Consider the following 121,896-nt stretch of genomic DNA (forward strand, 5'->3'; position numbering starts at 1 on the left):
AATTTCATATCAAACACCAGTGGATCTCCAGTAGCTCCCCAGAAATTAAAGATTTCCCCCAAAGCCAGTTCAGGCTCACAGTTTCAACAAGACTTGGCTTTGAGGGCCCTATTCCTGGGAGTTCTTTTTAGGCGCATTTATAGCTTCCCCTCCCGACTGTATTTATAAGCCAGGATTTTGCAACTCTAGATTGTCAATAGTGTAGCTAGCTCTTCAAAACCCAGAAAGCACAATTCTCAGGCAGTCACGACAGACGGCTGTGGTCTGGGTCATCGTTTGTTTCTAGGTGGATTTTTCTTATTTATTCAAACCCCAGTCTTTTAATTGTATGAAAACAACTCCCATGATAATGCTGCTGAATGCAGTTTTGTAAAACTTAAACCATTACGATTCCTATACTGTTCAATCAAAGCTCTCGTGTGATAATTCAGCATCTATTAAATAAAAATGTGAGTTTGAATTACACCTTCTGTGCTAATTACAACGCAATTAAAAGATTTATTTTCTACGATCTGGTGTAGTGAGTGAGTCTAACAGGAGAGGGCATTGGACCCAACTGGAAGCCACCACACCCATCCTGGCATTGCACAGCTTACAAGAATGGTGCGCCTTAGGCCACAGTTCAGTCACTCAGTCGTGTCCGACTCTCTGCAACCCCATGGACTACAGCACACCAGGCTTCCCTGTCCATCACCAACTCGCAGAGCTTGCTCAAACTCAAGTTTATTGAGTTGGTGATACCATCCAACCATCTCATCCTTTGTCATCCCCTTCTCCTCCTGCCCTCAATCTTTCCCAGCATCAGGGTCTTTTCCAATGAGTCGGTTCTTCTCATCAGGTGGCCAAAGTATTGGAGCTTCAGCTTCAGCGTCAGTCTTTCCAATAAATATTCAGGACTAATTTCCTTTAGGATTGACTGGTTGGATCTCCTTGAAGTCCAAGGGACTCTCGAGAGTCAGATGCAGCCAAAGCCACACTGCAGATAAAAGGAGGGATTCTGAAGTTCAAAGCCTTTGACTGTGTGGATCACAATAAACTGGAAAATTCTGAAAGAGCTGGGAATACCAGACCACCTGACCTGCCTCTTGAGAAACCTGTATGCAGGTCAGGAAGCAACAGTTAGAACTGGACATGGAACAACAGACTGGTTCCAAATAGGAAAAGGAGTACGTCAAGGCTGTATATTTTCACCCTGCTTATTTAACTTATATGCAGAGTACATCATGAGAAACACTGGGCTGGAAGAAGCACAAGCTGGAATCAAGATTGCAGGGAGAAATATCAATAACCTCAGATATGCAGATGATACCACCCTTAGTGAAGCAATAAGTGAAGAGGAACTAAAAAGCCTCTTGATGAAAGTGAAAGAGGAGAGTGAAAAAGTTGGCTTAAAGCTCAACATTCAGAAAACTAAGATCATGGCATCTGGTCCCATCACTTCATGGCAAACAGATGGGGAAGCAGTGGAAACAGTGGCTGACTTTATTTTTCTGGGTTCCAAAATCACTGCTGATGGTGATTGCAGCCATGAAATTAAAAGATGCTTACTCCTTGGAAGGAAAGTTATGACCAATCTAGACAGCATATTAAAAAGCAGAGACATTACTTTGTCAACAAAGGTCCATCTAGTCAAGGCTATGGTTTTTCCAGTGGTCATGTATGGATGTGAGAGTTGGACTATAAAGAAAGCTGAGTGCTGAAGAATTGATGCTTTTGAACTGTGGTGTTGGAGAAGACTCTTGAGAGTCCCTTGGACTGCAAGGAGATCCAACCAGTCCATCCTAAAGATCAGTCCTGGGTGTTCATTGGAAGGACGGATGAAGCTGAAACTCCAATACTTTGGCCACCTGATACGAAGAGCTGACTCATTTGAAAAGACCCTGATGCTGGGAAAGATTGAGGGCAGGAGGAGAAGGGGACGACAGAGGATGAGATGGTTGGATGGCATCACCAACTCGATGGACATGGGTTTAGGTGGACTCCGGGAGTTGGTGATGGACAGGGAGGCCTGGCGTGCTGCGGTTCATGGGGTCACAAAGAGTTGGACATGACTGAGCGACTGAACTGAACTGATTACTGTAAATTCTAAAGGCCAGAAAGTTAAATGTTTGCATTTCAGGAATTATGAAAAGATGTGGCCTCTTGCTGTTAAGAGACTCAGAGCTACCTCTAGGTGGCGACATTGGCCTACCTGAGGGGCAAGCATTGGGGTGCCACTGTCGGCAAATTACCCTGGGAGAGACTGTCATCTAGCATCACCCTGTTTTTAATAAATGTATTTATCTATCAGGAGAATGGTTTCTAATGGAGATTGTTTACTTATTTGGCTGCGTGGCATGGGGGATTTAGTTCTTTGACCAGGGATTGAACCTGGTCCCCCTAAATTAGGAGTGTGGAGTCTCAGCCACTGGACCACCAGAGAAAGTCCCACCCCTTCTCTTTTTCAACTTCATCTGAGAGGGTACAGATCTGAGAGAGGGGCCGGGATCAGGGAGGGCACCCCGCCCACCAGCTTCACAGCATCTGCCACCTCCCCCTGGCTGCCCTCCGGGGTTCTCCAGTCACCCCTCACCCATTCTTTTTAAGTCAAAACAGAAGCCAGGAAAGACACGGTTTTCCCAAGCGACGTGGCTGACTTCTGCAGAGTCACAAGGTTCTTTCAGATACCTCACTTCTCTGCAAACTCGGCTGAGGGTTCTGAGGGTTCCGTGGAAACTTTGGGAGAGACGTAGTTGGAACAAGAGACCCCTCAAGCTTGTGCGTGTCTGCAGATCAAGAAGAACTAAGGAGGGGATCTGGGCGGGGAACTCTGGGAGGCTGACTCAAACCCAGATCACTAAAGGAAACCAAAGTCCAATATGCCCACCACAGGCTAGGACCTTTCGCAGAGAGAGCCAGTTGTGACTTTGTCTTGTTACGTGGGCCAAGCATGAGTATTCAGATTTCCGCCAAAACCCTGACAGCGTCCACGGCAAGTTTCCTGAGTGACAACCGCACGCCATCCTGGATCCCACCCACCTGTGCAGCCTGTCTCTGACGATGCTGTCCAGCCCCTGGACCCTGGTGGGCCTGGTACCCAGCCCCAGAAAGTCTGGACACGCAGAAATTCCCCAGTGAATCCTTCAAGGTTTTGTCTTGGGGAAGTTCCTCACAGATTCACCGCATCTCTTAACAAAGCAACCTCTTAATATTCAAATGGTCCTCCTCCATCCCCTTTTATAATCGTTTATGACACACAAATTACCATGACTACATCGTCTGATTCTGCCCTCACGGCAGCCAGCAGGGTGATTTAGGCTGCTGGGCGATGTCCCTCTGTGCATGGGGCACCAAGACCCAGAGGAGGTTCTGTGTGCTCCTTCCCTGAGGTCAGAGTGGGTTGGTGGCAGGACAAGAAAGAAACTCAAGACCTTTGATTCCTGTCCAGAGCTTGATCACCACACCACCCTGGCCTGCTCTGCTGTCTCAGCCTTTAATAATTAGTGAGCAGCATATCCTTAGATTTATAAGCTTCATTTAGTTTATTATTGTTTTGATTTCTTTGGCTGCACCGCTCAGCTTGTGGGATCTTAGTTCCCCAACCAGGGATCGAACCGATGCCTACGGCAATGAAAGCTCCGAGTCCTAACCACAAGGGCCTCCCTATAAACGTCATATAAAAGAAAATTCTTACCATGAAAGACATAGATGTTTTCCAGCCTGCAGTCATTGTTGAGAACTGACAAGTCTTAATGCAGAACAAACTTTGGAACCCCAAGTAGAGGGGATGGGAGGGAGGGAGAGAATTAAACCCAGCCTGACTAGACTCACCCTTTGCTTTCTTTTACCCTGTTTCCCTCACGTAGATGCAAACTGTGTCACAGGCTGCAGGGCTCAGAGTGTGTGCATAGTGCCCTTTAGCCCCCATGGCCAGACAGGCGCTGAATTCTGTTCCCCAAGGCTGGGCCAGGAGGAAGGAGGTCAAACGGGGCATTCGGAAAATCCAGGACATCCTTGTCCTTGGGACGAGAAGTGGCCCCAAAGCACCGAGGGTGGATGCCTCACCCCCCTGTTCCTAGAGGGCTTCGATGAGACTAGAAGTGCAGCGGTGCAATTGAGCTGATCTGCGCTGGGAGCCGTGGCTGTCTTTACCATGAAATCAGTTGAATGCTATTACATCAGCCTCGTGACTAAGGGCGAAAGCATCCAACCGTCCACGAGACAGTTTTTGCATATCTGCCCTCCCCTCAAGCAGCACGTAGGTAGGGAAAGGGTCTCTCTTTTTTTTTTCTACCCACTTTGCCTCAACCACACCCAGTCGCGCCCGGCTTTATACCGGTTTGTAGGTATCTCAGGCCGCCTGTGGCTGAGTCTTCATTCGCAAGGTCAAGTCCCTCTCTGAAAAAAAAATCATTTCAGGGTCCCAAAAGGGACCTCAGAGCTGACACTGTCTTCTGTCAGCTCCAACACAGGGGGCTGACATGGCACACGGTGGGGACGGAGAGGGGGTACGGGGCAACGGTGGACGGGGTTACTCTAGGCACCATTTTTTGTATTTAAAAATCAATACACTGTCCAGCTCCTGAGCTTTGAGACCCCAAAGGAGCAGAAGCCACCCTCCGAGTGCCGATGGCCTTCTGGAAGGTTCTCTCCGCGAGCTGGCTGGCTGCGCTCCTGCCTGGAGCTCCCCAGCTTCAGAGCTAGGCTTGACCCAGCTGCCAATCTCCAAAATAAAATCAATGTGTGACCTTATTCACCAGCTGTACCGAAGAAACTAGTGCAAACCAGGGCCAACTTTGAAGCCAAAAAGGGAAGATGAGAAGTTGCGAGAGAGAGAGAGAGAGAAAGAACGGGGGTTGGGGGAGAGGAAAACTTGGCTGGACATGAAAGGTGTCTTGTCTGTCTGTTCCCCATTAGGCTCGATTCTCTTGCAATCTGCAGCCTCGACATAATTCTCTTGACCAGAAACTCTCCGGAGAGATAGTGTCAGAAGGAAAAACAAACAGAATGGCATCTCGGACAGTAAAGTCACTTAAAAAGCTATCCGGGGGAGTGGAGACGGTAGGGGAGGGCGGTAGGAGTCAGCTCCTAGAGGGTGCTCCTCACAGCAGGCTGCCCGTGGAGGACCTCTCCCCTGGGACAAACACAAGGAGGGGTACCCCCGAGAGAGGGCTGGTGGGCCAGGCAAGGAAGCAAAACCCCAAATCCTCTGCCCTCCCAGCCTCTCTGACGCCTCAAAACCTACCTTGGCTGGCTTTCCCAACTGTGCGCTCAACACAAAACCCCATGGTGCTGGGCTTTTCACAGCCCGCAGTGCATGGAGGGGACTTCAGAAGGATTACCTGAGAAAAAAGTGCTCCCAGTTTGTCCTAACTCCACTTCTTGTTTCTGACTGCCGCCAGCAGCCAAAGGCTGAGAACTATAAGCTGGCAGCCAGCTCCCCAAGCTGCAAGGCCTGTTCCCCCAGCCCCCTTCGACCTGCCTTTGAGCAAAGCCAGCTCCGTGCCTGCAGGAGCCTGGGGGGGGAGGTTAGGACTTTGGAGTCAGGGTGCAGTTCTGCACTCAAGTTTCTGGGGCAGGGATCCTGTGAAAGGAGAGGGTATTGGAAGAAAAACTAATCAGAAGAAGAAAGTAAGAGCTTTTCCCTGCCTTTCAAACTTGTTTATTGCTAGGATATCTGATTTCAGCGGAGGAAGCCGGCACTGAAGCAAGATTTTTATTGGCCCCAAGCAAAAGGCATTCGGGGTTTGCCTTTGAATTGGTTTCCCCAAACCTGGAAGGACAGAAGCGCCCTCGCTGCTTTGATGGTGCAGCTCTGTCCTTTGGGGGCCCCCGGACTCCCTGTTTTCCTTAGCATCCTCTAAATGCCCCTTGGAGGATGAGGCGGGGAGCGAGGGGGCCCAGAGTGGGAGGTGGCCTCGTGGATATTTCAGAGAGGAAAGTAGAAGAAGGGACAAACAATTAAAAAATTCAGGAATTGGCTCCAGGGCTGAGCTCTCTGCCCCCCTTCCCCTGAGCAGGGACCTGGAGGAGGGAAGGTCTGGTTTGGATGAAAGCTCAGTGTCTCTAGCTGACGGGGCTAGGCGGGCTGCTCGGAGGGCCAGGCCTGATGGTTTCAATGTGTGTGGAAGATAAAGCCAGATCTGCAAAGGCAGGCCCTGCCCATGGCCCTCCTCAGCTGGGCCAGCGGGCTCTGGGGAGGGGGGTGCCCAGCTGGGCCATAGGCTCCGGGGGCTGCTGCCGACCCCCGCCCCCTCCCCGGGCTCCCCACAGACACCTTCCTGCCCAGACAGCAGCTGTTTGGGGGCTGGAGCCCCGGCCTGCCCAATCTACCCTTGGGCACAGGCTTCCTGCCTTTCTCTGGATTCCCAAAAGGGCATCTCCTCCCCTGGAGAAAGAGGGGGGTGCACCTCCATTTGGAGGCCTCTGGGTGAGCCCACCCAGCTCACCTTTTACCCTCTCTGCACCTGACAGCTGGCTTTCCCTGGGACTCTCCCTCATCACCCTTCCCCCTGCAAACCACAGGTGACAGGAGGGGCCCCGAAATGGAGGGCTCTAAGTGTCTTTGCAGATTGATCCCTCCACGGAGGGGAGCTTGCTTCTAGGGGTGCCAGGATTTTGGGGTGTGTGCTGATGGTGGAGGGCAGCCCTCTGCGAGGAAACAGCCTCTGCCCTGGTATGGCCCTCTTCCCAGTCCAGGTTGGGGGCCAGGAGGTCCACAGAGAGCCACCTTTACCCCACCCTCCCAAGGCTCACAGCGTCTCTGTGTCTGTGTGATGGGTCCCTGCCCGCCTCGTTCCCCCCCCCAGCCCACTCCCGGAGTGCTCTGCTCACCTGGGACGCCCAGGCCCTTTTTGGCAGCCTCCGTGCTGTTTGGCGCTCTGAGCTGAGGCCCGGAGCCTCCCTAGAGCAGGAGGTGGGGAGCAGGGAACAGGCCTCTCACTGTGTCCACTGCGAGGAACACAGGGCATCAAAAGGGTTTTATGGAGTGAGCTTGGGAACCAGCTCCCAGGGAGAGGAGCTGCAGGCGTAGGTGTAGAGGGACTGCACTGGGGGAGGGGAGCTGTGTGCATGCACACGTACTCACACACACACACAGGCGCACGCATGCCCACGAAGCTCATTCCAAGACTCTGACACCCGTCTGTCTGGGTCCAAATTCCCAATCTGCTCCCTGCCAGCCACATTCCCTCGAGCCAGAGACTAAGCCCCTGTGGTGCCTCCGTCCCCCCAACCTGTAAATCGGGCCTCATGGTGTCCTTGTGACGTTTAAATGTGATAAAGCCCGTCACGTGCTCTGCACATAGTAAGTGCGCATTAAGCATCAGGGACCGGCAGTGGACCCAGCCTGGCTCGGCTTTGCAGTCTGCTAGAATCTCTGTGGAGCAATGGGGTGAGCGGAGCGCTGATGGATGGAGCAGATAACTGTGGAAGTGGAGGGGAATCGAGGCGGGGGAAACTGCCACCTTCCTTCAGAAATGAAACAGGAGCCTCTGAGGCTGAGGAAGGGGACCCTCCAAGAGGCAATTAAAGCCCTGAGAGCCCGACAGGCTCCCCTCAGGGGTCTGACACTGGGAGGGTCATGGCGGCCATGGTAAGGCCAGGTTCCCCTTCTGAAGCCAGCCCAGGATAGACACCCAAGCCTCCCCTTCCTGTTCCCCTAGCTTGAAATGAAAGAGCCGGCTGGAGACTGGGGCGCAAAAACAGCAAAAGCTGCCCAGAGTGAAACCAAAACTCCACACCGTCTCACAGGAGAGGAAAGGAGAGAGAAAAGCACACAGAAGGGGGCCTCCCTGGTGGCTCAGTGTCTAGGACCCCTGGGTCCCAAGGCAGGGAGCCCCGGGTTCAATCCCTGGTCAGGGAATGAAGATCCCACATGCCAAATGTCCCACAGACTGCAACGAAAATCTCAGATCTCGTGCGCTGCAGCTAAGACCCAGGGCAGCCAAATAAATACTAAAAAAAAAAAAAAGAAGAAGAAAGGAAGGAAGGAAGGAAGAAGAGTACAGAGAGGAACAAAGAAGCAGAGGGAGGTGACAAGACAAACACCAAAGGGCCAGTTCCAGAGCCCCCCAACCCCAGCCCCACGGGCCCACCAGGCACCAAGAGGACAGCTGCTGCCGGGAATCGAGGTTCCAGGCAAAACCCAACTTTTCCAGCCAGTTAGACATCTAGGGAATTCCCTGGAGGTCCAGTGGTTAACACAGCCAAGGGCCCCCGGGTTCAATCCCTGGTCAGGGAAGTTAAAAAAAGAAAAAGAAGTCCACTCTGCCAGGCTGTGTGAGTAAGGACGTTTCTCTGAGATCCCTTGTGACTGGAGGGGCTTCCCACGCGCTGCAGGCGGCGGGAAGTGACCTACGGGCAGGGGGCGGTGGCGCTGGGAGAGGTGACAGTGACCCAGAGGATGGGGCTTGGGAATCTAAGGACCGCCTCTGGGAGGGGCCGCTCCAGAAAGCCACCCCACCCCCGAGGCCTCCTTCCCAGGCTGCGTCCACAAAGAGCAGAGAGGTCTAAGGAGGACCAGGTCACAGCCGCCGCTAGCAGGAGGACTGGAAAGAGGCCCTGCCTTGCTTCTCTTTACAAGCTCTTGCACGCTGTTCCACTTCTTCACCATATGTGTGTATTCCTTTGATAAAAATAATTCTTGTAAATAGTGGTGAGGGCTGGAAGCAGGCTCGGCTCTAGACAAATGTTTGAGGTTTGCCTCAACCTGGGCCTCCCTGCCACAGGCTTTGAAGGGGAAGAATCACCCCCCACCCAGCCCGGAGCCCCGGGGGGTGACCCCAGACATTGCCAGGCCACCTGCCCAGAATAACACCGCATCCTCCACCACCAGCTGTCTGCTCCTCTTCTGTTTGCCTCAGCCTCCCTGGGGTACAACGGGGGCGGACATGCGAGCCTCGGCCCTGGGCTGCGGAGACTGACCGGGGACTGACACTGCCCACCACAGGGCACGGGGCGGCCGCCGTGGGGGGGATGTCCCGAGAGCCGGGCCCACCCAGGGGCGCCACGGAGCGCCCCCGCCCAGCACGGAGAGGCGGGTGGCCAGTGAGCCCTCCCCACCACACACGCACGCTCACACACACACTCACTCGCTCACACATACACACTCACACGCACCCAGTCACACACGCACACACATATACTCACACACACTCATACACACAGACACATACACTCACACATACACACTCACATACACCCAGTCACACATGCACACACACACATACTCACACACACTCATACACACAGACACATACACTCACATACTCACACATACACACTTGCACACACATACTCACATGTACTCACACACATACACACACGTACTCACACACATACACACACATACACATACACTCACACATCACATACACTCGCACTCACGTACACACATACATTCACACACAATACACACAAACACACACTCATACATACACACACACTCACATACACACACATACCTCACACACACACATACATTCACATACTCACACACATACACACACACACACACACTCTCTCTCAGACACACACATACACACACACACTCGCGCACACACTCGCGCACGCACACTCGCACACACACATACACTCACACGTACTCATACACAGACATACACTCACACACATGTACACTCACACACACATATACTCACACTCACACACACATACACACACACAATACATTCATACACATATACACTCACACACGCACATATACTCACACACACACATACACTCACACACACATACACATTCACATTCACACACACAATACACTCATACACACATACACTCACACACATACACACTCACACACACTCTTCTGGCCAGAGCTGCTTCCACCCCTCTAGACCCTGAATACTCTGACCCTGGTAGGGCTCCGGGAGGGATTCCCGGCCTGGGCCTGGGCCCCGGCCCCATCCTCTCGGCGCTTCTGAGCAGAAAGGCTGTGGCTGGAGCAGCCCCTGGCTGGGGGGTGGGGGAGAAAGATCTAAACAACCATCACGGGCCCCAAGGAGCCCCAGCACCAGGCGGGAAGTGAGGCGTCATGGGCACCAGGAAAGCCCCCCGAACCTTGACCTGACGAGAGGCCCCCTGGGAGATCCCGGGCAAGAAAGACACAGTGTCCCCGAGCTCTGGGGCACCCAGGAGCTCACGGGGGGGCTCGAGGGCTGGCCGGAGAGAGGCAGGAGCAGGAGGGGGCCCTCATCCACCCTCCCTGCCCCTGCTCCCCACAGGGACAGGCATCTGTCCTGAGCCCATGGCGCCAAGCTCCTCCCTGCCCCAGGCCTGATCATCCTCCAGGCCGCTGAACTGTCACCTCCTCAGAGGCCTGTGCTGACCCCCTCAGGGTCCTCCGCCCCCGTGGGGCTCCTGAAGGTCCCCTTCCCTTCCCAGCACTCATCACGGTGTGTGATTGGACACCCATTCGTGTCCATCCCGGCCTCTCCTAACTGGCCCATCGACTCCATGAGGGCACCAAGCTGGACTCCCCCAGGTCCAAAGAGTGATGGACCCAACGCTTGATTTTTCTCCCTAAATCTGACCCTTCCTGAGTCTTCTCCAGCTTCATAAACGGGATTCCATTCTCACAGCCTAAGCCCTCCTGGACAGATTTTTCTCACTCCACTCACTGTGTCAGGGATCCCACTGGATGCACTTTCCACCCACACCCCACCTCCCTCACCACCTGCTTCACCCACTGAATTGTCACCCCGACCTCCGAGCCAGTCTCCGGGCCCCGTGGTCCTCCCAGCAGAGTCATCCTCCACACAGGAGGCAGAGAGGAGATGTGAAAGCCCAGCTCAGATCAGGTCATTCCTCCTTTCAAACTCTCTAGACTTCTCTTCTCGTTCAGAATAAAATCCAACATTCTTCCTGTGACCTTCAACGCCCTATGAGATCCAGACCTGAGGTCAAGGATACCGTGTCCACCACCCTCTTTCCCTCCCTCTCACTGCCGGCAGGGCAGCCAAACTTGTCGCTGGCTCTTCCTTGATGGGTCACAGCTGGGGACCTCCCACCGTGCTGCCCTGTCCCCCCAAATCCCTGGGCCTCTTCCCTCATTCCTTCAGAATTCTGCTCTAAGATCACCTTGTCAGAGAGGTCTTCCTCACCTCTTTTTCTTTTTAATTGAAGTATAATTAATGTACAATAGTATATAAGTTACAGGTGTACAATATAGTGATTCACAATTTTAAAGGTTATATTCCATTTACGCACGCATGCTCAGTCACTTCAGTCATGTCTGACTCTTTGCCACCCTATGGACTGTGGCCTACCTCCTCTGTCTGTGGGATTCTCCAGGCGAGGATACTGGAGTGGGTTGCCATGCCCTCCTTCGGGGGGGGGATCTTCCTGATCCAGGGATCGAACCTGGGTCTCCTGCGTCTTCTGCATTGCAGGTAGATTCTTTACTGCTGAGCCACCAGGGAAGCCCATATTCCATTTATAGTTATTACCAAATATTAGCTATATTCCCTACATTGCATAATATATCCTCAGAGTTTCTTTTATATGTAGCTGTTTGTACCTCTTACTCTTCTGCCCCTATATTGACCCTCCTCCCTTCCCTCTCCCTACTACTGATAACCCCTGGTTTGTTCTCTCTATCTGTGAGTCTGCACCTTTTCTGTTATATTCACTAGTCTGTTACATTTTTTAGATTCCACATATAAGTGTGCTATTGTATGGTATTTGTCTTTCTCAGTCTGATTTATTTCACTTAGTGTACTTCTCTCCAAGTTCACTCTGCGGTTACAAGTGGCAAAACTTCCTTCTTTTTCACGACTGAGTAGTATTCCATTGTATATATACATCTTCTTTATATACTCATCGTTTGATGGACACTTAGGTTGCTTCCATTCCCCCATTTCCTTACCCTGTTTAATTTTGCTTCATTGATCTTCTCCTCACCCACTAGATGAACATATTCATTGGTTTACTTACATATTATCTGGCTCCCTCTGCTATAACATTACCTCCACGAAACCATGGACTTTATCGTCTATGCACTGACTGCTGTATATTCAGTGCTCGAAACAGTGTCTGGCACATGGTAAATGCCCAGTAACTGTTGTTTAAATAACTAAAAACTCAGGAACACTTTGCTGAGCAAGTTAATTAAATGTCTCTTCTATTCGTTGGTCACTAAAACAGGCTGGAAATCCTAGAAATAAAGAAAATAATAGCCTCCTCTTAGACCTTCTGTTCTAGTGGGAGAGTGAAATAGGTAAACAGTGAACTATAACAGGACAAAACCAGGCAGGTTCCAATAAGAAACACAGCAGCCGGCCTATTGACATTGACTGAGCATGTGAATGTGTCAGGCTTGGTGTTTTGTTTTATTTTTAATTTACTATTATTTATTTGGCTGCACTGGGTCTTAGTTGCAGCACATGAGATCCTCAACCTTCCTTGTGGCACGTGGAATCTTTAGTTACAGCATGCAAACTCTTAATTGTGGCCTGTGGATCTGGTTCCCTGACCAGGGATTGAACCCAGGTCCCCTGCACTGGGAGTACGGAGTCTTAGCCACTGGACCACCAGGGAAGTCCGTGGGGTGTTTTCTGACTCCAGTCGACTCTCCAATTCTTCAGCTCCTACTGGGAGTTCTATAATTTCATTCAACTTTGACACTGACTACCTTACATAGACCACACAAGCTAAGGGCTCAGTTCCCCAAGACTGCCTCTACTTCAGATGTCCTGGGGCGCCCATACTTCTGACTGACTGACTATAAATCAGAGATTCTTGTGACCCCCTCTTCAAGTCTATAGTTTGCTAGAACAGCTCATGGAACTCAAGAAAACACTTTATTCACATTTGCTGGTCTATTATAAAGGATATCACTCATAAGTATACCTATGGCTGATTCATGTTTATGTATGGCAGAAACCAACACAATATTATAGAGCAATTATCCCTCAATTAAAAATAAATAAATTTAATTATATATAAAAAAAGGATACAACTCATCGCTTCCACTTCCAGCCAGGTGGAAGCAATTCGTAGGGCAGGGTGTGGGCAGGGGGGTGGGGCATGGAGCTTCCATGCCCATCCTGGGTGGGCTCCCTCCGCCACCGTGACTGTTCACCAACCCAGACGCTCTCTGAATCTTATTGTTCAAGATGTCTTGACCAGCCCCCATCCTGAGGCTAAGAGTATAACCCTCATTAGCATAAACTCAGCTGAGCATAAACCCAGACGAGTAACAGAAGATACTCCTGTCCCTCAGTAAATGCCAAGGGTTTTAGGAGCTGGGGGTCAGGAATGGGTGGACATGAAGACCAAATACAGTACTTCACTGGTGGTCCAGTGGTTAAGAATCCACCTGCCAACGCAGGGGACACGGGTTCCATCGCTGGTCTGGGAAGATCCCACATGCCGTGGAGCGGGCCCGTGAGCCTCAACAACTGAGTCCACGCTCTAGAGCCTGTGCTCTGCATCAAGAGAAGCCACTGCCATGAGAAACCCATGAACCACAACAGGAGAGTAGACCCCGCACCTAGAGAAAGCCCTCACTCGGCAACAAAGACCCCGCACAGGCAAGAAAAGAAAATCCATTCATTCATTGTTTAAAAGACCAAACCTATTGTTATAGTATATCACACAGGCACCTTTGACAAGTAACTGACATCATCAACACGGCCCTCTGAAGTAAATATTTTTTCACCCCATTGCACAGATGAGAAAACTGAGGCCAAGGCAGATTAAGTGAGTTGCCCAAAGTCACAAGACCAATAAAATGGAGAGCCTGGGATTTGCATCTAGCTTCAGTCTCATGCTCTTAAGCATGACACAGTCATGGTGCAGAAAGTCATCCATCATTTCACTTAAAGGGTGAGTCAGATTTTCATGGAGACAGAGATTATGAGTCCCTCGGTGGGAGGGTCTAAAGTATACACAGGCACCTCGTAGGGGGCGATGTCGATCTCTGAAGGGAAGTCCTTAGAGGTCCAAATACTTATCTGGGTAGCTTCCCATAGTTCCTATTCATTCCTTCTGGTTGAGGCATGAGCACTCTGCCATGAACCCTCAGTGTCAGAGTTCAACAGGACGGGCGGCTTAGCAGAGTCCCCACGGGGAAGTTCAGGACAAGGAAGAGAGGACAGAGCTCAGAGGACCACCCCAGAGAGCCTTCCTGGTGGGGAGGTGGGATAAAGGGGTGGTGTTCACAGGCTCTGAGCCTCCATGTCTTTCTAAATTAATGGCGCCCTGGAGAAAAGTCATGCTGGCATTATCGATCCAATTATGGGCCATGACCTTATCCACTGTTATCCTGAGTCTCTGTTAGGATCCTGCCTCTGGCATGAGAAGGCACAGAGGGAACTGGAAAAACTAACAGTTAAATTCAGACATCCTGAGTGGGGCCTCTGACGGCCAGGAGAAGAGACCAGGGCCTGGAACTGGGAGGTGTTGGATATTGTGAGCTCTGATTCTATATGTGTTTATAATCTCTCATAGCCTTTATTTTATTTTTTAAAATGTATATATTTTTATCTTTTGGACAGGCTACGAGGTATGTGGGATCTTGATTCCCTGATCAGAGGTCAAACCCAAGACCCCTGCATGGGCAACTCAGAGTCTTAACCACTGGACTACCAGGGAAGTCTCTCTCATAGTCTTTAGAGACTATTCTCTTCTAGCCGAGGTGTGGAGCTCCTTGGGAAAGTTTCTGTCTCCCTTGACTCTGCTAGAAGAATAAGGACTGGGTATCCCCATTCCACCACTAGCTATGGTTTGGGGGGTGGATGTCTGTAAAGGTTCAGCTCAGAGAGGGCCAGAAAATCAAAATGAGACAACCTTAAGCAGAAGTAAGGGGATTTCTTGGAGTGATTACTGAGGGCACCTTCCTACCCCAGAAATTATAAAGCTCGGTGGTTAAAACTGGACTCTGGGACTTCCCTGGTGGTCCAGTGGTTAAGAATCCACCTGCCGGGACTTCTCTCATGGTCTAGTGGCTAAGACTCTGAGCTCCCAATGCAGGGGACCCGAGTTCAACCCCTGGTCAGGGAACAAGCTACAACTAAGACCTGGTGCAGCCAAATAAATAAAATAAAAAAAATTTTTTTAATTAAAAATAGTTAAAAAAAAAAAAGGAATCCACCTGCCAATGCTGGGGGCATGGATTTGATCCCTGGTCTGGGACGATTCCACATGCCACGGAGCAACTAAACCCCTGTGCTACAACTACTGAGCCCATGCTCTAGAGCCTTGGAAACATAACTACTGAAGCGCCAAAAGCCCATCCTCCACAACAAGAGAAGCCACCGCAGAGAGAACTAGAGAGTGGTCCCCACCTGCTGTGACTAGAGAAAAGCCCAGGGAGGAGGGAGGAGGGTTCAGGATGGGGAACACATGTATACCTGTGGCGGATTCAGTTTGATATTTGGCAAAACTAATACAATTATGTAAAGTTTAAAAATAAAATAAAATTAATTAAAAAAAAAAAGAGAAAAGCCCACATGGCAGTGAAGACCAGCACAGCCAAAACAAATAAATACATTTATATTTAAAAATCCTGATTTCCATCACTTCCGGGCTGTATATCCTTGGGCAAGTTTACTATTCAGGGTGCCTCTTCCCCTTCTGTCCACTAAAACAGCCATCTTCACCCTGGTATGAGGACAAAATGAGCTAATTCTCCTAAAATGTAGTTGCAGGTGCCCGGCACATAACAAGCCCTCAGTAAACGCTGGCTGCCCTGTGCTAGCTCTGGTCTGCTCTGGGCTTGGAGGAAGGGGACACCGATCGTGACCCCCCATCTTCCACTCTCAGCTGCCCCCAATGTAGGGTCTGGTCAATCATGGGAGAAGAGCCCCCCAGCCACTGCCTGACGAAGGGGAATGGATCAGCATTGCGGGTGGAGGCAAGAGAGAGGCTAGCCAGCAGCTAGCACCCAGCAAAGGCAAACTGTCTTTTTTTTTTTTTTTGGACATTTTTTCCTCTATTTGTTTATTTGGTTGAGTCGGGTCTTCATGGCAGCACGCAGAATCTTTGTGGCGCCTCACGGACTCTTTATTTGCAGCACTCAGATTTAGTTGCTCCGAAGCACGTTGGATTCTACTTCCCCTACCAGGGATCAGGCCAGAAAGTCCCAAGGAAAGCTTCTTGAGAGAGGGCTTAGAGGGTGCGAGCCCCAGGGCCCTTAAGGGGACAACAATGGTCTGGTGAGTTGTGGTGAGTTACATTTCTGCCCCAGATTGGACTAACATTTTTGATCAGGCCTCCTCACCCCCCATTTTGTTTCAGGCAGGATTAATTCAGCCTTCTCCCTGTATCACGCTACCTTATCCCGATCAATGAAGAGGTTATCCCACACGATCAGGGCCAGGGCCCAGCTTCCTAACCAGATGTCATGAGGGTGGGAGCTCAGCTTGAGTCATCTTTCTATCCCAAACAAACTTCAGCACATGCAGGCAACTCATTCATTCCAGCCTGTATCTCTGAGAACAGATAACCAGGAAGGTTTCTCATGGGGAAAGCTTTGAGTGGCTCAGAGAAAACAGCATGCAAAAAAAGGAAGCGGAGGATAAGTCCCCAACCCTGTCTCTACCGCTCATCCATCACCTTTCTGGACGGGAAGAGAGATCAAAAGGGATGACCAGCAGGACAGGACAGCATTTTGCAACTGTTTCCACCCCGCGCCTCATTCCCACCTGTGAGGAATCACTGCCTCATTAAATGTCATTTGGCCTCGATTCAGCCTCAGAGAGCGGCTGTTGCAGTGGAATTCCTTTCCGGACTTAGAGTGTCTCCGCTGAGCAAAAAAAAAAAAAGAAGAAGAAGAAATGACAGGAGGGCTGTGTGACCCCGGACCGAGGCGTCCCCTGCTCTTCTCTGAGAAGTTCCCCGGCCTGGGAACAGGAGGGCCGGTGGCAGACCTGCCTGTGGGCCGTGGCTCTGTGACGACCCTTCCTAGGAATGCAGGCCTGGCTCCTGCGCCCGCCCTGAGGAGGGCTCCTGCTGGGGGGAGGGGGGCCGTCCCCTTCTCCCTTGCTCCATTTGCAATCACTATTTATTTATCTTTGGAAGTTGAAGGAACCAGAGCCTGCAACTGGGAGAGGCTTGTGGAGCCAGAAGAAGTCCGTGTCTGGGCTCAGCGTCTGCCGCCCACACAAGGGAAAGAAACCCTTCCCAGGAAAGGGGGTGGGTGGGGGGAACCCCGCTGACAGGCCACCGTGCTGGAAAAGGTGCCACACACACCCACGGCACCAGAGAAGGCGGCAGTCATCAGAGAGACCACTTTGGTGGCCCAACGGAGGAGGGGGAAAGGGGGCTCGCCTCAGGGGTCCCCCAAACCCCAGCAGCCTGCATCTCCACCGCAAAGGTGCTATTAAGTGGCAGAAAAGGCCGCCTTCGTGGGGAAACTGAGGACGTAGGCTCACTGGGCCACACCTCACGCTACCCTCTGTCCCCAGCCGGGTTCCCAGCCTGCATTCCAGCCCCTCTAAGACTCACTGAGAGTTTTCATAGCCACCTGAGTGGCCCCCGCCCACTCACTCATTCTCAGGCCAAAACTTGCAGTCACAAACCAGGGGGCGGAAGGGCCCCTTTGGACTGCGGAGATTTGACACCCCACGATGTTAGGGACTGTGTTCTTAGTCAGAGCCGCCCAGACCGGGCCCTCCTGACTCACTGCAGTGCTCTTACCACAGCCAGTGGGAATCCCTGCTTTTGCCTTCTCAGTTCTGCTCATTCCCACCCACCCACGCCCCCCGCCCTCCACACACGCGCGCGCCTGCGCACGCACAGGGTTGTGGAAAAGCTAGGCCCCTAGATCTGACCTGTCTCGGCCTTTGACCCCTCCTGGCCCAATGACATGCAACCCCCGCTGGGCGAGGTCACCCGGAGGATCCGAGAGCCTCCTTCGTCTCCAGCTTGTATATATCCTGCGCTGACTGGAGCAGGGCTGCGAGAGTGAGCGCCTGGCTTCCAGCCTGGCCCACCAGGTCAGGGGTCAGGGGAAGCCGAGTCTCAGCAACCCTGGAGCGGGGTACAAAGTTCATTCCCACCCAGGGACATCTCTGGTCAAGCCCGCGGGTCGATGAAAGCCCCAGAAGCATCGGGGTGCAGGCTGGACGGGCAAGAGTGAGGCAGGATTCCGTGGGAAGTGCTAGCGGTTGGCTGTGGTTGTGGAGAGGAAGAACCTCAGCTCCGGGGAGAGGGGCGGCCGGGAGACGTCCAGGGTCAGGGCGGGCGTGGGGGACGCGCGGGGCCTCTCCCCGGCGGGCCGGCGGCGACTAGGAGGAGGACAGCGGCCTGACCGCGCATCGGGAGGCGCTAGGGCCTCGCGGACGGACGAGCTGGCGAGGGGAGGGCGCCCTCTCGGGAGGGCGGGCGGGGGCTGGAGGCGGCGGCAGCGGCGCCGCGCCGAGCTGCCTCCATCCATGGCACGGAGCGGCGGCGGCGGCGGCGGCGGCGGCAGGAGCCCGGCGCGATCCGCTAGGTCCCAGCCCCGCGCAGAGCGAGCAGGCGACGCAGAGGGGCCCGGCCTCATCCGGCCCGGGCGCACGGCGCCGAGAGTCGGGCCGCGCCGCCGGGGGCCGTCAGCGCCGCGCTGACAGCCGCGCCCGCGTCCTCCCCGCCGGGGCGCTCGCCGGACATGTCCCCGGGGCGCGGCGGCGGGGACCCCGGGGCTCGCCTCCGCCCAGGGCCCCCCGCCCCGCCCTCGGGCGCCCCGGGCCCCCGCTGAGCACGCCTCCCGCCCGCCCGGATCCCTCCGGCCGGCGCGCAGACTAGCCCTGGCGCTGTGGGTCCCCGCGGGGCGATGGGCTGATGGGCGCCGCGGGACGCAGGATGCGGGGGGCGCCCGCGCGCCTGCTGCTGCCGCTGCTGCTGCCTTGGCTGCTGCTTTTGACGCCCGAGACTCGGGGCGCACCCGGCTGCCCGGTCCCCATCCGCAGCTGCAAGTGCTCGGGGGAGCGGCCGAAGGGGCTCAGCGGCGGCGCCCCCAACCCGGCGCGCAGGAGGGTGGTGTGCGGCGGCGGGGACCTCCCGGAGCCTCCCGATCCCGGCCTTCTGCCGAACAGCACCGTTACCCTGTGAGTACCCTACTCGGTCCGGCCGGGCCCCAGTCCCGACGAAGGCACGACAGGAGACTAGACGGGAGGGCTCGGGAATGGGGGACAGAGACGATTCCACCACTTCAGAGACTTCGGGCCTGAGTCCAGAAGCCGAGAAAGGAGGCTTGGGAGAAGCAGGGGAAAGATTAGGGCTCCAGGCGTGGAAGGAGGGAGGAAGGAGCACTGGGGACGGATGCGCCCCAAAGAGAGGCACCGCGGGGCGCCCACTCACCTGTACAGGTGAAGGGGAACGCGCGCTGGCGGGACGCCCAGACCCCTTGGCTTTCTAGCCGGGGCTGGTGTTGCGGACTTCGGGGACCTAAGGTGGGTGGGATGGGAGGAGGGCTCAGCGGAGATCGACGCCTGCGGCCCAGTAGGTGCCTGTGGTCGTCACCACCGCGGACGCGTCCCTGGACGCACTGGGGGAGTTTCCCGGGTTCAGCCCGCGGGCCTGGATCCTCCAGATGGGGGCGCCCCATCCGACCCCGGGGCCTGCCAGCCCGGCCTGCAGCCCGTCTCTCTAGCTCAGGCAGGAGGGTGGGTTCGGAAAAATGTCTATCCTTGGGGTGCAGGCGCTTCTAATGTGAACGAGAACCCCCGGCGTCCCGATTCCTCTTGGGCCCCTGTCCCGCCGCGCGCATCTGTGAATTGACCTGTGCTCCTAGTCCTGCATCCCTTCCTCCTCCCTCCCTTCTCGGATGTGAAGACGAACTTTGGCCGTTTCGCGATTGACTTCTTCGCGCAGATTGCAGAGAAAGAAACCTGGCGGAGGGGAAGGAGGCTGCCTCCCAAACTCCCTCCGTCATCCCGTCGTTCCCTTCTCAGCCCGGGCCTTATTAAGCCCTCATTGGCAACCGGCTCTGCCCGCTGCGCCACAACCCGACCCCCAGCCTCCCCAACGAGGGTCCGAGATCCCGCCAGCCCGCAGGAGAATTAGCGACCGCTCCCCACCGCAGCGATTTCCTGCGCGGACCACGTGCTCAGAGCTCCACGCATGCCGTGGAGTGGGGGGTCCGGCCCTGGCGGCGGCCCCTTCCTGTCCTGTCCTAGACCCAGCCTCCAAGCCGCTTCCCCTTCCCTGTCCTCCTGACCCTGGTGGCGACCGTTTCCCCACCACCCCTTGCCCTGGAGTTGGAGCTGGCTCAGGGTCTATCCGATTGTGTCCAGAACAATACAGTAACGACTCTGGTTGGGTGAGTTCAGAGGCTGTGCGCTTCCTGACAGGACACGACTGGTCAGCCTCTGACGTTGGCCGCCTGGCCTGCATTCTCCCCAGCCTGGGGTGGGTGTGTGCCTGTGTGTATTAGCGGGGTGGAAGCCGTGTCCCTCTGCTCTCTCCCGGGTTCCCGCCACTCAGGGGATAGGGCCATGGCCTGGGAAGACAGCTGTGGCAGCTGATTCCCGTCCCCCTGAGAGTCCACTGGTGTGGAAGTGTCCAGACAGGCCTGGGCATTCCCCAGCCCACTCACTTCTGGAGGAGAAAAATGCTTGCTGTGTGGAATGATTGGGCCAGTGTGTCTGTGTGAGTCCCTGCTGGGCGATGAGAATTGAGCTCTGAGAGGGGTGTGTGTGCATGTGTGCCCTGGATCTTTCAGCCCTGCTCACACACATGTGCTGCCATTAGGGCATCCTAACGTACTGACGGCAGAAAGAAGGGGAAAAACATTAAAGGTGGTTTTGCAGCACATCTTAGAATGATTGGGCAACTAATGCTTTCCAGCCACGGCTAATTCCCATGGATGCCACTCCAAGGAGACAGCGTGGGGTGAGAAGATACGTTCTCAGCAAGAGAGACGCTGGGTGAAAAGATATGGGGATAGGGTGGCAGCCAACAGGACTCCTAGCTCACCTTCCCATCCTTAACCATCCCCAGAGGAAGGGCCGCCCCCCTTTTGTCCCAGGCCACTGACCTACCTGGGCCAAGATACCTTCCAAAGAACAGCCCCCCACCCCTCAGCCTGGCTAGACATCTCCGCAGGGACAACGGACAGGGCAGGCCAAGCTGGAGCACCCTGAGAGCCCGCTGGCCCGTCAGCCTGCCCTGGGGTGAGACTGGGACCCACCACGGACATTTGCTTCAGAGACCACCCCACGGACTCCACCTAACCCGGATCCAGACTGCAACCCGTCCCCCAAGCTGGCTTTTAAAGGAAAAGAGCCCACATTCTCCTTCAGCAGAAGTTGGGCAAGGATTCTTTTCTGGGGGTTCAGTGCCCCCAGTAAACCCATCCCTAGCCAGCATGCATCTCAAGGGAAGAAGGGCTGGGAAGGGGCTTCAGCCACTCCAGTCTGGCTGCAAATGGAGGCGGAGAGCGCGGAAACCTTCACACCCTCCCAAACCCTTCCCTCCTTTATTATTTTTTTCCCCCAAAATTTCTCCTTTCCCCTTTCTGCCCATGACCTAGGGCAAACAATGGACTTGGGCCAGTAACCTTTGCATTATAGCTTTCCCCTCTCTCCTCCCGTTTTCCTCCAGAATGGGCCGCCAGCTCTCAGTCCCCTCCACGCACCGCCCTGCCCATGTGGGTCCTGGGCGGGCAGAGGAAAGTCGGGCCTTCACTTTGGGAAGCCTGGCAGACTCTCCAGGCAGAGAAAGTGCTAGATAAGGTGCCCGTCTGCAGCCAGCCTGCAGGCTGATCAGGGGCAACCCTGTCAACAGAGCCGCTCACCTCAGGGAAAACCCTTCCGCCCCCACCCCGTTATCTGCGTCCTGCCTTCTGTTTTGCAGGCCCCTCTCTCCACCCTTGGCTTTTTTTTTTTTTTTCTTTCCTCTAATGGATTTTCATTCGCAGTTTTTCCAGGAAAGTAGAACTCTTGGCTTTCTTCCTGATCCGTCTGCCCACCCCACCCCCTAGTCTCACAGCTGGTCCAGGGGGCAGCTGTGGGCATGTCCCCGCCAACCCCACCCCCAGCCCAGAGCAGGAGCCTTTACCGGCCTCCCTTGAGGGGCAAGTTCTCATGGGGGAGAGTGGCTTATCACAGGCAGGGGACGCAGACACAGACCACTGTGAGCCTCCTGCTCACCCCTAGGCAGCAGCTGATGGGCCTGTCCTCTGATTCTGGGCTCTGGGAGTTACGGAGATGGGGAAAGTGGAGAGGGGATATTCAGGGATTCCACGAAGAGACTGATAATGGATAACTCTAGAAGGAAATCTCTCCTGAGGACCTCCCAGGACCTCTGAGCAGGCCCTCAGAGGATACTGGGCAGTGTCATAAGTTTCTGGGTGCCCTGGGCCAAAACAGACCTAAGAGACCAGCAGGTCCAGCCCCTACATGAACATCTGACAGCTGAGCAAACTGAGGCCAGGTGGGGAGAAGGCCACATCTTGCCCCAGAGCCGCACAGTTTAGCTGGCTGATGCCAGCGTCAGGATTAGCTGGTGGGGTTCCCCTCGTGTTCCTTTCAGGTAAGAGAGTCAGTGTTCACCTGGCTGGACTTGGGAGCCAATGGACACAAAGGCTGATTTAGAAAACCCGGTTCCTTCCCAGCAGGACCCAGGCCCCTTTGACCTGGGAACATTCCAAGGCTGGGTGGGGATGGGAGGCAGGCATGGGACAGTTGAGGAATCCTCATCCACTCAGTCTGGGGGGTTGCCCACCACATAGGTTGATCCCACAGGAGAGAAGGAGCTTGGGCCCTGCAGATGTGCCTGACGGTGGCTAGGCCCCTTTGCTGTGAGTTTGGTGGTCTTCAGAGCACCATGGGGGAGGGAGGCCCCTTCCCAGCCCTCCCCACAGCCCCCTTGTGCCCTCCCTTAAGCACCCCTCATCCCAGCCATGGGGTCCAGTTGGGGGAGCTGGGGGCAAAGTGTGCCAATGGCCTGCAAGGAGCCCCGAGGGGAGGGGAGAGATGCTGACTGAAGGGGCGGGCCCACGCGGCCTCCCCACCCCCTTCCCTTCCACCCTCTTTCCCCCATATGGTTCTCATAAGGTCTGGGCTCAGAGACAGCAGCCAGAGGAAGTGGCTGTGTACAGAGAGCTTTTGTGCGGGAGAGGAGGGGGGTGGGGGAGGGAGCGAGGAGAAAAGAGGGAAGGAAGGAGAGGGAAGAGGCCCAGGACTCCAACACACTCTCCCTTTAGGGGGGCTCTGGGACCCCCCGCTTGTCTGAAGTGAGGAGCCCTGAAGAAATCCATGTGCCTCCCTGACTCTCCCCCGACCACCTCCTGGAGTTGCTGATGGCCACCAGAGCCCAGGTTCCAGGACTCATCAGCCATTCCCGGAGGTGTTAGGAACCCTGCCCATAGGTACAGGGCCCAGGGTCTCATCTCAGAAGCACCAGGCAGACAGCAGAGCCCTCCATGCTTCCCTGGGTTGAGTCCTTCCTGCACCTGAGACAGTGGACCTAAAATTCAACCCCCATTCATCCCGAGTGGGGCCAGGACCCAGAATGGGTTATTTGCAGAATTATTCAGAACCCATGCAAGAACCCAGCCACTCCTGACCCCCCAAGGAAGTCTGTTTTTGCTACTACAGCTCACCCCTCTGGGCTGGGCTTTCGGGGGTGTGGGGAGGTGGGCTGGGATGCAATCCTTAGTCCTGGTGAGTCTGAGAATTTCCCCCAAAGGCACAGGCAAACCAGTGTAATTTGAACCTCACCATAAATTGACCCTTAAATTTGGGGTCATGTGTTTAAAGGGAGCAAGTGTTCCTAAGTTTATGCCACATGGGAGTCATTGGGGTAAGAACTCTTTCCTGAAGGAGAAAAAGTTCCAGCCACCTCTGAGTTGATCTCCATCCTTCCATTCCGGCAAGCATGTCATCCCCAAAGCCCAGAGAGGGGAGGCGAGTTCCCCAAGGCCACACAGCCTGGACTGAGAACCCCCCTTCACTCCCCCATTCCACCCCTCCCCCCCACCCCCGAGGTAGAGCCTTGGCCTCCAGGGGCCCAGACGGAGAGCAGGGGAGGGGAGGGGAGGGAAATGGCCCTGGGCTGGGGAACCAGAAGGAAAATCCGGTTGACGGCTAAGACGGGGCTGTTCAGAGGGGCTGTTTATTTTCATTCCCCCAGCCCAGCCACTCTGTTCTATTTAGAGCTTAGACACTGACAGGACAAAGCTGCCTCCTCCCCTTCCTCCCTCCTCCTCCTCCGGGGGGCCCCCATCCTTCCCAAACTCCAGAACATTCCTTTGCTTTTAGGACTGGGTGATGGGGGTGGGGGAGCAGAGACGCTGCGGAGTGTAGCTAACGCCCGGCGGCCTCCCAGGACCCCGCTTTCCCAGCCCTGGGAGTGGGGAGAGGCCGGCTGGGGGAGACGGGTGTGCAAGATGGATGGGGCCAGGTGAGGGGCACGGGACAGTCTGTCACGGAGGAGCAGGGAACCGGCTGGAGGGAGCAGCCCGGGAGGGAGTTCCAGCCTGAGCTCGAGGGCCCAGACGTCTCCCAGCTGGAAAGCAAAGAGGAGGTCGAGAGCCCCCACCTCCCGCTTCTCTCCCTCCCGCTCCGCCCTCCGCCCCCAGGGCGCTTCGCCTGCTGGGAGCTGTGAGTTGGAGCAGAAACTCTAGATTTCAGGAGACTCAGGGTGGGAAAAGCCATCACACTAAGGAGTGGGCGTTTCCAGTTCAGACCCTTCTTTTCCTAAGAAGGCACCCCAATTGCGGCTGACCTGCCCAAGGTCACCCAACTCCCAGCCAGATCCCTTGACTCCAGCTCCTGGTCAACCCTGTTCCCACACTGACCAATCAGAGCCATCCTCCCTGGGGGCAGGGAGATAACCAATCTACTTCCTCCACGTGGATAGTGAGCAAGGAAGAGAGGCGTCCACCCGCACTGATACACGTGTGCTTAGGGGACCACTGTGCAACATCACTGCCCAGAAGACTTGGTGGGGAAGTGGAGGCAAAGAGGAAACTGCCTCCTGGCTTGGGAAAACTGGGGGTTCATGGACCACCCCCACTTCCCCTGGAGCTGTACCCCACCAGACTCCCGCCCACCCACCCAGTCCGCCAGTTGCCTGTGTTGTGTGTCTGGCCTCTGCTGCCAGGAAGCCATAGAGAGCTGGTCTCTGCCCTCAGGGGCCTTGCAGGCTCAAGGTGGAGGCTGGATACAGGCTCACAAAGGATAGAAGTGGAGCCTCCAAGTTCCCAAGGAAAATCTCTTGAATGGAAGGAGTAAAGGGCTAATTTATGCTTAGGTGTAAAAGATTGATAACAGATCCTTTCAGGTTTACTTGTATTTTTTTAAAAACCCACTTTCTTTGCCTAAAAGTCTGAGTCCCCCGTGGTGAGATTTTAGGCCGTGTCTGCAGGAAGTGTGATTGGGAGTAAGTTACCAGCTTCCTGAAACCGGGTGGACACAGCTATACAAATAGTCCACCCTATCCGACACACGTTCTTCCACCTTCCCTGAGTGGGAAATGGTAGACACCCGGTCTCATTTGTGTTTGCAGTGCTGGTGTGTTCCCCAGGGCCCAGCACACAGCAGGTGTTCAGGTAGGATTGGTGTGTTCCCCAGGGCCAAGCGCACCATAAGTGTTCTTGTAGGATTGAATAATGAGTGAGTGGACGCCCAGGGGTGAATGCTCACAACAGACTCAATTCCAGTGCCGGGGGCTCCCACATCCCAGTCAAGGCATATCAACTACCCACCATGAACAGCTGTAGGTTCGCCTTCTCCAGTTTCTTGGTTTCTGCCTGCTGATCGCCCAGATGCAGTGCCCCTGCAGAGAGGGCAGGTTAGAGAAGAGGACCGAGGGAAGGTCCTGTGTGTAGGAGCCACTGCAAGACAATTTTTGTCTTTACCTTGACCTCAGGCCCTGCCTGGACAGCTCAGTTTCAAGGCTGAGGTCAGAGGCTGTCGCAGGACTGCTGCTACTGCTAAGTCACTTCAGTCGTGTCCGACTCTGTGCGACCCCATAGATGGCAGCCCACTAGGCTCTCCCGCCCCTGGGATTCTCCAAGCAAGAACACTGGAGTGGGTTGCCATTTCCTTCTCCAATGCGTGAAAGTGAAAAGTGAAAGCGAAGTCGCTCAGTCGTGTCAGACTCTTTGCGACCCCATGGACCACAGCCTACCAGGCTCCTCCATCCATGGGATTCTCCAGGCAAGAGTACTGGAGTGGGGTGCCATTGCCTTCTCCTTCTCCATGTCGCAGGACATGGCCCTCTAAAGCCTGGGGAGAAGAGGCCCCACCAGGGTGACCTCCTAACCAGTAGGTGTTCAGGGCTGACCGGACAGTCTTCCAGCCAAGGGAAAGATGGCAGGAGGTCTGGGAGTGCCATGTGTCCTCTCCAGCATTTCTGTGCCCCGCAGTCAGGCTCAGTGGAATGGGCACAGCCTTTAGGCAAAGGTATGTGTCAGAACCAGGCCCGTGGACCAGAGGCAGTCTCACATTTGGAGGCCCCATTGTCCCATCAGTCATGCTAAACTGCACCCACATCCTTCATGAAACTGAACGATGATTGCTAATTGGCAATAATATGACATTTAGTAGTTCTGTAGTTAAACCTTCATTAATTTACACTTGCAGCACCTATATTCAGTAGTGATTTTTTTTTTTTTTTTTTAGGTTTCAGATGCCCTAATGGGCCTGGAAATGCTCCAAGGCCCTGGGTACTGTGCCCACGGGAGGGGGGTTAGGGGAGAACGGTCTCACATTGATGGTTATGAGCCTGGGGCTCTTCTTGCATCAGCAAGCAGACCACCCTGCTCCCCACACTGACAGTCTCCCAAAGACACGGCCAAGGTGCCAGCAGCAGGTGTTGGCGACGGGGCCCTCCCAGCCCAGAGGACCCTGGCAGCAGCCTGCATTCCAGGCTCAGAATTCCTGGAGAGCGTGGGGCCCTGACATGTGTGTGTGTGCTGGGCCAGGTGGGGGCTGGGAGGGTGACACGTGCGACTCTTCCAGCACGTGTGAGACCCCTTCGGTGCAGGCATGTGCTGGCCCCACGCCCCACTGAGTGGGGCCTGCGGGACCCCTACAAGGGTCATCTTGGATGTCAGGCCGGGATCTGGCGAGTTCTTGCGGCTGCCTGGAGGCCACAGGGCCCCAGCTGACGCCAGCCACTCGCTCCTGTGGCCTCCAGCCTCGTCGTTAGCAGTAACGCTGCTTGCTCCTCTTCCCTAAAATAGGACCCGGGCGCGGACAGAGTTCTGGAATGGACGCCGTGTGTCCCCTCTCTTTGGCCGGGTTTCAGATTCTGGGGTAGTGAACAGAGGCCTCCAGGGACTGGCCCCCCTTCCTGTGAAAATGTGACCCTGGGTGGTAGTCGGGGGCGGGGGGAGGGAGGAAGATGTTGAGGATGCTGGGCTGGGCCAGCCGGAGAGGCAAGTGGCGTGGTTGGGAAGAAAACCCTCCTGGCGGGCACACTGTACTTGGGCTGGGAAGGCTGCTGCTGCTGAGGTTGTTGGGAGAGAGAGGTGGCTGAGAGTATTAGGAAGAAGGGGTCAAGACTGCACCGTGTCTGTGACTCTGGACAGAAGCTTGGGGCCGCCCTGCCTGTTTGCCTCCCATGGGAGCCGTGTGTGGTGGGAACATTTTGCTTCCTAATGGATGAGGCTGTGTGTGTGTGTGTGTTTCATTTACCCCCATGAGCAGCCTTGTGACTGCCAGCTTCCTACCTCCCCCAAACGCGGTCCCAAATTCCTGGCCAGACACACAAGGGGCACCTCCGAAGAACTGAACCCGCAGACACCATTATTTCAGTCCCCACACTCTGGGACGAAAATAAAATCTCCTCAGCCTGATCTAGGTTGTTAAGACCAAAAGATCCAATTTTGGCTACTTGGGGGCTAAACCATAATGGTATCAGTGATGTCTTTCCAAGAACTGGAGATGTGGCAAGAGAGGGTCCATTGGAGGGGGAAGATGCAGTGATGCCGGCCTGGGGTCCCCACTTCTGTGAGTGGCTTAGAGGGTAGGGGATTGGGAGAGCATGTTCTCGAACACAAGAAAAAAAAAATCTCATTTCAAGACTCTCCAGGCTGGGAGTTTGCACTGGGCTGGCCCAGCCAGCTGCATGGGCTGCAGCCAACCCTGCTCCCACGCTGCTGTGCCCTCTCCTCCCCGGCCCACAGAGCCCACTTCAGAGGGGGCGGGAGCCAGGAGGGAGCTCTCCTGGACCAGAGGCTCAGCCTCACCTGCCTCGGGTGCTGGGCCCCATCCTTTGCTCTGCTCCCAGGCCACACGCACACAGACACACACAGACACACACACACCTACGCACACAGCACCCCGGCTGCCTCGAGATCTCCCCGGCAGCCCAGACTTCCTCGTGGGGGGGCGGTGCTGGCTACAAGCAGACTAGATCAGGGATGAGGGTTAAGGTCACCAGCCCCATGTGGCCTCCGAGTACTTGCAATGTGGCTGGTCTAAATTAAGTTGTGCTGAAGAGGACACTGCACACCAGATTCCAAGACAGTACAAAAAGAAGGAAAATAGCTCATTCATAATTTTTGTTATGTATATAATTTATATTGTGTATTTATAATATATAAGTATATATAATATATATGTAATGTTTTCTATTTATAATATAATTATATATTTATAATACATAATAACATATGTTTTACATGTTAAAATGATAACATTTTGGATGCACTGAGATAAAGTCTATTATTAAGATTAACTTAATTTTTAACTTTTAAAAAGTGTGGCTGCTAGAACGTTCTGAATTACATGTGCAGCTGGCGTTCTACCTCTGTTGACCGACTCTGGGTTAAATTTGGGGTATGTGAAAGGTGTTCAAGGGTTAAAGGCTGAAGCGTCTGGGGAATGTGGGGTACCTACTCCCCAGCACTACCTCTAGACGTGTCTGGATGGGGTTCTCCAGTTACAATCCTGAGTTTTAATATTAGGGATTTGGGAATTGGAGACTTTTTTAATTTTCTGTTTTTAATTCAGCGATCTGTAAACAAAAATCTTTTGCTGATAATTTTGAGATAATTTTTTCTTAGAAGGTATTTATTTTCATTCCTAAGGTCAATGTTTCTCAAACTGGGATCCACAGATATATTTGCAGGAAATAAAACAGCTTTCCGCTCCCTTTAACAGGCCCGTACGCCATTCAGGTTTGGCAGTGTTCTCAGGCTTCCCCCTTGGTGCTCTGGGCTGTGATAACCTGGCTCCCCCATTCCTCTGTCCTTCCATACCCCTGACCCTTCCCTGTGCTCCCCACCCCCATCAGCATCCTAATCTGTCTTCCTCCCAAGACCCAGGCAGGAGTCATCCCTGGAGAGACCTTGGGGTGGGGGAGGCTGAAACAGATGCCCTTTCTCACCCTTCCTTCTGGTATTTCAGGATCTCTCCCCCACATAAGGATACTGAGGGGTCCTCTCGCCTTTTTTTGACAGTTAATGCAGCCTCTGAGCCTCAGGCCCTGAGGCTATATGAAGAAATGAGGTGCAGATGACGAGGGGCAGGTTTGGATTTAAAACTCACACCATCAGGAGCCTGTCACCACCAAGGGGGCAACCCCAGCCCCACCAGACCCTTAGAGCTGTAAGAACTGACAATATTATTTACAATCAGCCACCACAGGTAATGGGAAACAAAACCATCCTTGGGAAGATCGCCTGGAGGAGGAAATGGCAACCCACTCCAGTATTCTTGCCTGGGAAATCCCATGGACAGAGGAGCCTGGCGGGCTACAGTCCATGGAATCGCAGAGTCGGACACGACTTGGCGACTAAATGGAACAAGAACAAAACGCATAAAATGAGAATAAAGGGGTTCAAGAAAGTTCTAAGTATTCATATGATGACTACTGTGATGTGCTTTTTGAAATATCAAGGTGTGTGTGTGTGTGTGAAGCACTTTGGAAACATAGCACTTCCCCGGAACCCGTCCACATGGTCACTGTGGATGATGAGGTGGAGAGACAGTGAGGCGGGGTCCAGGAGGGGAGGAGGGGGCCTCTCTGCAGAGCGGAGAAAGCAGGGAAGGAGATGAGCTGCACCTCTTTCCCTTCACCCACAAAGCCCTTCCCGCCCGTGCCTCCATCCGGCCACGGTCTGCCCTCCACATGCTCCTTGAACTTGGAGTAGCGCAGATGTCTGGGGTCCTTTCACTGTTGGGCTGGTATGTGCACCCACCCACTTCCAGGAGGCTTTGCACAGAGCTCGGACAACCCCTGTCATGCCCAGTCCCTGCCCCCTGCCCTCTCTTTTACTGTCCAGCCCCGAGGCTGCCCACTGGAGAGGAGGCCGGAGGCCTGCCCCTCTGGCCTTCCCAGGTCTGCTCTCCACTGCTCAGAGCAAAGATGGGAAACCCTTTGCAAGAGCTTGGGCTGAGAGGCTCATTAAAGCCTTTTTTTTTGGTCTCACATGGCATGTAGGATCTTAGTTCCCCAACCAGGGATCGAACCCACGCCCCCTATAGTGGAAGCATGAGTCTTAAATTCTGGACCACCAGGGAAGTCCCTCATTAAAGCTTTTTAATAAGCAATTAACTCAAGGGATGAGCCCTTTGACTGGTCTGGATCGCTCTCCTCCCAGCGGGGAGCCTGGCAGAGAAAGACTGAGTGGGTGGGCAGAGTGGGTTCCGTCAGGAACTTGGGGCCCCCTTTCCGCCTCCCACCAGTACAAACAAATAAATAAACAAAGACTCAGAGGCAGAGCCTGAGGCTTGGGCTCCCTGGAGCGGGGGGCGCCCAGGACTCCATCAGTTTCTTGTCAAGGTTGTAGACAGGCTTAGGGACGCACAGGCACTCTGTTCCTCTGAGTTGGGGGCCTTTGAGGGCAGGGAGGGAGGGGTCCCCTTCTGGTGAGGCCCTGAGCTCCCAGAGTGATGGAGACCCCAAGGAAGGGCAATCCCTTCCACTTGCCCCCACACCTACTGGGCTTCTTGTTCTACTTGCTAGACCTTTCTGCCCATCACTGTCCTCAGGTCAAGGCTGACGGCTTGAGCAAGACAGAGCTATCGGGGTGGGGGAGAAAGGTGGGGCTGTGGGCTTGGGCCTGTGATTCCCAGGTGGAAACAGAGTAGCGTGCCTGCTTATATGGAGCCCAAGTCAGATCCAGGCTGCGGGATCCCAGGCAGGTTGACATGGCGGAGCTGGGGCTCAGTGGGCTGACTGTATTCTGCCCGAGCTATTGGCTGGCTCCTCCCCGTGGTTTCCTAGAGCCCAGGGTGGGGCTGCTCCTTGCACAACCTCAGGGGGCGCCACTTACGCAGAAGGCAAGTGTTCTTCTCCCATCTGTGTTCTCCCCGGTTCTCCAGGCTCTTGAGCAACAACAAGATCACCGGCCTCCGGAGCGGAGCCTTCCTGGGACTGTCCCTGCTAGAGAAACTGTAAGTGCTCAGGCGGGGTGGGCCAGGGAGGGTGAGGGGTGCTAACTGCCAAGGGGCCACGCAACCCAGAACCTGCTGGCGGAGCAGGGCCCACAGTTGGACTTGACCACCAAGCGGAGGGCGGAGGGGCTGGTCTGGGAAAGAGAGACCCGCTCCCTCCCCGGGGACAGCAGAGAGGCCTGGGGACACCTCGCTGGTCCAGGCAGGGGTGGGGCTGTGGGAAGCTCATTAACGCTCTTTAATGAGCAATTAGCTCCAAGGGCCAAACCCCTTAACTGGCCAGAAGCCACCGCCCCCTCCCAGCTGGGGGCCCAGCAGACCGGGCAGAGGGAGGGTTTAGTGTGACTGGGGCCTCTTTCCTGCTTCCCTAAACACAAGCAATAAACAAAGCTCCCAGGGGCCAGAGTCCTGGCCAAGGGTGGGGACAGCGGGTCACGACCAATTCTCCCGCTCACTGTTCCCCCACCACCCTGATTACTGTTGCATCAGCTGCCCTGTGGGGCTGGAGCTGGTGGTGGGGCCTTCGCTTGGCAAGGGTCCTGCTAGCCCGAGAGAAGCTCCTTCCCCGAGTTGGGGACCTGCCTCTATCACGGGCAAAGTCCGTACCAAAGGAGAGGATTGAATTGAGCCCTCTCTCAGTTCCCCGTTCAGTTGGCAGCTTCTGATCCACAGCCTGTACGACAGCTTTGGGTCCTGTCTTCTCCACGGGACACCTGGGCCTCCTGTCCCTGCTGGAGCCGGACCCTCTCTAGCTCCCCGACCTCCAAGCCCCCCACCGCCATCTCCCATCTCTGCTTCCACCCCCTGGGCATTCCCAAGACCTCCAGCAGGGCCCTGTCCCCTCCAGTACCATTTTGCCTAAAATGCTTAGATCAGAGTGATGGAGGCTACTCAAGGATAAGGCGGACGCCTCCTTTCAAAGAGCCAAAGAGATTACCGTCTCGTGAGCCCACAGACCATGCCATATATAGAAAAATGAAGCAGGTCGGAGTTTCTGTGAAGTCCAAAGGAGGGCTCAGGGAAGGCTAGAAAGTTCAAGGGTAGGAGAGAAGCAGTATCTATGTGAGATCTTTAACCGGGACAATAATCTCATGAGGTTGTCTCCATGATGCCCACTTCCCAAGAGAAGGGCAAGCCCCTCTCCCAGTTCCCTTGGGGCTCGGGGAAAGCTTAGTGGCCTGGCTGGGTTCGTGGGGGTGGCAAGGCAGAGTGTGTTCCGTGTGATCTGGGCATCTTGGAGTTGGGAGGGGTCCCGGGATGCTGGCCGTGAACACACACAGCCATGACCAGTCTGCTCCAACAGGGAGGAAGGGCTGCCACCAAATTCCTTTTTAAAAGACTCATTAGGGACTTCCCTGGCAGTCCAAGTGGTTGAGACTCTGAGTGTCCACTGCAGGGGGCACAGATATGATCCCTGATCAGGGAAGTAAGATCCCGAATGCCAAGTGACACAGCCAAAAATTTAAAATAAGTTTAAAAAAACACTCGTGGAGATGAAAATGGAAAGCCATCCCCCTGTTCTTGCCTGGGAAATCTCATGGACAGAAGAGCCTGGCAAGATAGAGTCCATGGGAGTCTCAAAGAGTTGGATATGACTTAACAACTAAAAGATAACAACAAGTTTGCATTTTATAGTTATTTTTTTCTCACAGAGTATTTTTTTTAAACAAAATGTTTTATTAATTAAAAAAAAAAAAAACCTTTGTATAAAAGCAAAAAAAAAAAAACACTTGTTAGGTACCAACAAAAAGGGAAAGATTTTCTCTCTCAGGAGCAGCTAAGCACTCGAGAGCTATAATTCCTGCACTCAGCCCAGGTCTTAGAGGGCTGAAATGCCAGAAACCAGATGCTCCCTCCAGGGATCTTTTGGAGAAAGACTAACCGCAGAAGCCTCTGGAAGCCTCTAGGACATGCTTCCAGCTTTTCCGTCTTGCCTCATCAGCCCCAGACATGCTGGGTCTGCCCGCTTGCTGCGTCTCCTGGGTCATCCTTCAGTCCCAGGAGGGTAGATTTTCTGATGAAGATGAGAAGATGGCCCTCTCCCCGCCACCCCACGCAAACCTACAGTACCCACGGGGACCTGAATCACTGCACTGCAGGTGCATTCAAACCACGCTGAAAGTGAAAGTGAAGTCGCTCAGTCGTGTCTGACTCTTTGCGACCCCATGGACTGTAGCCCGCCAGGCTCCTCTGTCCGTGGGATTCTCCAGGCAAGAATACTGGAGTTGGTTGCCATTTCCTTCTCCAGGGGATCTTCCCGACACAGGGATCAAACCCAGGTCTCCCACACTGCAGGCAGAATCTTTACCGTTTGAGCCACTAGGGGCCCCTGTCAAACCATGGAGGCAGGCAGAGAACAGTGGGACGGGAGTTGGGGTAATGACTAAATGCCCCTGCCATGTTAGGAATCACCTAGTTGTCCGCTCTCGAGATGTTTCTTGAGCCCCCTCTGTGTGCCAGGCTGCACGCTGGGCGTCAAGAATGAACACAGCAGGCCAGGTGTCTGCCCCATGGAACTCACCTGCCACGGACAGGACCCAGACAATAGCCAAGAACTGAACAATAAATCAGGAGACCCTGAATGCTGCAGAGAAAAACAGCCAGCAGGGAAAGGGGGACAGAAAGCTCTGGAGTGGAGATGCTATTTGATGTAGTGAGGTTAAGGCCTTGCTGGAGTTGATGGAGCCCGAGCCCTTGGGAGGGAGGAAGCTGACCGGCAGGTAGCCTTCTGGAGGCAGAGGCAGCAGCAGGTTGGAAAGCCCTGGGGTCCAGTCTGGCTGGTAAGTTTGAGGCGCCCAAAGAGGGCAGCGTGACTGGGGAGTGGTGCGAGGTGGGGTCAGATGGAGCCTTAGGTTTGCTCATTGGTTAAAAGTGGAGAGACAGGGTGGTTTGTAAAGTGCCTTCTGGATTTTAAACTCTATGATCCTTGGGTGTGGGCGATACCCACGGTGTTTCAGGAGAAGGAAAAAATATCAAAGAGCCCAGTGACACGGCCACCTGGGCTTTCAGAGGAGGGGAAGCAGAAGGGGATGCTGGGTTCAGCAGGCGCCCGCACTTCCCCAGGATGGAGAGGCAGTGCGGGGCTGGAGGAGCCCAGGGCCTCGAGCCTGGCTGAGCACCGCTATATCAGTCAGCCTTCTGCAGAGGGAGACAGCACCGAAAGGAGATGAATGTGTGTGTCCTTATATAAATAGGCAAAGAAATTAGTCAGTCAGTTGGGCTTCCCAGGTGGCACTAGTGGTAAAGAATTCACCTGCCAATGTAGGAGATGCAAGAGCCACAGGCTCAATTCCTGGATTGCAAAGACTCCCTGGAGAAAGAAATTGCAACCCACTCCAGTATTCTTGCCTGAAAAATTCCGTGGACAGAGGAGCCTGGCAGGCTGCAGTCCCTGAGGTTGCAAGGAGTCAGATATGTCTGAGCCTTACATAAACATACATTTAGTTAGTAGTTAAATATTTTAGCTACACAGCAAAGCTTTCTAGATCTTAGCTCCCTGACCAGGGATTGAACTCAGCCCCATGGTAGTAAAAGTGCCAAGTCCTAACCACTGGACTGCAGGGGAATTCTAAGAAATTATTTCTTTATCCACCTGCTAATGCAGGAGACTTCTGTCAAAGTGGATTTGATCCCTTGGTCAGGAAGAGCCCCTAGAGAAGGAAATGGCAACTCACTCCAGTATTCTTGCCTGGAAAATCCCAGGGACAGAGAATCCTGGCGGGCTACAGTCCATGGGATCTCAGAGTTGGACGCAACTTCGTGACTAAACAACAACATAAATTTATTTTAAGAAAATGTCTCATGTAATTGTGTGTGTGTGTGTGTGTGTGTGTGTGCATGCGTTCAGCTGTGTCTGACTATTTGTGATCCCATGGACTGTAGTGTGAATTGTGGGGACTGGAAAATCCAAAATCTGTAGGACCGGTCAGCAGGTTGGAGAGTCAGGCAGGAATGGATGCTGCAGTCTGAAGGCAGAACTACTCTGGAAAACCTCGGTTTTTACTCTCAGGCCCTTCAAATGGTTGGACAAGGCCCACCAATGTTAGCAAAGTCATCTCCTTTATTTAAAGTCAACTGATAGATTCATCGGTAGATGTTAAAACCACATCTTCAAAATACCTCCACAGCAGCACCCAGATTAGTGACTGATTAAGTCACTGGGTGCTACAGTCCAGCAGTCCCCAACTTTTTTGGGTACCAGTTTTGTGGAAGACAAATTTTCCACGGACAGGGTGGGGGGTGGTTTCTGTATGATTCTAGTGCATTACATTTATTGCGCACTTTATTTCTATGTAGTGGCAATCTCATGATATTCTGCCTTGATTCTAGGGTGAGGGTTTGTGCTCCTATGAGAATCTAATGCTGCCACCGCTGATCCGACAGGAAGCGGAGCTCAGGCAGTAATGCAGGTGATGGAGAGCGGCCGTAAACACAGATTGAGCCTCAGTTGCTCACCTGCTGCTCACCTCCTCCTATGCAGCCTGGTTCCTATGGGCTACGGATCGGTACCAGTCTGTGGCCCCGGGGTTAGGGACCGCGGCTATAGTCTGACACACAGAGTGATCATCTCAGTCACTCCCCAGAGGTGGAGAGAGGCCCTGGGCTCTGGTCCTGGAGATGCTAATGATCAGGTCAGCAAGGGCCTGGGAATCGCTGACAAGGTAGGCAGGCGATTCTCATGCCCGTCGGGGTTGGGAACCAGCGGACCAGATGACCCCTACACTGTGGGCCTATTCATCGCGAATGAGACGCCATGGCCTGGTGTGCAGTTGGTGCCAGGAAACACTGATCTCTCTGTCCTCTTGGACTGGGCTGTCCAGGCTGCCTCGGTGGAGCCAGTGGCAGCTTCACATCCCACGGCCAGGCAGCAAGTCCCGCGGGAGTTATCAGCCCGCCCGTAACTCAGTCTGGGCTGCTCCAGGAACTGCCAGAATTGCCTGCCCATGCCGAGTGCCCCTCTGGCCTCTGCAGATGGGTGGGGTGTAAGGGGCCCCTGTTTTGCAGTGCAGAGCCCCGAGGTATAGGGGAGAGGACACAAAAAGGGCCCCCCGAGGGAACGTGCCTGAGACAATCCCATGGGTGGACCCGTGGCCCCGGGAGGGGTAGGGTGGGGTGGGGTGGGGAGACACACCTTTATCAGCTAGGCAGGCTGGACAGGAGAACCTGAAATAGCCTGGCAAGGTTCAAGGATAGTCCAGGCCTGTGGCTGAAGAGCCCAGACTTGCGACCCCCTGCCTCTGAGCCCCGTGGCCCACCGCCCCTCAGCGCAGACTAGCCTGTTGTCCAGGGGAAGGACCTTTGGGTGAAGGGACTGGTGATGAAAAGGCACAGGACTTCGCCCTGGAGTGAAAAGAGACTGGGATGTAATTGCCCCTCCATCCTTCACCTTCTGGGTGCCTGTGCAAGCTGCAGGCTTCTCGCCTGGATCAAAGGGCAAGGCGCGGCTCCCTGATGGGCGATCACCGGGGTAAGAGGCTCTCACCCAGGACGACAGCAGGGGGACACTTCGGGCTCTCAGTACAGGCGGTCCCCTGCTCCTCAGAAGAGTTCTAAGTGGCAAGATGTCATACCAGCCACCCCTGATCGCTTGATTCATCCGCAGGCCCCAGCCCCGGGCATGCGGTGGTGGAGACGAAGTGTCTGCGCGGAAAGGCCTCGCCGGCGATCGGATCGTCTCTCGGGTCCCGCGCATCTCCGTGCGTTCAGCAGGGACCCGGCCACCGGACTTTCCCCGCAGACCCGAGCGGGCCACGGCGCAGACAGCCCCCTCGGGGGGTGGGGTGAAGGCCGAGGGAGCCCCGGACTGGGCGTGCGGGCCTGCTTGTGGGTCCGCGTGGACGCGCGCAGCCCCCAGTGGCCTGAGCACGCCTGGAGCCGAGGGCCCGGGGTGGGAGCCTGGAGCCGAGGCCCGGGATGATTTGTCGTTGCCTAATGAGATTAATGAGCCCCGGGGGCTGGTATGCGGCGGCGCTGGGGCTCTCATTAGACGCGGATGCTCACGGGAACGGTGGGGGGCGGGCGGGGGACTGAGGCTCCCCAGCCAGGTGGCTTCCATTAATCTGTGGGCGGGGCCGGGGGCCGGGCTCTGGCGTACCCCACCCCCGCCCCCACTGCCCTCCCGGCCCGCGCCGCCGGAGAGGAACGCGGAGCAGAGGCTGCCCGAAGGCCCGGGTAGGGAGGCTAATGGGTCCAGGGACAGCCCTCCTGCTCGCTGCTGTAGGCCCAAGGCCTGGCACGGGGTATGTGCTCCATAAATACCTATTGGATGAGGTCAGAGACAAGAGGGGCCCGGGGCATGCGGGTGGGAGGGAGCCTCGGACCGTCTGGGTTTTCCTCCTGGCCCCCAAGACCTCTCCCTTTCCCGCCTCCCCTAAACAACCTCTGTACCTGCGGGGGTGTCGTGCCCACTCCGCAGCCAGCCCTCCCCCCCACTTTCTAAGGAACCCTGAAAGTCCTGGAGGGCCCAAGGGAGCTGCTCTGCGGCCTCCAAACCTATAATTTGGTTTTCAAACCCACAAGCAGGGAGGTCTGTGGGGGCCAGAGGGAGCCAGCTTCGTGCTGCCCCACCCTGTCCGAGTGTGGGTACACACTCACACACATACACACACACACACTTAAATACGTACTGTCATACAAGCTCACACACTCAATAGTTTAGTGAGACCTAATTTACATACCATAAAGTTCACCCGTTTAAAGGGTAGGATCCAGTGGTTTTTGAGTACACTTACAGCTGTGCATTCATCATCATCATCTAATTTTAGAACATTTTCATCATCCCCTAAAGCAACCTTGAATCCTTACCAATCACTCCCCCCATCCTCCACCCTCTGTATTTCCCAGCCCTGAGCAAATGCTGGGCTTCCCAGGTGGCTCAGTGGTAAAGAATCCGCCTGCTAATGCAGGAGAGTCTCTGGTTCGATCTCTGGGTCAGGAAGATCCCCCGGAGAAGGAAATGGCAACCCACTCCAGTATTCTTGCCTGGGAAATCCCATGGACAGAGGAGCCTGGAGGGCTACAGTCCATGGGGTCCCATAAGAGTCAGACACAACTTAGTGACTCAAACAGCAACCACAAGTAACCACTAAGCTACTTTCTGTCTCTGTAGATTCACCTGGCCAATCTACAGAGACAGATACACAGAGGACCACGCTGTATGTGATCTTTGGTAACTGCATTCTTTCATGAAGCACAGTGTTTTCCAAGTTCGTCCATATACTATGTATTAGCACGTCATTTCCTGTTTATTTCTTTAATTATTATTTTTGGCTGCATTGTTTCTTAGTTGTGGCACACAGGATCTTTGCTGTGGTGCGTGGGCTTAGTTAACCCACGGCATGTGGGATTTTAGTTCCCTGACCAAGGATTGAACCTGTGTCCCATGCATTGGCAGGCAGGTTCTTAACCACTGGACCACCAGGGAAGTCTCTACATCATTCTTTTTTTATGGCCAAATACTATTCCATCGTATGAAGAGAGCATATTTTATTTCTTCATTCATAAGTTGATAGGCATTTGGGGTGTTTCCACTTGGGGCTTATGAACAGTGCTGCTATGGATATTCCTGTGTACGTTCTTGTGTGCGTGTGTGTTCACTTCTCTTGGATATGTACCAAGGAGTGGAATTGCTGGGTCATGTAGGGCTTCCCTGGTGGCTTAGTGGTCAAGAATTCGCCTGTTAATGCAAGAGACACAGGTTCAATCCCTGGGTCGGGAAGATCCCCTGGAGAAGGAAGTGCAACCCACTCCAGTATTCTTGCCTGGGAAATCCATGGACAGAGGGGACTCTGGCAGGTTCCAGTCCATGGGGTCACACAAGAGTCAGACACAACTTAGCATCTAAACAACAAAACAACAACAAACAATGGTAGCTTTAACTGCCAAGCTGTTTTCCAAAGTGGCTGCGCCATTTTACGCTCCCATCAATAACATATAAGGATTCCAGTCTCTGTTTTTTAAATTATAACCATCTTAGTGGACAAGTATTTCCCTAATGGTGTTGAGCACCTCTTCATGCATTCATTGGTCATTGGTATATTCTCTTTGGAGAAATGTCTGTTCACATCCCCTGCTCATTTTTTCAGCTGGACAATTTGTCTTTTTATCATTGAGTTGTAAGTTCTTTATATAATCTAGATAAAAGTCCCTTATCAGATATATGATTTGCAAATATCTTCTCTCATCCCATGGGTTGCCCTTTCTTGGGTGATATTCTTTCAAGAGCAAAGGTTTAAAATTTTCAAGTCCAACCTATCAATCAATCTGCTATTTTATTGCTTGTGCTCACACAGTCTTACACACTCAGCTCCTTGCACTCACACACTCAGTCTTACACACTCAGCTCCTTGAGCTCCTTTTTCCCAAGAAGGGTATAGGGTGAGATTTGCTCCCAGGAGTCCCCTGCCCCCCAACTTCTGCCATAGGGGGATCCTACTCCTCCGTGTGGGCACAGATACAGGGAGAGGGATATGTCTGGAGTCGGGGAGCCTGGTCTGGATTAGGCGTGGTGGGGGTGGGGAGGGAGGTTCCGCGCATAAGCTGCCTTTTCGCCAGGTTCCAGGACCAGGGAGGGCCCTGTGGAAGCAGACAGGGGGCGGGAGATTGCAGAAGGACGCACATCATGGACGCATCCGTGCGTCCTTGTGACCTCACCTAAGAGATGAAGGGATCGGATGAGAAAGACCAGAGCAGGGGTTTGTAACCTGCGTTCCACGGGCCTCTGAAATCAGGTGCATAGTACTGGGGGGTAGTGCATTCTTCTGGGGCGGGACTCCATAGCCCGCAGCAGATACTCAAAAAAGGATTCCGCTCAGCCAGGAAGGTGCTGAACCACCAACCAACCGGTAGGGGCCTCAGAGGCCCATGGTTCTGTGTGAGCATCTCCTCCTACCACAAGGGAGGGTACAGCCCCAGACCTGCGCCCCCACCTTGGGGACCAGGAGGCCTGAGCTGCTGGGGGCGGTGGGGGGGAGCAGCCCCCATCGGGCTATCAGTTCAGCACAGGGAGCTGCCCCTGGCCTGTGCCCCTCTCCCCCTGGAGAGGACCAGGGACTGGTAGATCTGGGCCAACTGTGAGGACACTCTGTCCAAGGGCTGCCTTGCCCACCCCGGAAGCTGCTCTGCGGGTGTGAGACTAGGGGGTCAGGACTGCAGACACTCGCTGGAAGCTCCCCTCTCCAAAGGCCCCGGTGGCCAGCGGGGGCTGCAGGAAACCCGGGGCAGGAAGGGGCTGGGCCCAAGCCGCCTGCCTTGCTCCCATCTGTGGAGCATCAGTGGGGCAGCTGGGTGGGGGTTCTTGCGGCGGGGGGGCGGGGAGGAAATGAGAATATACAGTGAGCAGAGAGGGAAGGGGCGGGGGGCTGCAGCCCGGGCCCCTTGGCAGGCCATGAAGGGAAGTGACACAATGAGGAATGTGTTTCCCCCGCGCGGGGTGGGAGGCAGAGCCCTGAGAACGGCCAGACCCCCAGAGGGGCCAGGGGGCACAGGCCGGAGAGGCATCGGAGGCGGGGGCTGCGCGGGTGGGGCTCTGGGCAGCAAGTGGGGGCGGGGAGCGGGCAGGAAGGGCAGCTCGGGGTGGGGGCCGTCCCCATCTCCAGACTCCACCCTTGAAGGAGCCTTCTGGGCGCTGCGTTCTCGCACATTCCCTGCCTGCACCCTGGGGGTGGAAGTCACCCCGTGGGACACACCCTGATGGCTTCCTCTTCTTTCTCAAGGGGCGCAGGGTTATGGAGGCCAGTTCCTCGGTGGGAGAGGGCGCTGAGGTGTGAGGACCCCGGCCCAGGGGCAGGGCTGGGCAGGGGACATGGTCCATCTCTCTATGTTTGTCTGTCTCTGTCTCTTTCTGTTTATGTCTGTCTCTCCGTCTCTCGATCTCTCTGTTATTGCCTGTCTCCATCTCTCTGTCTCTTTCTGTGTCTGTCTGACTCCATCTCTCCATCTGTCTGTCTGTCCCTCTGTTATTGCCTGTCTCTGTCTCTCTGTCTGACTCCATCTCTCCATCTCTCTGTCTCTCTCTCTCTCTGTTATTGTCTGTCTCTGTTTCTCTCTCTGTCTCTCTGTGTCTCTCTGGGTGTTTTTGTCCCCAGCTGGGCTGGCCCGTGTGAAAACAGGCCCCTTGGTGGGAAGGCGCCTCCCCATCCTGGACACCCATTTCCTCTCCCCCAGCAGGGAGCTGGTCAGTTAACCCCCTCCTGCCCAGAATCCAGAGGTGCCCCCGAGGCTTTGGCCTGCAAAGCCAAGAGCCCCTTTCTGGGGCTGGGGCTGGGGATGGCCAGGCCTTGGAAAGCAGGTGGGCCCCACCAGCGAGCTAGCTGGGTTACTCCAGGAACACCACCGCACCCCCCACCCCCAGCCGTGCTCGCCTCTCTCCTGGGCGCTCCGGGGGGCCTGAGAGGATGCTGGAAAGCAGGAAGCAGAGTGGAGAGCCTGCAGCCCCCTCCCAGTGGGCAGTGAGGCCTCCTGGTGGGGTCTCTGTGAGCGCTGAGCCTGTGCTGGTTTGGTTCAGGAAAGACCCAGGTGGGCCCCGGGGAGTATGGGCGAGAGGCTGGTCCGGCCAGCCCCTCTCCTGCTGCTGTGACCACACAGAGGATGGGGCGCTGATGCAAGCCGGGGTCCGGCCCTCACCTTGGTGGTCCCAGAGGGCTGCCGGGTCTGGTGGGGGTGCTGGGGCCAGGTGGGCACTGGCTGGTCCCCAGGGACGGTCTCTTCAGTCTCTGCCGCCCCTCTGGGACGTGACAGAGGGGAGGGAGGGTGACACTCTGGCTGTGCGGTTGAATCTGAGCCACAGACTCGGCCACCCTGCAGGTCACTCCTGGGGGGTGCTCCTTGGCCCTGGGAAGCCCAGGGGGCAGTCACCATCTTTCCTTCAGTCCAATCTGTGACCTGCTGGAGGCCAACCTGAGGTGACAGTTCCCCTGCCATCCTCTGTCTGCACTGGGGGCTCCGAGGAGACCTGGCGGAAGGTGGCTGGTGGCCCCCATGGCCTCAGCTTCCCCATCTGAGGGCTGAGGGGTGCAGCCAGGTGATGGATACCAGGCAGCATCCCGCAACAGCCAGCCAGCCGGGGACTCTTCCTCACCTGCCAGGAGGGGAGGGCCACAGGATTAACTCCAGAATACCTCCCGTAGCCAGGCTCGAGGAGACTGTACCTTTGTGTGGCAAATCCCCGTGGTCAGAGGAGGAGCCCGGCGGGCTACGGTCCGTGGGGTCACAGAGAGTCGGACACGGCTGGGGGACTGAGCGTGGCACGGCAGTCCGCAGAGGACCGTCACACCCGTTTTCAAACGATGCCATGGCAGCTCTGAGAGATGGAGAAACTCGGGGCAGCTCGTGGCAGCTGGAGCCTCCTGACACCAGGGTCTGGGCCCTCCCCTCCCATTTCCACCGGGTTTGCCACCTCATTCGTCTGTCCGTCCGAGGCCCTTCTGCACCCTCCCTGCGCAGGTCTAACCAGGGAGCCGGGGAGGCCGCGGGCACCCGTCTGAGGAGCCAGGTCCTTCATGAGGCCTCCTGGCTGGCACTGAAAAAAGCAGAGATTTAGAGGGCAACAGAGACCCCAGCCCAGACTAGGGCAGGAGCTGCCCACCCAGGTGGGCCGTGTGGCCCCCGAGTGGGTGAGGTGTCAGGGCCCCCGCTTGTCTCCTGCAGGGACCTGAGAAACAATGTCATCAGCACGGTGCAGCCCGGCGCCTTCCTGGGTCTGGGGGAGCTGAAGCGCTTGTGAGTGGCGTGTCCTGACCACCCCCTGCCCTGGCCCCACATCCCTGGAGGAGGTCCCATTGATCCCAGTCACCCACCGTCCCTCTTCACCGCACATACGGGGTCGGGGGGCTGACACTTCATGCCCCAACCCCATCCCCTTTTTCTCCGCTCCCTACACAAGCCCCAGCCTCACACATGTGTCCCTCACGCGTGGACCCGTGTGCGGCCACGTGGCCGACATGCTGAGGGTCTGCGTGTCTCTCCAGGGACCTCTCCAACAACCGGATCGGCTGTCTCACCTCCGGAACCTTCCAGGGCCTCCCCAGGCTCCTCCGACTGTGAGTGCGGGGCGAGGAAGGTGGGGCGGGAGGCGGGGGGCAGGGGGAGCGGTTTGAGGGAAGGCTCCCCAGACCCTCATGGGCTCTGCATTCTCACGGCTCACCCCCAGCCCAGGGAGAACCTAAGATCCCGTCTCCCTGTTCCCCTGCAGAAACATATCTGGAAACATCTTCTCCAGTCTGCAACCTGGGGTCTTTGATGAGCTGCCAGCCCTTAAGGCGGTGTGAGTACCCTTTCCCCAGGCCCCTGCTTCCTTCCTCGGCCAGGAGGGGGACACATAAGCACTGCGACCACGTGGCCAGCCTTCTGAGGAGGCGGGGCGGACGCTGGGCTGGGCAAAGCCGCAGAGCACCGCAGGGTGCTCCCACACACCGGAGTTTGCCCTCTCCGGCCTCAGTCTCTCCCTGGGGCTCCATCCCCACCCCGGGAGCCCAGGGAACCCCTCTGCTCTACCCTGGGTCCCTCCACCCTCTGCAGGGACTTCGGCACCGAGTTCCTGACCTGCGATTGCCACCTGCGCTGGCTGCTTCCCTGGGCCCGCAACCGCTCCCTGCAGCTGTCGGAGCGCACGCTCTGTGCTTACCCCAGCGCCCTGCACGCCCAGGCCCTGGCCGGCCTCCAAGAGGCCCAGCTGCGCTGCGGTGAGCAGACCCGAGCCCTCAAGGCTCCTGAGGCGGTGGGCTTGGTCTCCAGGGCATCCTCTCCCTTAGACCCCACTGGGGACCCATCCTCCATCCAATTTTCTAAACTTCCTTGGGGAGTGCTGCTTGGTTTATGTTTTTCATCTGGTCCCACCTCTTGGGGTGATAAAGCATGCTGTGGAAAGAAGCACTTTTACTGTTCAAAACCCACCTGCTCCTTTCCTCTGCTTTAATCTCTGGAAACACTCCCTCCCCTCCTTCTGAACTAGAGTGGGCTCCAGACAGAGGGGCCTGGTCCTCACCTGACACTCAGGCTCACTCCCCGTGTCCCCACCCGCAGAGGGGGCCCTGGAGCTCCACACACACCACCTCATCCCATCCCTCCGCCAAGTGGTCTTCCAGGGCGACCGGCTGCCCTTCCAGTGCTCGGCCAGCTACCTGGGCAACGACACCCGCATCCGCTGGTACCACAACCGGGCCCCCGTGGAGGGCGACGAGCAGGCGGGCGTCCTGCTGGCCGACAGCCTGGTCCACGACTGCACCTTCATCACCAGGTACAGGCCCCGCAGCCCCTTCTCAGCCCAGAGCATGGGCGGGGGAAGCCAGAACCCTCACCCACCCACCCCCGACAGGAGCTGGTCTGCTCCTGGGAATATCTGTGGGCACGTTTATGCAGATCCAGAACTAAGTCAGAAATGGTCTGCGTGAGGGATACAGATTGAATTGTTGTTTTAGTCACTAAGTCATGTCCAACTCTTCTGCAACCTCACAGAAACTGTAGCAGCCAGGCTGCTCTGTCCATGGGATTTCCCAGACAAGAATACTGGAGTGGGTTACCATTTTCTTCTCCAGGGGATCTTCCTGACCCAGGGATCAAATCAGAGTCTCCTACATTGGCAAGTGGATTCTTTACCACTGAGCCACCTGGGAAGCCCTACAGATTGCCTGATAGGAAAAAACTGATTAAATCTGACATTTCTTCAGTACCTTTACAAGGATACAGAGGGTCTCACCTGTATTATTGGACTTGCTCTCTGCAAACGTCTTGCAAGAGAGGTTTTATTACCTCCATGATGAGGGTGGGGAGATTGAAGCCCAGAAAAACACTGTCGTAAGGCCAGCGTTACAGGAGTATGAGCCTGTACCCTTTCCCCAGAGCCTGGGGGACTTCCTTGGTGGCCCACTGCCGGGGGCCCAGGTTCCATCTCTGGTGGGGAAACTAAGATCTTGCATGACTCAACCGAAAAAAAAAAGAAAAGAGCCTGAAGCCGGCACCCGGGCGCTCGGGGAGGGTGGCGTGGCCGCCAGGAGCACCTCCAGCCAGCCCTCGCCTGCCTGCCCGCCCGCCCGCAGCGAGCTGACCCTGTCTCACATCGGCGTGTGGGCCTCAGGCGAATGGGAGTGCTCCGTGTCCACGGTCCAGGGAAACGCCAGCAAGAAGGTGGAGATTGTGGTGCTGGAGACCTCGGCTTCCTACTGCCCCGCTGAGCGTGTCGCCAACAACCGCGGGGACTTCAGGTTTGGGACACCCCTGGCCATCCCCTGCCCCCACAGCCAGCCTCTGAGACGCGGGTGAACAGTCCCCCGACCTGCTCTAAGATGGAGAAAACACTTTCTCTTGTCATTCAGCTCCAAGTCTCGTTGGTGTGTTTAGAGAGACCATATATCCTTTTGTATAAAATCACCCTTCAAGATGTGCTGTGCAGAACAAACAGGGGTTTGGGGTTTTTCTTGGGGGGGGGGGGGGTGCAGTCGCTTCCCTATATGCATAGTTGACAAAACTCTCCCATGACAGATGTCACATTCTAATATCCCAGGGGCCTCTCCCTTAGTCAGGGAAGGTGTTATTCTCCCATCCTACAGCTGAGAAGACTGAGGCCCAGAAAGTATAAGTGACCTGAACTCAGAACTCCAAGGCCAGCCCCGTAGCAATGACAGCACTGTCCCAACAAACACAGCTTAAGAACTCAGGGGGAGCTTGGGAAGCCCTTGAACTCCAGTCCACACAGCCTCTTCTGGACCCTGCCTCCAGCTCCCAAGGGATCTGGCCTCACAGTTCTCAGGGCAGAGAAGGGACGGACCCTGGTCCTGAGGAGCCTGGGTCATCGGCAACTCTCTGCCTCTGCCCCCAGGTGGCCACGAACTCTGGCTGGCATCACAGCCTACCAGTCCTGCCTGCAGTACCCCTTCACCTCGGTGCCCCTGAGCGGGGGAGCCCCTGGCACCCGAGCCTCCCGCCGGTGCGACCGCGCCGGCCGCTGGGAGCCGGGGGACTACTCCCACTGCCTGTACACCAACGACATCACCCGGGTGCTCTACACCTTCGTGCTGGTGAGGCCGGAGCGGGGGTGGAGGCCATGGGGAAGGGGAAGGGGAAGGGGAGAAGCTGGCTGGCCCCACGGGGCTGGGGGCCCCTGCGTCCTTGGGAGGCACGGCGAGGAGCCATGGGGCCAGCACCGTGTCTCATGCTCGTCTCCTCTTCCAGGGGTTTCAGACTCCCCAGGGCCACACTTGGGACGGGAGGGCCACCCCGATCATCTTTGTCCCCCAGTACAGCAAGGTCCGTCTTAAGAGGAAAGTGTGAGGTCGTCCCGTTGTCCTTAGGGGTGGCGCAGCCGGAGGGCGCCTGAGTCGTGCAGACCTCGCTCTTTACATCTGCCTCTCCCATCAGGATCAGACTCAGGCGTGGGCAGGACCCTGCTCCCCAGGCCCCATCGCCGAGTGTCAGCACAGAGAAGGGGGCTCCTGGGGGGCATTTTGGGGGAGAAGGAGCCAGATTGGATGGTGCCCTTTCCTCCCGTCTCCAACCTAGATGCCCATCAACGCCTCCAACGCGCTGACCCTGGCCCACCAACTTCGAGTGTACACAGCCGAGGCCGCCAGCTTCTCTGACATGATGGACGTCGTCTATGTGGCTCAGATGATCCAGAAGTTTCTGGGTTATGTCGACCAGATCAAAGAGGTGAGATTCAGTCAGGTCTCTGGGTCCCTTGGAAATCACCCGCTCCCCTCAACCACTCAAGCCTCTCTCACCCCGGCCCTGCTCCTGCCTGCTGTGACTCTCTCCCCTCCCGCCCCCAGCTGGTGGAGGTGATGGTGGACATGGCCAGCAACCTGATGCTGGTGGACGAGCACCTTCTGTGGCTGGCCCAGCGCGAGGACAAGGCCTGCAGCGGCATCGTGGGCGCCCTGGAGCGCATTGGGGGAGCTGCCCTGAGCCCCCACGCCCAGCACATCTCTGTGGTACCATGGGCCAGCTGGGAGGCTGCCCCAACCAGGGAGGCACAGGGAGGGGCCTTAGAGGTGACAAGGGTCAGCCCCAGCCCTCATCATCCAGGAGCAAGTCCAAGTGTGGGCCAGCCGTGTGCCCGATTTATCAAGAACCCGAACATGACTAGGGTCCCATCCCGGTCATGTGGCATCAAATTCCAGCTTGTCAGGGGCAGTGCAGAGCACAGGGAGGCCAGTGACACCACAGAAGTTACCCAAGGCTTCGTGCCAGGAACCAAGTTGAAAGGCTGTGTCGTTGTTTAGTCACTAAGGTGTGTCTGACTCTTTGCAACCACATGGACCGTAGCCCGCTGGGCTCCTCTGTCCATGGGATTCTCCAGGCAAGAACACTGGAGGGGGTTGCCATTTCCTTCTCCAGGGGCTCTTCCCTGCCCAGGGGTTGAACCCACCTCTCCTGCCTGGCAGGAGGATTCTTTACCACTGAGCCACCTGGGAAAGCCCTGAGTTGAAGGGCTAGGCAGACGGAAATACAAGAAGGGGCAGGGAGGAGGAGAAGGACAGGAGGAGGGTTTGGAAGCAGAGGGCAGCACTGGGATGGAGTGGGGGCTGATGGAGACTTCAGATCCCCAATAAGAGGGGACATTTCCAGTGAAGGGTGGTGAAATACTAACAGTCAACAAGGAGACCACCGCATCTCCTCCGGGCACAGGTGGAGATATGAGGAGGGGGCACATGGACCCTGCTCTCCGGCTTAGCTGGGGCAGGAGGACCAGGGTGTGTGGGGAGCTGAGCTGGCTGCAAGGTCGGGGGTGAGTGAGCGGGAGGGAGGGCGGAACAGCACTGGGGGGACTCCACAGCCGACTCGGGGCTCCCGGGCCCTGGGCGACAGGCAAGGGACCAGGGGTCAGTCGGAGCAGGTCTGTGGTCTCAAGCAGGAGCAGGCCAGGAGAGGGTGACAGGGTCCCTGTCCCTAGAACTCGAGGAACGTGGCCTTGGAGGCCTACCTCATCAAGCCACACAGCTACGTGGGCCTGACCTGCACGGCCTTCCAGAGGCGGGAGGCGGGCATGCCCGGCACGCGGCACGCGGGCCCCGGCCAGAGCCCGTCGCCCGAGACGGAGCCCCTGGCCGACCAACAGCTGCGCTTCCGCTGCACCACCGGCAGGCCCAACGTGTCTCTGTCGGCCTTCCACATCAAGGTGGGCGCCGGGGAGGCAGGGTGCTGAGCAGGTGGGGGGCGGGGGGGAGGCAAGGCGCCTGGGCGGGGCCGGGGGCGTGAGGGGACGCAGGCAGGGGAGGAGACATGTGGAGGTGGCCCTGGGGGCCAGCAGAGTCCCAGGGACCCCGGGCGTCTCTGAGGAACTCCCGTGTCCCCCCCAGAACAGCGTGGCCCTGGCCTCCATCCAGCTGCCGCCCAGTCTGTTCTCGACGCCCCCGGCGGCCCTGGCCCCCCCGGCGCCCCCAGACTGCACCCTGCAGCTGCTCGTCTTCCGCAATGGGCGCCTCTTCCGCACTCTCGGCAACACCTCCCGCCCCGGAGCCACAGGACCTGGCAGGAGGCGCGGCGTGGCCACGCCTGTCATCTTTGCGGGGACCAGTAAGGGCCTGCGCCCTGCCCTACCCCACTCTGGGGGCGGCCCGGGACCCCGCTCTGCCCCGCCCTGCCTGGCCCTGCCCTCACCCCTGGAGGCAGGGGACGGTGGCCCCCCGCCCTGTTTCCGAGGATGATGCTGGACAGGGGCGTCCCGTGAAGGAAGGGACGGGTGGAGAAAAGGCTCCGCGGACCTGGGGTTTCACATCCCAGACTCCTCACATTTCCGAAGGGCTCCAAGCACAGACCCACGTGGGCCTGCCTCTCCTCCCCGGGGTGTGCCAGCTCCCCGCCCGGGGTGCCTGCCCTCCTGTATCCTCCCTTCACTCCGGCTTTTGCTCCCTCGGTGTCACCTTCCACCTTCTTGTCCTCAACCCCCAAGTCCTCCCTTCCTGGCCACGTCACTGTGACCCCTTTGCCACCAGCTCGCCATGCCTTTGTTTTGATTCATCCTTGCAGCTCCCCAGTTAGGCTGAGGCTCTGGGGTGGGGGGCGGGCCTGCATGTGGCATCTAACTCTATCCCCCAGGCCCCCCCAAGCCCCCGCACACCCGCCTGGGCCTGAGTGGACCCCCCTCCCTTTCCCACCCTAGGTGGCTGCGGCGTGGGGAACCTGACCGAGCCGGTGGCCGTCTCACTGCGGCACTGGGCTGAGGGGGCCGAGCCCATGGCAGCCTGGTGGAGCCAGGAGGGGCCAGGAGGGCCCGGGGGCTGGCGCTCCGAGGGCTGCCAGCTGCGCTCCAGCCAGCCCAACGTCAGCTCCCTGCACTGCCAGCACCTGGGCAACGTGGCCGTGCTCATGGTGAGCCGAGTGGGCGCCGGGTGTGGAGGGCGGCAGAGCCCCTGACCACCTGGGGCCACAGGGAAATACGGAAAGAATGGTGCCTGATTGGGCCTCGCAGTGGGGAGGACTCACAGGGACCTGGCCCTCTGGTCTGCCCCACACCTCTCCATCTTGCAGGAGACAGGGAGGTCCTCAGGCCCTCTATCAGGAAAGTGAACGTGTTAATTGATAATTCGTGTTTGATTCTTTGCCACCCTGTGGATTGTAGCCTGCCAGACTCCCCTGTCCATGGGGATTCTCCAGGCAAGAATACTGGAGTGGGTCATCATTCCCTTCTCCAGGGGATCTTCCCCACCCAGGGATCAAACCCAGGGTCTCCTGCATTGTGGGTGGATTCTTTACTGTCTGAGCCACAAGGGAAGCCCCAGACCCTTTTGGGGGTGGGGGGAGGGGGGAAGGAAAAAAGCCCCACAGGCTTTTGGGGGAAAAAAAGGAAAAAAAGACAGACACGGAGGTCCTCTATTCCCATGTCGAGAGAGATGGCTAAGGAACCACCAGGCCAGGTCTCCACATCCTTCGCTCTGACACCCGGGTTGTTAAAGTGAAAAATGAACCTGGGCATGTCTGCCCTCTGTCCCCCTCCCCACCCAGGACTGTCCAGCCCCTCACCTCCTGCACCACACGTCATAGCCCGCACTCCCAGATCCTGAGCAGGTGTTCGGCTCTACCATAGATAGTACCTTCTTCCTCTTTCCTCATCTCCGATTTTCAGGCTGAGAACCTGCAAAGTTCCCAGAAAGCCAGGTCAGAAATGCCACCTAGACCAACTTTCTAAGCGTAAATGTGGTGGTGCTTCCATCTTTGCTACCTGGACAGCAAAGGGCCAAAGTTGGGGCCCAAGGCTGACTGGGCTTGGGAGGGGAGAACCGGCCTGGGGGACCAGCCCAGACCCCACAGGGGGTCCTCTCGGCCCCTGGCTTCCTGTTGCTCACTCCCTGTCCTGTCTTTCCAGGAGCTGAGCGCCTTCCCCAGGGAGGCGGGGGGCTCTGGGGCAGGGCTGCACCCCGTCGTGTACCCCTGCACGGCCTTGCTGCTGCTCTGCCTCTTCTCCACCATCATCACCTACATCCTCAACCACAGGTGAGCTCCTGCAGGGGGAGTGGGTGTGCAGGAAAGGCCAAGGAGATCGCTCAGCCCTGGCGAGTGTCCCTTCCCCAGGCTCCTGCCCAGCATTTCCTGCGAGCATTCTGAGGTTGAAAAACACGTCTGGGGCTTAAGGTGCCTGTCCCATTTCACGCACGCACACCGATGTCTGCCTTCTTCTCTTCGACTCTCCCGGTGGTCTTGAGAGCCCAAAGGCCCGACCTTGGGGTGCACGGTCCACTAACTAGACACTGTTTCTATGGCAGCTCCATCCACGTGTCCCGGAAGGGCTGGCACATGCTGCTGAACCTGTGCTTCCACATGGCCATGACCTCCGCCGTATTTGCGGGAGGCATCACGCTCACCAACTACCAGATGGTCTGCCAGGCGGTAAGCAGGGGAAGGGCTGGGGTCTCCAGGATGGGTGCCAGCAGCCTGGGCACAGAGGAGGGAGGCACACAGGCCGGAAGTGGGAGCGGGTCATGGGCTCCAGCTCCATGGTTCTGGGCCCAGCCTTGTTGGGGGTGGGGGGTGGTGAGAAGCAGAGACACTAGGAGCCAGGGTGAAGTGAAGGGTGGGGGGCCTGCAATGGAAGAGCAGTCGGGGACGAGGCCGGCAGCAACGACAGGGTCATGGAGCCACCCTGGCATGTGGAGGAGAGCCCTGGGCTGGAAGTAGAGAGGGTATCAGCAGGGACACGACCCTGGGGAGGGTCTGGGTGGAGCTGGGGGCGGGGCACGTGGGAGGCAGGGGAGAACACTGTGGGCGGAGGCTTCAGGGTGGCCCGCCCCCCAGCCCTCACCCCTTGACCCCACAGGTGGGCATCACCCTGCACTACTCTTCACTGTCTACACTCCTCTGGATGGGTGTGAAGGCCCGCGTCCTCCACAAGGAGCTCACCTGGAGGGCGCCCCCTCCACCAGAAGGGGACGCTGCCCCGCCTGCCCCGCGACCCATGCTGCGGTAGGCACTTCCATCTGTCAGCTTTGCAGTAGGGAAGGGCTCCGGGGGTGGGGGAAAGACATCAAAGGCTGTTCTCCCAGGGTGGATGCAGGGTGGGTCCAGGGTCCTGGGAGATCACACTCCCAAGACACAAGAGGAGGCGGGGGGCTTCCCTGGGGGTCCAGTAGTTAGGACTTGGTGCTTTGACTACCGTGCCCTGAGGTTGCTGATGGGGGAACTAAGACCTTGTGGCCATTAAAAAAAAAAAAGACAGAAGAGGCAAGGGCCTAGGTGGCACCAAGTTTGCCCAGTGCCATGGAGGGGGTGCCTCCTTGGGGTTTTCAGGCATACCTCGGCAAGGAAGTGAGCAACTTTGCAGGGCACTGGGCAGGGATCCTGGGAACCAGAGCGGCACTGAGTTCCGCGCTGTTTAGGGGGACAGAAAGCAATTCTGGCTTCTGTCCCTTAGAGCAGTCTTGGCCAAATCCCCTAGGGACCTATGACCTGCCCTAGAGGGGCCTTACATCCCTAGAAAAAAAACAAAACAAAACTCGCACACGATTTCCCGGGCAAGGAGGATGGGGCGGAGACCCCTCGGTGAGGGTTCCGAGCACCAGGTCCCCTCCTTGCTCCCCATCTCTCTGACCCCTAAACCCCCTCTCTCCAGGTTCTATCTGATCGCGGGAGGGATCCCACTCATTATCTGTGGCATCACGGCCGCTGTCAACATCCACAACTACCTGGACCACAGCCCCTAGTGAGCGCCTTGCCCCCGCCCTGACCTCCTGGCTTGGCGGGTGCCTCCTCCTCCTCACCACGGGGGGCACCACCCACTCGCCCAGCCAGTCACCCAGCCCCAACCCCTGCATGTGGCCCGAGCCACCTCCCCACCCACCCGGCCTCGGGGCCCCACCTCATACACGCCACCCGTATCTCCCCGCAGCTGCTGGCTGGTGTGGCGCCCGAGCCTAGGCGCCTTCTACATCCCCGTGGCTTTGATTCTGCTCATCACCTGGATCTATTTCCTGTGCGCAGGGCTGCGCTTACGGGGTCCCCTGGCACAGAGCCCAAAGGGGGGCACCGGCCGGGTCTCCCTGGAGCCGGGGGAGGAGCTGAGGGGTTCCACCAGGCTCAGGAGCAGCGGCCCCCTCCTGAGTGACTCGGGTTCCCTCCTGGCGGCTGGAAGCACAGGGGTGGTGACGCCCGGGCCCCCGGAGGACGGCGACGGCCTCTATTCTCCGGGAGTCCAGCTGGGGGCGCTGGTGACCACGCATTTCCTCTACCTGGCCACGTGGGCCTGCGGGGCGCTGACGGTGTCGCAGCGCTGGCTGCCCCGAGTGGTGTGCAGCTGTCTGTACGGGGTGGCGGCCTCTGCCCTGGGTCTCTTCGTCTTCACCCACCACTGTGCCAGGCGCAGGGACGTCAGGGCCTCCTGGCGCGCCTGCCGGCCCCCGGCCTCGGGATCCCGCGCCTCCCCGCGGGCCGCGCCTGCCGGCCCCGAAGACGGGTCCCCGGTGTTCGGAGAGGGACCCCCGTCTCTCAAGTCGTCCCCGAGCGGCAGCAGCGGCCACGCGCAGCCCCCGGGGCCCTGCAAGCTCACCAACCTGCAGCTGGCGCAGAGCCAGGCGTGCGAGGCGGGGGCGGCCGCCCGCGGGGACGGGGAGCCTGAGCTCCCGGGTCCCCGGGCCGGCCTCGGCCCGCGCCATCCCAACAACCTGCACCACGGCCGTCGGGGCCACAAGAGCCGCGCCAAGGGGCACCGCGCGGGGGAGGCCGGTGGCAAGAACCGGCTCCGGGCGCTGCGAGGGGGCGCGGCCGGGACGGCCGAGCTGCAGTCAAGCGAGAGTGGCAGCCCGCACCACAGCCCTTCCGAAAGCTACCTGGGCAGCAGCCGCCACAGCCCGGGCGTCGGTCCCCGGCTCGAGGGCGAGGCCGCTCTCACGCCGTCTGAGGGCAGCGACACGAGCGCCGCACCGCCCCCCGAGGCCGGCCGGCCGAGCCAGCGCCGCAGCGCCAGCCGCGACAACCTCCGGGGCGGCGTGCTGGAGAAGGAGAGCAAGCGCCGCTCCTACCCGCTCAACTCGGCCAGCCTCAACGGCGCCCCCAAGGGCGGCAAGTACGATGACGTTCCCTCGAGCGGCGCCGAGGCGGCCGGCGGCGGCTGCATGAAGACCGGCCTCTGGAAAAGTGAGACCACCGTCTAGGGTGGGTGCGGGCGCCGCTTCGGCACGAGCTGGCCGTGCAGGGTCTTGACCCCGCTTCTCGCGGAGGGGCGGGGGGCGCCTCAGAGACGTCGATCGGTACGCCCCCAGGTTGGAGTGGAGGTGCCTCGCTGCACCTGGGCTCTCCAGCTGTAGTCCTGGAGGCCGGGAGAGGGAAAGGCGCAGACCCGCCCCTGCAGAGCGGGCCGTCTCCCCGGGGTAGCGACAGACAATCCCTGGACCGCGGGAGGGGTAGGTTTCCGTCCCGGCCCAGGCAGCACCTGCCGTCCAGGCTTGCGGCCTAAAGTCCTGCCGGTCTGCGGTGCGACCTAGAGTGGCGGGGATAGCTCGGGCGGGCCCCTTCTAAGGTACACCTGCCTCACTGGCGGCATCCGCGTTACTGGGAACACTGGTGATGGAGTCTGAGTGAGGCGTTCTCGCCTAGCCGCCCTCTGAAGTCTCCCCTCTGTGCCCACACCCCAGAGCCTCTCTCTCACCTGATTCTGGCTAACTAGGGAGCCTAGCAGATGAGCCAGGTGACCAGGACAAGCCGGAGGAAACAAGGTGTTGCTTTTTGAAATTAACTATGCAAGAGGAGAATGGGGGCCGCGTGAAAGGCAGCTGGGATCAACCAGCTCTCTGGAAGGGAGGGAGGGAGGGAGGTGGAAGGAGGGGTGCAGGATTAGGGCTGGAGGCCATTCCCATGGGACTGGGACAAGACCCACATGGCAGGGCTCAGAGGGGGCACTTCAGGACAAAGCTAAGGTCCTACATCTAAGACGCTGACTGCCAGGTACCTGGGGAGGATGGGAAGATAGCAGAGGTAGTACTTCAATTTGGGGCTGAAGGTAGTCCTGCCTCAAACCTAGTCCTACTGAAAGAAAACGCTCTGAAGAGGGGCGCCACTGCCAGGCTTCACGTGGTGCTGGAAAAACACTGTTAATGGCACAGCCCATATCCCCAGTCTCAACCTTCCACCGCCCAGGGACTAAGAGGCCTCCCCACCTCCATGAGGCCAGACAGGAGAATCTTATCGATGATCTTATGTCTAGGTCCATATTAGAAACCTCCAAAAAAAATGAAACCAGCTTCCTGCCCCACCGAAGCCCAAACCAAATCCCCAAGGCAAAGGGTAGGGGCCCTGTGAATCACCTGGGACCTGTGCCTTCACTACTTCTAAACACCAGCACTCATATTTCCCAACCTAAAGAGCAACCACCAGCCTTTGATTACAGCACTCGATCAAAGTGGAAGGAACCTTGGGCCTCATGAAAAGCAACAGGGAAACTCAGCCCAGTCTCCGTATCACTCCAGCCTGATCATCACTCCAGCCTGATCGCCACGGCAAGAGCAGACAGACAGGGGAAAGGGAGAAAACCCACACGCCGAGATGGATCCTGTTATTTATGCTTGCTGCACAGACAATATTAGACAGAAAAAAAAAAAAAGGCAAAAAAAAAAGCTTCATATTATTCTTCCACGTATGCTGGCTGCTGTTTACATACCCCGCCAATGCCTTCGCACTGGAGAGCTTTTTGCAATACGCTGGGGAAAGGGGAGGGAGGGGATGAAAAGTGCCAAAGAAAACATGTTTTTAAAAGCTCGGGTTTTATACAATAGAAGGTTTTCTAGCAGATGCCTCGTGTTTTAATATATTAAAATTTTGCAAAGCCCTTTGAGCTATGACCTTACTCCTCCACCCACAGTCCTTTTGTGATGAAAGAGGATCTCTAACACTGTACACACGAGCCCACAGGGTCTGTGAACAAACACAGGGCCGAGGGTTGCTCAGTTCCCATCCTTTGAGAGCTGGTAACGCTGGGAATACCCATGATCCACACCAGGAGAGGCCCCACCAGCCCCGTGGCAGCCGTGTATCCAATCCCACCTGGGAGCCGGAGAGCCCCTGACACTGCCCCAGCAGCCCGAGAGAAAGCAAGCCTACAGAATCCGGAGGGAGGCAAGCCGCTCTCTTGGACCAAGGGATGGGACTCTCTCCAACCTGGGCGTCCCCACGCTCCTTCTGACTTCGCCTCTGGGACTACACAACCCCTCTTGGGTCCCTTAAACGAGAATGGAAACACCTGAGGGCTTGTGGACAGTGATTCCTCTGGCTGTGTCAGGCCAGTTAGCAAGTCATCAGATGAGGGGAAGCGCCCTCAACGCCCAGTGTGCATCAGGGAGGGTTCGGAGTACCCTGGGCGGCCTGTCTAGCTGCCTGGGCCTTCTGGAAGTCCCTAACTTCCTGAGGGGTACGCAAATACTGCTCGATTTCACTATCAGAAATGTCCTCGTCTCCAGTGACCATGGAGACAGGGGGGGCGGGACAGACTCGTTTTGGGGGCTTCAACATGCAGGGTGGGAGGAGGAGAGCGGGGCTGGAGGGCCGCTTGCCCGCAGGCAGCTCTAAAGAGCTACTCCCCACATCCTCGTCTCCCAGTGCTTGCCCCTGCCCCTGGCCCTGCAGCTCCTTCTCCCCGGCATCTATCTCGGCTGTTCCATCCCGAAAGGCCTTGCGGACCAGCATGTGGCGGTGCTGGAGAAGGTCGCCGATGTGCTTGACCACAGACCGTTTGTCAAGCTTCAGAACCTGCAACCAGGCCAGCTGCTCAGCCATCCGCAGCAGCACAGCCAGCAGCTCCTGCAGGCGGGAGGAAGCGGGGTAGGGCAGGTCCACGTTCGCCAATTTACAAAATCGGGCAAGGGAACAGGTCAGCCGATCTGAAGGCCGCAGGGACTGCCACGCCAGGAAAGTGGCGGCGGTGATGACGGGCAAGGGGTGCCGCCCGGTCACCAGCCACGTTTCATCGGCCAGCTCCACCAACTGCAGCGTTCGCGACAGCATCTTCTCCTTGTCTTCCACGTACTTGGCTGGCACAGATGGGGAGGCTTCAAACAGCTTGAAGCTGAAATAACCAAAATAAGGGTCTGGTCTCGGTACCTCCGGGAGACAGCTCTTCCAAAGCACAGAAGATAGGCAAGCTATGCTATCCTTTCGGGAACACACAAGCCTGCTGCGTAGCAACTTTATTCAGGTACCAAGAGAAATCAGGGCGAGTCTCCTGCAGGAGAGGTGAAGGGCAAGAGAGTGCAGAAGGGCGCTAACATCTATTGACAATCCTGCCGCCCCCACCATCAGCCATCATTCTGAGTGCTTTACAAAATGTTCTTTAATCTACTCAACACCCTGTTATGTGCATTTAAGAGTCTAAAAACTTGCCCACAGTCATCCAGCTTAGAAGTGACCAAGCTTCAAACTCAAGGTCATTCAACACCGACAGCCTTTGCTTTCTACCGTATTTGTCAGAAAAAAAAGAAAAGAACACAGCTACTTATTAAAAGAGAAAAATTAGCTTCTAACTCCAGCTCTGTCAGTTTGCTCATACTCTTTCAGCTCTAGTCACACACAACGTGATTCTGCTGAGGCAGGGCTGTGGCATTTAGTCAAGCAGGCCTGAGTGGCAGAACCCAGAAGCCCCGTGCCAAAGCTGATACTTAACCTTCCTACAGCATCAAGCTGCTGTGACAGCGAAGAGGTTTGAAAATGATACAACATTCTAGAAACGTAAACTGGGATTCACCCGACCAGCACCAGGCATAGGAGAAGGAGAAGTCCATCCTCATAGAATGGACTTGGTCAAAAAGAGACAGCTCGAAGTAAAAGGATTCGGGTCTAAAGCCATCCCACCCCCGTGTCTCCCACCAGGCAGGTACCTGCTACAGTAGGTCTTCACCAGGTCCACCAAGCACAGAGATGGCACATCCAGCCCCAGGAGCTTCACTATCTGCATGTAGGTTCCAGAAAACACATCCAAATCTGCATACAGCAGGGTGCAGATGGTCCCCATGGTCAGGGGCCAGTTACGCTGCCGGCAGGTGATTAGGACGCAGCAACCAGCCAGCACCTCCTTCTTCTGCAGCCTGGCCGTGCGGATGCCAGCGAGCTGGTGCGCCTGTTGGTAGTAGGCAACTGCCGTGTCCTCAAATGTTGGCGGCAGCTGCAGCACTCGACAGAGGTCTCTCACTCGACGAAGACCTAGGAAAACCCATGGCAGGAGTTGTAGGGGTTCCCAACAATACGTTAACAGGATCAGACAACTTGATTGAGTGGGATTTATCCCAGGGATGAAAAGATTTTTCAATATCCATAACTCAATCAGTGTGATACACCACATGAATAAACTCAGAATAAAAACCATATGATCATTTCAATAGATGCAGGAAAAGCTTTTGATAAAATGCAACATCCATTTAAGATAATAATAATAAAAAAAATCTCTCCAGAATGTGGGTCTAGAGGGAACAACATAATAAAGGTCATATATGACAAACTCACACTAGCATTATACTCAATGGTGAAAAGCTGAAAGCATTTCCTGTAAGATTAAGAACAAGACAAAGATGCCCACGCTTGTCACTTTTATTCAACATAGCTTTGGAAGGTCTAGCCATAGCAAACAGAGAGGAAAACTAAAAGGAATCTAAATTATAAAGGAAGTAAAAACATCACTGTTTGCAGATGACGTGATATTATACGTGAAGGAGTCAAAGGAGCTCCCAGCAAGTTCTGTTAAACTCGCCTCAGATACCACATGCACAAATAATGGACCTTTCTACAATGATGAGTGACACTTGTTAAGGCCATTTGAAAAGCACAAAGACATTTGTGGAAAGAAGTCAACACTTCAGTGCCTCATCTTTTGGAGGTTGGTTTGATTTGTGACCAAGCTTTGACCTGGGTTCCTTGAATCTACCTCAAACATACCCAAGCAGACATAAACCTTCCACCTAATTTATTCCTCTCTTAGAACCACCTCCATCTTTTATTTCTAATTACCATTCTCTTCTTCTCTACCTTTACATAGTAATGCTGAAAACAGAAAAGACAAGAGACGAGCTGGACCATATAGAGAATTTTCTTTAAAGCCACTGTGTCATCAAAGGTTGATTCTCACCTCGTTGCTGGCTTCGACTAACTTGTTCGTTTTCCCCGGTGCTTCGAGAATATGTTACTTCTGTAAGATAATGAACAAATAGCTTGTTTAGTCTCTATTCACAGACCCCTGCCCTCCTACCACACAAAACCAGGGAGCAGAATCCAAATCATCAGGTACCCACTACCCGTCTCACAGAAGGTGCTCATCTTTGCAGGTAAAAGGTCCATCTGGTTTTCTATGACCACAAGCAGTACCAAATACACAGAAGGCTTTACAAGATTAGGACTAGCACTAAAGCAGTTCCAAGTGTTCCAAATTTCCAGCCACCCCTCCTGTACATTCAATTCAGGCAATTTTCCTGCCTGTAGATTTTGAGGGCTGCACTGGTCAGGGACTTGGAACACAAATGGAAAAAAAAAAAATAAGTTTTTGCCAATTAGTTTTCAAAACTGCTTCGGGGTAGTAATATTTCCCGCATTCGCACAACACTGACCTATTGATATAATGCTTCCAAACAGGCAGACTAGGTAAATTGAGTGGAACTTTGTTTCTCTCTGTTTCATTTATTCAACTGAACTGAATTTATTCGTTAACACCTACATGTAACAGATATGGTGCTAAAAAAAACAGATAATGGCAGCCCCCGATCAGCAGTTCACTAGTTCACTTTCATGTTTTCTCCCATATCTAAGTGTGCTCTAGACAGGGAGAGGGCAAGAGATAAGAAGCATCTGACGTCAATCCCTCCATCGCCCCAGGCTGTATCCATGGCCCTGGAAAAGCCCTCACAGGTACCTCGGAGGTTGCCCTCGTCACTGAAGGTGGTCGTAAGAATGCCCTCGGTGACCACGCAGCCGCAGTCGGAGCACACCAGCTGGTTCTGGGAATAGTGCGAGTCTTCCACGAGCTCAGCGGAGCCGCAATCGGGACAGCGGCCTCTACCCGGCATCGCACAAGCGGTCCAGAGCCCAAGCAGCTAACCGCCCCCACCTCCCACAACAGCAACTATGCCGAAACAGGAAGTAGGAGCGAAGTCTTGTAGGGTTGCACCTTCCTCTTCCGGCTAGAGTAACAGCCGTACTGTAGGTACCGCCTCCGCGGCTTCCGGTCCGTTCCTCTGCGGACTCGGGTAGAAACGTGATCGAGGAAAGGAGGTTCCTGATGTGGACTGTATCTTCGAATTCCCCGCGATCTGTACTTAGTTTGAGGTTGGCTGTCTAGGCTCGGGGGGTTACTCTTGAGTGAGCTTTCTACCGCCGTGGACGCGCGTAACAAACTAAAATTTGTTGCCAGGCACAAACAATTCTTCTTTCTAAAGCGCCAAGGGTATCTCAGACTCTCCTTTTTCTCTTCGGTAATAAATGTTGATTCTGGCCATAGTATAAAATTTGTGGCCTAAAAGGGAGGGTAGTGTATTGAGAGAGCAGGAAATTGTGTTCTTTCCAGAGCAGCTTCCCTACAAGCACGTTGTTTCCTCTCTTTGCAGTCTGTTTTTCTCCCCTGTAGAATGAGGAAGTTGAATTAAAATCCAGAGTGACAACCTGGGAGGCTTCCAGAGACTAGGCAAGAAATGTCTAAGGGAGTTGGAGAGAAAGACTACGGAGGTTAGTGAGGCCCTTGGCAGTCTGAAGAATTTAAGCAGATTGGGATGTTTTAAAACCTTAAGCTTTAAGATGCTCCAAGAGTCTAGCTCCGAAGGTCCTGGCGTGGTATAGTACAGATGAAAAAAGCGAGCAAACGTGTGCCTCTAGTAATGTTCCAGAAACCAAGCTCACAGACGAGAGATTTTGTTTGTCATGTTTGAATATAACTTAAGTGTCAGCAAAGAGGATGTGTTTTCTCATAAGTAAATCCCAATTGCACTCATCAAGAATAAAGGTTTTCAGGAATTCCCTGGTAGCCCAGTAGTTAGGACTTTGTGCCTTCACTGCTGTGGGCCCAGGTTCAATCCCTGGTCAGGGAACTAAGATTCCACAAGCCATGCAGTGTGGCATAAATACATAAATAAATAAATGTTTTTTAACACTTGAAAGTTTTAGAATCAATTGTGTTTGAAAAATAAGACAATTGAGTTAAAGTTACAAAGAACCATGGCCAGTCCCTCTGACTCCAAGAAAACAGACGGAAGTTATCACAGCCAGTGCTGAAAGTATGTGGGGAATTTCTGCTTCTCAGTTTGATCTTGGAGAATTTCAGGCAGTCTCTGGCATTAGCTGATTTTAGAAGATGTTAGTTTCAGACTGTGCAATCAACATCCTCACTGGGAGGGTAAACAGGTCCCTAAAAGGAACATGGAGAAGGCAATGGCACCCCACTCCAGTACTCTTGTACTGGAAAATCCCATGGATGGAGGAGCCTGGTAGGCTGCAGTCCATGGGGTCGCTAAAGGTCAGACACGACTAAGCGACTTCACCTTCACTTTTCACTTTCACGCATTGGAGAAGGAAATGGCAACCCACTCCAGCGTTCTTGCCTGGAGAATCCCAGGGACAGGGGAGCCTGGTGGGCTGCCGTCTATGGGGTCGCACAGGGTCGGACACGACTGAAGTGACTTAGCAGCAGCAGCAAAAGGAACATAACTGGCCCTGGGAGCATGTCTTTACATTCCCCAAAAGAACAGTATCCGACGCCAGTCATCCCAATTTTGTGCAGATCATGAACCTAACAGCATTATTTTTTTAAGTGGGATTTCACTTCAGAGTCATCTACCCATGACAGAAGCCTTGAAATTCTGCTTTCCCTGACATTTCTCATAGTAAAGTGGAAGAGCAGTTTTATGATCCAGCAACGCTGGGGCTTCCCAGGTGGCACAGTGGTAAAGGATCTACCTGCAATGCAGGAGACACAGGAGACTCGAGTTCAATCCCTGGGTAGGAAGATCCCCTGGAGGAGGAAATGGCAACCCACTCCAGTATTCTTGCCTGGAAAATCCCATGGACAGAGGCGCCTGGTGGGTTTATAGTCCATGGGATCTTAAAGAGTCAGTCATGATTGAGCACACACACAGCTAGCAACTCCAGGGGTGGAGAGGTAATTCTCCTCCAGCCACAAGTGTGTGATGGTCTCAGAGAGCCTCATCCTCAGACGCAAACAGGCAGGGAGGTAGTCAGGACCCAGGCCAGAAGATGGCGTGCTCTCCTAAGACATGCAAGACTAAGGCTCACGTTCTCACGAAGAAAACCATTTATTTAGGAAATTCATTTGTCTTCCTCTGGGAAATCAGGACATACACATCATCCTTGGTGCCTTTCCTTCCGATACAAACTCTACGAAGATTTAGGGCTTCCCTGGTGGCTCAAACAGTAAAGACTCTGCCTGCAATGCAGGCGACCCGGGTTAAGAACTAAGTGTCCTTCAGTGACAGTGATGATCTGTTTAACAGATGCTTCTCAAAGCCCTCTCCCCAGCTCCTCCCCAAGCCTGTGAAGCTGGAGCCATGTTTCTTGTCCCTAAGGCCAGAGCCCACGGGGTACTTGGCACATCGGCTTTTGGAATGCTGAGTGCCCAGATGGGCTGGATTAGAGCAGAAAGCTACTGAGGAAGGAAGGCCATTAGAAAAGATGCCTCAGACGTGGTCCAGATGTGAAATTCTGACCTCGAGGCCAGAGTTCTTTCTCTAGAGGAGGCCAGACAGAAAGGCCGATGGAAGATGTCCCCATGGACGGCCCCTGGCCAGTCATCTCTGGTTACATGTGTGTATTCATCGGTGGTCTGCCTGTCTTTGTTGCAAGTCTCCCTGGGAATGACCTGGCTGTCTCATTCCTGTGTCCCAGGAGCGCCTGTTACACCACAAGGCTGTTAGCTCCTGTGGACACCCATCCTGGGTAGGCCTGTCAGAGGCCACACATAGATGGAATTCCTCAGCGGCAGGATCATTTCTAATCTGGAGTGAGTAACTGGGGGGAGGTGGAGTTGGGCTTCTCTCAAGGCCTAACCCCAGGCTTCTTCCAACTCAGAAGACTCTCTAACCCAGTTTCACTCTGAGCCTGGAGGACCCACTCTCCTCACCACCCTGGGCCTTGGAGCTTTTCTGCCTGGGTCCCCTTCATCTCAGCTTTTCAGCAGATGCTGATTCTCCTCTGACAGCAGTGGTGACGGCCTCAGTCCAGGGCACCACCAGGGCCCTCGCTCATATTCACTTTCCCCTTTCCTGTTGTTTATTCTGTCCCTCCCCCTGGCTGAGGATCACTGTGTTGGGTTTCTTGATCTCCCAGGAAGAAAGGCACCTGGCAACTCTGAGGAGGTGGCCACAGGCCTAGAGCTCAATCATAGCCGGAACATCCCTCCTCGGGAGCCATGGCTTATAGGGCCTTGTCTTGAGTGGGGCTGAGTTACGTGGGCTCCACTTTCCCTGCCTGCTCCCATCCTCCAGTATTCCAGGTCACTCAGAATATTATCCCTTTGCCCCCCCAAATTAATCCTAGACTGGGTGTCCACAGACATTTTCTGAAAAGGGCCCGAAAGCAAATATTTAGGTTTGGTGGATGTGAAAGTTTTTGTTTTAACCGCTCAAGTCTGCTTTTGCAGCATGGACACAGCCATAGACAATTACTCAGACATAGACGATGAACTCAGCTGTATCCCAATAAAATTGGGTAGACACTGAAATTTGAATGTCATGAATTATTGTTATTTTGATTGTTTAAAAAAATGTAAAAATCTCCAGTATTCAGTGCAATGCTGTTGACTATGGTCATTCTGGCCATTTGATCTCTAGACTTGTTCATCCCACATTAAGAAAAAAAAAAAAGAGGAGAAATCATCCTTGTTTCTTTGTTGTTGTTGGGGTTGTGTGTGTTTTTTTTTTTTTTTCCTGCACGGCATGGCTTATGGGATCTTAGTTCCTTGATGAGGGATTAAATCCAGGACCATAGGAGTAAAAGTGCAGTGTTCTTCCCCTGGACTACTAGAGCACCGCCAGGAAAAATCACCCTTGGTTTGAGGGCCACAAGAACAAGAGTGAAGCCATAGTCTGACACCTGTTCTAGAACCCCAGGTTGGATAGGTGATTTCAAATCCTTTCTTAACTACCTGCTGTGGGACCCCAGGCAAACTCCAGTTCTGATGCCTCTGAAAGTCTCCGTTTCCTCATCTGCATAATGGAGATATTATCTACCTTGATGAGAACTGGAAACAGCACTCAGCAGTGCTGAGTGAAATGCAGGAACTCAATAAACAGGCCTTCCTTTTGTGGTCAAGTTTCAGCCTGAAGTGAGCACTTGATGTGCAAGGATGGAGCAGCTTCCTCTCAGTTCCCAGGGCCTGCCGGTGTCACCAGCGTGACTGTTTCTAGGGCTCAGGATACAGGTGTGTGTAAGATAGTCAGACATCATATCACAAGGCCACATGAGGACATCTTCCCTCGGAAGGTTTTGTGGCTTTGGGAACCGCTGGCCCCACAGAGCTTAGCTTAGAGCTTTGAACTTGAATGCAAAGAGATTGTTCCCACCTTCTCAGGACGGGGAGACTGCAGAATCCAAAAGATGGCACCCCCGATCGGCTTAGAGGCAGGGTCTGAGGGCTGGGAATGTGCATGGTGCTGATGCTTTGGCTGTAGTCAGAGTGGGAACGGTACCCTGTGATGTTTTCCATGGGGAGGTGGGCAGGGTGCCCCCCCACAAAAAAAGCAAGGGAGATGAATCTCAGGGGAGAGTTGGGGGTCATTTGTACAAACATTCCTTCCTTGGAGACCCTTTCCAGAGAGCTTTTTGGTTGTTTGGACCAAACCTGGAAGGTTGTATGTTTTAAGAGAAACCGCCTTTGTATCACTTTACACGGTGGTTCCACCATCTACATCCGGTTGGATAACCAGACCCCTCCACCCAAACCGGGGAGGCCCTCGGGAAGCTTCCCCCACCCCACCTGGGAGCGACCTGGGTCCACCTGCGTCTGTCCCTCTACAGTGTGACTTTCATCCCTAAGAGCATCTCCGCCATCCGGAGAGCTTGGGACCCTTGGTTGAGGCAGGCAGACCTCTCACTTCTTTGGGGAAGGGTTGGAGATTAGTAGAATGAGCTCAGGAGGAGTCTTTTACAGCCATAATCCCCTCTACTCAGAAATGAATGAGCTACATTTGTGGAACCAGAGACCTGGCTCCTAGATCTGGGCAGTCCTGAATGCAGGTGAATTCAAATGAAGCTCCAAAAGGCAGGCTTTCACTCTCTGGGAAATCAGTGGGGCAGGGGTGAAGAGGTGTGTGTGTGTGTGGTGGGGGGTGGGGGAGGTGGTGCAGGGTGGAAGCAAATCAAGAAAGTGTCTTGTTCCTCTGCTCAGCTTAAGGAAAAGGTGGCAGCTTGTATCACTAGGGATAGGAAATTCAAACGATGTTCAGCTGATAAACGCCAGAGTCCCTTTCAGCCCAAAATATGGGTTGTGTCATAAGGAGGTCATCAGAGGTGTCCCAACCCCCACAGGAGAAAGGGCACTGGGTCCCCTGGGCACCAGATAGAGTGGCAGCAGCAGGAACCCAGGCGAGAGACCCTCATGGGCTGAGAAACATTGGTCACCCCCTAAGAGAGATTCTGCAGGAAGCCAGAAATTCTTATCACACCCATACAAAACCACAGACACAAAACTTTGAAAGGTAGTACCAGTACCATTTTATTTAGTGTTGTAGGAAGTTTTTAGGTAACTTCTCAAAAACAAAAGCAAAGAAATTAAAAATTCCCAAAACAACAAGGCAGGAAATAAGAATTCTACAATCCAGAAATGCTGGATGAGCTTTCAATCAGAGGGAGGAAGAGGTCACGTCAGTAGCTCACACAATAGATACTGAGAAAACCACAGGGTTGAGATTGGTGTAGAAACTAGAGGGTAAGCTCTCTGCCCTCCCCGCAACGGCAACAGATCCTTCAGCCTTGAGGGACCATTCACCAGTGAATGGGTCTAAAAGAGAAAGGGCATGAGGAGTGAAGATCACACCTAATTTTACAAGTTGCCTCTGGCCTTCAGTCTGGCAGGTGGCTAACGGTCGTGGACCCTCCCCACTCCGTGCCCTTCTGAGCCCCCACTGTCAGCTGAGCTGGAAACCACACACGTATGCCAGTCACTGCCCACACACCCTCCACTCTGGGTCAATGGCTGTTCGTGTGGCGAAGGGCAGACTTTCTTGCTCTTCCATCCCACTACCCGGGGAGGCTGACCCACAGGAAATAAAAGAGGTGGGCAGGACATCTGTCAAAGCCCAACGACAGAGATGGTATGAAACAACTGGGCAAAGGATTGACTTTTTTTCCCCAGATGCTGACCTCTAATGGAAGTTCATCACAAGGTGTTTGGTATTTCACTGGATGCTTCCCTGAAGTACTGACTGGTCTTCTGGGGGTGGGGGGTGGGCAGCCAGGCAGGGCCAAGAAAGAGCTGCTCCTGCTTCTGCAGGGCATGGCCTCCTCCAAGGACCCATCAGTTCAGTGAGCATTCTCAGCAGCCAGAGGCTAAACCAGACTCTCCTGGTGCACACAGCTGGGTGTAAGCCCTCAGACCCATACCGGCTGCAGAAGCTCCAGCCCTCCAGTCCACCTGCCCCTGTGAACAGCCCAGAGCTGACTCCAGCTTTCCCAACTGAGTGCTCCCTCACAGTAGAGTCCTCAAGGACAGGTGTTAACCGGCATCCTTGAGAGGCGCAGGGATGCTACCCATGGAATTCTGTTCCAGCAGCTGGTAGAAACCAGACACTCTTGAAGTTGATTGTCCTTCATTCTCCAGAGTTCTCGAGTGGCATCTCAGAGCAGAGGAATTCACTCTCTTAAACACGGACCGGGACCCATTCCCGAGGTCCTAGCAGCAGATCTCCCACAACGAAAAGCTTTCGGGAAGAACTCGGGTCTCCACGTGAGCTCTTCTCAGGAGAAACCACTCAGCGCCCCTGCCACCCAGTACACGGGGGTAATCACAGTCCAAGTACACTGACATCAAGTACAAAACATTGCATATCAAATACATACACATATATCTCCAGAGTTCAAGCGAACATCCAGTTCTCTTTATAGGGATGTAAATAAATCTCGTAGCGCTACAAAAATACAAGTCGTCTGAGAGGTTTACAGTGGTCCCCAGTATGTAGGAGGGTATTAAATAAAACAGCTATCGATAATTAAAAGTGAATCAGTTCAATCAAGTTACAGTATCATCCTTCAGATTAAAGTGCTCTGGTATTAACTAATGTGGCAGCAGATGTGATCCTGAGAAGGAATCCCACTGCCAGTCATCTTGCCTCTTAACTTCAACACAAGAATGAACACAGAGAGATCTGTGTTTATAACTGCTCTCTCCTCAAGCCCTACCCACGCCCTTGGCCTATGACATTCTCTCCCGAGGAGAGATGTCGGGATTTGATGAGATTCTGTCTCAACTGGAACAACAACAAAAAATGAGTAATATAGAAAACATTCTCATATCGGGTTACTAACAATGAAATTACCTTTAGAGTCTGAGTTGTTTAGTTGCTAAGTCATGTCCGACTCTTTGTGACCCCGTGGACTGTAGCTCATCAGGCTCCTCTGTCCATGGGATTCTCTAGGCAAGAACACTGGAGTGGGCTGCCATTTCCTTCTCCAGGGGATCTTCCCAACCCAGGGATTGAACCCCCATCTCCTGCATTGGCAGGATTCTTTGCCGCTGAACCACCAGGGAAGCCCCGAAGAATCTGAACCGGTGATATTAGTTAAAAAGGGGTCCTAGTTTAAAAAAAAAAAAAAGTGTGTTAATCTAGTTTTAAAAACACAGCCATCTAAAAATAGATATCATCTTGCTCTTCACAATGTTATACTAAGGGGGGAAAATGCCAGGAAGCGCTGCCAAGGAAACCAGGGAGCCAAGCGAAGGCATGGGGGGAGAGGGCCAAGGGACCCCCTGCTGTGGCTCCACCCCCCCCCCACCCCCACCCCCCCCCACCCCCTCCCCTGGTACAACCATTTTAGCAAGCACCTGGGGCACTTGATGCTAATCAAGGCACTGCCTTGGCCACTCCAGTCACAGGGATCCTGCGATCACCAGAGGAGGGGTTTTGACCAATTCCCTTGAGTGCAAAGTGACTCTAAGTCCCCTGGTCTGCTTCCCTCCATAGACACACACTCTCCATTGATAAAGAGCATATTTTAAAGGCTACTGTGGTGTAGAGGCTGATGTCTGGAAAAGGCGGCTTGTTATAAATCTCAAAGGCACACTGCACTCCTCTGCTCCAGTCGAAACAAAGGACTAAGTCCGAGGAGTCAAGTAGGTTTACATGGTATCAAAAATTTAGCATCTGCAGCCAAAATGCCACGCCTGAGCTATTCAAATGCCAAGAAGGTATGTGCAACACAGCCCCGATCGCCTGGTCCTTGTTATCTCACCTGCAGCTTTAAAGACCGGGGGGAGACGTACTTTAAAAATCTCAAAATCAAAGAAAGAAAATCCCAATGTTTAAAATACATTAATTAATACCCCCCAGTGCCATCTGAACCTCTGGGCCAGCATCAGATCTTATGACCATGTCTCCGGTCAGGCCATAAAATATTTACAACGTGGTTAAAGGCACAGTGGCATTTAAAAATAAAACCCTGGGAATGGACAGTGAAAAGATCCGTTGTAGTCATTGACCTGGCTTCCGTGGGTGGGAGGGACTCCTGCCAGATAACCTGGAAGGAAGATGGCAATCTGTGCCCGGCTCTCGGGCACAGCGAGTCCTCGGCCTCGGGAGCTGGTGGAGACAGACCCACGGCAGAGTCTCGATGCTGGAGGCTGGCGGATCACATCTTTCCTGCTTTTTTGCCAACCTGAGAGGGAACCCGGAGGATGTTCGGCGTCTCCTCCATGACCCTGACCAGCAGGTTGTCGATGTAGTCTTCCAGTTGGCGCACCTGACATTCCTTCTTGCTGATCGTTTCCTTCTGTTTGAGGACCAGCTGAATGAGCTCGTCGTGGGTCAGCTGCGCGTAGGCAAATGCGGGGTCCGAGGGCTTGTATTTCTTTGGTGGGGGGCGGGAAGCGGGGACGACAAGAAAATTGACAAAGTCAGCCAAGAGGTCAAACATCTCAGAGAAATACCGGGACTCCCTTGGTGATCCAGTAGCTAAGACTCCACGTTCCCAGTGCAGGGGACCCAGGTTCAGTCCCCAGCCAAGGAACTAGAGCCCACATCTGCAACTAAGAGTTCGCATGCCACAACTAAGATCCTGTGTGGCACAGCTAAAACCTGGCATAGCCAAATAAATAGATATTTATGAACAAATAACTATTTATACGTAAATAAAAGAAATACAGAAGAGGCAGCTTTTAGTGATTGAGTCTGTGATCTGAGTCTCCTGGGAATTCGTTTTCAATTTCCGTGGAAACCTATGACCAATGAAGCTTTCTGTAAAGGGCCAGAGAGTCAGTATCTCAGGCTGCACAGGCCACAGATGGCCTTTGCTGCACGTTCGTCTTTTGGTTTGGTTTTGGTTTTTTGTTTCATTACTTTTTCTTTTTCTTTTTTTTCCCTTTTGGTCCTACCATGAGGTTGGTATATTTAATTTATATTTCACTTATATGCAGAGTACATCATGAGAAATGCTGGGCTGGATGAAGCAGAAGCTGGAATCAAGATTGCTGGGAGAAATATCAATAACCTCAGATATGCAGATGACACCACTCTTATGGCAGAAAGTGAAGAACTAAAGAGCCTCCTGATGAAAGTGAAAGAGGAGAGTGAAAAAGTTGGCTTAAAACTCAACATTCAGAGAATTAAGATCATGGCATCCAGTCCCATCACTTCATGGCAAATAGATGGGGAAACAATGGAAACAGTGACAGACTTTATTTTCTTGGGCTCCAAAATCACTGCAGATGGTGACTGCAGCCATGAAATTAAAAGACGCTTGCTCCTTGTTAGAAAAGTTATGACCAACCTAGACAGCATATTAAAAAGCAGAGACATTATTTTGCCAACAAAGTCCGTCTAGTCAAAGCTATGGTTTTTCCAGTAGTCATGTATGGATGTGAAAGTTGGACTATAAAGAAAGCTGAGCGCAGAAGAATTGATGCCTTTGAACTGTGGTGTTGGAGAAGATTCTTGAGAGTCCCTTGGACTGCAAGATCCAACCAGTCCATCCTAAAGGAAATCAGTCCTGAAAATTCATTGGAAGGACTGATGCTGAAGCTGAAGCTCCGATACTTTGGCTACCTGATATGAAGAACGGATTCATTGGAAAAGACCCCAATGCTGGGAAAGATTGAAGGCAGAAGGGGGTGACAGAGGATGAGATAGTTGGATGGCATCACTGACTCAATGGACATGAGTTTGGGTAAACTCCAGGAGTTGGTGATGGACAGGGAGGCCTGGCATGCTGCAGTCCATGCCGTCGCAAAGAGTTGGACACGACTGAGCAACTGAACTGAACTGAACTGTGGTTGGTGGGATCTTATTTCCCCACCAGGGATTGAACCCGGGCCCTTGGCAGTGAAAGTGCAGAGTCCTAACCACTGGACCGCTGGGGAACGACCGATTTAAAGTGTGAAAATCATACTTGAGTCACAGGCTGCAGACCCCTGGACCAGCCTCTAGGCCTGGGGTTTAGAGATGTCACGACTGGAGGTCTGTGAACACCAGAACTGGCACAACCAGGTATCCAAGCGGACCCGAGCCCCAGGCTGAGGGGACCCGTGAAGAAACGCTAGTGGCAGACGACGCTAGGAAACACTCTCCTCCCAGTACAATACGTGAACATTTATCCCAGACAGACTGCTACTGCCTCCACTAGGCTCAAGAGACCTGCAATTAGGAGGACGGCCTGGGAGACCCCAGTCTAAGTCATCTCACTCTCAAAACCTATGCAGAGTCAAAGCCAAGGGCCACCACACAGCCACTGGTGGCGCCCCCTGGGGGTCCAGTGGCTGCAGCCGGGGCTGAGCGGCCGCCCCACTCCTGACCAGAGTAGGAGCCCCAGGGATTGCGATCATCACCTGGGAGGCCTGGAGTCTGACTGCACACTGCTCAGGCCCCAACCACAAGGAGACACAAGATGAGCGTTATGTAAACTAACACGTGGTACCAAGTCTCCAGAGAGATGGAGGAAATAAAAAAAAAAAACTAACTTTTCCTGAAGTCTGTGACTCAGGTTCGAAAGTTGAAAGAGACGAGGTTGTGGGGCAACCTCAAGACAGTTTTGCCTGCGGAACTCCGAGGTAATCATGGTTTCACCACCGTGCGGGTCAAACAGTTTTACTGAGAAAGGCCTAGAACTACCTGCTCCAAGAAGCAGTCACGGCAGGAGCAGGCGAACCTCGACACAGCATGAGAGAAGGCCCTGTTCGGTTCAGTGATGCAAACTGCCCGCACGCCAGCCAGAGTCCCAGAGAAATTCTGTCCCTCTTGTCCTGGCTACAGCACAATGATGGCTACTAACTTAGAAACTCCTGATGCTTCCATACATGCAGCAGGAGGCCTAGAAATAGGTGAGATGGTGGTGTTTGTTTAGTTGCTAAGTCGCGTCTTACTCTTTTGCGACCCCATGGACTGTAGCCCGCCAGGCTCTTCTGTCCATGGAATTTCCCAGGCAAGAATACCGGAGTGGGTTGCCATTTCCTCCTCCAGGGGATCTTTCTGACCCAGGGATCAACCTATGTCTTCTGCATTGCAGGTGGGTTCTTTACCACTGAGCCACTAGGGAAGCCCCTGAGATACTTGTCAAAAACTGTGTCTCATTTTTAATCTTTTTTTTTTTTTTTTTTTTTAGCTTGTTGAAGGCAGACACTCACAGGGTCCCCCTCTCTGGACCTCCATCATCCTATTTGTGACTTTCAAAACAACCCTTTCAAAAAAGTTGCATTTCTGGGAAAGAACTCTGGAGATTGGTTGTGCAACAATAGGAATGCCCTTAACACTGCTGAAAATGGACACTTTAAATACAGTTGAGGGGGTAAATTTTATGTTTATTTTATCACAATTTTTTTTTCAAAGTGGCATGTCTGTTTACATATCCTACCAAGAAAACAAGTAGTCTTTGTAAAAACAATAGCCAAGAATATATCCTCAAGGAGTTTTAGATTATACTTCTGTCACAGAAAGATTTTATCTGTTCAACAATATTGATTACAGGACTTCCTGGGTGGCGCGGTGGATAGAAAGGCAATGCAGAGACATGGGTCCCACCCCTGGTCGGGGAAGATCCCACATGCCGTGGAGCGACTGAACCTGCATACCGCAACTGCTGAGCCCGTGGCCTAGGCCCCGCCAGGCACGACCACCGGAGCCCACACGCCCCAGACCTGTGCTCCCACTGGAGAAGCCCCGGCAGTGAGAAGCCACGGGGAAGAGCAGCCCCTGCTCGCGGCAACTAGAGAGAGCCCTCGGGCAGCAACGAAGACCCAGGGCAGCCGAAAATAAATAAGTAACCTCCTCTTAAAAAAAAAAAAAACATACTGATTACAGAAGACGTTCGCAGGAGCATCTGGGAGATAGAAGCAGAGGCTGACACCTGGAGGGAGAGTGCTCCTCGAGAGGAGGCGCCAGGTCCCCACAGGGTCTGACACACCCGGGGCTTCACCTGAGGTGCAGGGCGTCAGGGTCCAGGGGGACAGGACGTGCTCCAGGAGCTGGACAAACCAGAGGCCGTGGCTGCCTGGGTGATGGGGGCAAGCTTCAAAGATGGAGTAGTAACCTCTGCCCCAGACTCTGAAGATGAATTAACATTAATTTTCTGTTCATGTTTGACAGAAAACAACAAAGTTCTGTGAGGCAATTATCCTTCGATTAAAAATTAATTTTTTAAAAAATTAATTTTGCCCGCAATAACAGAATCGTGTTTTGAACTGTGAAAAAAAATATATTTATTTATCATAGAAAATCTCAAATCCAGAAGAAGGGAAAAAATTATCACCCATAACTCCAACACTTAACACTTGGGTCTCATTGGTAATGGGCGTTCTTTGTGATAACTTTAGCCTCATACAGAATCAAGTTTTATGGCTTTTGAAAATTGGGTATTTTGTGAGCATTTTCCCATCATTAAATTTTAGAAAAATTGCTTTTTAAATGGATGTTTTAAACTTAATTGTATTTTAACCATATCTCTGTTGCTGGTCATTTAAGTTGGTTTCAGTTTTCACAATTATATAAGAACACATTTAAAGGCGTGAACATAAATCTTTGGTCATATCCCTACACACTTCCCTAAGACCAAGGCACAGAACTGAAGTGGCATGCACACTTAAGATAACTCCTGAGTGTTAGTCGCTTAGTCGTGTCCGACTCTTTGTGACCCCATGGACTATAGCCCACTAGGCTCTTCTGTCCATGGGATTTTCGAGGCAAGAATATTGGAGAGGGTTGCCATTCCCTTCTCCAAGGGATCTTCCTGACCCAAGGATCAAACCCAGGTCTCCTCCTCTGCAGGCAGACTCTCTTCCATCTAAGCCGCCAGGGAAGACTAGCGGGACCTCCTACAAAATGTCAAACAGGTCTTCCATTTGGATTCTGTAATCTGAAGAAGAAATGATGCAGGACTTTGAAATCATCAGAAATTCCTATTTATGTGACGACTAAAAAAATTAAAAAGCAATCCAGCAGTCACAGAAAGTAAGCAAGGGCCATGGAGAGGAAGAGGTGCAAAGAAAACACCCATCAACTCAGGAAACGATAGTTCCATTGGCACATGTTTCCTTCCAGGACTTTCACATTGGACTTTTCCCCCATCGTTTTACCAAGAATGACGTATATTCACGCTGGTCTCCCACTCTCCCCATATAATTTGACAGAAGACTTTTTGGCTCTAGTTGGCTGTGTTATTTTTAAATGGAAGTGTGAAAGCCACCTGAATAAATAATACATTCCTAGTTATTAATCATCTATAAAAGATGGTGGCCCTAACACAATAACCAAAAAAGAAAAGAAAAAAGCCATTATAGTAACGATTCAGCTAGGTTTTCATAACTTTAGCCATGCAGTTTCTTTCCCTAACCTCTCTCTCACTTTGCAACATTCCAAAGAGTAGTTATTTTCGTAAGTACTGTTTATGCCTTGGTACAAAGCACCTATTCTATGGCCGGCCAATGGCAGTCTCCAGGAACCTTTCCATATTTACTCAGAGGAGTTACCAGGTCTGGTCCGGGACCAACAGCTCTGTTACAGCCAGGCAGAGGGGCAGCAGTGGGGCTTACAGATCAGGAGCAACATAAGTAACGGTTGCCTTGGTTTTAAGGCAAGTTACTGTCAGTCGGGGCCCGGAGATAAGCCCCTGATTAAGTGAGCTTGGACGAGTAAACAGAGCAGGGGACCAAGGGTCTTGCTGACTTCCCGAAAGCTAGGTGTTTGTTTCTCTTTGGAGCCAAGCTGCATTCCACTGTTAAAGGAAGAGGGGTGGGGAGCTGCGAAATGACCCTGGTTTTCATTATCGTCCCTTTCGTCCTGTTCTTTTGCCCCATTTCCTGGTAAATATCATGCATGCCAGGAAGACAAGGGCTGCTTCTCCTAACACAGCCAAAGAAGCCAGCCAAGCCGGGCTGGGGAAGTTACAGCCAGTCCATCTTTAGGCTCGGGCTGAAAGACCATAGGTACACAATTCTGGATACAGCCGATCATTTTCAGGCTGATGCCCTGTTAGCACGGACTACAGGGAGGAGATGGCAAGATGGCTGGAAAATGCTAAGTGGTTTTCAGCAACAGTTTCTTATCACCACTCTGCCTCTTGACCCAGAACTCAGATCTCTGGCTTTCAGTGGACAACCTTCAGCCCAGTTGCTAGAGGCAAAGGTGCAACAGAGCCAGAGGCATCAGCCATCACCCCGCACTTAAAAATACCTGCAGGAGTGAAGGAGATGTGAGCAAAAGTTTTGTTTTTAAAAAACACAAAAACTGGGACTTCCCTGGTGGTCCAGTGGTTTAGAGTCCGTGCTTCCACTGCAAGGGGCATAGGTTCGATCCCTAATCAGGGAACTTAGATCCTGTATGCTAAGTGGTGTGCCCCCGAATTGCCCCCAAAAACAGAAAAAAAACCCCACAAAAACTATTTGACATCCTGGAGTCCGTGGGACTGTACAATCTATGATTAAGTGAAACTTCTAGACATCTGCAGTAAAACAGAAATGAAGTTTATGTCTCCCAACTGTAGTCTGCAGGGTCGGTTAGGAAACACAACGTGTTTCCACGTGCCTGAAACACAACACATCTCCTCTCATTAACAGTCCCCTGTCACTCAGTAGATCATTCTCCTCCGTCCCTGTGACAATGAGCCAAAGACAAAGAGGTTGGTAGCAAGGCAGGACTCAATCCCTCTGGTTCTAGAACCGGAAAGGGCAGGATGGAGACACTCTCCCCAGCAGAACTCATGGGGGTGAGAGGTGGGGGGTGGTTTTGGTTTTGGGGGGAGGAGCTGCTTTTTTCAGTGGTAGCCACTCAAGCTTTTTACAGGGCAGAGATCCTCTCATCAAGCAATAGTCTTCCTGGAAATTCAGCTTAAGGAAATCAACTACAAGAAGGGGAAAGTCCTATGCAAGAAACTATGGACTACAGTGTTATTCATATCGAAAAACAGAGAACAAGCTAAATAGCCAATTACCCAACTGGGGAGTGGGCAAGTACAGACGAGCATAACCATTTCAAAGAATAATTAAGTAGCAACGTGCAGAAGTGTGCATGATAAAAACTAAGCCAACAAGACGATTTCAGAGAGTTTCCACACAGGCAATGGGGCTGGAGACCCATCCTTCTGCTACTATCTTACATTCATCAGTGGACATTGAGGCCTATGAACCAGAAGTTGATAAAGAGCAGGAGGTTGCATGGCCTGAAATGAATTCCTCACATATTTCCTACTAACTGTGAAGGGGAAAAAACAGCTACTCTGCACTGAAGAACCCAGTGGACACCACCTAACCTAAGTCACCAAGTTAACACCCCACTAAGAGGACAGGGTGCCATGGGCCCTTTACACGACACACTGGGAAGGGCGTGTTTTTCCTGTAGTTAATACCTGCCGAGAAGACCCAGCCTCCACCAAACCACGAGTAGACGTCAGGCAAAGCCAAATGGGAAAATTCTACCAAACAACTGTTCTAAACTCTTGAAAAAGGTCAACGTCTCCAAAGACAAAAAAAGGTGAGGAACCGTTCCAGAGTAAAGGAGATCCTCGAGACAAGATATCAGGGTCTCTTGGTGACCCTGGACTGGGAAACAAAGAAGAAAGGCCACCACTGGGACAAACTGGTGACATTGAAATACGGACAACGGATGAGAAAACAGTGTGATATGCCTGTTAAATTTCTTCATTTTGATAAGTACCCTTATTCTTAGGAATTACACACTTAAGTATTTAGGGGTAAAAGGAGCATGACGTGGGCAAGTTACTCTCAAATAATTCAGGGGGGAAAAGTGTATGTACATACAAAGAGAATGGAGAAGGAGAGGGTGAGCGTGATAAAGCAAATCTGGTGAAATGCCAATAAGCTGGTGGATTGGGGTGAAAGGCGTACAGGAGTTCTTTGTGCTACGCTTGCAACTTTTCTCAAGTTTGAAATCACTTCAGAATAAAGTTACAAGAAAAGGCTATCTGTGCCACAGTTACAACTACAAGAATTTTACCTTCTTGCCAAAAGATACGAAAGGACGCATGGGGAAAAGGAGAATGTCTGTTTGCATGACCCGGGGTGGGGGGGTGGGAGGTGACATATTCTTCTCATTAAAAAGAAGTACTGGTTGCCAATCGTGTTGCTTCACACACACACACACACACACACACACACACAAATCCAACAACAGCCAAATGACTATGAGGGGAAAAATTGAGTATGCCATGGGAGATGTAGGGGCTTCCAAAGATCATCCAAAGACAGAGATGTGTGGTTGAGTCATCCCGGGGTTCCCCACCACCCCCGGGAGCTGTCTGCCGTGGAGACTCAGACTAACCTGCCTGCTCCCAGAAAAGACATACCTTCATCCCGGCTTCGTTGATCAAGTTCTCACTCACGATCGCGGTAGTTCCCGAGGTGGAGTTAGAGACCTTGGGGGCTGTCGTGTTCATCGGCTTCACGGGATGAAGTCTGGAAGAGAAGGGGGAAAGGACCCTTAGACCTGCGGGAACCACAACACCGAGGGACCACCTCTCTCGGGGGCGGGGGGGTGGGTGGCAACCAGCGAGGCAGGCAGCAGGGGAGCCTGGAGACACGCGCAGAGCCCTGGAGCCCTGCAGAGCTCCAACAGACAAGCCAGCTTCCCACCGGGTGGGGTTTTCATAGAGTAAGCTGTCCACCCGGCTGGTTTTTCCCACTCAAGTCTCAGCTGGCCTCTGAGACCAGGAAAGAAAACTCGGCTCCTGATGCTTCTCTGCAAGGAGAGCTCCATATCAGACAGGGCAGGACAATCCCCACTCTGTCTCAGGATGGCCGCTGCTGCGACGTTCTTGCTCCAAGACACAGGGGTGTCGTCTCTGGGGGGCTCCCAGCCCAGGGGACGGCCTTGCCAAAGACGCTCTGCTGTCAACACCAGGGGGACACGCACTGCCAGGACAGCTGTGCATGAGCAGGCCCTCACGCCTGGAGACAGAAGCAGGGGTGGGGAGTCGGGGCAGGGGGGCTGGCTTACACTCCCGAGGACAGTTCCCCCCGGTCCACACCGGCTCTCACCTGTGCTTGGCCGGCCTGCTTCCAGTGCTCGGCTGTGTCTCTGAGGGGGAGACCCGGGCCTGAAGAAGCGGCTTCCTCTTGCCGGGATTTTCCACGTTACCCGCGGAGCCCTCGGCTGTTGCTTTTTTTTGAGATTCTGCTGTATTGGTATGGGGGGTGTCAGAGTGTGCAGAGGGGGTAAAGGAGTGTGTGGCAGGAAGCGGGGGAGGGGTGGGGGAGCTGGACACAGGGGACCCCAGGGCAGCGGCTGGAGGCCGAGGCGGGCTCCCATCTCCGGCTGGTCCTGCCTTCCCGCCATTGCTGCCGGGTCCTGGGGTCTGTTCTACAGAAGCCGGGGCGGTTGCTCCCGGCGTGGGGTCATGCAGGCTTCCTGCTGCTGACCCGCCAGCCTCCTCACTGGGCGTCCTCTCCCCCTCAAGCTGGACAGGCCCCGTGCTGGAGGACAGAGCCCCTCCTCCCCAGCCTGCCACCAGGGCCGCCCCTCCGCCACCTTCAGGCTGATCGCCTCTCTCGTCCTCCGACTCAACCTCTGGGATGGAGGGCAGGGTCAGGTCCAGATGGGCCACGCCTGGGGGCTTGGCCTCACAGGGGGCCTGGAGGCCCCGCAGGGGGTCGGACAGCAGACCTTCATGGTCACTGGCTTTGCTCTGGTTCCATGCCATCCGGGTGTTGTCTCCCTGACTCCTGAAGAGGGGACCAACCCTCCCTGAGCCGATCGTCGGCTGGGGACCCCCTGAGAAGCTCCCCTTGGAGGAGGGGCAGGGAGTGTGAGTCGCCAGGGCCGGGAGCCGCGGTCCGGTCACGGCCGCCCCCTCCTGGGAGTCTCCCATGTCCATCGCGTTTCTGGGAGTGGCCTCTGGTGGCGTTGGCTCCTGTGGGACCCCTCTGTCCCCATGAACCAGCCTGGGGTTCTCCTCCCCAGCCTCTTCTGTGGAGAGCTTCTTGGAAAACAGCGCCTGCTTCTTGGTATCCTTTCCGCCACCACGGGCATCCGGATCCATCTCTTCATGTCCCTGCGTCATCGCGGAGTCGGGTGTGGGGGCCGACTCCCCCGTGTGGAGGCGGGGCGCCATTTCTTTAACTGCAGGACTCAGCCTGCCACCCCCACCTGCATCCTTCGCAGAGTCTGGGTCCTCCCTGCTTGGGGGCTTTCCAGCGGGGCTGCCCCTCCTGCCTCTCCCGGGCGCAAGGGCAGATGCTACTTCTCGGGCCTCGTCCGATGAAGCGATATCACTTTGTTGTTCCTGCCAGGGAGACCCCAGAAGCCCTCCTTCTTGTCCCTCTTCAGGCTGTGTCCGGAGAGACTGTGCCAGGTCGTTAGTACTGGTCTTCTCTGGTGAATAGTCTTCCCTCCCTCCAGTCAGCGGAACGGGTGTCTGCTTGGAAAGCAAGCCCACAGCGTGGAGATCAATATTTGGAACTCGGGTCTGAGTCTCCTTTTCCAACTCTAGTTCCAGGAGCGAAGGCGGTTCTTCGGAGCTGGCTTGGCCCGGGTCTGCAGAGGGCCAGTTCTTAATTGGGGTGGATGTGGAGATGGGGGCCGCTATGGGAGAGGAGATAGAGGAGGAGCCCGAAGGGGACTCAGAGGATGGTGTCTCTGAGTCATGCCCCGTTTTAGAAGAGACAGGTACCTGCCCAGAGCCGGAAGCGAGAGTGGAAAGAAAGAGGGGGGAGTTAGTGGAAGGAGGGGGCCTGGGTGCGGGCCGAGCCTCTGGAGACACTTCCGGCCTGCAAAAAGGACAAAATAAAACCTGCAGGTCAGTTGCAGATGCAACATGAGAGGCAAGAGATATGTAAAACTATAGTCTTTCCAAAGATGAGAACTCTTTTTTTTTTTTTTTAAATATATATTGGGGCAGTACCTTCAGAAGTTACACCAATATATTTTTTTTAATATATATTGGGGCAGTACCTTCAGAAGTTAAAGAAGGAACACCAATATATTTTTTTAATATATATTGGGGCAGTACCTTCAGAAGTTAAAGAAGGAACACCAATATATTTTTTTTAATATATATTGGGGCAGTACCTTCAGAAGTTAAAGAAGCAACACCAATATATTTTTTTAACTATATATTGGGGCAGTACCTTCAGAAGTTAAAGAAGGAACACCAATACTTAACCCATAAAAGGCATGCTTTTATCATCAAGCACATCTGCTACAGAAAGGTCTGTTGCAATAGAAACAGAAAGGTCCCGGGAAAGCAACAGCCTGCAGTCTCTTCTGGTGATAAAAAAACCATCTGAAAAAACTCAGAGCCATTCAAGGCACACCACAGGGCAAGAGGCAGATTTTGAAGCGGAACTCTGTGTGTGTGTGTGTCTCTGTCTGTGTGTGTCTGTGTCTGTGAAATCAAAATAGGCAGAATCTCAAAAAAAAGTCTCTCCCACCCCAGCCAGTAGGAATACCATGACGGTGAATATGAGTCATGCCAAAAAGCAGAACCCCCGAGGCTCTTGCAACAAGGTGCAGAGTGAACACACAGAGGACCGCCCAGGCACACTCAACAGGGGACCAAGGGGCTCTTGTGTCAGCAAACCCACACCAAAGTGCAAGGAGAGAATACATCTGCCTCCAACGAAATACGCAGGAAGAACAGACTGATCCCCAGTTCTGCACGTACCACCACCATGCAAACCTGTTGTTTTTCCCAGACCCTGACACTCAGAATCTGCTACAAAACCTGGGCGCTCCACTATGCTCTGCTTATCTCACTGAGATGGACAGACCAGTCCTGCCTACTTTTGCCAGAAGCAAAAAATATTTGCAGGGGAAACATTTGTGGCTAAGATATCTGGGGCAAAGATACTTACTGGGGATATGCCGGACAAGGGACAGACCACGCCTGCTGGCAGAGGCCCTGGGCTGGGACACGGAGGGGCTGGCTAAGAGCGACTTAGACTAGTAAACCCCGGCTGCTACAGGGACCATCATAGACCAACAAGCAAGGCCCGCTCTACAGTAGGCCTGACTGCCAGGGTCCCCGCAGGGAGGGCCGAGACTCACCGGGGTTTCACGGCTCTGGTCTGGGGAGCCCTGGGCGAGAAAACAGGTGGGACAGGCGCAGCCTTGGGCTCTGGGTCAGCTTCTGGTTCTGGGAGCTGCTCGTCTTCAAAGGGGTTCAGTGCTCGGCCCGGTCCAGCGGCAACAGGCGCAGCCTCTTTGTCCGATTTCTTCACAAGGTCGTCGGCAGGCCCCGGCTGGTGCTCCCCGGCCCTGAGCGCGGTGGGCGCTCCCTCCCTCTCCTTCCCTGAGGCGGCAGCAGGAGGGCTTTCACCCTCGCTGCCCTTGGCCGTGTCCTTCTTTCCCGGCACTAAGAAGGGCAGAGCTGGCTTCTTGTTCTCCTGTTTCTTGCTCTCTTTGGTTTCCTTTGCAGCCTCCAAGGTCGCCGGGGCCGCGTTCTCCCGAAGGTCCCTGCTGACCTGCGGCTGGTAGGACGGCAGGGACATAGACTTGAGGGCGTCCTTTGTGGAAGACTCGGGAGGCACCGCGCCTGCTTCCCCAGGCTCCCTCCAAGGCCGAGATGCCAGGTTTTCCGTAGATGAGAACCACCGCTTCTTCCTGAGGTCTTGGGGGGATGGGGAGGGGGACGGGGAGACGTCCTTGGTCTCGGTCTTGGCCTCGGGCGGCTCCACGTAGACGTGGTTCCCATTGATACAGACGTTCGAGCGGGAGAGGGCATCGTTCTTAGACCGGAGGCCGCCCAGGAAGGAGAGGCCTTCCTTCTTGGGGAGACTGAAGTTGACCTGGTTCAGCTGCTTAGGATCTGCGCTTGCTGTCCTCTTGTGAGACAAGACTGCGGGGAGAAGACCCAAGAACCAAGGGGGTTAGAAATTAAGAGAAAGCAGCATCTGAGTCCTTATTTTGGTTGTCACAGCTGAGCGGGGTGTTTACTGGCATCCAGCAGGCGGAGGCCAGGATGTTGCTAGAGATGCCACAGAATACAGGAAGGCTCCCGTAACAAAGAGCTACCCACCCCAAATGTCAATGGTGTCGAGGTCAAGAAACTCTGCAAGGACCAGGGAGAAGGGCAGTGCTCTTGGCTGGGTTGCAGAATCTGGCCAGTGGTAGGGAACTGGTCACTGAATTTCAAAATACCCAGTTAATTCAGAGTTAAGGGAATTGGATTCCTCAGCTTTCATTAGGAACGTATTTCAAGGGAACTCAATATAATACCTGATGAATTAATGAACTATCAGAATTATTGTAAGGTTCTATGGTTTTATCCTTAATCTAAAAACAAAAAAGCAAACAAAAACCTTGCATGCTAGCCCCAAAAGCTTGTACGAATGCTCATCAGTTTTAGAGCCAGACATTATGAGAAAGGAATTTACATATTCCTAGAAACTAGACGGGAGAAGGCAATGGCAACCCACTCCAGTACTCTTGCCTGGAGAATCCCATAGATGAAGGAGCCTGGTAGGCTGCAGTCCATGGGGTCGCTAAGAGTCCGACACGACTGAGTGAATTCACTTTCGCTTTTCACTTTCATCCACTGGAGAAGGAAATGGCAACCCACTCCAGTGTTCTTGCCTGGAGAATCCCAGGGACAGGGGAGCCTGGTGGGCTGCTGACTATGGGGTCACACAGAGTTGGAGACGACTGAAGTGACTTAGCAGCAGCAGCAGCAGAAACTAGAGGACTTAGAAATAGAGAAGACTTCCTAACCTTAGTTAGTACTCTTAAGTACCCACCGTCATCACCACTACGATGACCACTGGCACCAGCATTTCCAGCACCATCAGTAAAAGCACCACCACCATCATCATCATCACTACTACTATAACCACCACCATCTACACCATCCCCACCATCATCACCACTACAGTAACCACTGCCATCAACACCATCCCCCAACACCATCCCCATCACCATTACTGTAACCACCACCATCTACACCATCCCCACCCCCACCACCAAGATTTGTTCGTTTCTTCTCTCCCAAAGCAAAGGAGGGGGAGAAGCCAAGTGAGAAGGAGGAGGAGACTCACCATCCGAGGCAGAAGAGGACTCGTCCTCGTCATCGTCCTCCCACCGGGACTCGAAGTCTCCAGGACGAAGCATCACTTTGTCTGACTTTGAGGTTGGCAGGACGGACATGGACTGGGAAAGCGGCGTTCTCTGCAGGTTGGACTTGGAAAACAAGGTCTTGATCTTTGACTTCTTCTTCTTGTCTTTGGAAGGAGCCTCATCATCGCTGTCAGCCGAGGGCGTCACGTGGGGGACGATGGCTGACACCGTATCGGACGCGCTGTCCTTATTCTTGCCCTTGATCTTGTCCTTCAGTTTCCCAAACGGGTTCCGAGACTTGTCTTTCATGGAAAGGTCAAACATGCTCGCAGTCATGTTGTTTCTCATAAACTGGATGTCAACCTCAATTTCTCCTCGCTCTTTATCCTTCTTCCCGGGTTTGGATTTCAAGGTGTACCACCTAGGAGGAGAAAGGCTGAGAGGTTAACTTTGAATTTAAGAGCCTAAAACAATGCTCACAGTCCTTTATCTGGCGCCTCCTCTCTGCTACTGCCAGCCTCATATAGAAACACATCCTATGCTCCCTTCTTTGGGGAACGTGGGGAGAGGGGAGGGGAGGGGAGGGGAGGGCAGAACTCATAGTTTTATTTCTGGGAAGACACCCACTAGGCAGTACAGGATCTGATTCTGTGCTTAGTGTACAAGTCATAGTCACTAAGTCACGTCCGACTCTTTACAACCCCACAGACTGTAGCCTGCCAGGCTCCTTTGTCCATGGAATTCTCCAGGCAAGAATACTGGAGAGGGCTGCCATTTCCTTCTCCAGCGGTACTTAGTGTATAGTCACCTAAAATCCTGATTCAGTAGAGAGTTATTTTTAAGAATAATATACACATTCCATCAAATCATTTCCTATGACTGGCTCTGACTGGTTTTTTCCTTCAAAGGGGTAAAACAGCTACAAAGATAAAGTGCAAATTTACAAGAGTATCTCAGAGAAAAGCAAGGGTTTGTAGAACAGTCCCTTCCAGGGAGTAATGGAAACTGCAAAACAGAGTAAAAAATATCTATTTAAAAAAAAAAAAAGAGTGAAATAAGCCAGAAACAAAGTGACAAATACTGTATGATTCCAGGGATGTGAGGCTTTCCCTGCATGAAAGTGTTCCTCGCTCCTTTGTGTCTGACTCTTTGCGATTCCGTGGTCTACACCCTGTCAGGCTCCTCTGTCCATGGGATTCTCCAGGCAAGAATACTGGAGTGGGTTGCCATTCCCTTCTCCAGGGGATCTTCCCAACCCAGGGATCGAACCCGGGTCTCCTGCATTACAAGCAGATTCTTTACCGTCTGAGACACCAGGGTAGCTTAAGGCCCCTAGACGAGTCAAATTCAGAGACAGGAAAGAGAATGGTGGGTGCCAGGCGCTGGGGGTGGGGGTGAATGAGGAGTTAGCGTTTAATGGGTACAGAGCATCAGCTGGAGGATAAAAAGTTTGGGACCTGGGTGGTGGGGACAGTTGCACAACAGTGTAAAAGTAAGTAATGCCACAGAACAAGAAACATGGTTAAAATGGTCACTTCTGTTACATGTATTTTACCACAAGGGGAAAAAACAAGAAACTGAGAGGAGACGCCCATCTCCAGCTTAATGATCAGAAAAAGGAATGTTTCAAGCATGATTCAAGTATTTCACTTGGTCCTTTGCAAACAACCTCACGATACGGCAAATGACATCCTATCAGCCCAGGAAAGACAAACTGCAGAGAAAGGAAACCTCTCCTTGGCATGTTCCATCGGGTGAATTGCAAAAATGTGAGCCCGGTGAGTGGCACGACTTCCACTGAACAAACAACTCCAAATACAGGGCCTCCCCACAGCCACCCCCGGGGTCAGGTTCACACACTGAGAACCACACTCTCATGTTCTTCTCGGTGACCTATTTAAGAGCTGAGGGCTATGGACTTTAAGGAAATGATGGTTTTGCCCAAATAAACACAATTTCCTCTTTCACCTTCAGCTTGTCTTACTCACCCGGCGTATTGCTGCCCCCACTGTCTTAGCTCATTCTGCACTTAAAGGGGCAGAGGGAAGCAGAAACATACTGAGAAATGTCCTCTAAGTCTCATGAGAATGGCATGAAGTAGACAGTATACCCACTTTACAGATAAGGAAAATTGAGGCTCACAAGTTAGGTAACTTGTACAAGGTCTTGCAATTGTTAAAAGGCACAGCCAGGACTCTGAACCAGCTCTGCAGTTTCCCTAAAGCTCCTTTCTCTACACCAAGATTCCAACTTAGCACTCTCTCTCTGAACTCATCCTGGATGGGCCATCTCTTATGATATACAGGAAAAAAAGGGCTGGAATTAACATTCTTTATGAAGGAGGCTTAAGCTTCCAATTTAAATGTTCTAAGTCAAAAGACGAGAAGGGGGAAAGCCCCTATCGCTGACCTCAGCCTTAAGTCTCAAGGCTGTACGGAAAGTCCAGACTTACACTGGGTTGGCAAAATACAACCAAGGCCTGAGAACATGGTGGGAGCTGCAGTTTTGGATCTTTAGAAGAAAGCATTTAGGATTTTCAAAACTATAGTTCACAGCTGGAGGAGAAGGGAGATGCACGGTCTTTACAGACAGCCTCGCCTGCCAGCCTGGTGTCTTTCCATTACACATCCAGGGCCTCAGGGAGAACAGTTTGCATATCTGTCACTTAGATGTTGAGAGGATTATTTGTATCTTTCTCTCCTGACAGTCATGTGCTGACGTGGTAGCCTTGGTGATGAGGAGTGGCTAGCCTTAGTAAATACCAAGGGTAGGCACCTGAAAAGGGGAAGTTGCTGAGAGCTGAACTCGGAGGCTCAAATGACAACACAGACCACAAGGGGAGACCTCACCTCTCCACCAGGGCCTCCTCCCAGCTCTTTCACAGCCTCTCTGCTCACCCTCCCAGGGGATGCAAAGACTCCTGACCTTCAAAGAATACCACTTGCCCTTTCCCCCGGATGGGGCTGCCTTCCCCAAAGTATCAACATCAAAGCCTGTTTATTCTGAGTGAAGCTGCAGCCAACCCCAGGATCCTCCCCGAGGGCCTATTACCACCTGATGCATGGGTTCAGTCCCTGGGCACAAGAGTGGGATTTGTTTTGGAAATTTCCAACGCCACCAGGAGGTGTGAACATGCACTCCGACTGTTCCTGTCGCTTATTTTCACCAGCAAACCCCAAACCAAAGGCCAGGTAGCCAAGAACAACCACTGGGATATTTAAGGATGGGAAAGGCAGGCTGAATCCCAGGCAGGGAGGCAGCCCCCTCTCAATCTGTGCTGGATTTATCAAAGCTGGAAGGGAAGACAGGAACTGTTGCAGCAACATTACCCTGATCATTAAATCCACACAGCTGAAGCAAGGGAGCTTTGACACAAGCATAATTTGATAGTTCATGAAAACCATGATCCAGAAATGTCTCACCCTAAAAAATTTCAAACCAGGACATATTTGTGGGTTTCAACACTGAAGCATCGGTTCAGTTTTTCAGTGTTTCTGTGAGTTTGATGTCCAGTGTACTTAATTCCAGCATGTCACGGAAGTAGTTCATAAGTAATCAGGTCCCAGCGTGGCCACACAGCATGTGATGTCAGCCTGGGTAGGACCCAGCACCACCCTTCACATCAGCCCAGAAAGTTTGAGTTATCTCAGAAATTAGGGCTGGGTTTTCCCAGTACAAAGGGCAGAGTACAGACAGAAAGCCATAATTCTAATGCAGAAGGTTTATTTTTAAGCCTCTATTCTTAAAAAAATCCTGCAACACATCAAAAAAGTGAAAAGTAAAAGGATCCCCTCTATAAACAGTCATCTTTACTTATAATTAAAATTTAGTTCTTCCAAAGTTAAGAGGATCTTTGAATATACAGCAAGAGACAGGACACGTATATAAACTATATTGTAAAGTAATAACAGCAACTGTTATTTTACAGTGATGCTTTTACAAAATGAAGATTTTCAAGAAGACTCGTAAAAGGAACTTTTCTTAACAAATATAAGTTTCTGATAGCCTTTAGATAATACCACTAAACCAAATAACAAATGACAAAAATTTTGCTGTGCTGTGCTCAGTCATGTCTGACTCTTTGCAACACCACGGACTGTGGCCCTCCAGGCTCCTCTGTCCCTGGAATTTTCCAGGCAAGAATACTGGAATGGGTTGCCATTTCCTACTCCAGGGGATCTTCCTGACCTAGGGATCAAATTCTCGTCTCCTACATTGGCAGGCAGATTTTTTATCACTGTACCACCTGGGAAGCCCAATAAATGACAAAACTCGACTGAAAAACCTGTCTACTTCATCCAGATCAACAGGAATCAATTACATGGAACTGAACGAACTGATGAGTGTGGTTTACAACTTTATGACTTTGTGGAAACTATACTAACTTTAATCTTTGTTTCGCAGAAAAACCTTTTCTCCTATGCTATGACCTACAACAAATCGAAAAAGTATACCTCTATAAACAAACAAATGAAAAAATAATAACAGGCATAGGGTAAAAATTCCAATCATACAAAATGGTCTAAAATGAAAACTTTAATCTCCATGTCCCTCAGTCAGGCGAGGGTTTTGGGAATAAACATTCAAGCAAAAAATGCCTATTATCCAAACAGGCTGCCCAACTGTTTGGGGATTTTTTGGTTTGGGGTCTTCTTGGTCAAACATACAACAAGGCTAAACAGCTAAAAATACAGAAAAGTTCATTTAAGGCTTTTACCCTTTCAAAAAGATGTCTTATGAAGAAAGCAACAAGGGAATGTAAAAAAAGAGAATGAACAGGGTACAGAATGCAGGACACAGGGTCTGCCTCCCGAGGGGCCTGACTGGGGGACTAGAGTCCAGATACACATTGTCAAATCTCCTGGGTTTTTAAACACTCAAGTTTTGAAACAGCTAAAACAACCCAACCACGCGCAATTCCCAGGGCTGGTTTCCCTCAGCATGTAGGTTTCTCAGGACAAGGAAAGCTGATCCCAGGGGCCCTCCATCGGAATGTGGGCAGTGTGGTTCCTGCTCTGGGGAAATGAAAGGTCTCACAGTGCATCCCAGCAGACGTGCGGGCTTACGGTTGTGTAAAGGACAGGCCGGTACGCCTCCAAAATAATCTGTCTGTAGCTGAAGCAGACATGTTTTTTCCTTTAAAACATTCCACAGGGTAGACGAAGAAAAAAAAAAATGACAGCTTCAGAGATTCAAGGCGGAGACAGGGAAATAATGGCTACAAAGATGTGGTCCGTGCCCGCTCTGGCACAGCGGGCGCTGGAAACACAGAACCAAGAGGCCAGACAGTGGGAGACGGGACCGGCTCACCCGACGGTCACGGAGTGTCTGTTACACTGAATCAACGGCTGTTTTTTCTTTCTGATTATGAAGCGTGAGAAAATAATTTAACACGAAAAGAAATTCCTGCTAGCGTATACAATTTCATCACAGATAAGGACATGTGTGAAATCACTCAGTTGTGTCTGACTCTTTGTGACCCCATGGACTGTAGCCTGCCAGACTCCTCTGTCCATGGGATTTTCCAGGCAAGAATACTGGAGTGGGGTGCCATTTCCTTCTCCAGGGAATCTTCCTGGCCCAGGGTTTGAACCCGGGTCTCCTGCATTGCCGGCAGACTCTTGACCCTTTGAACTACCAGGGAATCCCACAAGTAAGGACTGTCATACACAAAGAGAAGGAAATGGCAATCCACTCCAGTATCCTTGCCTGGAAAATCTCATGGACAGAAGAGCCTGGTGGGCTGCAGTCCATGGGGTCGCAAAGAGTCGGGCATGGCTAGGCGACTAACACTTACACTTACTTATACACAAAAAAGTTTCTCAGCTAAGTGAAATCCCATGGGGCTATAAGAACCACCTACTTGAGGACCCAGAAAAATGAATTAAGGCTCTACCCTCCCATCAGACACACGAAGCTCCAGGAAACACAAAGGCAAGGACGACCACTAGCTCCTTGTTTTAATGTGTTAGTGTTCATTTCAAGGGATGCTGTCTACATGGGCTCCAGGGTCAAGGACGGACTGCCTAGTTCCCTTCCGGTGCAAAGTCTCCACCCTGACTTGTAGCGTGAGTTATCCCCATGGGAACTGAACTTCAAGACTCAGGGGATCATGGCCTCCGGTGAGGGGAGAAGCAGGAAGGACAGAACAGCACCTGAGTTTCATGTGTTTGAGATGAGGACGCACTTGATGGAAAAATTTTAAAAATCAGTTCCTTCACTGTCTTCCCCGGGGAAGAAAAATAAGGCTGAGAATCTCACAGGGTCAGCAGAGGAGGCTATCTAAAAGGGGTTGTGAGAAGGAGTGACTCCACGTGGGTGAAGTGTCTAGATTCTTTTCTTGGCAGTATAGAGGCAATGCATAGCAAACAGGGACAAAGACGTTTAAGACCTATAAAACGCTTGTGGGGTATACCCGGCAGAAGCTAAGTGGTTTAACAGGTTTTGTTACTGACCAAGGTAACTGGTCCTCGTTACCTAACTCTGAATACAGAGTCACCGATCAGTCATTCTTGCCGCCCCACTCCCCTCCCCAGGTGGACTTTCCCATCTGCCCATCACCAGCTACTTGGTGGTAAATTATGAAGATTGCAAATGGTTCCTTTTTGACCCTAATCCCTGAAACAGCCATTCTGCACCACTGAAAGGCTGTCTGTAGCCATCAAATTCAATCCTAAAAAGTTAGAAAATGATACAGGAAAGGAAAGATCGTATAAAAAGCAGGTTGAAAATGCTTTTGATCTTCCCATACTATTTGCTCTATAGAAAGTCCCTTAGAAAGTAATTAAAGCAGGTTATAGGAAAAAAGTTTTAACTGACTCTCTCTAATGCTAATTCAACCATTCCCTTTTGATGTATTTTCTTGAAGTATTTTTCCTGCATGTTTTAACTGAGAGACTTCAGACAAGTTACTTGACTTCTCTGGCTCCTCCTCTGAAACAAGGTTAAAAGCACCTACGATAAGGTGCTTACAAAGGATGTTACAAAGATTGTGCGTGCTTAGTCGCTCAGAACCACTCAGAAGTTGCTTGCAACCCCAGGGACTGTAGCCCACCAGGCTCCTCGGGCCATGGGGATTCTCCAGGGAATAATACTGGAGTGGGTTGCCATGCCCTCCTCCAGGGGATCTTCCCCACCCAGGGATCGAACCCAGGTCTCCCACATTGCAGGTGGATTCTTTACCACCTGAGCTTAAATGGCTTAATATATGTAAAGAGCTTAGAACAGTGCCTGGCACTTAATAAACACTTGGTGTTAGCTATGATCATGACTTGGTAATAACCAGAGAACACACGCAATTCTCTTTGTAGTGTGTTAAATATAGCTGTCGTACAGTCCCCACATCCACTACTTTTAATGGCTGCATAGTATTCGGTGAGTGCATTTATACCATTCTTCAGCCATGCATGTCGTTCTCAGAAGGGAATGTAAGATACCAACAGTTCAGACTGACGGTATTCCTAGGGATCCAAACTGACACCATCAAACACAAATAACAATGATTTGCATTTGAAGGGAGTGGGGAAAAAACTCAATTATAAAATTAGTTTGTATGATACAATTTCCAAAATTAAAAAGCAGATACGATATTTTGAAATATCATGTTGTTGTTCAGTCGCTCAGTCGGGTTCTACTCTTTGCAAGCCCATGGACTCTGCAGCATGCCAGGCTTCCCTGTCCTTCGTGAAGTGAAGTGATCAGTATGTAATTCTGTAATTTATCATGAGATGTAATGACCCTCAGAACTCTTCAGAACTTCTACAGAGGTGGGAGAGACAAGAAACAGAGGGTCCCCAAATGATTTCAGGCACATGCCAAGATGACATAACTGGCTGAAGTGTAAGGATCAAGGCATATTTTCTAAGTTGAAAGCAATACTCAACTCCGTGTAGGTAAAGACTACAGGAAATAACCAAGCATCAGTATTTTAAGATTTGCTAAGAATTAGAAATATTAACACATTTATAAACATGGAAGTCTGCCACTCTTCCTATCATCTAGTTACCAATGTTTTATTTGACCATATCTCAAAAAGCCACAAAAATTAATATTCTAACACCAGATCCGGTATCTTGCCTTTTGCCTCAAGGTAATGTATTTTATGTGATCTGCCAAAGAAGGGTCTCCGTGGGGTCCTTTGTCACTCAGGCACAGAGACCTTAAGGATGGAGAAAGGAAATGAGATGGTCTGGTTCACCACCTCCTGGCCAGGACAAAGGAAACAAACCAGCCCGGTAGACATCACAGCGCTTTCGGTCCTCTCTCAGCCCCCCAGACAGACTCACACTTCTTTCTTCGGGAACCCCTGGTGGGGGGTGTGTGTTAGTCACTCAGTTGTGTCCAACGACTCTTTGTGACCCCACGGACTGGGGCCTTGCCAGGCCCCTCCGTCCACGGGATTCTCCAGGCAAGAATACTGGAGTGGGTTGCCATTCCCTTCTCCAGGGGATCTTCCCAACCCAGGGATTAAACCTGGGTCTCCCACATTGCAGGCAGAATCTTTACCGTCTGAGCCACCAGGGAAGACTGCTTCTTGGTGGGGAAGCAGAGCATCTGACTCATCTGGTTATCAAGGTGAGTCCCAAGGAAGAGGGAAAAAAAAAACCACATACTGAGAGCATTTCAAAATCCTGTTCTAACAACAAACTTTAGTAAGAATGAAGAGCTCCTTTGGTATAAGAAGAGACCCCACAGCCCAGTGCTGTGGGAGGCGGTACCCTTGAAGAAACAGCCCTGGGGCCCGCCTGTCCCTCACACAGGACATGGTACTCCAGATCACAAGAGGCCTTTTCAGACCAGGCCTTCTGGAGGCTGTGGTGGCTCTCCCTGGGCTAGCCACATCTCTTTTAATAAACAAGAAGTTTAAAAATGAAGCGTGCAGCCGTCGCACCTCTATAAAGTTTTTCTGGCATTTCTTATAAAACGTTTTCCTTTGGCTCCACTAGGGAGGGCAGTGTTCAGGAAAAGACACTTAATTCCAGCTGCCCTTTTTCTCCCCATGGGCACATTCCTAAATGTGTCCCTCAGGGACACCCTGGAGATGAAAGCCCTTGATTTCTCTCTAACAGATTATCTACACGCCTCTCTCTGCAGGAAAGGAATTTCACATCTCATTAGTGCCTAAAAGCGGCTCCTTTGCCAAAGGCAACAGCGAGCCCCCGAGCGGCAGGTGACCTGCTTCTCCGGTGCTGAGCAGCAGTGCTGATGGGCAAGCCAGACCCCAAGTTCACACCGAGGCCACCCTTCCTCTCTAATCCACTCGGCTAAATGTAAGATGGCTTAAAACTCAACTTTCAAAAACCTAAGATCATGGCATCTGGTTCCATCACTTCATGGCAAAACAGAAGGGGAAAAAGTGGAAACAGTGACAGATTTTATTTTCTTGGGTTCCAGAATCACTGCAGATGGTGACTGCAGCCATGAAATTAAAAGATGCTTGCTCCCTGGAAGAAAAGTTATGAGAAACCCAGACAGCATATTACAAAGCAGAGATATCACTTTGCCAACAAAGGTCCGAATAGCTAAAGCTATGGATTTTCCAGTAGTCATGTATGGATGGACATGAGAGTTGGACCATAAAGAAGGATGAGGGCCAAAGAATTGATGCTTTCAAACTGTGGTGTTGGAGAAGACTCTTGAGAGTCCCTTTGAACTGCAAGGAGATCAAACTTGTCAATCCTAAAGGAAATCAACCCTGAATATTCATTGAAAGGATTGATGCTAAAGGTGAAACTCCAATACTCTGGCCATCTGATGTGAAGAGCTGACTCATTGGAAAAGACCCTGATGCTGGGAAAGATTGAAGGCGGGAGGAGAAGGAGACAGAGGATGAGATGGTTGGATGGCATCACCAACTGAATGGACATGCAACTGAGCAAAGTCCGGGAGTTGACGATGGACAGGGAGGCCCAGGGTGCTGCAGTCCATGGGGTTGCAACGAGTCAGGCATGACTGAGTGACTGAACAACAACAACAAATTTTTGAAATTAGAACACTAATTTTAAACTTCTTGTTTATGAAAAGAGACGTGGCTACCCCAGGGAGAACCACCACGGCCTCCAGAAGGCCTGGTCTGAAAAGGCCTCTTGTGATCCAGAGTACCGTGTTCTGTGTGAGGGACAGGCCATTTCTTCAAGAGTGCCGCCTCCCACAGCATCAGGCTGTGGGGTTTCCTCTTACATGAAAGGAACTCTTCATTCTTACTGAAGTTTGTTGTTAGAATAGGATTTTGAAATGCTCTCGGTATATGGGTTTTCTTTTTTCCTCCTTGGGACTCACCTTGATAACCAGATGAGTCAGATGCTCTGCTTCCCCACCAAGAAGCAGAGTCTTCCCTGGTGGCTCAGACAGTAAAGATTCTGCCTGCAATGCGGGAGACCCAGGTTCAATCCCTGGGTCGGGAAGATCCCCTGGAGAAGGGAATGGCAACCCACTCCAGTATTCTTGCCTGGAGAATCCCATGGACGGAGGAGCCTGGCGGGGCTCCAGTCTGTGGGGTAGAAGTGTTTAACAAAGATTAAACAGTTCTCCACATCCCACTGGCAAATGACCGCCTGCCCTATGTCTCCAGGGACTGTAACCACTTACTTGCCCATTCAGAGATGTTGGAACACCTGGGCTAGGTCACACGGCAAATGAAGAGACGGAAGTGGGCCCTGGACAAGGGGAAAGAGTGTCAGCTGGCCTGGTCTCCAGCTGCGGCACAAGGTCCGACCTAGGACACCTTCAGGGAAGCACAACCCGCTCACCGAGTCTTTCCACACCGATGCCGGTTTTCTTCAAAGGCTGATCAAGGTTCTGGTTGTTAATTCTGTTGGAATTCAAAGGCTCTGAGGCTTAGAGATCCAAGTAGGCTGTGAACCAAAGGCCACCCAGGGCCTGGCTGTGAGATGAAATAAGGCCTTAAATGCCTTCGAATCACTCCCTCCGTTCACGGAGGACATCCGAACCCTCTAGAGCTAAACCACGGCCAGCATCCTTCCCAATGTACAGGGTGAGAAGCAGCTTCCTCAGACATAGAGCAATTAAAAACCAGAGCAGGGAAAAGGAGACCAAAGATTATTGTCCAGGGGGACGGAAGGATGATGTCAGCAAATACAGGTTAGAGCTAATGACAGTTTAATAAGCACATGTATTGTTTTTAATGCAATCATAACATTTTTAAATTAATAACTACAATTAAAATGACAGAGATACTATTTATAAAAGCCTTCCTCTGATGGTGGTTGTAGAAATACAACAGAGGTCTTTGTAACCAAAGGGAAGTTGAGCCAAACAAGGCTTTTTTGTACGTTCACCTTCCCCTGATGCGAAAAACCTTTACATGGTTGGAATGGTTGACTGACTTGCCTCCAGAGTTGTGTTTTTCACTGACGGGTTTACTTCCCCTCGTGTTGTGTATCATTTTTCCTTTTCTCGGTCCTGTGTTCCTTGTGGCAGTGACTCCACCTGCCGTGTTGGCGCAACCGGTGAGGTCACATCAGTTACGCTATTACAGAACAAAGACTCGGCCTGTGCTAAAAGTGCAAACACTTGGGGACGCACAGGTACACGCCCTGGTTTCGATGGTGTTTCCTACTCATTTGCTCCAACAGAAGACTCGACACACAGGCATCATGGCCCATGTTGTCTTTGCCAAGACATGTTGACCTCACTCTTGTATCACAGTGACTGCTGGGGAAAGCAAGCCATCACCGTTTCCTGGTTCACATTCAACAGCAAGTTCTCCTTATTTTATTTGTTCATTCTTATCACTTCCTCTCGCTCTCCCCCACCCACATCCAATCCACCACCAGTAAGGCCAAATGAACCTTGGAAATATTTCTGAAACCCACCCACCACTGTCCATGCCCACGCCTGTCACCCTCCTCCTGCCAGAGCCTCCCAGCCCACCTGTCGGGTTCCAGGCTAAACCTGCTCCAAATCTGCTCTCCATCAGACAGCCAGACTTTCACAAACTGGATCACGTCACCCCTCTGCTTTCAACACTCAGCAGTTTCCATTGCTCTTGAAGGAAGCCCGGCCTTCCTCTTCAGCCTCAATCTAGGCAACCTCTCCAGCTTCCCAGGTCTTCCTGCCTCAGGGCCTTGCACAGGCTGCTCCCCTTCCTCTACTTTTCACTGGAAAAATTCCTCTTTATCCTCCAGGCCTCTGCCTCAGAGAGGCCATCTGCAATCTTTGCTCTTTCTCTTATGATACCCTGTTCTCTTCCTCCACCACACTCATCGCAGCACAAGATTACTCATCTTTGTGTTCATCTGTGTTCAGTCGCTAAGCTGTGTCCGACTCTTTGAGACCCTGTGGACTGCAGCACACCAGACTCCTCTGTCTTTCACTATCTCCCAGAGTTTGCTCCGATTCATGTCCATTGAATCGGTGACGCCATCCAACCATCTCATCCTCTGTCACCCCCTACCTTCTTGCTCTCAATCTTTCCCTGCATCAGGGTCTTTTCCAATGAGTCAGCTTGTCGCATCAGGTGGCCAAAGTATTAAAGCTTCAGCTTCAGCATCAGTCCTTCCAATGAATATTCATGGTGTTTACTGTCTATCTCCCCACAAGGCTCTGGGCTTCCTGAAAGCAGGGATCATTGTTTATGCTGTCTACCCAGTGCCTCAAAAATAGTAGGTGTTAAAAAATAATTACTAAAAGTATGGATGAACTTTAAAAACAAGCGGGGGGAAAGGCAGTGAGAACTTTCTGCATTGCTAACTGAATGCCTTGTAAATGAAATCACCATCAAATCATATCACATAAAGCACACCTTTCACATCACAGGAACCGTGACTTTGATGCACCCTCCCCTCTGAATCACTCCATTCCCCGACTGTGAACAGGCTGGGGTTACTTCTTCCAGAGCCCATAGATCACCAATCCTGGACACTGAGCCATCAGTTTCCTATACTGGGTGGAGGGGGCCTCTGCCAGTTTGGAGATGGGAGGGTTTCCAGTAAAGCCTCAATGTCATCTTTAAGAGGAATCTCAAAAAAACACAAATACTTAACCAGTAACAGCATTGCTCAAATTTTCCAGTCCGTTACAAAAAGCCGAGAAGTGCTTAGGAAACCCAGAGGTGTTCTACAAGCGCAAATGCCGACGGCTCAGATTTGTGAAGTTGAGATCTCTGTGCTCATCTGTGACTTCTCTGCCTCCCACTCTCCCAGAAAAACAATGGTCTCACCCTTCTTCTTAATCACCTGAATTTCCTTTGGCAACATATTACACCATCTTACTACACTTACAGTTCTTCAAAATGTCTAACCTTTACCAGCATCCAAATCCTTTCTATGCAGCCAAATGCTCTCTTGAATCTTCAAGAAAGATGAGAAAATGACCCTCCATCATTCACTCTCTCTCCATATCTGAAAGGCTATTGTATCAAATTTCATCCTATCTGGTTACACAATGGCCTTCCAGTCACCAGCCTGAATATTTATTTTAATCTGTCTTTAAGCAATTACTGCCCCCATTTTTATTGCTGTTGGTATTCTTAAAAGATGCTTGGTTTTGAGTTTGGTTTTTTTTGTCCAATCTAGGACCCCTAGCTACTCAAGACTAGACAGCAGAGAAGCCCGCATGTTGGTCCCCTTACTCTGCCTCTCAGATTCACGTCTGTTTCATGATCACGGGACTTAACTGACTTCCATTTAACCAAAGTTCAGCTGAGACCACAGAGAAGTATGGATGAGTCTGCCCTCTGTATCCACAGGTCCTCAGATTCAACCAAAATATAAATATCTCAAAAATATTCAAGAAAAAAAAAAAACCTCCAGAAAACTCCAAAAAGCAAAACTTGGATTCATGCACGGGCAACTATTTATATAGCATTTCCATGGTATTTACAACTACTTACAAGAAGCCTGGCATGCTGCAGTCCATAGGTTCGTAAAGAGTTAGACACAACTGAGCCACAGAACAACAACGTGGCATATATATCATATTAGGTATTATAAGTAATCTAGAGATGATTTAAAGTATACAGGAGGATGTACAAAAAGTGTTAGTCACTCAGTCGTGCCTGACTCTTTGCGACCCCATGGACTGCAGCCCACCAGACTCCTCTGTCCATGAGATTTTCCAGGCAAGGATACTGGAGTGGGGTGCCATTTCCTTCTCCAAGGATGTACAAAGGTTATACACAAAGATGAAGCCATTTTATATAAGGGGCTTCAGCATCCGCAGATTGTGGCATTGAGGGGGGAGGGAAGCTGGAACCAATCACCCTTGGATATAAGGGACAATTGCATTAATATCAGTGCAAAATCAGGTCCTTTCAATTTCTTCTTACCTAAAGGGGCCACACACTCTTCCCTATTAAATGGATCCTATCTATACGTCCGTCTCTGTTTAGTGTTTTAAAGATATGTATCACCACACTGCAGCCATGAAATTAAAAGACACTTGCTCCTTGGAAGAAAAGCTATTACCAACCTAGACAGCATATTAAAAAGCAGAGACATTATTTTGTCAACAAAGATCCGTCTAGTCAAAGCTATGGTTTTTCCAGTAGTCATGTATGGATGTGAGAGCTGGACTATAAAAAAGCTGAGCGCCAAAGAATTGATGTTTTTAAACTGTGGTGTTGGAGAAGACTCTTGAGAGTCCCTTGGACTGCAAGGAGATCCAACCAGTCCATCCTAAAGGAAATCAGTCCTAAATATTCATTGGAAGGACTGATGCTGAAGCTGAAACTCCAATACTTTGGCCACCTCATGCGAAGAACTGACTCAATGGAAAGACCCTGATGCTGGGAAAGATTGAAGGCAGGAGGAGAAGGGGATGACAGAGGATGAGATGGTTGGATGGCATCACCGACTCTGTGGACATGAGTTTGAGTAAGCTCTGGGAGTTGGTGACAGTCAGGGAAGCCTGGCGTGCTGCAGTCCATGGGGTCGCAAAGAGTCAGACACAACTGAGAGACTGAACTGAACTGAACTGATCATCACCCTAATCTAAGGTCGGCAAAATCTGAGTCATTACAAAAAGCATATTCTCTTGATTCCAAATGTTTGATATGTGGGGTCTTATTAAGAGAACAAATGAAAATATCAGCAAATTTATCTCTTAACACTTTGAGTTTTAACTTCTGGACCACAACTATTTTCTGTAAAGATTAACATACATGCACGCACACACACATTAAACTATAGGCCAAGATGTGAGCTTTTCTTTTGATTTTGGTTTTAATGTCTAAGGTGGAGTCAAACCCTTAATAACCAGTTCAAATGATCCTCCTAGCCCAACCAGATTCTTTCTGTTAAACTTCCACCTAAAAGTGTATGTCTCATGCTGCAAATTACAGCTATCTTGGGCACCCAAGTGAAGTACCAGGACATCAGACAGGCCTGGTTTAACTGAGTTCCCCTAGCATCTTGGAAAGTCCCAGGAAGTGACAGATGGAAAGCTTGAGATTTTGCCTACTGCTGGAGGAGTGAAGAAGGCTTCCTTTGTAGTTATTAAAAAATCAACTAAGCATGGTTTTCCTACAAGCTGATATTGTAACTAAGTGGTCACAAGCTTATATAATAGGGACAGGAGTAATTACCAAGGTTTAGAATTACATCAGAGAGGATGGGAAAAATGAAGGTGCAGAGACTGAACCTTTCCTGAAATAGGGGAACTTGAGGAGGTTTTTGTTCCTCCCAAACCAGTAACAGGACCTTTTGAATCAATACATGGGGCTCCATTAATCCAGGAACCCGGAAACATCTTATAAATATCAGCCAAATCTGGCCACAAGCTCCATCGGTACATGGGGAAACTTGGGTATTTAGAGACGGAGCATCCTGAAGCCCAACAGTGAGCCAGGGCCAGAGTGGGCACCAGACCCAGAGATCTGGAATCCCTATCTCTAGCAGGGAGATCCAATCTACTTTTCAAGGGAATAAGAAGAAACAGATGGTAGAGTCAGACATGATATCCACACATCTTGGACAGGACAAGGCAAAGGACAGTACATCCAAGGCCCCAAATGTCATTTAATCAAGCAGAAAGTTAGGACTGCTCCAGCCCCTGGTCAGCAAAGATGCTGCTGCTCACCTTACAGCTTGTAAGCTGATGCCACAAAGATACCCCATCCATCCTCACCTCTAGGCTCTCCCTTTTTATCTGATTCGAGCTCAGAAATGCCTGTTCATCTTTGGCTGGATAAAGGAAGCAGTTATAACATTTGCAAGAACCTACAGAAAAGAGAGTCTGGTAACATCAAATCCTCCGGCTCTTCCTGCTTCCTTCCCAAGGGAAAGTTAAAATACCATGTATATCTAAAACATACAGCGTGAATCAGAGTGCTTCATAAACCACAGGAGTTAGGTGATAACATGACTAGCATATTTAACGTCCAGCAAAGTAACCAATTAAGCTAAGCGAGGCTGTGTGTGTGTACCTGCTCAGTCATGTCCAACTCTTGTGGGACCCCACGGACTGTAGCCCACCAGGCTCCTCTGTCCATGGATTTCTGGGCAAGAATACTGGAGTGGGTTACCATTTCCTTCTCTAGGGATCTTCCCCACCCAGGGATGGAACCTGCGTCTCCTGCATTGGCAGGTGAATTCTTTACTGCTGAACCAGAGAGGAAGCCCTAAAGGAGGCTAGCTCTGGGTATAACAGATGAGCATAATCAAATGTTCCATTCCAAACACTGAGAGAAAACAAACCGGTAACACTTCAGAATGCACAGGAGTTTGCTTTGCTTTCCCTGCAGGAGTGTGTTACCCTAAGAGAAACATCTTAAGGAGGGAGGGGAGCTACAGGTGGGCAGCCATCCTGCCCCTCCCAACCCCCGATTCAGTAGGACCAGAGAGAACTTTGCAAACTCCAGAGCGAAACAGGGCCTACTTTTCAGTTTAGCCTGGCTAACCGCAGGCCCTGGTTCCAGCCATCACTGGGAAATCCTCAGTAATTTGGGGCCGAGGGCAAACATGGTTAGGGTATTTTGGTTTGAAAGTTAAGACCAAACTGTTCTAGCATTCCTAGAGGAGGAAAGGAAGGAGGGAGGGGCAAATTCTCCCGATCAACCCCTAAGGCGTTGGTGAGATGGGGGTAGGGGATAGCCCTCGCTGAGCAGCCCGCGTTCCCCTTTCCCCACCCCACACCCACACCCACCCCTAGCTCGGCCCCTGAGCGAGCCTCTAGGGCTTTGGTGTCAGTGGATCTAACTGCTCCAGTTGGTTTTCCCAGCGCTCCGGCCCAGCCATTCACAGCTCGATGTCCAGTACAATGAAATACCCAGGAGGCTTTACACGTAAGCTGAACCCTACATCAAATATACACAGCTACTCAGCGAATAAGAGGAATTCATCAGCCCACACATAGTTTCAATTCATCAAAAATTCATGAAGTGATTACTAAATGCCAGGCGCTGAGCGCCGTCCCGTAGATTAAAAAAAAAAAAAATCCCCAGGTACCGGAACCCACCTACTGGGAGAGCCGGGGCGGTACAGCCCAAGGAGAAGCTAGGCGAGAATACTAGAACCGGCCGAGCGAGGGGGGGATTGAGGAGGGTCCCCCTCCGCAAAGGCGTGGCCCCGGCCGTCCCCTTGGAGAGACACATTCTCCAAGGGTCTCGGCGCTCCTGCCAGGCTTCGTGCTCGCACCGCCCGTCTCCCCGCGCTCGCCACCCGTCCGCACACTCACTGGGTCCTCCGGCGGCCCTGATTCTGGTGCAGCCCCCGCAGGTCCACCTCCGCGCGGCCGAGGAACTTGTCGAGGCCGAGCAGCGCGCGGTGCAGCACGGTGAGCTGCAGGGTGGCGGCGGCGGCGGGCGCGGCCTCGGCCGACAGCAGCGGCGGCAGCTCGAAGGTGGCCTCTTCGCGCCACACGGGCGCGCCCAGGCTGCGCTCCGACACCGAGGTGGCGTACTTCTCCTTGCCCACCTGGATCACCGCATACGCGTCGCTCGTGCCCCCGGGACCCTTGGCCCTCAAGCCTCGCGCCTGCAGTACCGTCACCTGCACGTGCGTCGGGGACCACACGGCCCCGGGGCCCCGGCCCGCCGAGGCTGCCAGGGACATGGTGGCGGTTCTGCTACCCAAACGAAAAGTAGAGGTGATCGCCGCGACCGGCGGCCCCTACCGCCCGCCCCAGTCTCCGCAGCCTCTTTAAGGCTTCCGGTCACGCCCCTCTGTGCCCCGCCCCCAGACAGTCCCCGCCCACCGCCCCCACCTGCAGGACCTGTCCGACTCCGCCCCTTAGGGGGCGGGCCTTGGAGACTTCTACCCTAAGGGGTGGTCAGTTCTGTTCAGTTCACTCTCTCAGTCGTGTCCGATTCTGCGACCCCATGGACTGCAGCAGCCCGGGCTTCCCTGTCTATCACCAACTCCCGGAGCTTGCTCAACTCATGTCCATGCAGTCGGTGATGCCAAGAGGTGATGCTAAATGGTGGAAGATGTCCCCAACGGCCAAAGGTCGCCCAGCCCAACCGGATCTGGCCGGAGCAGCGATTAGGGGAGTCAGACCTCATTTCCAGACTGGTCTTGCCCTCTGGCAGGTGTTTGGCTTTGTACAGATTCCTTAGTTACCTTTGGGTCTCAGTTTCTTTATATGTAAAATGAGAGAGCAACCACCTCAGAGACTGCTGTAAAAAAAAAAATGTCATGTTACCTGGCACAGGGTGCGTTCTCAATAAATGGTAGCTATGAGGATGAGTGGTAAAGTATCCGCGTGCAATGCAGGAGACCAGGTTCGATCCCTGGGTAGGGAAGATCCCCTGGAGAAGGAAATGGCAACCCACTCAGTATTCCTGCCTGGGAAATCCTATGGACAGAGGAGACTGGTGGGCTACAGTCCAAGGGGTCGCAAAAGAGTCGGACACGACTTAGCGACTAAAGAACAAAAACAATGCGAGTGACTGCGAAGGCGATCCCAAATTCGTTGCTCTTCCTACTTTGGCCGCTGGGGCCGTTACTCCGGAGGAAAGTCGGTTCGGGGAAGGTGCCAGGTAGGTGGCAATTGATGAGGATGTTTTGAAGGCCAGAAAAGGTGAAGGCACAAGCAGGGGGCACCTGTGGTGGCTTGGGAGCCTTCTACTTTGCCCCACCCTCACCAAATAAGGTGAGGCTGAGAGGCTAAGTCAGGGAAGGGGACTAAAGGAGGAACTGGAAATGGGATTGCCAAACGGACCTCCTCGGGAGCAGAGGCCCTCCCCCCACCCCCACCCTCGGAGTTCCCCATTTCTCCTCGCTGGACCCTCTGCAGTCTCTCCTCGCTCTTTAACTCTGGGCTCTCCATCAGGCACTTCCTGGTTCGCAGTTTCCTTTAGACTGGCGATTCCCTTCATTTCCAATATCCTGGGGGCTCAAGTATCTATTGAGCATCAGATTGCAGAGGTCGAGGAAGGTTTTTAGATTTTAGAGTTAAGGAAAGGCCCAGAGGAGCAGAGAAGTGATTTGTTCAAGGCCCTACAACAGAGCCAGGGCTAGAGCCCAGGGTGTCTGACTCTCATCCAGTGTGTCTGCTGCATCCCTTGCTTCTCCCAGATCCTCAGAACCCGGATCTTGGATTGCTGTTAGTTTCCCACCTGGTCTGTAGGCTCCCTTCCTCTTGAGCCACACTGCACATTGCCTGCTGGGAATTCTGCAACATTACCTCTCCATCAACTGCATTAACCTGAGACTTAACAGAGCTTCCAAGGCATTCCTATGTGGGCCCCACCCTGATTCCCTCTCCTCTATCTCTTGAACAAACTGTAGCCCAGATAAACTTCCCACTTCAGCCATTTAATCGCTAGGCTGGCCCGCGGCTGCCCTGCCCACCTCTCTCTCTGGCCAACCTACATCCTATCCACTGCAAGGCTTCACTCAGATTTCTCCAAGCTTTGGCTTCCAACAGTCCTCTTCAGGGCAGGACCAGGTGGTGACTTGTCTCCTCCAGCAGAAACCTGGACACACAGTAGGTATTCAGGAAGTGCTACAGAATTGAAGAGTTGGCAAGTTATGCCAGTCAACCATGTGTGCTTGCTTTTAACCATGTAAGAAATTAAAAGATGAGGACTTCCCTGGTGGTCCAGGGGCTAAGGCTCTTGCTGCAAAGGCTGGTGGCCTGGGTTTGATCCCCGGTCAGGGAACTAAATCCTGCATGCCACAACTAAAGATCAAAGATCCTGCTTGCTGCAACTAAGACCTGGTGCAGCCAAATAAATAAAATTTAAAAAAAAAGAGAGAGAGAAATTAGAAGACAGACATTTTGCCTCAGGTTTCCTCCTGAGAGGTGCTACAGTGTGGGAAAGGCCTATTTAGTACATTGTAAATGTTTAACAGTGATCGGAAGGGGAAAGGAAAGGAGGTGCCAGCCATCTAAGAGGCAGGAAAACGTAGCAGAACTCTGTTGTTTTAGTGCCATTTCCCCTGTTTGACAACCTGTTAACCTCATTCAACCTCGTGGCTCCATTCATTACTTTTAAAGATTTATTGAGAACTTACTTGGCGCCCAACACGTACTGGGTGCTACAGACTTGAGAGCGCACAGTCCTTTGAATGAGTCCTGGTCCCTCGGCACACCCTGAGAAATGCTGTAAAGGGAGTCCTGTATCCATAAAATGCTTAGGGTATTTTGAGAAGATCGTGATTTCTCTAAGCTAGTGCATTTTTTAAAAATCATAGTTTTTTACAATGTGTTAATTTCTATTGTACTGGGAAGTAATTCAGTTATACACACATTCTTTCTAAATATTCTTTCTGTTATGGTTTATCATAGAATATTGAACATAGTTCCTCATGCTACACAGCAGGACCTTGTTGTTTAACCATTCTAGATATAATAGCTAACATGTATATAGTCAGTGGATTTTTATGAAGGAAGTGACATTGAGCTGGGCCCTAAAGGAGACGGCAGAGAAGGGAGTGTGGAGGAGGGCTTTTCAGGAGAGAACAGACAGTCAAAGCAAAAGTGTGGGGGCCAGGGTACCCCAGTGGGGCTGGACTGTGGGATACTTTAGGAGCACCCTGGGGGTGGGTGGGGGAGATAAGACAGCCCTGGTAGACCAGCCCAGATCGTGCAGACCGTGGACACCAGGCTAAGGAGTGTGCACAGAGTGCCAGACCAGGTGAGCTGGCCTCCAGGGGACTTTGAGCAGTGGCGTGATCAGCCCGTAAGGCAGTTATTTGAGCAGAAGCAGCCCAGCAGCCAATAGCAGAGCAGGTCACAGCCAGATACCTGCCTTCAGTTTCACCTGGGGACTGCCTGCCTCTGGCTCTATTCCACCCCACCTCTGATCCATCCATGGTGACGATTCTAAGTTGTGGGCGCATGCTCAGTCACAGAGACGTGTCTACTCTGCAACCCCATGGACTGCAGCCCACGAGGCTCCTCTGTCCATGGGATTTTCCATGGCAAGACTATTGGAGTGGGCTGCCATTTCCTCCTCCGGGAGCTCTTGCCGACTCAGGGATCGAACCCCTGTTTCCTGCATTGGCAGATGGATTCTTTACCACTGAGCTACCTGGGAAGCTGGTTGTACTGATTAAATAACTCATACCACACTCCCCTCTGGTTGCCCTGCCTATCCCCTGCTCCCCTACACCGCAGCTGGACAGAGATTTGAACTCAAAACTGACCCTGGGAGTCAAGGTTTTCATCTCCGGCCTCCCCTCCCCCTCCACCCTCAGGCGGTTACAGCCGCCCCCACAGGAGACAGATTTGGAATGAAACCCAGCAGGACAGCCCCACAGGCTGAGTAGGACTCGGAAGCATCACTTCCCTTCAGGGAAAAGAGTCGAGGACAGAGAGAGGGAGATGGGGGAGGGGAGGAGAAACCTGGTGACCTCATGTGTTTGGGTTTCTGTCAGACACAAATAGTCTCTGTGGTTAAACAGAAGCAGGAGGCTGGGGGAGAAGAGGGCAGCCTCACCACCCCCTAAAACTCCCCTCCAGATCCTTCTCTCTAGACGCCGGACACGGGCAGGGGTTAACTCAGAGAAGGGGGCCTCAAGGGAGGCTGGAGTTGGAAACCCGTCAGAGGAGAGATGTCAAGAGGTCCAGCCCAGGGTGTGCTTGGGAGCTGGCTTCCTGCCCTCCACGCGCCTCTGGGTGACTTACTCCCCTCCTCCAGGCTGAGTACATTTGTCGATCAAGGCCGCCCCGGAGTCCAAAAGGCTGTCTTCCTCCAGCTTTATAGACCCAGAGTCCAGGTGTGGAGGCGAAGGCCCCAGCGACAAGAGCAAGGCCAGTGTCAGGCCTGTGCTCCCCCAATCCCCAGGCCTGCTGACCCCTGGCCAGCTCACTGGATTCCCCGAGTGTTTGTAAACACCTCCCATGCCCGCCCCGGGTGCAGAGAAGGGTTGGCTGCTCTTCCCTCTCACCCCGCCCTGCCGGGCGCTCTGACGGGGAGAGGAAGGCGGTTCAGCAGACAAGGTGCCTGGCAGGTTGAACTGGCCGGGTCAGCCGCCTGTGTTCCCAGAGCAGCAGAGCAGAGCAGAGGCCTGGGGCCTCTCCCTGGGCAGCGCCAGGCTTTGCAATGGGTCTCCAGCACGGATCTGCTCTTCCGCTCGGCTGGAAAGCTCTCCCTTTGTAAGACATTGTGCAGGTCCGGGCCAGGTGGGAGGCAGGGCTTGGGAACCACAGTCATCACTGCCCTGTTAACTTCGGCCTCACCCTCACCCCCCAACTCCTGTCCCCTCGGCATCCCCCAGCAGCAGGAGCATGACCTCAGGAGTCGTCCTGGGGACCCTGGATGTGCCAAGGTGCTTGCCCCCCACGGAGGATGAGACAGGGGCTGGCAGGGCTGTGTGTCTTTCTCCTTCGCCTCAGTCTCTGGGGTGTGGCGACAGCCATCCACACACATGACTCATGCATTGGGCGCAGCCCAAACAGCCTCTGGCTTCTCCTGCCCACTCGGTGGACAGAGTTTCCTTCAGAGAAGCAAGCACCCTTCCTGGAGTCAGTGAGCACCACACTCAGGCTCTTTTTGCTGTGCCCAGGGGGCTGGGAGGAGGTTGAAACCACGGCCAAAGTACCACTTCCCTCCAGTCTCCACAACAGTGGTACTTGGTTTAACAAAGCTTGCCTCACCGATAAAGCAAACGTATAGCCTTTCCAACTCAGGTCAGAAAAGGCCCCCAGATCCCACCGCTGAAAGGCTACAAGGAATGTGCAGCCCTCCCCCTCCCCCTTTCTGCACAAAGCTTTTCCTCCTGCCTTTTCTGGCCACACGAAGGCGTGCAGGATCTTGGTTCCCAACCAGGGATTGAACCCATGCCCCCTGCAGTGAAGGCGTGGAGTCTTAACTACTGGATCACCAGGGAATTCTCTCTAGCTTATTTCCAGGCTTCCCTCTGAGTACAGCACCAGGTTCCAATGAGTTTCTTTCCTTAAAAGCCCCCTGCTTCCTGGCCTTCGTCATACCTCTTACGAAGCTCTGAGCCTCTTTGGGAAATCCTATTCCTTACCCATCCTAAAATGCGTAACACCACTCCTAAGTCTGAATCATTCACTCTGGAGTAGCCTTCCTACCCCAACTATCCACACTCCAGGTTTGGGAATGCCTTTAGCCAGGAAGCATAGTGACACTAAACTCTTAGAGAACAGTTGGGGAAACAAATTACAAGAGTCTGTTCCATGGCACAATCAGGTCCTCCACTTCAAGTTTTCTTCAAAACCTTTTGGACCAGAAATACATACACATGTCCCTTAAACAGACATTCCTGAGAGAGGGTACCACCTAAACCCATAATGAGAATGAAAATATTGTCATAATCATTCATAATTTTAATACACATATGTATTGAAATCTAATATATTCAGGAAGGGCTTCCCTGATAACTCAGTCAGTAAAGAATTTGCCTGCAATGCAGGAGACCCCGGTTCAATTCCTGGGTTGGAAAGATTCCCCTGGAGAAAGGAAAGGCTACCCACTCCAGTATTCTGGCCTGGAGAATTCCATGGCCAGTCCATGGAGTCGCAAAGAGTCGGACACAACTAAGCGACTTTCAACAACAATATTCAGGAAATGAAAGAAAGATGCTTATATAACATAAGAACAGATTTTTTTTTTTTTTTGCTTGCTTGTTTTCTTTTTTTTTTTTTTAACTTTTTATTTTGTATTGGGGTATAGCCAGTTAACAAACAATGTTGTGATAATTTCAGGGGAACAGTGAAGAGACTCAGCCATACATATACCTGAATGCATTCTTCTCCTCCCATCCAGGCAAGAACAGATTTATTTTATTTTAGCCACATCTGGGATCTTAATTCCTCACCCAGGGATTGAACGTGGGCCCCCTGCATTGGAAGTAAACTCTTAACCACTGAACTGCCAGGTAAGTCCTAGGAACAGATTTTTGAAAATAAACTTTATTATAACATTACAACCAAGCTATAATCAAGGAAAGAAGAGAGAAATGTACTGTGAAGAGGGAAATGTACTGTAAATGTTATATGGAGAAACATACAAAAAAGGTGTCCAGCCTGGTGAATTTCACCACCCAGCTCAAGATGCAGAACAGGGTCAGCCCCTGTGGAATGTCCTCTTGGCTCACCCCCAGTCAGTTGGTGTCCTTCTTCCAAATGTAAGCATTACCCAGACTTCTGTCCCACAGATCAGTCTTGTTATTTTCTGAACATGACGTAAATGAGTCATACATTAGGTATTTATTTGGGGCCTGGCTTCTTTCAGTCAGTACTATGTTTAAGAAATTCGCCAACGGCGTTCATATAGCTGTCATGGGTTCATCTTTATCGTTTTGTAGTATTCCACGGTGCGACTATAGCACAGTTTTTCATTCTACAGTTGAACGTCTGGCTTCCAGAACTGACAGCCAGAGAATAAATTACTAGTGCTTTAAGCCACCAAGGGTGCAGCCACTGGAAACTAACACAGGCTTTGTTGCTGTTGTTTAGTCATGTCCAGCACTATGCAACCCCATGGGCTATAGCCCACCAGGCTCTCCTGTCCCTGGGATTCTCCAGGCAAGAGTACTGGAGCAAGCTGTCATTTCCTTCTCCAGGGGATCTTCCCAACCCAGGCATCAAACCTGCAGCTCCTGCCTGGACAGGTAGATTCTTTACCACTGAGTCACCACCTCTAGTAGGAATAAATTCACTGGACATTCTCGTATGTCTTTTGGTACATATGCGTAAACACACCCACACACCTAAGAATGAAATTGCTGGGTCACAGGGTGGATGTATGTTTAGCACTAAGAGAGATTGCCAAATCATTTTCCAAAGTAGTGATACCAGTGTATACTCCCAGCCACAATGTCTGAGAGACCCAGTTTCCCTGCCTCTTTGTCAACCTTTGTACCATCAGTCTTTCCTACTTTGTCATTCTGGTGGGTGTGAAGTGGTTTTCATTTGTACTTTCCTGATGACTAAGAGGGTTGTGAGCTTGTTTATTGACCATTTGGATATGGTCTTTTGTGATATGCCTGTTGATTTCTTCATATATATATATATATGTGTGTGTGTGTGTGTGTGTGTAAATTTTTTTAATTTTATTGATTTTTGGCTGTGCTGGGTCTTAGTTGCTGCTTGGGCTTTTCTCTAGTTGCAGCAAGGGGGGCTACTCTCTCGATGTGGTGTGCTGGCTTCTCACGGCAGTGGCTTCTCTTGTTGCAGGGCAGGGGCTCTGGAATGCGGGCTCAGTAGTTGTGGCTCGCAGGCTCTAGAGCAGAGGCTCAATAGTTGTGGCACACGAGCTTAGTTACTCTGTGGCATGTGGGATCTTCCCAGATCAGGGATCGAACCCATGTCTCCTGCATTGGCAGGCGGATTCTTTACCACTGAGCCACCAAGGAAGCCCTGCCTGTTTATTTCTTTCGTCCGTTTTTCTTTTCAGTTGTCTGTCTTATTGATTTGTAGAATATATATAATATATATGTGTATATTATACTTTTGTAAAAAAAAAATCTAATGCAAATATTCCCTCCCACTCAACGGTTTCCCTTTTCACTCTCTCAGTGGTGTTTTTGGTGAAAAGCGATTCTTACATTTAATGAAATCTGAGTTATCAATCTTTTATAGTTGGTGCTTTTGTATCCTATTTAAGAAATCTTTGCTGCCTCAGAGTCAGAAATATCAGCTCCTTTATAGTCCTCTAGAAGCTTTATTGCTTTACTTTCACTTTTAAGTTAGCAGTCCGTCTGAGATTAACTTTATTGTAAACATAATTTTTCAAAATAAAAAATGACTCATACAGATATAAAAATGAACAAATGTTAAAGGTTTACTTAATGAATTAAGAAGGAAAAGTGGCAAGGTATTTCAGCGTGTTCCGAGGTGAATCAAGAATAGACACGTGCACACATCAGGAATACTTTAATAAATGTGCAAAACTGAAGCAAAACCAGTTTTTTTAAGATTGAGGGTGTGTCCCTCCATCAGACAGAATTCATTTTCACGAGTTTTGTATTTCTATCAGTAATCTACAAGTTGCAGAGTTTCTGTTTGTTTGAAGAGGGTTTTTACTTGGCCTAGCAACACAGCATGCAGGATCTTAGTTCCCCAGCCAAGGATCAAGCCAGTTCCCATGGAGAGGAATTGTCCAGTCTTAACCACTAGATCACCAAAGAACTCCCTCAGAGTTCTAAAACAGCCACCATAAAATCAAAGTCAGATAACCCAGAGAAGATGTTACAGAAAATGCAGTTTTCCCTGAAGCACAAAATTTTCCCTACCAGATTGTATCAGATAGAGGTCAATCTTCCATTGGTCTATTAGTCTATTGGTGGGGGGAGGTATTTTTATATATTTATTTATTGTATTGAATGAAAGATTATTTAAATTCTATAGTGCTTTATAATTTTTAAAAGTTTCACACACATGATTTCATATAGTCCCATGATAACCCTTTTTTTAACCCTCTACCTCGTAGCTCAGTCGGTAAAGAGACTGACTGCAGGAGACCTGGGTTCGATCCCTGGGTTGGGAAGATTCCCTGGAGAAAGAAATGACAACCTATTCTGGTATTCTTGCCTGGAAAATCCAATGGACAGAGGAGCCTGGCAGGCCTCCGTCTGTGGGATCGAAAGAGTTGGACAAGACTGAGCGACTAAGGGCACAAAACACAAAAGCTCTACCCTTATATGGCCCCTCTGTGCTTCCCTCTCCGGACTAGTAACTACTGGTTCACTCTCTTTGAGTCTGCTTCTTTTTTGTTGTATTGACTAACTTGTTGAAAATTTTAGATTCCGTATATAAATGATATCTTATGGTGTTTATCTCTCTCTGTCTGACCTATTTCACTCAGCATAATGCCATTTGCACCAACATGGATGGACTTGGAGGGCATTATTAGTCTACTCTTGAACCAATGCCACACTGTCTTAATTATCATATTTTTTTTTAATACATCTAGATGTATAGATACCTAGATATCTAGGTATCTAGTCACATAAAATCTTCAGCTTTGTCCTTCCTTTGGTTAGATTTCTTGGTTATTCTTGGCCGTTTGCATTTTCATATACATTTTGGAATCCATGTTTCAATTCTTTGAAAAAATTTTTTATTGAAATTGCATTGAGTTGATAGATTCATTTTGGGGAAATTTGACATGTTTACAATATTGAATCTTCCAAATAATGAACAGGTTGAACTATACTTAAACCATCCTATAGAGCATTTATAAAGTGAGGACAAGGCTTCTCTGGTGGCTCGGTGGTAAAGAATCCACCTGCCAATGCAGGAAACACAGGTTCGATCCCTGGTCCAGGATGATCCCACATGCCATGGAGCAACATGCCAGGAAGCCACTAAACCCATGCAACTAAGAGTAGCCCCCACTTTCTGCAACCAGAGAAAAGCCCGCATGCAGCAATGAAGACCCAGCACAGACAAAAATAAACAAATAAATAAACATAAAGGAAGGAGGACCTCACAGTCTACCATCTTGAGATATTTTAATTAAGCATCATTAAACATTCATATTGTACGGGGAATGATCTTTATAAGGGTTAATCCAAAAACAGAGTAAGAGTAAATTCTTCTCAGAAGTTATGTCTAATAGAAAAAAAAAAAACAGAGGGAAACATATTTGATGATACTTTCCAAAATTTCATAAAGAAAGGGAGAAATGGTTACAGCATCGATGGTCCTTGATTAGATCTTTGGTCTCATGTAGGAAGACAAACAAAAATTTACAAGTTGAAAAAACTTTAGGCAGAAAATAATTTACACACAAACATTAAAATGAAACCACAGTAAGTTCTATGAGATATCTCTTGTCAGCATTTTTCAAGATGTTTTGACTAGCACTTCTATAAAATACAGTCTCCTCAGGACCTATAGGACTTAGTACTGTAAACTTCTCTGAAAGTAACATCCAGAGGATGAATAGAAGTTAAACGGATGAAGAATGGTCCAAGCAGAGAAAGCAATATGTGCAAAGGCCCCGTGGCAGGAGAGAGCAGCGACGGGAGGCATTGTAAAAAGGGGCTAATTGACTGGATCTAAAGAACAAGAACAATCGTAGCCTGCAAGGAGGCTGGAAGAGTGCTCAGAGGCCATGGCAAGAATACTTGTCTTAGGATCAGATTTGTGTTTTGAAAAGGTCACTGGCTAGAGTGGAAGACAGAGGTCAAGGGAGGTGAGTTAGGAGGCTACTGCAACAGGTCCAGTAAGAAGTTGTGGGAGGTGGATTGAGTAGCAATGGTGGAGAAGGAGGGAAGTGAATGCAATCTACAGACTGCAGGCAGTAATTAAAACCCACTCTGTTCCGTGCACTGTTTTAGGTCTTGAAAAAACAGCAGAAAATAAGACAGGCCCAGGTCCCCACCCTCCAGGAGGTTATAATCTGGCTCCAGGCTGCTGGCTTGCATAACTGTGTGGGCGACGGTGCCATTACTAAGCTAGGGAACACGGGAAGAGGAACCAGTTTCCATTTTGGACACGTTGAGTTTTGGGTACCTTTGAGACATCCAAGAGGATGGTAAACAGACTGGTGGAGAGGAGAGGTCTGGACTAGAAATGCATTTCCTTCATCAGATGTAAATAGAATAAAACCAAATATTCCTTATGAGGTTACTGTTAAAACACTGACTTTAAAGTTTTTATAAGCCTGGCTTTTTCGCAGAAAGGGTGAAAGTTGGCTCCATCTTTACCCTGAGGCCACATTTTCGTGACAGCACCATATAATTGATTTTCCCTCCCCTAAGCCCTTTATATCAAAGAAGGCAATGGCACCCCTCTCCAGTACTCTTGCCTGGAAAATCCCATGGATGGAGGGGCCTGGTGGGCTGCAGTCCATGGGGTCGCAAAGAGTCAGACATGACTAACTTCACTTTCACGCATTGGAGAAGGAAATGGCAACCCACTCCAGTGTTCTTGCCTGGAGAATCCCAGGGACAGCGGAGCCTGGTGGGCTGCCATCTATGGGGTCACACAGAGTCGGACATGACTGAAGCGACTTAGCAGCAGCAGCAGCAGCAGCAAGCCCTTTATACTGGGCTTCCCTAGTGGCTCAGATGGTGAAGAAACCACCTGCAATGTGGGAGACCTGGGTTCGATCCCTGGGTTGGGAAGACTCCCTGGAGAATGGAAAGGCTACCTACTCCAGTATTCTGGCCTGGAGAATCCCCGTGGACAGAGGAGCCTGGCAGGTTACAGTTCATGGGGTTGCAGAGTCAGACACGAATGAGCAACTACGCACAGCACAGGCCCTTTATAACTCTTCAAACCCTTTGCTATCTGTAAACATTGTCATAGGGTTTCTCCAGGGGCTCAGCAGTAAAGCATCTCCCTACAATGCAGAAGCTGCAGGAGACTTGAGTTCAATCCCTGGATCTGGAAGATCCCCTGAAGGAGGAAATGGCTGGAGGAGGAAATGGCAATCCCCTCCAGTAATTTTCCCTGGAAAATTCCATGGACAGAGGAGCCTGGTGGACTACAGGCCATGAGGTCACAAAGAATGAGACACCACTGAGCAACTGAGCGCCCACACACACACACAAATGCTGTCATGAACCCTCTGTATCTCCTTGAAATTCTACCTGAAATACATAACAATTGATACAATTAATACAATGTGGTTTTTTTTACTCTGTTAATATGACAGATTATCTTCAATGAATTTTCAAATATTGATCAAGCCCTACATCACTGGAATAATCTCCATTTGTTTGCAGTATATACATATATATATATATAATATATATAAAAGCTGAAAATGACACAAGGATTCATCCCAGATGACACCATCCTTGCCTACTGGATACTTGGAATGCAGTGAAAAAATTCAATATATATGAATGGTCAGCTACTGCTTATCTCTACACATGTAACGACACAGCCACTACATACTCACACACATGTCATTGTTTGTATTTACTGATAACTTTCCCTGTTTGTGTTGCTATTGTTTTTTCACATCCAGGGGTCCTGAACCCCTTTGTCAGCAGTAACAATGTTCATCAAAATCTGCTTTATGTTAGAATTATTTAAGCATGTCTATCCTTCATGAACTTATAAAAGGACCAAGGATTCTCTGATGGTCCAATGGTTAGGATGCTGCTCTCTCTCTGCCAGGGGCCAGGGTTTGATCCCTGGGTGGGGAACAAAGATCCCACAAGCCTTCGGGCATGGCCAAAGAAAAGATAAATAAAGGGTAGGACCACATCTAAATTTCATTGTTTTCCCTAATTCTGCATTTAGTTTTCTTCTCCCTCAGACACATTCATTCATTCCATCTACTAGTGGTCAGGATTTGCTTCTGTGCATATCTTAAGACACCTGAGACAAGCAGTTAAAATTGTGTACATAACACAGAGTCATTCCTTGAATACTTTAATTCCTAATTCTATTATCTTGCATGTGTGTATATATATATTACGTGTTAAGTGTTTGTGTATATATATCATCTACTTCTGTAAAGAAAATTCCAGGCGCAGATACACTTCTATTTAGACGTTAAAGAAACCAATATGGGCAGTGAGGTGAGAAAAGGAGTGGCCTGTGAATCAACAGCCATCAATCTTAATGTAGACACTTTAGCTCTGGAAACTTCAGCAGGTCCTTTAATTGTTTCCAGCCTCAATATTCTGCAAGGATGGTATCCAAAGATCTCTATGATCTTGAGTCTGTGCGTGCTCAGTCGCTCAGTCATGTCCGACTCCTACAACCCTATAGACTGCAGCCCGCCAGATTCCTCTGTCCGTGGGATTCTCCAGGCAAGAATACTGGAGTGGGTTGCCATACCCACCTCCAGGGGATCTTCCCAGACCCAGGGATCAAATCCTCGTCTCTTATGTCTCCTGCTTTTGTAGGCAGGTTCTTTACCACTAACGCTACCTGGGAAGCCCCTCTATGATCTTAGTCTCAAAAATTCTTTGAAATCCAGTTGTATGGCAAAAATGACTTTTCAACATTGAGATGTCTCTGACCACAGGTCTTTGGTTGAAGTACCTCATTGAAGGCAGGGAATTACTTCTAAGTATTTGATATGGCTATTCATCTTTTAAGACTGGAAAAGCAAAATAGAAAGTACTGAGGGTGTAAAGATTGATATGAAATCTTCTGACAGATTAAGCTGCTTAGAAAAGTGTCTCAACTCTTGTTTTAGAAATGGAAACCAAAAAAAAAAAAAAGAAATGGAAACCTTACAAGTTTAAAAAAAATATCCACTTATGGAAATTGTACCTATTTGTCACCAGTTAAAATTTTTTTCTGAGTGGGAAACAAGCCATAGCTTTCTGGCTAATTTCTTATTTTGTGTTTGTTGTTTGGTTATTTTCTTTTCTAATGAGAAGTTAAGTTGGTTACCTTTGTATAGAGGAAGAATACTCAGTTTTTCAGACAATAATTAACTTGTAAACCTCATAAATAATCGTTTTTTCATATTAATAAACAACAACAAAAAAATCTTCCGGTTTATAGATCTCAGTTCAGTTCAGTTCAGTCACTCAGTCATGTCCGACTCTTTGCAACCCCATGAATCGCAGCACTCCAGGCCTCCCTGTCCATCACCAACTCCCGGAGTTCACTCAGACTCACGTCCATCAAGTCAGTGATGCCATCCAGCCATCTCATCCTCTGTCATCCCCTTCTCCTCCTGCCCCCAATCCCTCCCAGCATCAGAGTCTTTTCCAATGAGTCAACTCTTCACATGAGGTGGCCAAAGTACTGGAGTTTCAGCTTTAGCATCATTCCTTCCAAAGAAATCCCAGGGCTGATCTCCTTCAGAATGGACTGGTTGGATCTCCTTGCAGTCCAAGGGACTCTCAAGAGTCTTCTCCAACACCACAGTTCAAAAGCATCAATTCTTCGGCGCTCAGCCTTCTTCACAGTCCAACTCTCACATCCGTACATGACCACTGGAAAAACCATAGCCTTGACTAGACAGACCTTTGTTGGCAAAGTAATGTCTCTGCTTTTGAATATGCTATCTAGGTTGGTCATAACTTTCCTTCCAAGGAGTAAGCGTCTTTTAATTTCATGGCTGCAGTCACCATCTGCAGTGATTTTGGAGCCCCCAAAAATAAAGTCTGACACTGTTTCCCCATCTATTTGCCACGAAGTGATGGGACCAGATGCCATGATCTTCATTTTCTGAATGTTGAGCTTTAAGCCAACTTTTTCACTCTCCACTTTCACTTTCATCAAGAGGCTTTTGAGTTCCTCTTCACTTTCTGCCATAAGGGTGGGGTCATCTGCATATCTGAGGTTATTGATATTTCTCCCAGCAATCTTGATTCCAGCTTGTGTTTCTTCCAGTCCAGCATTTCTCATGATGTACTCTGCATATAAGTTAAATAAGCAGGGTGACAATATACAGCCTTGACGTACTCCTTTTCCTATTTGGAACGAGTTTACAGATCTAGTTCCCTACAAAGTTTAGAAAATCTCTAGATATAAAACATTGTTTCAATAATGCTGAGATATTGCATATTGAAGGAATGGATGACTTAAAATTTAGGAGTCAGAAGTAAAGCAAAGTAGTGTTAGGAATGATCCTAGTCTTTCAATATCATAAGAATGTTGATTGATTTCATTTTGTACTAGTAGTAATAGATTATAACCTCTACCATTTGGACCACATGGAAAAGAAGGTGCTTGAATGAATGAAGAAAAATCTCTTGTGAAGAATAAAAAAAAAGACTGGAAGGGAAAATTGTGAGTTAAAACTGAAAACCAGGGCTGGTGCTGGAGGCTGTGAAGCATCATCTGGTTTGAAAGTGATTCTAGGAAAGGAAAGACCACCTGTGGGGGAAGGGGATGGGTGGTCTTACAGTTTGAGAATAGCTCAGGTTTGTTCCAGAGAAGGCAATGGCACCCCACTCCAGTACTCTTGCCTGGAAAATCCCATGGACGGAGGAGCCTGGTGGGCTGCAGTCCATGGGGTCGCAAAGAGTCAGACACGACTGAGCGACTTCACTTTCATGCATTGGAGAAGGAAATGGCAACCCACTCCAGTGTTCTTGCCTGGAGAATCCCAGGGACGGGGGAGCCTCGTGGGCTGCCGTCCATTGGGTCACACAGAGTCGGACATGACTGAAGTGATTTAGCAGCAGCAGCAGCAGGTTTGTTCATATCAGTTCAGTTCAGTCGCTCAGTCATGTCTGACTCTTTGTGACCCCATGGACTGCAGCATGCCAGGCCTCCCTGTCCATCACCAACTCCTGGAGTTTACTCAAACTCATGTCCATTGAGTCAGTGATGCAACCATCTCATCCTCTCTCGTCCCCTTCTCCTCCTGCCTTCAATCTTTCCCAGCATCAAGGTCTTTCCCAATGAGTCAGTTCTTCACAACAGTTGGCCACAGTATTGGAGTTTCAGCTTCAACATCAGGCCTTCCAATGAATATTCAGAAATGATTTCCTTTAGGATGGACTTGTTAGCTCTCCTTGCAGTCCAAGGGACTCTCAAGAGTCTTTTCCAATACCACAGTTCAAAAGCATCAGTTCTTCAGTGCTCAGCTTTCTTTCCATGAACAGTATGAAAAGGCAAAAAGGTAGAACACTGAAAGATGAACTCCCCAGGTTGGTAGGTGCCCAATACGCTACTGGAGATCAGTGAAGAAATAACTCCAGAAAGAATGAAGAGATGGAGCCAAAGCAAAAACAACACCCAGTTGTGGATGTGACTGGTGATAGAAACAAAGTCCAATGCTGTAAAGAACAATATTGCATAGGAACCTGGAATGTTAGGTCCATGAATCAAGGCAAATTGGAAGTGGTCAAACAGGAGATGGCAAGAGTGAATGTTGACATTCTAGGAATCAGCTAACTAAAATGGACTGGAATGGGTGAATTTAACTCAGCTGACCATTGTATATAATACTGTGGGCAAGAATCACTTAGAGGAAATGGAGTAACCATCATAGTCAACAAAAGAGTCCGAAATGCAGTACTTGGATGCAATCTCAGAAACAACAAAATGATATCTGTTCGTTTCCAAGGCAAATCATTCAATATCACAGTAATCCAAGTCTATGCCCCGACCAGTAATGCTGAAGAAGCTGAAGTTGAATGGTTCTATGAAGACTACAAGACCTTCTAGAAATAACACCCCAAAAAAGATGTCCTTTTCATTATAGGGGACTGGAATGCAAAAGTAGGAAGTCAAGAAACACCTAAAGCAACAGGCAAATTTGGCCTTGGAGTACAGAATGAAGCAGGGCAAAGGCTAATAGAGTTTTGCCAAGAGAACGCACTGGTCATAGCAAACACCCTCTTCCAACGACACAAGAGAAGACTCTACACATGGACATCACCAGATGGTCAATACTGAAATCAGATTGATTACATTCAACCTGATATATATTTATTATATTCAATCTTCTCCAAAGATGGAGAAGCTCTATACAGTCAGCAAAAACAAAAACAGTCAGCTGGGAGCTGACTGTGGCTCAGATCATGAACTCCTTATTGCCAAATTCAGATTTAAATTGAGGAAAGTAGGGAAAACCACTAGACCATTCAGGTATGACCTAAATCAAATCCCTTATGATTATACAGTGGCAGTGAGAAATAGATTTAAGGGACTAGATCTGACAGACAGAGTGCCTGATGAACTATAGACAGAGGTTCGTGACATTGTACAAGAGACAGGGATCAAGACCATCCCCAAGAAAAAGAAATGCAAAAAAGCAAAATGGCTGTCTGAGGAGGCCTTACAAATAGCTGAGAAAAGAAGAGAAGAGAAAAGCAAAGGAGAAAAGGAACAATATACCCATTTGAATGCAGAGTACCAAAGAATAGCAAGGAGAGATAAGAAAGACTTCCTCAGAGATCAGTGCAAGGAAATAGAGGAAAATAATAGAATGGGAATGACTAGAGATCTCTATGGCAACCCACTCCAGTATTCTTGCCTGGAGAATCCCAGGGACGGGGGAGCCTGTTGGGCTGCCATCTCTGGGGTCGCACAGAGTCGGACATGACTGAAGTGACTTAGCAGCAGCAGCAGCAGAGATCTCTTCAAGAAAATTAGAGATACCAAGGGAACATTTCATGCAAAGATGGACTCAATAAAAGACAGAAATGGTAGGGACCTAACAGAAGCAGAAGATACTAACAAGAGATGGCAAGAATACACTAAAGAACTATACAAAAAACATCTTCATGACCCAGATAATCACGATGGTGTGATCATTGACCTAGAGCCAGACATCCTGGAATGGGAATTCAAGTGGACCTTAGGAAGCATCACGATGAACAAAGTTAGTGGAGGTGATGGAATTCCAGTTGAGCTGTTTCAAATCCTGAAAGATGATGCTGTGAAAGTGCTGCACTCAATATGCCAGCAAATTTGGAAAACTCAGCAGTGGCCACGGGACTGGAAAAGGTCAGTTTTCATTCCAATCCCTAAGAAAGGCAATGCTAAAGAATGCTCAGACTACCGCACAATTGCACTCATCTCACACGCTAGCAAAGTAATGCTCAAAATTCTCCAAGCCAGACTTCAACAGTACATGAACTGTGAACTTCCAGATGTTCAAGCTGGGTTTAGAAAAGGCAGAGGAACCAGAGATCAAATTGCCAACATCCACTGGATCATAGAAAAAGCAAGAGTGTTCCAGAAAAAAATACCTATTTCTGCTTTATTCACTATGCCAAAGCCTTTGACTGTGCAGATCACAACAAACTGTGGAAAATTTTTAAAAAGATGGGAATACCAGACCACCTGACTTGCCTCTTGAGAAATCTGGATGCAGGTCAGGAAGCAGCAGTTACAACTGGACATGGAACAGACTGGTTCCAAATAGGAAAAGGAGTACGTCAAGGCTATATATTGTCGCCCTGCTTATTTAACTTATATGCAGAGTACATCATGCGAAATGCTGGGCTGGATGAAGCACAAGCTGGAATCAAGATTGCTGGGAGAAATATCAGTAACCTCAGATATGCAGATGACACCATGCTTATGGCAAAAAGTGAAGAAGAACTAAAGAGCCTCTTGATGAAAGTGAAAGAGGAAAGTGAAAAAGTTGGCTTAAAACTCACAATTCAGAAAACTAAGATCATGGCATCTGGTCCCATCACTTCATGGCAAATAGATGAGGAAACAGTGGAAACAGTGACAGATTTTATTTTCTTGGGCTCCAAAATCACTGCAGATGGTGACTGCAACCATGAAATTAAAAGACACTTGCTCCTTGGAAGGAAAGTTATAACCAACCTAGATAGCACATTAAAAAGCAGAGACATTACTTTGCCAACAAAGGTCCATCTAGTCAAAGCTATGGTTTTTCCAGTAGTCATGTAAGGATGTGAAAGTTGGACTATAAAGAAAACTGAGCACCGAAGAATTGCTGCTTTTGAACTGTGGTGTTGGAAAAGACTCTTGAGAGTCCCTTGGACTGCAAGGAAAGCCAACTAGTCAATCCCAAAGGAAATCAGTCCTGAATATTCATTGGAAGAACTAATGCTGAAGTTGAAACTCCAATACTTTGTCCACCTGATGTGAAGAACTGACTCATTGGAAAAGATCCTGACTCTGGGAAAGATTGAAGGCAGGAGGAGAAGGGGATGACAGAGGATGAGATGGTTGGATTGCATCACCGACTCAATGGACATGAGTTTGAGTAAATTCCAGGAGTTGGTGACGGACAGGGAGGCCTGGCATGCTACAGTCCGTGGGTCGCAAAGAGTCGGACATGACTGAACTACTGAACTGAACTGAACTGAATGTCTCTGCTTTTTAATATGCTGTCCAGGTTGGTCATAGCTTTTCTTCACAAGGAGCAAGTGCCTTTTAATTTCATGGCTGCACTCACCATCTGCAGTGATTTTGGAGCCCAAAAATATAAAGTTTTTCAGTTTCCATTGTTTCCCCATCTATTTGCCATGAAGTGATGGGACCAGATGCCATGATCTTAGTTTTCTGAATGTTGAGTTTTAAGCCAACTTTTTCACTCTCCTCTTTCACTTTCATAAAGAGGCTTTTTAGTTCTTCTTTGCTTTCTGCCATAAGGGTGGTGTCATCTGCATATCTGAGGTTATTGTTTGTAACTAGTATTAAGAAAATGACCACTGCCCTGATCAAATTTTGTGTGAAAGTTGAAGTCATCGTGCAGTGTATTGTTTTGACAGGAACAGCCCTGAAAGGCATCATTCCAAGTGTAAAGACAGGCAGATGCATAGATAGAAAATGAAACCAGGAAAGGATTGGCAGATAAGGACATTCCCTCTTTCTGTCTAGGCCTTGCTCGCCAGCTCTCTAGATTTGGAAGAGATGTGTGCATGTATCCTAAGATGGTAGCACTGTCTTAAGGTGGGCTAAAGACTAGGGAAGAGGCACCCCTCTAATGGAAAATGAAATAAAAATTCCTAAACTGTCACTTGGATGACCTAGTTCCCTGTTCTGCCTCCATTTGGCTTATCTCTTTAGAAATCATTTCACATGTTCTGACCTTCTGGGTTTAGAGCTTGAGAAGCTCTGCAGGGAGTTTTAAAGGAAAGGTCACCAGTCCACCACAGCAAAACAGTTAAAGGGACACAGCATCCCTGGCCCCCACCCCACCCTAAGGTTTGGTGGTAACAGCAGCAAGCTTAGAAAGATGCTGGGGGAAGCCCCAGAAGTGCCAGGGTGGAGGTCAAAGTCAAGGCTGTGCTGTTCTGTCACCTTTTCCCATAAGCAGATCCTCTCTCTGTCGTCAGCCATGGAAGATTCTGGATGTCATGATAGCTGAGGAATGGAGTCATTTTCTTATATTAGCACAAAGTTCAGCCAATATCAGAGCATCTAACCTTTCAGAGCCCTGTTTTTCTGTCTATTTATTTACCCTGTCCTGTTTCAAAAAGGACTTAAGGCTGCTTATAAAACCACATAACGAAGTTAAAGCACATAAATTAGATCAGTACTAGAGAAAGGCGAAGCAGAGAGAAAACACGAGTAGGGGCGTGAAACTGTGCTAAGAGTGAACAACAGCCCATGGAGCCCCAAAGTCACGCTGGGCTCTGGGCTCTTAAAAACTTGCTGAAGCTGTCAAACCAGTGTTGTTTTCATTCCCCAGAATCCTGTCATTGTTGGGGACAAAGCCCAGTGAAACAATCAAATCTGGATTCCCAGGACAGAAGCAGACCTCCTACCTAACCCGGTGCCCTAACCCATGGGGAGAGCACAGCCAAGTTCACCGACCAGTCCCTGCACAGGCTTTCCGGAACCTGCAATCACTGGACTGAAGCCTAAAAATTAAAAATACGTTTAAGGAGGGACTTCCCTGGTGGTCCACTGGTTAAGAATCCGCCTGCCAACAGAGGGGACAACTAAGCTGCTGAGCCACAGCTACAGAGTGTCCCAGCACCCTAGAGCCTATGCGCTGCAACAAGAGAAGCCATCGCAATGCGAAGACCACGCACCGCAATAAAGAGTAGCCCCCGCTCAATGCAATAGAGAAAGCCTGCATGCAGCAACAAAGACCCAGTACAGCCAAACACAAATAAATGATTTTTAAAAATAAGCTTGAGGAGATAGCTTTCAGGTGTTTTACTGTGGCATTGAAGATGCCTCAGAGCAGTCTGAGCTTTCGGCGAAAAGGGAGACTCCTAGCACCAGGGGAAGCAGGCAAAGTCATTGAGGCCACCTCCAAGCTGGATGGAGAATGAGTCAGCCTGGAGGGTGGAGGGCAGTGAGAAAACACCTCCAAATTTCCTGACCCCTCCTAAACAAGCTGCAGGTGGCCACCACCCAGGACTTCACCTGAACTGCATTCCAAAGACATCAGAGATGCCAACACACGTGGGAAGGACACCTGAGAGCAGATCCAGTCCTCCCCCTCCCTGGGGCCAGCTAAGGAGTTGTTTAGGGGTTGAAGAGGAAGGAGGTTCCTGTCTCCCCCACCCTCCTCTGCCTGGCCAGTGGAAGGAGAGAGGCTAGAGCTCCCCCACTTCTCAAGTTGAGAATTCAGGGTTCTTCTTCCCGGTTCCTAAGTTTGCTAAACAGCACCACCTACTGTCTCAAAAGTCAGGAAATGGGAGAGAGCCGATGTGTGTGAGCCTGGAAGAGTCCCGTTTAGAGAGGAATGAGTTTCCCTCTCACTGCACCCATGAGCCTCTTGGAAGAAGCTAAGATTGAGCAGGACAACCGGACAGGCCATGGAGATAGCTTTGTGTCCCCTGCCTACTCCACTCCAACCCCTCCTCCATCAAAACCCACTCATT

At 51.6% G+C, this 121,896-nt stretch overlaps 4 protein-coding genes and 1 long non-coding RNA gene across 8 annotated transcripts in view; 3 read left to right on the plus strand and 2 right to left on the minus strand.

Moving 5' to 3' along the window:
• PLPBP (pyridoxal phosphate binding protein) overlaps positions 1-511 on the plus strand; it is a 9,428-nt gene extending 8,917 nt beyond the window's left edge. The window contains exon 8 of the mRNA XM_019953572.2: positions 1-511. This exon is cut by the window's left edge and continues 841 nt beyond it. The gene's annotated coding sequence lies outside the window, so the exon portion shown is untranslated.
• Positions 512-18,367: 17,856 nt separating this feature from the next.
• Positions 18,368-55,524, plus strand: ADGRA2 (adhesion G protein-coupled receptor A2). Its single transcript, XM_070781390.1, has 20 exons — positions 18,368-19,031; positions 31,209-31,280; positions 42,927-42,998; positions 43,247-43,318; positions 43,471-43,542; positions 43,797-43,960; positions 44,301-44,514; positions 45,314-45,478; positions 46,093-46,291; positions 46,773-46,922; positions 47,042-47,203; positions 48,166-48,390; positions 48,572-48,788; positions 49,375-49,583; positions 50,578-50,705; positions 50,975-51,098; positions 51,526-51,671; positions 52,318-52,407; positions 52,594-53,855; positions 55,087-55,524. The coding sequence occupies exons 1-19, from the start codon at positions 18,766-18,768 to the stop codon at positions 53,852-53,854; spliced, it is 4,008 nt and encodes a 1,335-aa protein (XP_070637491.1). The 5' UTR covers positions 18,368-18,765; the 3' UTR covers position 53,855; positions 55,087-55,524.
• Positions 55,310-59,823, minus strand: BRF2 (BRF2 general transcription factor IIIB subunit). The gene is made up of 4 exons (XM_019953487.2): positions 59,584-59,823; positions 58,807-58,866; positions 57,566-57,887; positions 55,310-56,757 (listed from the first exon to the last, which is right to left on the minus strand). Exons 1-4 carry the CDS (start codon positions 59,735-59,737, stop codon positions 56,028-56,030), a joined length of 1,266 nt encoding a protein of 421 aa, XP_019809046.2. The 5' UTR covers positions 59,738-59,823; the 3' UTR covers positions 55,310-56,027.
• Positions 59,824-65,363: 5,540 nt separating this feature from the next.
• On the minus strand, positions 65,364-104,642 carry RAB11FIP1 (RAB11 family interacting protein 1). 3 transcript variants are annotated; one of them, XM_070781392.1, is made up of 6 exons: positions 104,405-104,642; positions 82,354-82,793; positions 80,369-81,158; positions 77,362-79,089; positions 76,671-76,779; positions 65,364-68,735 (listed from the first exon to the last, which is right to left on the minus strand). In XM_070781392.1, exons 1-6 carry the CDS (start codon positions 104,620-104,622, stop codon positions 68,517-68,519), a joined length of 3,504 nt encoding a protein of 1,167 aa, XP_070637493.1. In that variant the 5' UTR covers positions 104,623-104,642; the 3' UTR covers positions 65,364-68,516. The 3 variants fall into 3 exon arrangements, with proteins under 3 accessions (XP_070637493.1, XP_019809165.2, XP_019809166.2); XM_019953606.2 differs by lacking the exon at positions 104,405-104,642 and adding an exon at positions 100,007-100,472; XM_019953607.2 differs by lacking the exons at positions 77,362-79,089; positions 104,405-104,642 and adding an exon at positions 100,007-100,469.
• Positions 100,615-109,612, plus strand: LOC139180120 (uncharacterized). Of its 2 annotated transcripts, none has more exons than XR_011564437.1 (3): positions 100,615-101,309; positions 106,512-106,623; positions 109,179-109,612. It is a non-coding gene; the product is annotated as an uncharacterized lncRNA (long non-coding RNA). The 2 variants fall into 2 exon arrangements; XR_011564436.1 differs by lacking the exon at positions 100,615-101,309 and adding an exon at positions 104,570-104,875.
• The last annotated feature ends 12,284 nt before the right edge of the window (positions 109,613-121,896 follow it).

The sequence above is a fragment of the Bos indicus genome, chromosome 27 (genome assembly GCF_029378745.1).
Source record: "Bos indicus isolate NIAB-ARS_2022 breed Sahiwal x Tharparkar chromosome 27, NIAB-ARS_B.indTharparkar_mat_pri_1.0, whole genome shotgun sequence".
NCBI lineage: Eukaryota > Metazoa > Chordata > Mammalia > Artiodactyla > Bovidae > Bos > Bos indicus.

Excerpts from the sequence above, each read along its gene's own strand:
- BRF2 (XM_019953487.2), bottom strand. The coding sequence starts at position 59,737 with ATGCCGGGTAGAGGCCGCTGTCCCGATTGCGGCTCCGCTGAGCTCGTG. Across the intron at positions 58,867-59,583 it reads TGACGAGGGCAACCTCCGAG|AAGTAACATATTCTCGAAGC; the intron begins GTACCTGTGAGG and ends ATTATCTTACAG. Across the intron at positions 56,758-57,565 it reads GTGAAGACCTACTGTAGCAG|CTTCAAGCTGTTTGAAGCCT; the intron begins GTACCTGCCTGG and ends TGGTTATTTCAG.
- ADGRA2 (XM_070781390.1), top strand. The coding sequence starts at position 18,766 with ATGGGCGCCGCGGGACGCAGGATGCGGGGGGCGCCCGCGCGCCTGCTG. Across the intron at positions 31,281-42,926 it reads CTGTCCCTGCTAGAGAAACT|GGACCTGAGAAACAATGTCA; the intron begins GTAAGTGCTCAG and ends TGTCTCCTGCAG. Across the intron at positions 46,292-46,772 it reads TGCTCTACACCTTCGTGCTG|ATGCCCATCAACGCCTCCAA; the intron begins GTGAGGCCGGAG and ends TCTCCAACCTAG.
- RAB11FIP1 (XM_019953606.2), bottom strand. The coding sequence starts at position 100,383 with ATGTCCCTGGCAGCCTCGGCGGGCCGGGGCCCCGGGGCCGTGTGGTCC. Across the intron at positions 82,794-100,006 it reads CAGGGCCGCCGGAGGACCCA|GTGGTACACCTTGAAATCCA; the intron begins GTGAGTGTGCGG and ends TTCTCCTCCTAG. Across the intron at positions 81,159-82,353 it reads GTCCTCTTCTGCCTCGGATG|TCTTGTCTCACAAGAGGACA; the intron begins GTGAGTCTCCTC and ends TTCTCCCCGCAG.